General features: G+C 40.7%; 1 protein-coding gene across 2 annotated transcripts; it reads left to right on the top strand.

Annotated features, from left to right (window-relative positions):
- Positions 1-32,581: 32,581 nt before the first annotated feature.
- On the top strand, positions 32,582-118,276 carry LOC142369946 (cadherin-20-like). Of its 2 annotated transcripts, none has more exons than XM_075452359.1 (12): positions 32,582-32,935; positions 89,776-90,073; positions 93,249-93,543; positions 93,760-93,879; positions 98,730-98,897; positions 99,979-100,166; positions 103,625-103,878; positions 108,760-108,896; positions 111,366-111,487; positions 112,257-112,374; positions 113,776-114,027; positions 116,626-118,276. In XM_075452359.1, the coding sequence occupies exons 2-12, from the start codon at positions 89,855-89,857 to the stop codon at positions 117,138-117,140; spliced, it is 2,388 nt and encodes a 795-aa protein (XP_075308474.1). In that variant the 5' UTR covers positions 32,582-32,935; positions 89,776-89,854; the 3' UTR covers positions 117,141-118,276. The 2 variants fall into 2 exon arrangements, with proteins under 2 accessions (XP_075308474.1, XP_075308475.1); XM_075452360.1 differs by lacking the exon at positions 32,582-32,935 and adding an exon at positions 82,767-83,107.
- Positions 118,277-144,179: the final 25,903 nt, after the last annotated feature.

The raw sequence follows: 144,179 nt of genomic DNA, 5'->3' as shown, positions 1-144,179 counted from the left end.
AGCGCCGGCAAAGCTAAATGAAGCATAAACGTCTCGGCCATTAACACAAGCGCAAGACGCAAGCGCAAGGGCAGTTAAAAGAAGTATAACTCAGCCTTTAGGTTGCACTCATCAAGATTTTAAGACCTGATAAGGACCAAATGATCTTTTTTATCTCCTGATAAATGAAAGGTTAGAACCGAAAGAGGGTTTAATTTCTTTTTCACTTGACTTTGCATTTAGATTTATGTGGATGAACAAGCTGTCAACTCTAACAATGGAAAACAGGCATTACATATTAATAGAACAATTTTACAATTAATTCTCTTTGATGGCAACCAATAAGTTTTATCTTCTGTTTTGTGTCCTGTTGAAGGTTAAATTAGCCTGACCTTTCTGTACCTTTCTCCCATGAGGGTAGGTGGCAGATGTACAGAACTTCTCTTGCCCTCTTCCAGCATATATAAAGCATAAAAGCTCCCCAGGGTTCTTTCTCAACCTGTGCCAAACACCTTCGCTTGTGTAATCAAAAGGGAGCTCAAATCTACTACTGCCTTTCCCCTCAAATCCTTTAGTGTTAAGATATCCTAAGAGAGAAAACTGAACAACTGGAGGACAGGGAGGACATAGGTGTCAAGTGACAGTGCTGGCATCACTGTGGAGAAAAGGAATATGGCAAAAGGAGTATTTGGGGACATTTCCAAGGCCTCAGCTGAGCCAGTAACACTTAAATGCACACTGTAAACGATCCACCATACCTCTTTTGGAGATAGCAGCAAATCCAAAACATATAACAGTTAACATCCATCAGCCATGATTACACCATGAAAGTGAAGGTGAACTCAACAGACATTCCATTTCATCATTCAGAGCATGTTGGAAGTATAACAATCACTCAGAATAATCCCTGATAAAGGGACTAATCAGGAGTAAGGTTTGCCTTGAAACATGGTGGGTCAAGTTGGACGCCTGGCACGGCGATGAAAAAAAAAAAAAAATCAAGAAGCACACCAGTGACTCGTTATTCGTCAGAGGCTGTTTCATAAGCAGAAATGGGAGACATCATCATCATCAATTGAGCAGAAACTGAAGGACCAGAGTGAAAATTACGAAGCCATGTAGCTGTCAGTGAAATATTGATGGGAAGCTGCAATGCGGATAGATTTGTAATAGATATTTTCTGTTAAATTACAGCATTTCTGGGAATATTTTCATTGTATTTTATTGTCTACAAGGCATAAAGACAACAACGTTTTAAGTACAAACAAAAATGATGATTAAAGTCCCACGAGAGCATGTTAATCTCTTTAAAAACTCATATCTGTCTCTTAAAATTGTAGATTCTGAGGTCATCTCTCATGGTTTTACGATGGCTTGGTGCTGAATGAGGATGTATGTATAAGTTTATTGTCCCCGCCCAAATTGCCACTGCAAGCAGCTGGCACAAACGTTCTCTCTTTACTGTGAAAAAAATTGTGCTATGCTCTGTTTAGTACTTCTAATATTGTAGTGATTTATCCGTGAATGTTTGAACCAAAGAACAATTCATAAGAAGAGGAGGCTAAATCCTGAAAGATCACGTGCAAATAGTAATTCTATTCACTTGCCATGTTTTTCAACAGTATTAGAAAGGCATTGCTTGTTGACCAAGACCTGCAATGAGTGAGCTCCTGACTTAAAGCTGGCTGGCTAACGAGTTTCTGGCACTAGTCAGCTTTGAGATCCTGGACTGTTAGGCTGCTAACTTGGCTAGCTCACGAGTTACCAAACCAACGCTCCGGAGAAGTACCTATGGGCTCCTGTTGCTCGGAGTTCCTGACTTGTTCCTGATTTGGTAGAGAGGTTAATTGGCCTGAAGAGGTTAAGCTAGCTCTTGAGCAAATGGGCCTTGATTTAAGGAGCTGTGGGGATCCCTTTTCTGGGAACCACATATTTTACTGAGAGCTGGCTAAGCTAGCTTTTTAGTTAGCCACGGAGGTCCCTCTTGTTTGCCCAAGTTCGTGGCTGGCCGGGTGCTTGGGAGAGTAAGTTTGGCCAGCTTCAGGATCCATGAATCTGGAGATCCCAGCTCATCTGCCTGTGAGCTACTTTGGCTAAGCAACCACCTCTTTAGTTCTTAGCTGAGCTTGTGGCTCCTCCAGAGCTCTCGGTCAAGTAACCCAAGTCGGTCTTGGACTGTCACTCAGTCTTGTTTCTACTGTCTATTCCATATAGCTTGTGGTAACCTCTTCTCATAGCCTGCAAGCTTCTTGGTCAATTGGCTCCTCACAGCAAAAGCAAATAAACAGTAGGCCTACAGCCCACCAAGTCAGATTTGGTCCTTGAAAATAGTCTATGTAGAACACATGGGATGTCAGGCCTCGGACTGTAGATGGTGCTCGGGAGATTCAAAACTTCCATCGTAAAATTAATTTGATGATTTAGCTTATGATATGCCTTGTAACACACAAGAACATATTTTATAGATAAGTTAATGAGGTTAAAACTAGATTGTTATCAACGATACTGACATTCAGATTAAAACCCTTCATACATTTACAAGCACCTCCTGCCTTAAAACAAATTCCATGATCCAATCAGTTTTTTTAAGAAACTTTACCAGATATGCTTTGTACTCATGAAAGTTTTACACTTGATATCTACAAACAATCTGTGAGCTGATGGAGTGGCCTAATAACACCTTATTTCCCATCCCTCTGTGATAAACAACCAAAGGTCAACATCTGCTCTCCCCAGTTTAGAAAACACCGGGAGGCAGAGGATGACTGGGAGGATGGAGCGTTTTCTTTAATTAAGCTACCGAAACAGTAATGATTTCAGGTGCTCTTTTTTTGGAAATAAGTAAAAAATAAGTGGTTTCTTTATGTGTTCAAAGACATGAGCTTAATCAGCTACAATCTCAGAAAGGTGAGCTCAGACAGAGTAACTGATCCTGACTACTTGCAGGATGCAACTGATTTGCATGTGCTGTGAGGAACTGGTTAGTTTATAAGGAAGCATAAAGCTTGGTGGAGAATTTATTTGATGACATACATAAAATGTTCTGTTTATGACTTTGCCAGCATTAAATCAGATTCTGATTCCTTCATGACTTATCCAAAGATGTTAAACTACGACAGAAGTAGATTCAGTTTATTTGGTGACATTATAGTGTCACAAAATGTTCAAACCTTAAAACCAGCTGGGTTTTTGTCACCAAGGTAAGTCACTTTTGCAGCCTTTTTATCTGGGGGACACGACGAGTACGAGAGGGTAGAGTTTTATCTATGTTGTGCTCAAATATGTAATTCCTCAAGCAGTTAGTCTCTGTACACAGGATGGACTTCCAGATGAACATTGATGGATATTCAATGTTGATATTGGGGGGGACAATGAAAAGATACATCTTTGAAAGGCAAATGTTGAGGCTGACACTGTTGCCTCAAATGTTTTATCATTATTCAGTGATCTCCTGTCTCCTGTGCTGTTCGCTTTTCCCCTTCTTTGCAACTAAATCGCAAAAGTGTTTGTCTTATGACAGTTTCTTTCCATACTCAGACCTACTGAAAACTCAGTACAACACTAAGACCACTGTCTTTACATTCTAAATGTTATAGGGGTCCATATGTCTGACCTGGATAAAAGATCAACAAATTTACACATTGACACCACATTGAAACAATTTCATAGGAAATTTTCTTTTAAAGACTTTACCAAACTGACTTTGATATCACCAAGGAGAGTGTCATTGTCTATTGGTAAACTGAACATAAATCGGAGGCCTCTTTTTCAGTCTGTAATTTAAATTGACCTAGCTGCCTAACAAATAGACACACACACACAATGTACATAGTATAGAGTATTTTAGGTTTAGTTTTTCCAGTGTAATCTCTAAATTCTCTTGTCTTAATCTCTGTTCTTTAGTCAATGATGAAAAGTCCAGAAAACTATATATGTATAAATCCAGTAACTTATTGAATATTTGAACTTTTGTTGAGTTTATTAAGACTATATTTAATCCGACTGTTTAGGGTAAGTTAATGTAAGACTTTCCTTTAGGTTTTAGAAGGCTGTTTTCATCAAAGCCTTTGATCTGAATGGGTTAATGTTGTTTGGAGTCTTGAGTCATGCTGATGGAAAAGTTAAATCATATGAACGCTGTCAACAGTCAATGAGTGTGCTATCTCCAGCCCCAAGGGGGGAAGCAAGCTGCAAGTCGACTTGAGAGTAAATAAAGGTACTCTGAAGAAGTGGAGGAGCAGCAGCTGTAGAAGAGGGTTACTTATCATCTAATTATTGGTTACATAATTATGTAGGTTTCGTACAGCTGATTTAGTCTAAACAAACCACATACACAAATGCATCTCTGGCCAAAAGCTGCATCTCTTTCCAAACCATATGTGCCTATCTTCCAAATCTGTTATTTTTTCTTGTAAAGGAGGCAATCTCAAAACAACCATAGCTGTAGTCTTCTAAATATTAACTGCAAGATTTTCAGTCTTTGAAAACTCTTTAGAGGATGGGAAAAGTCTTTAGTCTGCGTAAAGAAAATAGGAATTCGAAACACTGCAAAGATGACTTCCAACTGCAAGAAGGCATAGTCTGACAGTGCAGAAGTGGCCTCATTGTTGTGAAATGAGGATGACAAATCAAAAGACTGTGACGTGTTAAAGTAACACTGGAGAATTTGAGTTTTTTTGTTGCTCTTTGGCTCCCTCTACAATTGCCAATTACAATCCAATATATTGTAATACAATAATAATCCAATCAAATCAAATTGATTAAATTTAGATATTAGTCCAATTCATATAGAGCCAATAAAAAAAAGTTGCCTAGCTAAGGAAAACAACAGGTTGCATAGAAACTTCTCTTTGATGCAGTCTCCCGTCCTAAGCATGCACGAGGTGACCGTGGAAAGAAAAAACTCCCTATTAACTGGAAAAATCTTCCACCAGAACCAGGAAGGGCGGCCATCTGCCTCAACCAGCTTGGGGTTGGGAGGACAGGAAAGAGGGGACAACGAGCACCATTACACCAGGCCAGGGATACCTGCACTAACTTCTCTACTGATGCTTTAAAGCACTTTAATTCCTTCTTTAATGTTATCATACTGTCTGCAGTCTCCGTCTGTCTGTATAGTGTTAGATATGTAGACGTGCATTGGAGTCCAGTTCATGCTCCTGCAGTCATGCCTCTATGAAACATAATGCTGGATTCCTGTTATTCCTGATGTGCTGTCATCAGGGCTTTCATCTTATCAGTTTTATCTGAGAGGTTCACAAGCTTCTCTCATGTCGCTTAGCCATTCACTTTCTGTTACATCACCTACACTGAAAAAAATAACTCATAAGATTTACTTAAAAAAAAACCTTTGTAAGTATTTGCACTCAAATGATTTAAGTAAGATTTAATACTGCAATATCAAGTAACACTCACTTGCCAGTATCAAGTAAATTTTACTTACCATAAAACATAACAGTTTTGAAGATATTAAGTAACATTTACTTAATTACATCTTACGTTTTAAGTTATATTTATTTAAACAAATTATGTAAAGTCTACTTGTTTTTCATAGGCAGGAACATCATTTTACTCAAAATTTTAAGTAAATTTGATATATCTGTAGTATTTGCTGTTATGAAGTAATTTAGTAGATTTTAATTATTTTCTTGTGCTTGACATTTTAATTTACTTGGTTGCATTACATTACTCATTAAAATTAGGTAATCATTGTCATTATTCTTATGATAAATGTTACCAAATAAATTTAACCAATACTCTATACATTTAATATATATTTATCACATATCACACAACCAAATTACAATGCAATTAAACTGCTTATTTTTCATTTTAAACAGTTCAACAAGAACAGTCAAAGTAAATCCACTACTATTGTGGATTGAATTGCCCAAACTTTTATGGGGCAGCCATAATAACATTGGCATGACTGACATGAAAAGAACAGACACTCCATCCAATATACACTATTGGGACAAAATATTAGGAACACTGTCAACATAATGCACTATAATGGTAGACTACAACTTCAGTAATAAACATAAAGTCAAATTATCACCTTTCTGACAATGTAAATAAAAACTGAGCATGTTGAAGCTTAACAAAAGCAGAAGCTGGCAGAGCTGTGGACTGGAAATAATTGGATTAGATTGTGTAGGTGTCCCATTACTTTTATACATGCAGTACAAATCTGGAATAGTGTTTTCAAATATGCAGCGAAAAACTTACAACCCTCTGAAACAGAGTTTCAACATTCATTACAGAAATATAATACTTAGATATTCAAGAACATTTAACACACACAAACATGCTAAAAACAACTTCTGAGAGAGGATCAGGAATATAAATCCGTACTGTAGTCACAAACTTTAAAAACACAATTCACAGTTTCGAGTGAAATATTGCTTCTCTGTGTTAAAACTACATGAATTACATATAAGACACGAAAATGAAACTATCTGCCCTGACTGTTGAGTCTGTGTAGGATTTCTAGACAAATGTGCATGAAGTGCCCTCCAACTTTTAAATAAACAAGGACAATCTGAGTACAAGCAGGGCAGTGACCGGCCTTGACCAGTGTGTGGATGCTTCAACCTATAATGTTTTATGAGCTCTAAACGTTTTGATGACCTAAAATTGCATCTTTTGCACAACCATCTCATATCACAAGAGGCCTACTCTTTCTCCCTGATGAATTCCTCCTCGACCTCCTCTCCCTAGACCTCAACTTTTTACGTTATAATGGATGAATAAGGGAAAATAACAAAACAATATTACATCATGCAGACATTATTTTCGACTTGCCTGAATGATGAGAATAATGTTCTGTTCTGATTTGCTTCCTGTTGATAGAAAAATATTTTTAAAAAGACTTGATAAGAAATAAACTGTATCATGAACAAACGTAAATGAACATTTTGTTTTGTCTAGCTAAATAAAACAATTAACACATGACAGATTTATTTGCTAGTAAAAAAGTGTAATGAACAATCGATTCTTACATTTAACTACAAAAACATGAATCCTGAGTAAAATACCCCCCCCCCACACACACACACACACACACACACACATTTACAGGCCAGCACAGACCAATATGGCGTTATGCTAACTTTAAATTAACTTATGAACGGTGACATATCTTGCCTCAAACTACATGAAGACTTATATATGATCACAAATTTTAAAACAGAACAGTAATAACTTACCTGTGAAATGACTGTCATTCGTGCTCCGTCTTGCTCTGTGATCCTGCATCTAACGTACGGATGAGCGCCAATCCTGTTGTACTGTGCGCATGCAAGGCAAGGCATCTTTATTTATACAGCGCATTTCATACCACAGGCAACTCAATGTGCTTTACATAAAGACACGGCATTTAAAAGAACAGCATAGAGCAGCATAAAAACAAGCAATTTAAAGAAAAAAATTAAAAATAGAATAAAAATTAAAGCAATCAAAAAAGAGGGGAAAAATAAAAATATAAACTCAACCATACGCACACCGAAAGAGAAATGTTTTTAACCTGGATTTAAAAGTGCTTACAGTCGGGGCTGATTTCAGTTCTGCTGGTAGTTTGTTCCAGTTGTGTGCAGCATAACAGCTAAAAGCTGCTTCACCGGGTCCAGTTTGAACTCTGGGCTCCACTATCTGACCTGAGTCAGCAGATCTCAGAGCTCTGCTGGGTTTATACTCTACCAGCATGTCATTCATGTATTCTGGACCTAAACCATTCTGTGATTTGTAGACGAGCATCGTGCGTCATGCATGCGTTTCAAAACGATACACTTTCAGAGTAAAGTTTATGTAGTATGTCTAGGTTTATGTACATACAATTATTAAACATTTAAACTGTAGGAGGAAACCTAAGTATAACTTACTCTTCCCCCATAATTCATGTATTACGTTAATAAAATGTTTAATTTTACTTAAGAAACTACTTGAGAAGTTCTTACTGAATCTTAAAAATACAAGGTAGAAATTATGACAGTTACTCTAATAGAGTTTACTTCACCAAAAAGTCATTTTTTTCAGTGTAGGTTCTTGAGCTTGGTGCATAAGACGCTAAGAAACTGTGTCTTACGACAAATTGTGTTTAAATATGAGGATGTCAAACTTTCAGTCTTTTTAAAAGTTCAAAGTCTTCTAGTATTAGAGGCTTAAAAATAAACGTGAGACAGGTTAAAAGAATCAAATGTGGAATAAAGTGGGTGATTGGGTCAGAAGCCATTTGTGCCCAGATATGTTGTTTACTCTGATTACTGAATTTTTAAAAATGGCCAAAGAACCACAATGACACAAAAGGAAAATATCCATGCTCCTCCACCCAACCGTGTGAATTAGACTGACAACATGGCGGGTTTGTTTTGATACGAAAATCTCTTCCACATCTGCTGTGATTGGCTGTTACACTGAGCGCTTCTCATCCATCATGCAACATTTATTCCAATAAAATCTTAGATAGTGGATTTGATTTGCATCCTCATGTGCACAGCACGTATGGAACGCTCGGTGTGGCATCTTGCATTTCACACATCTCATCTCTGCAGAGTAGAAAGACGGTCCCTGTGGTGAGATGCAGTAGCTTCTTCCGGAGGGTTCACACTCCTGCGTGATATAAATAAATACACATACACACATTTGTTCAATCCTCCTGACAGACTCAGAACTAACTGACAATATATGGCTAAGAAAAAAAGGCAATATGATTTTCTGTTTTGCTTGCTGACTGACAGGTTATTGGATACCAGGTTTGTTGGGCTGACAGCTGAACATCAGGTGACTAACTGTAAAATCATGTTGTGATCAAACCTGCCAAACTTCAGCTTGTATCACATCTCATCAGACCCACTAATTCTCCTCAGATTCCTCCTGGCCGTCACCTATAGAACGGCGCACACTTCCTGTGCTCTTACAAGTGAGCTGCTCTTCATCCTAATTATTCATCACTCCATCAGTACACCACCCACAGGACTATGGGAAGCATGAGAGTTGGAACTGTCAAAAAAGAACTCTGTTGAGTCCTTTTTGTATCTTCTCTCCTGCTGGTTCAAGATGCTGGAAACAAAAAACATTAATTTTGCATGTCCTGTTGACAGATTCCAGTCTGTGGAACCAGTTTGGTTTGTCATTTGAATATTTTGTGCCACTGCTGTTTCACTGCCACACTTCATCAACAGTCTACCTCAGCCGTGCGTTCTCTCAGCGCCGTCTTCTTGGGTATTTCAAGCCATGACAAACTTCATGTGACAGTTGTGGTTGCAGTGACACAGTGCTTCAGTATGGGAATGGACTGGAGCTGAGCAGGCCTAACTGGCATCAGTCCAAAGTTGAAGAGTCACTGTTCGATCTGAATGGGGCATCCAGCCTGCTGGCTGCTTAAAACGCTGTTTAAACAGTGTGCAGACCCCATTCATTTGCCTCAACGCCAACACAGTGTTTACACACTGTGTTGCAAACTTGCATTGAACCCGTTTAGGATCTTCAGCAAAATCTTAGTCAATCTGATTTTATATGTACAATTGGGCCATTGACTGGTTTGTCCAGGGCTCCAAGCACCCATGTAATTAAATTTCTATTGTCAAATTTAGGTTCAGGTTGATATCTGTTCATTTTTATAACCAATGGCAAGTGTTGGTGTAGATCAGGGATGGGCAACTGGCGGCCCAGGGGCCGCACACGGCCCTCGTCCTCGCTCAGTACGGCCCACAAATAGATCAATAATAATTTAACAATTTAAAAAAAAAAACAACTTGTAATTATACTGTTGACCGATAGAGGGCGCGCCATGCGCAAACAATAGCGGGGCCCGGGCCGCTTTCTGCAAAAGCGAATAGGAAAGTTAAGAGCCATGGCCACTAGCAGTGGCAAAAAGAGAAAACTTGACTGAGAAAATCGCATTTTTCAGCCAAAATGGGAAGAAGAGTACCTCTTCAGTTTGGTTCTTTGTAATGAAGGAGTTCAAATTCCTTTTTGCACTTTTTTTAAGCAAATGTTTTGTCTTTGTTGCTTATTAAGGACGTGTTAAAATGCATTTATATGCAGAAAATAGTTGTATATTGGTGCAATAAACATACAGATATAAATTCATATAAAATGTGTTCTTATTGAGAATCATTTGTAACGTCTTTCATATCCAATTATTCGAAGTGCGCGGTCATGTGGCCCTCCAATGGTAGTGCTGAAAAAATGTTGGCCCTCTTTATCATGGAAGTTGCCCATCCCTGGTGTAGATATATCAGTTATATCAGACATGGAAAGCATTTCTTCATTAAAAAACTGTGCAAAGGTCAACAATGAAGGCTTTTCTTTGTCTGATTTGCACACTTGGCTTCTGTCTGGTTAAAGCTAGGTCGTGGTCGTTGGTGAAAGAAGCTTGTCCAATCATTTGCCAAGTATTTTCTTGACAGTGACTGTCCTTTTCGAGAAAGAGTTACAGTCAGAGGAATATTTTTGCTGTAGCTTTAACCCTAAACTAGTTTTAAACATACCCTATTATAATCTGTTCTGGAGCATCAAATTCTCATATCATCATTTAAATGTCTTGGACTTTAAAGCTTTTAGTGTTCCTCTTTGACTAAAATGCTTATCAGCCAGAGAGCAGGCTTGTTTTGACAGATCCTGTCCTTATTCTCCCTCCATAGAGGCTCCTTATAGTAACAAGGAGCTGAATCATGAATCAGACAGTCAGTAACAGCAGCCACTGCACGCGTCCGTCATGAGGCGAATGGCAGTTGGCTTTGCTGTAGCACAAAAGCCACAAAATCGCCAGAAAAACAGGCCACTATCACGAGGAATGAGATTCAGCTGACAATTAGGAAGCTGTCGACGTCTTTCACTCCCAAAGCGCTCACATATGAAACTGAGCAGTGGTCCAGAAACAGAGGGCTGACTTCAACCAATTGTGTTTTCTCTCATTATAACCGGTTGATGCTCCACAGAAACTTTAGCCACCTGTCAATTCTCGACATCAAGCACATCATGAAGAGGGCCTCTGGTGTGTTTTGAGTTCTCCCTCCGTATGACTTCCAGGAACACTGCTGTGTTCGTGCAGAGGGGCTGAAACCACAATGAACAAGCGGGAATATGTGAAAGTACGATGCTCGCTAATAATGCTCTGGTTTTAGTCCATCTGCATTAAGTCACAGAATGAAAGGGAATTTTCACACCTCTTAAGAGTTTGTTTCAGCTGCTTTGAAACATGACTGCATATCTGGTGTGAACTGATGCGTCTAAGAAAAATATGGATAATAATAACTTTATTTTTCTTTTCAGAGACACGCCTTAACAGCGAAGTCCATTAACAACCTGGTGACTTGACTGATGTGCTCTTTATTTAGCCTTTATCAGTCAATTCCCAACTGACTGCCATCATTTCTGCTACATATACTGACACAGAATTATGTTTTACAGGAACAAACTTTACAACAATCACATCAAAGCTGTTGTTTACACCTTTGATCCTGTTTAACTGAAAGTAAACAGAAACTCCCCACCTCCTCTGTCGGCTAATGAGGAAGAATTGTGTTGCGGAGAGCGGGAACTGTTGATCAATTTGCAAGGAAACAATAAATAACAAGTTCACAGCTCTGAAAAATACTGAACTGAGGCATGAGTCAGGAATACCACCCATGAAAGACAAAAGCAAAAAACTTCACATAAAAACTGGAGACTGAGACTTTGTTGTTTTGGAGGGTTTCTTTGAGTCCTTCATTCATTAGTCATGTTTAAATCAATGTATTTTATGAACATGTTGAAGCACAAAAGAGACGTTTGATGGAAACAAAAACTAAACTTTTGAAGACCTGCTTGAAGTGGGTTGAAGTTCTTGTGCAACTCAGTATAAAGCACCACCTGCCTATTTTATTAAATTCAAACTACTTCAGTCTGATTTTATTGAGGCACATTTCAAAAGGTTCCCATCCAATTCACTTTAAATGGAAACCCAACTGCTGTTTTACGGGTCCTCATATTCATCATTTGAGTTTGTAGATTTTTAAAATCTTTTTCATGACCCTCCCTGCACCCCATACTTGCGTACACTTTAACACTTGCTTGAATTTGAAGTGGTAGGCGGTACCTGCTCGGCCCACGGGAGCTGACCAATCAGAGCAGAGTGGGCATTTTGGATGAACTCTTTAGCTTAAAGGTGATAGAGAATGGTTGAATGGGGCATTAATCCTTGTTCTGTGATGTGATATGTAGCCCAAAAAAAATTGGTTGGGTCTGTAATGGCTCAGAACCTCCCTAAAAGGCTCTCTGAAACAGCTGTTACTATGCTGGGTTTAGAATGCGTCTTTTTCCCTTATTGGCGTCGTTTCAGAGCTTATCTGGCAACCTCATTATGAAATGCAGGTAGGTGTTGGCGCTATTCGGTTGCCGATGCTTGATTGGCTGCCCTTGCTCTCACGGAAAACAGAGCTATAGAGTAATACACTGACTGAAAAGAAAGCTCATCAGAATCAGAATTCGTTTTATTGCCATTGTTAGTGAACAGTGTTCACTAACTAGGAATTTGCTGTGGCGTAAGGTGCAAACATGTTACATAGGATATGATAATAAAAAATAAAGAATAAAAATATATGAATATAAAATGTACAAGGTGTGTACAACAATACACAGTATCCAATATACAGAGCAACAACAGTGCAGCTTCATTAGTGCCATTTTAATGATGGTAAAGTGACTGGGGCAGGTTATGAGGTGATTATGAAGTGTTCATAAGTCCGACTTGCTGGCACTTCGTGTATACTCCCCACAGCGGGGAGACTCAGAACTAACACCAAAAACGTGAAAAAGACGATTTTGATTCTCTATCCCCTTTAAAGGGATACGCCACCCCCAGGCCAAATTAAGTGTATCCCCGCATTCCCGAGACATAAATAAGTGTGTGGGAGCGTTTTCCTGGCGACCCAGGCATTGTCCGAATCTCACAGCACTGACCACTGCTTATTTTAATTTTTGATTAATACAACAGAGATTAACACGCTGCTGTTGTAATGTTGTGTATTTCTCATTATTAGCTGTTATACAGAGCACTAAAGTAAATGTCTGGAGTATATAAACATGTTTCAAAAGTTTTATTACATGGACAAAACCACAGCTTCAATCCCCTTTGACTCCCAGCCTACACAGAACAGAGGGAGAAATTATTGCTTTCATAACCATAAACCTGCATGTTGGCAACTTTACTGACAGAGCCAAGCAAAGCAAATGTGATAAAACACAGAACAGTTAAGCTAATCAGTCATTACTTACCGTTAGTAACAACTAAGCTAAGTCTGCTTCTGTCTCTGAGATCTTTCCAGCAGTAAAAGCCTATCAGATGTTTATTCTTGTCCAGTATGTTTCTGATGGCAACAGTAGTATTTGAATGTTATTCATTACGGCAGCCATGTCTTTTTTTAGCGAGTCGTTGGCTTGGTGTGATACCATAAAACAAAAGTGCGTGGTTCTGAGCTGGAAACCAAAGTTATGAATTGTGGTTTTACAGCCAATGTGTACTCCAGGGCAGTTGCAGAGTGTACTTCAAAACAAGTCAGAGGCAAGTAGTTTTAAGGTTCACAAACTTCTGTAGTGTGGCTTTAAGTATGATTTGAGCTTTTATGCAAACTTTAACAGAGGTGAAAGAGATACATGGTAATATTTTAATTTTCCATAGTAATTCTTTCATATTCATTGTCTGTATGTAAGTCTATGAGGCCTGAGGCCAGTATCTCTCTTTAGTTTATTGTCCAAACTCCACACATTCCACACGATGTCAATAAAGTTCTGTATGTCAACTTAAATCTATCTTATCTTCACTTCCCTTTGGAATAGAGTGTGACTGGCACAGAATGATGACATTTCTTTTGTCAATACCTACAAAGTTCTGGCTGACTTGTTCTTCTAACTGAATAAATTGTAATCATTTAACAGTGGACATTGGGCCTTTGCAAACCACTGATGCAATTCAGAGGACTGGACCCAGAAAAAAGATCAGACACGTGTCATGAAATGTTGTCACTCACTGATTATAAGTTAAGTTTAGTTAAGAAAAACGGAATACAAGCACACTTATAGCTGACAACTGCAACATAAAACTGAGTGTTGCTCAAATACCAAAAACTAGCTTTAGATTTTGGCAATAAGTTGAATATTTGTGATATCAAAAAATAGTGTTTGACATCTTTTCATGCTAGATGGTTAAAGCTGGACCTGAATTAGTTCCACTACCTGCTTCGGGGATGAAAGGAATAAGGTGGCCTCACACAAACACCAACCTGCGGCAAACAAGACCAAACAATCACATTGAGGGTGACATCTTGAGATGAACCGGCCTCACATTTCAGAAAGGCTACAAAACAAGACCTGACCTGCAGGAGAGTAAGAAAACACAGGACTGAGACAACAGTCATGGGGTGAGTTAGCAATTAGCAATCACTTCTCTTTTTGTCTGCACGGTTTTGGTTTCAGAGCCTTCATGTCGAGACGTAACTGTTATCAAACATTTTCTTCTGTGAAGAGAAAGTCAGCCATGGATACTCTTGCAGTTCTGAGTGCAGCAGCTTGTGTTGTTCTCCCATCAATGCTGATCGGAGCCATAGCCGATAGATACCCATGACTACTGCAGAGTCATGTGACGCAGTGCTGAGAGCTAATTAAACTATTTCCTGGGCTCCTTGACCAGGCCTTTTAACCTGAAGATTGTCCAATTTTGCTAGCTTGTAAGTCAGTCTGTGCATTTTTATTACTAACACTGGTGTGCTCAGCTCTTCTGCTATTTTCAGACTTTCACTGGTTCTCGTAGATACTGATACTAAAACATCTCTAAATCTCTAAACCTAGTTGTTTGGTCCTATTCTTGCACTTTAAGTCGCTGTGGCTGTTGAACTTCAGGATGCACATTAATGGTCAGTCCAGACAGCGACGTTGATACTGCGAGTTCTGCCTTTGTGCACTTATGAGGAAATATTATTTAGTAGTCATGAGGTAACTCCTGCCTCCTCTGGGGAGGGGTTGGATCCTTCATATATGTTTTTGGGAGACCTGTCCTCATTAGTGCTACACTGGATTAAAAATCCTCACAGATAGCATATTGGCTAATAGATGAATGAGTGAAAGACCAGATGAATGAATAAATACAGATTAGAGTTAGCAAGTTTATGGTCTACAGCATTTTATCAATAGCTAACATATCCTAACCAATAAAGCATCCCTTATCATATAATTTCCCTCTGGGATAAATAAAGTATTTCTTTTGTTTCATTTAATTTAATTCCACAGTTTGATGTACTGTATAATGCTTAATGAGGCTGTGTGAAGCATGTTGCATTAATAGCACAGTAAAACCATATCTCAGTCAAGATCAGGTTTATTTATAGAGCAAAGTTTAATTCATTCATTCTAATAAAGCAGTAAAAACGAAAAGCATTACTAAAACTAAGTTAAAGCATATTATATTATGCAATGTTATTACACAATGCACAACAACCAGTTAGAAGACGAGCTGCTGCATTTTGGATCAACTGTAAACGCCACATAGAAGACTAGTATGTGCCGAAGTACAAAGAATTACAATAGTCCTAGTGTGAAGTGATAAAAGTGTGAATTATTCATTCCAGGTCATTTTTTTTCAACTCTAACTCGAATATCTAATAATAATAATAAACAGCGACAGGCTTACAGTTAACAGTTGAACTGTGTGCTGTGAGAAACGTATCCTTTCACAGAGTAATTGAAAAAGGATGATTAAAGATAGTGATTTTTTTTCTTTGTTGCTTTTGATGAAGCAGACTGATCAAAGAAATAATAAGCATCACATGGAAGAGCCGGGTCTAAGCATTAAGTCAATTAATCCGCAGTTGTTTACATGGTATAATGAAAAATGCCCCATTTAGGGATCATTTTCTAATTTCATTATATCTTGCAGTGTTTGTCCTATGATATCCAACACTTTTCCTGTGTTATTGCAGCACTAAATTAGTGTATGGGGTCTTATCGTTGCACCAAAACTTTAGCCTCTTCATATATCCAGATGATACAATACAAGGTGAGGCTGCGTTTCAGTTTTATGCTCCTAAAATCTGGAACAGTCTTCCAGAAGATGTGAGACAGGCCTCAACTCTCACAATGCTTAAATCCAGGCTGAAAACGGTCTATTTAGCTGTGCTTATGACATCTGAAAGTATTTTATCTGCGCTCTTTGCTTTTAATTTAATTACTTAATGATTATTCTTTATGTTTTATGGAATGATTTTATTTGCCTTCTTGTGATTTTATGTAGCTATAAAGCACTTTGAATTGCCTTGTGTACAAATTGTGCTCTACAAATAAACTTGCCTTGCTTTACAATCAAATTTGACGAGGAAAGTCGAGAGATGACACCTGAACTTCCCCCTTGTAAAAATCGAGGACTTTTCAGTAGATTTCCACAGAATCATGTTGCTCATAAAAGCCTTTAATGGCTTCAAGCCTGTTTAAACATGGTGAGTGAAACTGAGACTTTTAAACTTCATTTCTCTATGATCTGTGATGCCTGTATCACCACAAATGTGAAAGCAAGGTGCATTGAGTCATGCCATGACTCTAGAATTTTAGCGAGTCACCAAAAAATTTAAAATGTAGTGTTAAGTTTTCTATGAATAGATAATAATGTGTTCATCATCATGGGATTCTGGGTGGAGACTGAAGCTTTGCCTGTGGGTCATTTTTTATGATCTCATTCCCAACTCAGGTCCACAACCGTGGACAAATACTCACACTGAAATGATTTTGGGCAAGTAAAGGTGAGTTCCTTCTCAGGAATAAGGGGGGGTAGGTAGCAGCCAGGTGCTGCTAATCAACACTTGAATAATTGATCATCAGTAAGTGTGAGCACCTCTACAAAAGTTTTGTCTGTTTGCTGGTCTGGAGCATTCAGGTGTGTTTTAACACAATGCCAAGGAGGAAAGACATCAGCATTGATCTTAGAGAAGCAATCGTTGCTGCCCATCAATCTGAGAAGGGTTATAAGGACATTTACACACTAATTGGAGTCCAACGTTTTACAGAGAAAAAGATTATTCACAAGTGGCAAACATTCAAGACTGCAGTCAATCTTCCCAGGAGTGGATGTCCCAGCAAGTTCACCCCAAGGTCAAAAACCCAAGAGCTACATCTCAGACTCTACAGGCCTCAGTTAGCATGTTAAATGTTAAAGCTCATGACAGTACAATTAGAAACAGACTGAACAAGTATGGCTTGTTTGGAAGGGCTGCAGGAGAAAGCCTCTTCTCTCTAAAAAGAACATGGCAGCACAGCTTAGGTTTGCAAAGCTGCATCTGAACAAACCACAAGACTTCTGGAACAATGTCCTTTAGACAGACCAGACCAAAGTGGAGATGTTTGCTCATAATGCACAGCAGCACGTTTGGAGGAAACCAAACACAGCATATCAGCACAAACACCTCACACCAGCTGTCAAGCACGGTGGTGGAGGGCTGATGATCTGGGCTTGTTCTGCAGCCACAGGACCTGGGCAACCTGCAGCCATTGAGTCCACCATGAACTCCTCTGGATACCAAAGTGTTCTGGAGTCAGATGTGAGGCCGTCTGTCCGACAGCTAAAGCTGGGCTGAAACTGGCTCATCAACAGGACAAAGATCCCAAACACAGCAGCAGATCTGCTGCAGAATGTGTGAAGAAGAGAAGAATCAAGATGTTGCAATGGTCAAGTCAAAGTCCAGACCTCAAACTGACTGAAATGCTGTGGTGGGACCTTCAGAGAGCTGTGCAGAAACCAATGCTGCAAACCTCAATGAGCTGAAGCAACGCTGGAAAGAAGAGTGGCCAAAATTCCTCCACAACCATGTGAGAGACTGATAACGTCATACAGAAAACCATTACTCCAACTTATTGCTGCTAAAGGTGCTTCTACAAGCTGTCAGATCAGGGGATTCACTTAGTTTACAATTGAAGTTGTTATATGTCCTACAAAATACTGCATATCTACTGAGGCCCCATTTTGAGTATTGTGAACTTGTGTCTCAAATGGAAAAATACAATCATAAACTGCAGCTCATGTTCTTTTGTGTATCGTATCAACACATATTTGTCTTCCAGCTCTTTGTAAAGAAAATATATTTGTTGCAACAATTGTTTTTGATTCTCTTAAGCTCATCTGTTTCCATGCCCTGCTGGATTTTCTTGTCACGTTGTGGTATTCCATCTTCTGAAGGGGATTACTTTTGTATAGAGCAGGCACATCGTCTTTGGAATAAATATCTTAAAATTGATATCTGTGGCACCTCGTTTCTGTAGAAATATATACTTGTGATGAAGAATAAGATCACCATCAGTACAGGGATGCTCAGAGTTGGGCTTTAAGGGGATTTAAACTCACCTTTTCTCCAGACAGCTTTGCAGACACTTTATCACATCATGTGTCCTCGTTCGTCTTCACACACTGACACATGTGTGTAGACAGTTTCTGACACTGTCCCCAAGCAAATATGAACAAAATTAACAAATGATAACATATATACAGTACCTATGAGACACACAGCAAGGGATATCCAGCAAGATTAGCTGAACTGAAAAAATCCCCACCGGCTCTATCGAGCTTTTCTTTATTTCTGACCTGCTCATATTTCTTTTACTTTTTAGATCGAAAGCACCATTTAAACACCTGCATTTCATGGAAAAAAATGTCAGATCTGTTGATGAAAACCTTTATTTCTCAGTATCATAAGAAACTAGAAACATAAAGTTAAAAAGTCTTGAGAACTGAAAACTTTTAACTTTTAACGTAAGTCATTGCTTTTGCCCTTGTTTTCATCAATATTTTGTTTTGAAATAGATCTCATAGAAAAAGTTCCTCATAGAAAACACTCTCAGGTCTGAATTTAACACACATACCAACATAACATCCCGTCTTGATGGCTTTAAAAGGACATCAAACATTATTTCAGCTCTTGACACGTGTGAAATTGGCAATTGTTAATCGATTAAAAAACATTTTTCACTTTAAATTGCTTCATACTTTCAGAATTTGATATTTGCACTCACTTTCTTTCACTCAATTGTCTGTTTCGGTTTCATAATGTTGTGTTTTATGCTGATCTTAATGCTCCGTTTCCTTAGAGTTCTTGCTTTGCTCATCTTTGCTGCACAATAAAAAAAACAACCTTAACTGTGGTTGGAGGATTATTACTTTTTTGTTCCCTCTGGTCTTGTTTTTGCTGCTTCCTTTGCATCATATTTAGTTCAAATAACCTAACTTAATTCTTCTCATTTCACTTTCAATATATTTCCTTTGCATCAATTCAGAATAAAGCTCCATATGCAGAGAAAATGTCCACAATTTCCTTTGGGAAGGTTCAGTGGATCAGCTGAGGTCAGCTGGTCCAGTCCAGAGTCCAAACCGAACATGGAGAAGCAGCATTTAGCTGTTATGCTGCACACAAGTGGAACAAACTGCCAGTGGAGATTAAACTTTCAACAAATGTAGACATTTTTAAATCAAGGTTAAAAGCATTTCTTTTCTCATGTGTCTATGCATGAAATCTTTACGGTATCTTTTAACTTATCTAGACTGTTTTGATCATTTTAATTTCATTAGAATTATTTTATTTCTTTCTCTTTATATTCTTTTAAGTATTTTTTATGCTTTTCCACCCCCCGCTGCAATGCTTTTATCTTATGCAAAGCACTTTGAATTGTTTTGTACATGAAATGTGCTATACAAAAAAATTTGACTTTGGATACCAGATGCTTCAAGCAACATGCTCTGAAGTAAGGTAAGGCATGACAATAGGACAGGGGCCTGATTTATAAATCAATTTACAGTTTTAAAATCAAAATCAATCTTGTAGAAAAGTCCTCCTTGAGAGTAATTGTTGGGTCTGAAGATGGCGTCACTGACTGCCCACTCTCATCTGGACAAAGCAAGCATCAATGTGAGGATCATGTTCTTTGATGTATCAGGTGTGTTTAACATGATTAACCTGGCTCTGCTTTGTGAGAACTCCACAAAATAGAGGTAAATGCCTTGCATGCTTTGTAAAACTGAAGGGTTATGTGTCTGAGAAGGAGATCAGCTGCACAGGAGCACCACAGGGGACTGTTTTCTTTTAATAATTCTAACCCAAACTATTTGCGAAATGGGAGCCAGTGCAAAGTAGAGTATTGAAGAGTTTCAGTGTAATCTGTTGCCTTTCTAAGCTTGGCAGGTTTTTTTAAAAATTGGTATTGTATGAATTGGACTAATTTGGATTTGAATTAATTTGATTTGACAAGATTATATTATACTGAATTAGATTATATTTGGCTTGAATTGGACTGTTTCTTTGAAGTGCCTTGAGATGACATTTGTCTTGACTTGGCAAAATTTATACAAATACAACTTACTTGAATTGAATTAAAATCTAAATGAATTTGATTAAATTGGAAAATGCACTGGATGGATCTCTAACAAACAGACTATCTATTATCATCGTCTTGGCTCCTCCTCTCTATAAAAACAAGCAAATCAACTGTGTTTAACGTAAATGTTGCAACACATCGCAAATGACCAAATGTCATAACGCAGCAACGAGTGTCAATACAGCGGAACATCACCACGTGACGAAAATATGGGTAGCGAAGTGTGTATGTTAGCTCCATTTAAACAAAGGGAGTTTGGAAATTGTATATTTTGTAACAGCTTGAACAATGAAATAGTTGTAATAAAACTTTACATCAGGAAACTATTTCAAGACTTGAGTTTTTTTTACCTACTGTGCCCTTCCTTGAGGACAGCAGGGGAAGATGACTCAAACGGACTCCACCGGTCAAAGTAAGAAGGTCAGCGTAACAGGAAAATGTCAGCAACAGAGTGAGAAAATAACACATTCTGTCCTTTATTTATGACTTCTTTTCCTGAGACTGTGTGTCTGCAGCTCTGACAACTCTACCATTATCTAGCTAGCTAGCTATTGTATTTCTTTTGTTTTATCCGCGATGGTGTCTAACACACTGCTCTAATTGTTTTCTCATCTCACTCTGTCAGCATGGCCTTATTATCCCAGCTGATCGATATGATTTATAGGTTTAAGGAGTGACACATGCAAACTTTCTCTTCTCTCAGGGATAATTCAGAAAAATCAATCACATGCATTTGCTTTGCGAGGGCCAATCCACACCTGATAACTACTCTGTAATCATGTAAAGCTCTTCAAATCGAGATTCTGCATCAATGTAGTTCTTTTATCCTTCTGAATGCTCGGTTTACTCTTACAGCTAAGGATTATTTTTAATATTTCATGTGCATATACTAAAAGAAGGCACATACTCTTAATCAAACATTGTTTTCATGAATTTGGTTTCTTTCTTTGACTAATTTGCCACTGCTCTGTGCCATAATGTGCCAAGATGCAGATGGTTTGTTTGTTAACATAATCGTGCTGGCCCTCATGTGGACTCCATATATCTGTGGAGATGATTCCCACAAAAATATAATTGCTCCCTCCTTTTGTGTCTAAAGATCCATATCTTTTTTTTTTATTAAGAGTTCAGTATCATTAGGGAAGAAAGTGAAAGAAGCATCACACTTAAAGCAGACTGACTGTAGACTCACAGCCTCTCTTATTGATCTGAAACATGACTCAGGCTGACTGATAAAGGCCAATAAAAGCCTTTCAAAAACTAATGATTTAAAGCCCCTCTGAATTTTTTTAATATCTTCTTTATTATGGTAACACATCACACTGTGCACCTGTCAGCCAGGTGTGTAACATCAAATAAACAAATGGCAATCTGCATTGCTAACAGCACGGCTTACAACAGGATCAATACCAAGCATTCAGAATCAGCCTTTAAGGCTCAGTAAATGAAGTGTGACGTGTAATGCATGTCAAACATTCTTAATCAGCTCCATCCAACTCAGCAGATTCAGAAGAGTTGGATGTTTGAACTACATTTACTACTAGATAAGATGGATAAATTCTGTTCACTTCAACCTGCCGTATTTCTATTTTGGCTGTATGAGTAATGCCTTTGTGCTCTTTACCAGTGTTTGCTTTTCATGCTTGTGGGTTACTATCCCGTCACATCCTGTTTTATTTTCAAACATTTTGTTCTTGTCCACCTCAGTCAGTATTATAACTACTGATAACTACTCTGTCATCATGGAAAGCTTTTCAAATTGAGACACTGCAGCTCTGTTGTTCTTTTATCCTCCTGAATACCCGATTTAACTCTTATAGCTAAGGATTATTTCTAATATTTCATGTGCATATACTAAAAGAAGGCACATTCTCTCTATTCTATTTTTTTCTGGTACTCTGTTCGGGTAGAATGGAAAATATAAAGGTTATATGTTCATGTTCATGTCACTCTTTGCTGTTCTGATTCCAGACAGATCTTAATTTGCAGAGGTTTCATATAAATATGCATGACGCATATCAAAATAAGCCCCGCCCCCTAATCGAAAACAAATCATACTAAACATTATCATATATTTTACACTAAATTAATATTAACATCAGATTTATTGTCATGTAGGGAAATACACGAAATTTGTCCTCTGCCTTTAACCCATCCAGGTAGGCACCTGTTGAACACACACATGCACTCATAGAGACAGCTGCCATACACTGGAGCGATGGGCAGCCAATCACAGCGCCCGGGGGGCATGGGGGTACGGTGCCTTGCTCAAGAACACCTCTGCCGTGGCAAGGAGGTGGACTGACACCCCTCCAGCCGTCAGTTTCACCAATCTTTGAGTGGCGAGAGTGGGAATCAAACCGCCAACCCTCCGGTTATTAGAAGACCGACTCTAACCACTGAGCTGCCGTGCATGTAAATGTAAACATCATGTAGAAAATTAACATCATGGTGTGTTGAAAAAAAAAAAATCAAGACATTTATGGTCATTTTGTCCAGGACGTGTGTATAATTCAATCTGACAGTCACAGCCGCCCCCTGATGGCCATTAGAAAGAATGCAGTTTTCTTCCACATTGGCTTCACTTTTCAGACCAAGAGGATACTTCCCCTTTTATATACCATGTGTGTGAGCACACGTGCTGTGAAGTGAACACTGATTATCCAGGTGGCAGTCAAGATCCGGGATACATTATCACGCAAATGGTTACAATAGCATGCTCTGTATGAATGAACAAAGGCAGGTGTGATAACTTTAGTAACTGCCAAGATCTAAATTTTCAGAACCTCCTTTCAATGAAAATTGGCAAGAGAGAGATGGAAAACAGGTTTAATCCACAAACCTAAAGAGCTTTGCTGCTGATATTTTGGCAGATTTGTGGCAGATACCACTGCACACTTTTAGAAGACTTGCAGTGCCCCGGTCCCAAGAGACTTGAGGTATTTTGGTGATGGAAATGGGAGTGTATTCAAAATGTTTTGGTTCATTAGTCTTAACTGAAAGCTACTGACAACCAGACTTCCAAGTTTATGTGACCATACTTTGCTGGTGACATTTATTTAGATAATGTATCCAGAGAGGAAAATATGTCATGGACAGTAAGCACCTTGGGATGAAGTCTAAATCCAGGTGTAATATAAATCTCATTTTTTTACGTGAGTAAAATAAAAGCTTGGAAGAATATTCTTTTTCGCAGTGTTTCCCCTCGGTTGGCACATACATGAACATGCAAACAGCCAGCTTTCCTTTGTTGCTTAGAGTCTTGTGTTCTCGTTACAGCACTCTATGTTAAGGTGACTTTAAAAGAATCTATTATGGATGACTGACATCCTTAAAGAAGTAGTATACAAGAAAAAAATTTAGAGTTACATCACATGTGCCACCTGGTGGCGGTTTGTGGGAGCTACAGCCGCAGGATATGCATGTATAAGGTTATTTTACCAGATTGAATTATCTGACTGTCTCGTCAGTATGTGATAAGAATAAAAAAACATTTGCGTCTCGATTATAATTATATATATTTTGAGATTTTTATTGTGCGTGCCACCATTCATGAGGGTGAGACCATAAAGCAAGTATTTGTCAGGGTTTATGGTTTATTTGTTACTTCCCTCAGTCTCTGTTTATTTCTACATGGCTTCCCTCTTCCTTGTCAGTGTGATGGTTGGCAGTGTTCATGATTGCTGATTCTACTCACTTATTCCTGCTGTACTTATCTAAAGGTCCAGTTACCAATGCTTTTCATAGTCCAAGGGTGGAAACTTATCTATACTCTGCCATTTCAAGAAACAAGGAGCTCACGATTCAGACACTGGGCCTCATGCAAGAACATTTTCGTATTTTTTTTCTAAATTTCTCTTACTTTTTTCGTACGAAGGTGTCGTACGAACATGCCACGTCAGATTCAACGAACGCTCTTAAAGGGGAACTCCGGGGCATTTGAAGCGCATTTCCATTGCTAGAGGTTGTCAAATACTGATAGTAGGACACAGACCGGTGCAAATCTGCGCTCCCTGTGTGGAGATCGCGCTGTTTGCGCAGCCTGTCATGCTAACGAAATACGTGGTGGCTAAGGGGCAAATTCTAAACCTTCCACGTAAAACAACAACTTGCACACTGCAGAAACGTCACACCACTTTATAAACCATCCGACAATAAAGTCACAAGCCTTACCATCAAAACCATATGCATGGTTCTCACATTACTGGCATGGGGACGTTACAAAACAACTTTATAAACAGCATGTCACTTACCTCTTGTCGGTAGGCGCGCGCATGTGAAAGCCCAAAAGAGTCAATGGACGATAATCCCATATACAAAGCAATTATCTTCTCTAGAAAAACTGCGTTCAAGTATTTAAAACATTACAACAATACATGCCCAGTAATATTGTTGTAATTTAATATTGTAATGTAATATTGTTCCTGTGCCAGGAAGTGTTGAGTGTCGAGTCATGAGAATGACATCAAGGCGCAAAAAGAACAACTTTACGGGCTCTGAGATTGAAGTTCTGCTTTCAGAGATCCAAAAAGGAAAATCTGTCATTTTTAGCAGTGTCACCAGTGGAATTATGGGACCTGCTAAAGCGAAGAAATGGGAAGAAATTAGGAGTGCTGTTAATTCAATGTCACCTGTACTTCGTAAAGTCACCGAAATAAAAAAAATGGTTTAAAGATCCTATGGCATGAAAATAAATGGAGGCTTTTATATATTTTTATAGGCTTTAGTGGTCCCCTAATACTGTATCTGAGTTTTTTTCCCCAAAATAAAATTCTGAATTACAGCCAGTCCCAAAAATGAGCTTTCCTTAGGATCCTCAGAATGAGCTGTTTAGTGGGGGTGTGACCTTACTTACGCCCGTGGTACCTTGCGCAAATGTTTTGTGAATCGCTATGGCACGGCAGCCCTATGCCGTAAAACTAGCGAAACCTGTTGATATGAGCTTACTTTGACAATATGACGAACTAGTTAGTGAACAACTCTCCTAACACAGTCAAACATCAAGCAAGTGCTGCACAAGACACAGCAAAAAAGGCGTGCGTGAAGGGGAAAGCAGGAGTGAGGATTTTGACATTCTCAGCTGATTGCTCTGGTTTGCAAAGATGCACGTAGCGCGAGTCATTTCAATCAGGGGAAAGGCAGACATCGTGCGCGCCATAACACCAACAGCAGGACGGCTATCAAAACAACAAATAAGTACACAACACTCGCGTTACAGTAAATGAGGTGTCCACTTGCATACCTCATGAGCAGTTTGTTACCACAACTCGCTCATCTAGTCAACATCTCACTCCAGACTGGAACATTTCCAAAGGCCTTAAAAACTGCTGTCATTCAGCCTCTTCTAAAGAAGAGCAATCTTGATGCCACAGTATTGAACAACTACCGGCCCATATCAAACCTGCCATTCTTAGGCAAAGTCCTAGAAAAAGTTGTATACCAACAGCTTAGTGACTTTCTCCTGTCTAACAATGCTTTTGATACTTTCCAATCAGGCTTTAGGCCCCACCACAGCACTGAGACAGCTCTGATCAAGGTGACAAATGACATCCGCCTGAACACAGATGCAAGTAGAGTCACAGTCTTAGTTCTGCTGGACCTGAGTGCTGCCTTTGACACAGTTGACTAGACCATTTTTTTGAAAACCGATACGAGTACGAGTACAATCATTACAGTACTCGCCGATACCGAGTACTACCGATACCGATGCCCCATATTTAGGCTATTCAGAAATTGCCAAAAAAAAAAAAAAAAAAATGTATGTATATATATAATTTATTATTATTATTATGATATATTTGCCATGAATGTAGTTTTCTACCAGGGGTGATAATGATGCATGATTGACAGTCTCCGCTGCTCCCTGTTCTGGGGCAGAGTAGGCCTAGGCTGTGCTGCCAGCGAACAGCTCCGCTTCATTTCACGGTAGCGCCAGCGATTGTAAAAGTAGGCCTATAATATCCACTCTCTCTGGTAGCGCGTGTCTTCTGCAACATTGTTGCAAGAATTCATTGGATTAGAATGTTCAACGTTCGAAGTCATGGAACACTTGTTGCGACTAGACTGATTGTGTAATGGAGTGGGGAGAGCGACAGCGGAGTGACAACACATCAGCGAACAGCGGAGAGAGAGAGAGAGAGAGAGAGAGAGAGAGACTATTGTGTTCAATGTCTTAGAAAGTTGAACATTCTAATCCATTTAATTTTTGCAACATGTTGCAGAAGACACGCGCTACCAGAGAGAGTGGATATTATAGGCCTGCTTTTACAATCTCTGGCGCTACCGTGAAATGAAGCGGAGCTGTTCGCTGGCAGCGTATAGGTTTAGCGCTTCCATTTATTTTAGGTTGGAAAGCTGAAATAGGCTTGTTAATGCTGTAGTACGCTATAGGGTTAGTTATCTACTTTACTTTATAGGCCTAATGTTTTCCTTCTTTCCCTTTCTCGGGCACATTTAATGGCAGTGTGATAAAACACTATAGCCTATTTATATTTTAGCGCATGTGCTTGGGCTGGTTAAGTTATGCGGAAGAGAGGAAGGGTTAGTCGGCTTTTTTAACAGCTGTGGAGGAAAGGAAGGGAGAGGAAAAATTGGCGCAATATCACCTCGAATGCTTTTCAATGGTCTTATTAGTTATCAATAGAGGTACGGTGGCTTTTTTTGTTTTCTATCACCAATTCTTCGATTTATAGGCGAGCGAGGGAGAGATATGCGTGAAGCAGGTGTAGCCACACCTGCTTTTTTTAAGCCGGCTGCGCGAATGGAAATGGAGGGAGATGTGAAAAAATGGCACCACTGTTCGTTTTTGATGCTGGCTTTACGCAGCTTTGTCAACTCAACTGCTTTAGGGTGCTTCTTATTAGTTTGCAGTAGGTAACCGGCTACCGTTGTAATAGCCTAATGTTGCAAGGGGTGCCGCGTTGACGGATTACATTCTGGCCACAGGCACACGGATTTTCATAATTGTTATGTCGCAAGTGAATATAAAAAAAACAGACAGCTTCGGGTAGGCGGGCAGCGAAAGGGAGTGGAAGAGACAGTTCTGACGTTAGAAATGACTGTCAGAGAAAGATGTTGGCTGTGACTGCACCACTGTTACGCTACATGACTGCGCACATCCTCGCCATGGAAAATGGGTTCGTGCAGTGAATGCCTAATTGTCTGAAGGACAATGCATTAGGTCTAACTACCTAGGCTACTACTTCGTTGTTTTTTTCACGGAGGACGATTATAGCTAAAGCGATGCGGGAAACACTGGTGGTATCGGTGCATGGTATCGGCAACTGTTTGACAAGTACGAGTACGAGTATATAAGTGAAGTATCGGTGCCGATGCCAGCATCGGTATCGGTGCATCCTTACAGTTGACCATGCGATCTTATTACAGAGGTTAGAAGGCTGGGTGGGAATCTCTGGTCGTGCTTTAAACTGGTTCAAGTCCTATCTCGAGGACAGGAAATATTTTGTTGAAATTGATAACTGTGTCTCGGAACAAATGGCTATGACCTGTGGGGTTCCCCAGGGGTCAATCCTGGGACCTGTACTGTTCAATCTGTACATGCTTCCACTAGGCCAGCTAATACGCAGCTATAATGTGTCCTACCACAATTATGCAGATGACACTCAGATCTACGTGTCACTGACGGCAGGAGAACACGGACCTGTAGATACACTGTGTCACAGCATCGAACAGATCAGTGTGTGGATGCAAAACAATTTTCTCCAGCTAAACTCAGACAAAACTGAAATCATTGTCTGTGGCCCACAGAAACAAAGAGAAAGTGTTATCAGTCACCTTGAGACTCTCTCTCTAAAACCTAACTATCAAGTTAGAAATCTCGGGGTAATATTGGACTCAGACCTGAACTTTAACAGCCACATTAAATCTGTAACATCAGCAGCTTTTTACCATCTAAAAAACTTTGCCAGAATCAAAGGAATAGTGTCTAAAGCAGACTTAGAGAGACTGATCCATGCGTTTGTCTCCAGCAGGTTAGACTGCTGTAACGGCCTGCTCACTGGGCTCTCTAAACGGGCTGTAAGACAGCTGCAGTACATCCAGAACACTGCTGCTCGAGTCCTGACTAGAACCAGGAAATACGACCACATTAGTCCAGTCCTCAGGTCTCTGCACTGGCTTCCTGTCGCTCCGAGAATAGACTTTAAAACAGCTCTGCTTGTGTACAAGTCTCTTCATGGTCAAACGTCAAAGTACATCTCTGACATGTTAGAGCCATATGAACCAACTCGGGCTCTGAGAACCTCAGGGAGGGGTCTCCTGCTGGGGCCCAGAGTTAGGACTAAACAAGGTGAGGCTGCGTTTCAGTTTTATGCTCCTAAAATCTGGAACATCCTTCCAGAAGATGTGAGACAGGCCTCAACTCTGACAATGTTTAAATGCAGGCTGAAAACAGTTCTATTTAGCTGTGCATATGACACCTGAAAGTGTTTTATCTGCACTCTTCACTTTTAATTAATTAATTAATGATTATTTTAATGGGTTTTAAATTTCTTTCTTTTTTAATTTCTTTGTTTTTTTATTCCTTTTTAATGGTTTTATTGCCTTCTTGTGATTTTATGTAGCTGTAAAGCACTTTGAATTGCCCTGTGTATGAATTGTGCTCTATAAATAAAATTGCCTTGCCTTGCCTTGCCTTGCCTCATGCTATTTACTGTTACATTAGCGACTGTGACCGAGCTATTAGCTGCAGAGCTAACGACACAGACAGACTGACCGTTTTGACTCTGGAACCATGAATAAATCATTATCCTGATGAAATGCACTGAATTTGCGGATTCATTCTTCTTCAGGAAGCTTGAAGTAGGGGGTTTTGGTCTAAAATGAGCGAGCTAACCATCTCATGGGCATGCAAACACCTCCAACAGCCCAGTTGGCAGAGATAAGAGCTTTCAGATGCTATTAGCTGCATAGCTAACCGTTAGCTAATGTTAGCTGCTAACGATACAAACCCTTTCCTGTGGTAACAAGCTATGTAACTATACTGTACATACAGAAAAGCAACACAATAATTAAATAATAAGAGCGTTAAATTACTTACTCGGGAATGAGATCCTTCCCTAAGTGAGAGACGAATAGAGCAGGAGATTGACAGGCGGATCGGTGCGGCGTCTGCAGTGATGCGGGCTCGGCTCTGCACCGGCCCGTAGTAGTGAAAAAGGAGCTGAGCCAGAAGGTGAAGCTGTCAATTTACCGGTCAATCTATGTTCCTACCCTCACCTATGGTCACGAGCTGTGGGTAGTGACCGAGAGAATGAGATCGCGAATACATGCGGCTGAAATGAGTTTCCTCCGCAGGGTGTCTGGGCTCTCCCTTGGGCTCTGTATTAGCCCAAGTTCTGGAAACATTCGTCTGGGAAATATTTGGCGCACACACAAATCTCTTCGGTTCTGTCGTCACTTTCCCAGAAAAAAACAAAATCTGTCCACTGGGTCTTTAGAGGTTCTGATGCAGGAGCTCTAAACAGTTTTTTACATCCATGTACAGCGCAATGAGCTAGCCAAAGAGCTGTGGGCGGGGAAAGGCAGTTTATTGGCTCTGGGTGGAAACAACCACCACTTCATAAGCGGGCACACGTCATAACAGGCGGCTTTCCCATCAGGCCTTCTACATGGTCACATTTCCAAAGGCGGAGAATAATTTCCAGTGCATGGTTTAGGTCTATCGTCATTTTTAGCCACTGGGGGACCGCAGGCAGGCTAGGGAAACTCATATTAATGTTAAACAACCTTAAAAAGTGAAAATTTCATGCCATGGGACCTTTAATATGAAAATAGCTTTGAAAAAAAAACGTCTCGCTATGGGCAGGCTCTCGATGACTGCGACTAAAGCCGTGCAATCAGTTGTTGCCTCATCATGATGGCTCTTTGATGGGGTGGTCCATGAGGGGGGTCTTCTGGCACCACACCTTCTGGTCTGCCTGGGCTGGTTCAGGTAGTAGGAGACCCTCGTTCATGGCAATATTGTGCAAATCTGGCATGCCTTCTCTGGGCTATAGAGCAGTTTGCTCCCCGCTGTATGGAGACACACCCACCTGGCCTTCAGCTCAGTGCGCTCCACGACAGCACGGGTGCTTCGATGCGTATATGTGTCTCGTGCTCCAATTATTATAGGCAGTCCAGCCACGGCATGAAAGTGCCTCTTACTTTGCACTTGTTGGACAGCGGTGTATGGGAATCTGATGTACCATGGGTGATAAACTGATGAGAGCTTTGATGACCAAGGGGAGCGCACGACTCACAGAGGACTGGGACACCCCCGATCTGTCTCCAATCTCCCTCTGAAAGGTTCCAGTGGCCAAAAATCCAAGGGTGGTGAGGACCTGGACGTGTGGTGGAATTGGGTTTGATCGGCGGGTTTCTTTCTGGAGTTGTGGCTCTAGCAAGCTGCATATTTGCAGCAGCACAGTCCTTGGCAATCTTAATCGCGATGTCACCCATTCGTCTGTCTCCGCAAGGATATCTACATGTTCTCTTCAAGAGCCTGACGCGCTAAGGCATCCAAAAGTAGCAAGTCAGCCGCTGGTTACGCTTCCCATTGACCTTGTTATATACAGATTCAAATGAACCTTCAATTAGTGCATAATTTAAGTCAAACAGAATAATGTCAGCATCATTATGGGGTATAATGTATATATTTATTCATGTTTGCTTCAAAGTAATTAAATATACAATCCATTAGTCAAGCAAACTTGATTGGAATAACAGTGGACTATTTTACGAAACTCCTACGACAGATCTAGATCACACGTAAATTCTGTTCGTACCTGAAAGAAAACGTAAACAACGAAAAGATTGCTGAATGCGCAAATTCTCTTAAATCACTCGTACGCACGACTTAAGAACAAATCTGTGCGTACGAACGGTTCTTGCACGAGGCCCATTGTCTCCTGCCCTGGAAAACACCACTCTGCATTGCCACCATCACAGTCTCTCCATCTGGATTAACATTTGTGACAGACAACACCACCACATCCAAGAATTGAGCTGCCTCTGACCGCCACCGTCTCAAGGGAAGTCAACCACCTTCTCAATACTCGCCTTCCATTCCTCCTCTTCCAGAGACACAAGACATCCCCCTAAATAAGACTACCTACTTTTCGCCACAGAACATCCTTATCAAGCTTTCTCGTTTTTTGTAAATAAATCCTTTTACTTCAGCTTACCTCTCTCCGTTTTTCCTGGGTCCAGCCTGAAAGAACAAACTTCAACAGAATTAGGACGTTTTTATTGCACTTGCAGTAATAGGGTTCTCGTCAACCAGTACGGTTACATTCACAGTTGATTGATCAAGACTGCTTTAAATGACAGTGAGTTGACATGTAGTCTGTTTTTGGGTGACAAATTCTGACACGTTTTGCCATCCAACGAAAGAAACAGAAAAATATGTGAATGAGCAGCTTTATTGGTAATGTGGCTGAATCAATATACTTGTACATCTCACTGTTTTTACAAAAAAGATGGATGATTTTCTAAATCAAGAAGCTCTACATTTTGAATCGATGCATGATTCTTTGCAGAACTGTTAAACACTTGATTCTGCACTTTTACTTTCATGACTCGACATAACTTGATGTAAGAGTTTAAATGCTAACTTGGTATCATATAAGCAGCTCAGGATTCTGTGATCTTGTTGGAAACACACCTGAGCCACTCAGTTAAGGATTGTAAATTATTAATTAGCCAAAGAAAGGGTTGGGAAGTATTTACATATTCCTCACGCGAGATTTTTTTTTTGCTTCCCAATGGTTATTTCATGAGCCAATTTTCTTATCATGAGAGCTCATGTGTGCAGCATGCAATATAAAACAACCTGATTACACATTCATAGCAGATATTTGACCATAATCCCTTATCACAGCTTCAGATGGTCTGCTGATAAAATCCAGTAAAGTGTGGAGACCAAAAAGTTAATAGACTATCACTCTGCCTAAAAAGAACTGATTGTACCATTCGGCGGGTCACATACACCATGAAAGGGGTCACAGCAAATGGAGAACAAAGAAAACTTGGGAAAATTGAGTGGAGCCAAAGAGTGTTTTTTGAGTCCTGCGGGTTAATTCAGAGCCTTTCAGCTACAACTGCCGTGTCTAAACATTCATGAGCCGTGCAGGCAGGGAAGGAGGGAGGGGAGGCTGAATGGATGGAGCAACAGCACAGCGCTCAGACACAAGAGCGAGAGCTGCTGCGTGAGCTTGTCTGAATCGCTCTGAGCAGGTAGAGCGTGCACAGGCAGCAGAGGGAAGAGGTCTGGTTTTCACCTGAAGATTACTTTGTCTCACACTTCACTCAGCCTGGGTGCTGGAAGGAGCCCAGCTGATCAGGAGAGGTGTCAGCTCCTGCTCTCCGTTCTTTTTCTGTTGTTTTTCTTTCCTCTTTCCTCTCTGCACGGAGGTCAGCTGGACTTCTCTCTTTGAAACCGGCGTGATCAGACTGAACTGGAAAGACAGAAACAGACTAATCAGGAAGAGAAAAGTGAGAAAAAACTGCGGTTAACAGCAGTGGCTGCAAGGGGAATGAAGTTGTGAACATCTCACTGAAAATCTACATCAGAAAGGTAGGATTTGATTTAATTTATTTTTTATTTTTGAGTTATCATGCATGTTTTAAAAGCAGGTAATGACAACAACCTGTAACAAGGTAAGTAAGAGTGGAAGGGTTTCGTTTTGCAACCATCATTACTCAGGGGAGAAGCAGCAATGTGCAATTGTTTTATTTGAGTCAGACACATGTGATGACAAGAAGTTGAAGACAGACAGTAGAGGAGGATGAACACTGTCTTTTGAAAAAATAACGGAGATATAGGAGGACGGTGAGAAAGGGGGGAGGAGGTGAAAGAAAAAATATGATTGCGAAGGAGAGATGGATTGAGAAAGACTGAGAGGAATAAGAGGAGGAGGAGGGATGAAGGACTGGAGTGACGGAGGGGGGGTTCGCTGGCAGCCAACTCAGTAACCAAGGCAGCTGACATGAGGGAGAGCCAACAGGGGACAGTGGGATTTCTATTTTTCACCCTCGCTGTGATAAGTCAGGGCTCTGCCAAGTCCCCCGCTTCATCCCCCACGGATAAAGATTTCATTGTGTGTCGCTGTGACCAAATTCATTAAGCATCTACATGTACTCTCCCCTGGCTGCTCCACTCTCTTTCACTCCTTTCCTCTCCTGCTAATACTCTGCGTCTGCTCCTTCCCCTCTCGTGTTCATTACGGTCTCAATTGCCCCCGTAATCAGCTCAACCCGTGTTGCACCAACAGTTGTCCTCCTTTAAGCTCAGCGGTAAATGATAAACACACTGAAAGACTCTTGAGAGACAGTTCATAAGAGAAGGGACCATTTTGTCCGGAATATCCCCGAAGTTTATCAATCTTGTTTCAGGGTGCCACATGGGGTCGCTGTACACACGGACGGAGTTCACAAGAGATTTACGACATAGCGGTTTGGCTACTCTGCTGCCATTGTCGGCATTCTGGGGATTTTATGAGCCAGAAAAGACTGTGAAATCCTATTGGCAGAGACAAATGAACAGTTGAAATTCTATAAATGCAGAAGTAAATGCAACATTTATGGACTACTTCTCAAACACATTACTTCCAGAGACAAGTGACTGTATTAAAGTCACTATCGTCATTGTTTTTGCCTTCATTGTGATAACTGCAACATGCTTGAGGGGTCTTTAGTGTCTTTTAGCTTATTGTTTTGTTGTTACATCTTAAAAGAAATAACGTTTTTTGGTCAATGCCACCAATTTTCAGCTCATGATTTGAGTGTAAAAGCACTAAAACATTCCTTCAAATATTTGCTGCTGGACATGTTGAAGCATTTAGAAGCTAAAAGGTGGAATCATTTCCTCGAGAAGCAGTAGAGAGCTAAAATGGGACCATCTCACTAAAACTGAACGCTATCGCTAGTCTGGCTGTTCTGTGAAAATTGCACACAAACTGAACAGGTAATAAAATATATGTAGTTTAGTACTTTAATTATTGGTGTTTTAGCTTAATTACAGGCTTTTAATTCTGCTCTACTGCTGTGTTTAAGTAGTAAACAATTCAATTCACTGTAGAACAAAATGTTAACTATTTAAATAAACTTGTATTTTGGGGTACTTTTATTCATTCAGTCATGTTGTTTTCTGATAGTGTTTTACATATATTTATATATATATATATATACATATATATATGTGTGTGTGTATGTATATATACATACACATATATTTGACATATGTCTAGCGCTGATACTGCTGCTGTTCAGGCTTAAAGTACCAATGAAATCAAATGTAATGTAATTTTTGACAGTTTTTCACTATATGTCATGTATTTATACATATATAACCATACTTGATTAACAATGACAGTTAATTTTCTTAAATTACACTCTTTGTGTATACCAATTCAATAAAGCAGCTTCTCTCAAATTTTCAAGAATGGGAGCAGAATCAGAAGCAGAATGATACCTGAACAGACCCCGAAACTGACCATTCAGACTGGATTTTTGGGAGCAGGGAACCTTCCAAACATGCGTTGTACCATGAAACATTAAAAGTGCAGAAGTATTAGCACAGTGCGAGCCAGTTAATGGGATTTTTAACCAAGTTTTTAGTTGGGCTACATGTTTGCAAATATGCGAAAAAGGCGATCTGTCATGCTCTACAGGTGTTCTCATGTTCCTGGTTCCTTAAGCGTGGACATAGTCCACGATATTTCTGTTTTACCTTGGAATCGGTAGCCATCTGAACCGTTCCCTATGTGCTCTCCTGTTCCATGCCAATTCACAGAGTGGGAACAGTAACGTGGGAACAGTAAGGTTTTACCCCAACACAGACTCATCAAAGGCGGGCAGTCAAAGAAATATACTTTATCTAAACTACTTTTTTATTTTAAATGCAGAGCACGTAAAGCACAAAAGGACTAAAAATGAACTGGTGAAGAACAAAGGAAATCCTGGAGTATAAATACTGAGGGAAGTAATGACTAACCTGCAAATTAAACTATGGGTGTGATGGAGGAGTCCAACAAATGTTAGGCTGTAGTCTTTTCCGCAGCACTTTTTTTTAAGTTAGGGAAAGATGGTAGGGGAAATTTGTAAGGACCTCCAAAATGACTCGGATGTTTAAATATTCCACAAAAATCTCTTAAGATATTAAACCAAATTAGCATAAAAACATCATTGGCAATTAAAAATCCACAAAAAGTTAAATATGTTGTCACGAGCTGCTCGAACTTACTATCCTGTCCTCAAATTCATTTACATGAAAGCATGATAGCACGACTGGTTGAAAGTAATTGGGCGGCACTTTGAATATTGAGGCTGTCAGGACTTTTGGGAGGGAATTATCTTCTTTTTTTATTTAAAGGATGATCTGCTGGGTACGGTGGAAGACAAAAACTCTATTTATGTAATTTTGGTGCCATACAGAATTACTTTAAATGTATTTCAATGGGACGTGTGAAAGGGGACAGGGCTCAGCAGCCAGTAATCAAAGAAAAGGACTTGTTGTTTACTGGGTCATTTTTACTGCAAGTAATGATATTTTCCTTACCTTAATCAGCCTGTTTTTATTACCTGGTCATGACCAAGCAGTTTGAAATCTGTGAAACAGAAACAAAACGGTGAGTGAAAACAGCAATACCACTCAGGAGGCACTAGAGCTCAGGACAGGACTCAATCTCGACTTGTTATCCAAGTGGGGACTTTTTCACCTTTTAAACATGATTAAACAAACAGTTTGTGGTTGTTTCACAAAATGGCGTGACAGTGATACTCTAAGGGGTTATTTTTTTGTTTTGTTGCATGAAAAAATAGCGAAATTATGTGTGAGGACACCAATCAATAGCTACAATTGTGTGGTATTTCACTTTTTGCCTTGGCTAAAGGTGATACTTAAGGAAGTATTGAAAAACTCAACAAGTTACAGGTCAATTCATTCAGTCAGGAACCTACTTATCACAGAAAAAGACTATTCGACTGGACCTTCGGCATGAAACTAAAACTAAACAGAATGCTCTACAGGAAGTAGAAGCTAACTAAGACACGAGGACTCCAATTCCAGACATTTTTTTTTAGCATTAATAAAAACATTTCTTCTTTCATGGATTTTATATGAGGGGGGGCGCTGCATACAGACTTCAGAAGTTGGAGAAAAGCTTGTTTCTGTTCATTTTTGATACTGTGCATTAGTCTTTTCATGCCTGCCTCCACACTGAGGGCGAAGTCATCACCCCGGTAGGTTAAAGGCTGGCTTTATGGGCTCCTTCTTGTTTCCAAGATGTGAGACACTACCCTTGCGGTGAAATCGATAGCCCAGTAAATTCTTAATTGAATGACTGCAGGGCTTAGAGCCTGATGGGGCTTTATGTGCTGCCAGAAGGCGCCTTTGAGAGCGCACAGAACAGCAAGCACCCTGCTGGTATTGTTATGGTGTGGGAAACGGCGCGGTGTCAATCAGCGGGGCCTGGCAGGCGACAGCGGCGGTGGGACGGCGTCAGTACTTGTACACCTGCCATGTTGTGCTTGAACTGAGGCTGGTATCACATTACGTAGAACTGGCTTTTCTTCCTGTTAAACACTTTATGGCTCATTTGATCAACATTCGGCAAAGTGTTACTGGACACCTGGGAGCCCTGTCGTAGGTGTCATCAAGATGGAAAACCACCTTCAGGCTTTGAGAGTAGAAACAGAAGAAGATGTGTTTTTTTTGTGCAGGTACTGTGTAGCAGAGCAAATCCTTTTATTTGAGCTGTAAGTCATCTGGCTGAGCGGCTGATGGATTGACTGACCTCGGGGCTCTTGTTGCCACTTCAGAGGAGAAAGACTATAACGCATACTTTTGGTATTTACCATATTTCCTTTGTTCACCAGCATGTCTACAATAAAAAGCACATCATTTATGTGCTGTTTTCAGGTAGTACCAGTCCACAATAACACGGATATTTGGCGAATTTTACTTTTTCTTCAGTGTTTGAACCTCTCATTCAAATGCAAACGTAGATTTTAGTCATAGAAAATTAGACAAAACATTTTTTGAACACTCTGTGCTCTGTGTACACGGCACACGGAGAGGTCACTTTGTGTAATGACCATGCACTGGAAACCACGACAATGGCGCTAACGTACCAGTTTTTCAAATGTTTTCTTGGGCTTTCATAACCTTGTACTGCTGTTTGTTCACACCAACAATTCACTTTTTTCAGTTTTGCCATTGAACAAACTTGTTGTTGTTGAGTTGTTGTTCAATTGTTGTTCAAATACAATGTTGTCTGTATTCTTAAGTGTTGTTAATGTAGGCATTATCACCACCTTCTGGCCTGGCATAACTATGTCGGTATTTCTGAGGTCTCATGTATATCAGCACATGGGTCAAATAATCTATTTAATCCTTTTTAAGGAGTGATTGGGGACCTGCAATGGATGTAAAAACTGGAAAATCTCCCTTTGCTTTTGCTGTTTTTAGTTTCCGCTCATTTACTGCCAAAAGTTTAGTGGAGAAAATTATAATCAAAACAAAACAAAAGCAGCAAACTTCAGAGATCCTTTCAACAGCAGACTCTTCCAACACAAACCAAGGACAAGTTGCTTAGTGGCTGATCAATATCTTGGAAAGCAGTATTTCTATTGTGCCGTGGTTTGTTTATTGATCTCAACCAAAGATTATTTGCTTTATTGTCATGCATCTTCTCAAATTAAACTGAAAAGTCAGCTAAAGACGATGAAGCAGAAATGAATAATTACTTTACATGTGAAAAGTGAGAGTTACCTTTAAAGCAGCGAGGTATTCCATTCTGTCCCAACTATAAAGAAACAATCATGTTTTTTTCCAGAGATGACACTGAATATTTGTGGCCCGCAAAGTGGAAATTCGTCTTGGGGCTACGAGTCTGAGAATAGATAGTATTATGTCAAATTTTCTTACAATTCCAGCATAGCATTTGTGGATGCTGTCCCATCAGTAAAATGTAACATATATAAGCAGATGTGTTCACTGTCCAACTGTTCAAACATCTACCTTCTCAGTTATCACACTCTGCATTGAACAAGCTGGAAAAAAACACCTAAAACCTAAATGTAAACTATGATCCGCAATTACATCAAAATTAAACACCCCCTACACAATCCATCTCCCAGGCATAGGGAAAAATAAACAGCTCGTCGACCTTCAGTGAAGGCCAAAATGATCATCACAATGCATAAGGAAAACAGGTCGACCTTGGTCCTGGCAGGCAGTGATTACATTTATTGGCCCAAAAAAGGAGCCAAATCCTCTCAGATGTACTCTGCTGAATAAAATGGAGGGAGACGGGGAATGAATTATAGCGTCTGGAGCTTGTGCGCTCCAGACAACTTTTTCTATCACATAGCAGTGGAGGGGATGAGCTGCCATAAATCTGACCCACAGATCCATTAGGTTTCTGTACTCTGCAGCTTCCAGCATTATGATGATCCCTCTGTTCATTTCTTTGTGTATTTTTTGACTATACATGCAGTATGTGGTGTGCTTATGTTTGTGCCACCTCAACTAATTAACAGCTTGAATTGTTGATTGCGTATAGCCAATCTGAAGGGGATCCAAGGACAGTGTAATCCAGTCCAAAAGTAGGGACAACGAGTTCCAATTCAAGTCGCAGAAGACCCTAACTGACCAAAATAAAACAAAAGGAACCTAACGTTGGCAGGATGCACCCTCAATAAACAAGCAGCTTCGGTCAAAAAAAAATTTATTCCCAATGATTTTATGCACAAAACTGACAGAAGCCAGAAAAATCTGCATGCTATTTCATGCTGCTATTTGCAACATGAGATGATTAATTGATGTATTAGCCTTTAACATTTTCACTTTAAAAACCTTATAGAACTCATATACATCTGCAATCTTTGAGTGACATGATCATTGGTTAAACTGAAAACTACTATCAGTGTTTGTAATCATCCATTTGACTCTCAATCTGTGAGCTATGTCCAATATTTGGTGTTTCAGTGGAACAGATGTTTGGATAAAGGACAACAGACTTCTGGTCCAAGGCATCCAATTCTGCTTTCTATTTATTGGTGGAATACAAGTAACTTTTAAAAAGCTTATTTCTAATTTGTGCCTTAATTCAGACTAATAATCCTTGGATAACTTGGAGTCTTGTTCTGTAGGAGTTGAGACGACATGCTTAGACTTCCTGGTACTATGTATGTCAGGTTCAAACACCTAAAACAATTCACAAAAAGAAGAGAGAGACGTCAAGGTTTTTTTACTCAGGAGGAGAGTGCTCATTACAATCTCCAAACCGCTCTGAAGCATCTCCTCACGCCCCATTCACTTTATTAGAAATTGGGCGTGCCCTGCTTACAAAGCTGTCAACTGTAAAAGGAAGGGGGTTTCAGTTTGGAGCCGGACCAGACCACATTGAAAACAGTGGAATTTACAACCTTCACACAAATAAGCCTCACACAACTTCAACTCAAAACACTTAATCAATATATAAAACAGAGTATATGTGGGATAACTATCATAAAATGTGTTTACAACTCAACAAAGAGGAAAAGTTTCATCATACAGCTGATGAATTTATAAACAAGGATATGTTATTTGCATGTGTATCTGTAAATGTCTAACAAGAAAATACCTGAGTACAATAATATGACGGCAGCAAAACCATGCTGAAAGAGGGTGAACTGGTTCAAATTTGACCATCGTTTTTTACCAGAATGGAAGGGGGCACAACTGGCTGTCCAAGAAAACACTGCAAAAAGAGGCAGGACTAAAACAAACCATGTCTTGGAGAAAAAACACAGATGAGGATCTGACACTGAACAAAGCAAACCTGGAGCTATACATACTAAGAAATAACACATCTCATGTAAGGCAATGAGCAAACAGACCTGGGCTGTGTTTGTGTTGTCATCTATACGCTCCACGACTTAACGAGTACATTTTCAACAGAAGTTTTTCATCACGATGCATTGCAAACTTGTTACATAGCAAACTAAAAGTAGTTCAAATGGCATAGTTTCCTTTTCTGAGCCTCAGGAATTAAGAAAATAATAAGTAAAATATGTACAGGATTCATATTTGAGACTTACATTGTTCAGACTTAACAGTAAACACGTTGGGGGTCAGTTGTAATGTTCAGTTGTTTTGCTCTGACATATGTATATATTCTTTATGAGAACATTTTAGGCTATATAAATATAGCTGCAGACAACGCATGTGTAGGTGGCAACAGTATGACTTTAAAATATATAACGGGTGCGCACAGTTTCATTTTATCAACCAAGAACAGCAAACTTCTGCCTTTTCAGATTTGCCGCGTAGCTATCCTGCCGGCGTTTGTTTATGCCACACTTAACTGCAAGTATCTGGAGCATGATTATGAAGCCAGCACAATCCAAAATATATCAGCAACTGGTACGTCCTCTTTAACACAACACTATACAGTGGGAGAATGACAAGTAGTCCGTCTGAACACAGCCCTGATGTGAACAAATGCAAAGAAAATTTGATTGGATGCACAACTAGGCAAGCTCCCCAAACAGAATATAAATGTCAAAGAAAAAGATTTTAAAAAACATCTTAGAATCCATAAACCATGGCACAAACACCCATAGATTAAGATAACAGTACTTGCATTTTGACTGACAATGGTTCCGTTTTAAAAGGAAGATTTGCACAAACTTTTAGATGACTTTCAAACATTTATATCTTTCATTTTGCTGCCTCTAGTTTATATCTGTGGGTTGGCTGGAGAATAAAGTCATTTTGGTGGAAACTGGGAAAGAATTCAGCATATCAGAGCGAAAAAATGTGAAGCTCTTTCAGAAAAGGGCTCTTTGTGGTGACATGCACGCCAAAAACAACCCACATCCTGGCTCATGGCATCCTATTAAACACAAGAGAAGAGACAGATTGTGCACTTTCAAGAATCATCTTTGCAATAACCGAAGCTTGTTTCAGCCTCCTTTCATGTCTCGGCTCGATGTGAAACTTTCGTTTACAGTAGAGCCACGCACTTGTGCACGTGTACATGTATGTGGGTGTGTGCTTGTGTTTGCATCAGCGCAGATTGCTCATGAAATATGACCTCTGGAAAAGTTTCCTGTCCGCGTTCTCCTCTTTGAACTCCAATCCATTATCTTCAGGTATCAAATTCACCCCAACAGGTGTATTGTGGTGAATGATATGGGCTCATGGCAGCCTGCCATAGATGCAGGGATGAAAGGGAAGATCAGGGGTTGAGCACTGGCTGCTCTGCTTCGACACACACACACAAACACTTATATACATTAGGTTTTTCACAGGGGCCCCGTACTCCAGATATCATCTGCAGCTCTGAGTCAAGTGAGAGGTAATGATCTGATACCAGTGAAGCAAGTTTTCTTCTTTGAAGCGAGATGTGACTCATGTTAGGATACAGATTGGTCTCTGTCTGGTTGGAAAACTTCTGTCTGTGCTTTCTTACAGCAACACTGTTTCCACTTTCATATCCCGAGGCATTTGATCGATACAGTGAGAGCCATGTAGACAACAAAAACAAAGTCTCACTTGTGTTTGCTTCCTGCCGAGGTGAAACAATAGATCCCTAGCTTTGCTTTTTTTTGCCTTACAGTGCCTCAGTTAATCCACCCCAGACAAACCCTGGTTGACCATGATCAAATAAAACCTGATACGGGTTGATCTGTACATCTTCTCCAGATAAGGAGTGTGTAACATTGCTGGCTTTCTCTTTTTCTTGAAGTAAAACCATTTGGATGTTTTTATAAAAGCAGGTAAAATGAATGTAAATGAACATTTAGTAGATAGAGCCGGACTTTATCTCAAAAGCTGGTGGGAAAGAAAGATGTTTGATGTGTTATCAAGCAGCTGTTTTCAATTTAATGGTCCGCAATATTCCCAGTGTTGTTTACACCTAGTTGCACTGCCTCCTAATGACCAGAAAAGCCGCCACATTGCCCCTTATTATTCATATTTTTGACATCAAGTTAGGGTAAAGTTTAAAGTTTAGTGTGACTGATGGTTAATTCAATATGTCTAACCACATAATATCCATCCATCCATCCATTACCTTCTGCTTATTCGAGGTCGGGTCGTGGGGGCAACAGGACCAGGAGGGAAACCCAGACATCCCTCTCCCCAGGGACACTCTCCTGGGGAGGGACATCCTCCTCCTGGAGGATCCCGATGAGTTCCCAGGCCTGAAGGGATATATAATCCCTACAATGAGTTCTGGGTCTGCCCTTGGGTCTCTTCTCAATTGGACGTCCCCTGAAAATCTCCAAAGGGAGGCAACTAGGACGCATCCTAACCAGATTACAAGCTCTAATTTGCTGCTGTTAATCTAACCCGATGCATGCCCTTTCACTCGCATTAAAAGGATAATCTGATTTATTTTGCCAAGTTATACCTCCCCTTATGCTGCTTATTTTACCACTATAGCTCAGGATAACTTTCTCTACCTCCATCATGGAGAATTCAGGAAATGAAAAGCATGAAACCGTGTTGGAATCTATTGATTTTTATGTCCATGGATACAACTTTCAGTGTTTTTGGCTCCTCGGGGGAATGTATTTCATGTATCACGGTATTTCATGAAATAGCTGTTGGGTTAGGTTTAAAAAGGAAAATAGTCTGTTTTATACAGCCGGAAGGTTTGGATGTTGTTACACACAAGACAGTCATGCCATCACCTCTTGCATTCAGGGGCTGTTTCCTTACACTTTCACTCCTTTCTTCTTGGCTTTAGTCATTACAAGGTCGGGTAAGACAAGATGGTTAGGGTTAGTAGGGTTAGTAATTTGAAAAATTACTAGGTAATTACTAAATTACTGTAATGAATAGAATAAAATGATAAAATGTCCTTTCGGAAGCCCAGTCGCCTTGGCCAAACACACAATTTGTACATTCTGTTGAACTAAGTCACTCTAAAAACAAGACGCATCAGCGTGAATTCATTTTCTATTTTATGACTACTTCACGATTAGCTGTGTAAGTAAAAGTAGTGAAAATGGAGTTTTTTCATTTAGTTCAGTTATAGTCACATTGGAAACCAAATATTTAAAAGCATTTGCATAATAGTCAAGTTTTTAAAGAAGTTTGGGAAGTCACCAAGCTGTTAAGGACACATACTAAGTCTTTGGAACGTTCCTGTCTGGATTTATAGGTCTTATTATTTCAGTACATATCTGAAAAGGGCTTTATTACTTCACTGTTGATCTACATTCTGGGCAAACCACTGAATATGTACAGTAGGATGCATTTGATGGGTTAAATGGATGATGAATAATCATCATGTGTGCTATATTGCTCGCACTCAGCCAGTCTCTTGCGTTCACGCTGGCTGACGGCGCTGACATCACAGACGCCTTGTTGCAGTGATGGGTGGGAGTGGTGGGGCGGAGCAGCCACCATTTCCCTACACACCAACGTGGATGAGCGGTTTGATCTCACTCTACTCATGTTGAAAAGAGATCAGCGTCAGCCACAACCTTCCCCCGACAGGACTCTCAACACCCGTCTCCCCTCATATCCTTATTCTTTTGTTGGAAATTTCCTGTGTCCTCTTTCTGAGCTGAGGGGTGTGCAGTGGTAGATGAGGCGAAATGGAAAATGTAGAGGAGTTAGGAGTTCATTACCACCCATCTACAGGAATTCCCAGTCAGCTGGGAGGGTTACTTTCTATTTCCACTGTATTCAGGCTGTTGCGTGTGTCCCGAGGAGATTTATGTGTCTCACGTGGAAACCATAAGGTCAAACTTCTTTTAACACTTCCCACTATTTGTGGTTTTGATGATACATAGACTTTCAACTGGACTAAATTAATTCAAAAGTTGAAGTTTTTAATTCTGTATTAACTGCTTTCATTGCACTTATAGACAAATGATGTCATCATTTGGTTTGTGGACTTTTCAGTTTTTGGTCATTGTTAACTTGCTCCAATAAAAGTGTCATACAATGCCCTTTTTAACAATATTCTGGCCTTATTTTGAACAGCCTGTTTTCGGGGTGGGGACTTAACTTTACCGTCCAACCAGAAAGCATTAAATTGACAAAGTGATGGCGTAACAATAATGGTAATATTTCAAAAAGTAACAGCAATAACTCCTTAGAAGTTGGTGTACATCATCTTCATTAGCTAAGCTGTTAGTGTTAGCTGCAGCTGAAGGAAAATATAAATCATTAAATAAACCATGAGGAATTATTTCTCAGATACTTCCATTTCCCTGGTCTAAAGTTTGGGCTCTGAGAGTTGGAACTGATCCCTCTTTGTGCCTCGTTACTTCAGTCCAGTGTTGAACTGGACCTGGAACATAATCCTCAAATATAGTTTGTCCACTGGGCTCTTATATATTCTGAGGCTGCTGGTAGATGGAAGATACATTATGACAACAGAACATTTCCACCAGAAGCTGGCTTCATCTGTGTAGCTGGATGGATGTGAGTGGGCGGGGCTTAGCAGAGGAGGTGGAGTGAACTTAACGAGTGATGTACTTTTCGTTAAATGAGAAATTTGCTGTTGACTTCAGACCCCCTAATATATGCTCCAAAGAACAGAAAAATTTGATTTTTCTACATGTCCCCTTTAAAAACAGACGTTACGAGCCAGTGGTGTATCTGATTCCACTGATATGATAACAAAGTAACCCCACCAGTAGCGGCTCGTGGTCTGGAAAATAGGCGGGGCAGATGATCTGCGTTATCAAAATGCAAGCTTTTATGGAGCATACGCAATAGGCCAATAGTCTATGCAACCATACGCAGGGGGAGATGTGCGGACTCGCATAAAAGTCTGCCATACAACAAACACAAAAGCCCCATGAAAATGAGCGAAGAGAAAGTTTGTGGAAGGAATTAATACTGCCTACATTTCAATTAGAGGGAAACTTGTCGCAAAGCATTGCATGGCTAATTTCATGGCACAATTCAGATGTGCCTTGCTGGACTCGTGTTTTTTTGCCTTTTCCGAAAAATGCTTCATGTCACACACCGACAATGCTCCACATATCCCCTTGTCCCCCCGTGCCAGGTGATTGGAAGAGCAAGCATGGGAAAACAGAACATTTTATTCCTATTGGAACAACCAGAGAGCCAGGGCTTCTTGTCATACCACGCACGGGAAAACGTCCGATTGAAAGACTTACCCTTATCCATTGTTTGCTGAACTATATTAATATCAGGTTTATGGGGGCCGAGGTTTTTAATAGCCAATTTTGTTCCCAAATCTTTCAGATGAGTTCTCCAAGAGAAACTCAACGCCATTGAGTACAGGTTCGAAGCTAGCAGCCATGGTTAAAACTTCACTCACTGTAGCCTACTATCAGACTGACTCGCTCCTGAGCTTGTGCAGAGTAATATAGCAGTAGGCGGGACAGTGTGTAGCAACGTTTTTAGCTAGTCTTGGGGAAACCTAAGCTAGCAGACAAGTAACCTACTGTACATGTACGAAGCTGTCAACACATTGTTTACTGTCTCAACATTGCTTTGCTCATCAAGCTAAGATATTTCATTAAATCACTCCCAGTTTCCCATTTTGCAAAGACTTCGTTCACAATCACTTAAACTTTGTAAGATAGCAACTATAAAGTAAAATCTTTACCTACCACAAACGTGAATCCGGATTAAACAGCCAATATCCATCATCAAATCCGACATAGTTATCCGTTTTATCCAACAAGTTTGTAGGGGAATTTGGCAGCACTGAAGTTCCCACTGGCTAGATGGGCGGAGTAATATTTCTTAAACCCTTTGAGTCCTTTCCATGTCCAGGGCAGATCATACACCTGCCCCAATAGCATCTAAACAGGCGCTCTAAATGTTTCATGATATTATGCTACGTAGGGGCCTACAGTGATTCTGATTGGTAGAATGTGCTCGAGAGTTCGGCGGGGCCGGGCTTAGCTGAGGGCAGACCAGGCATCTGCCCTGGCCAGTGGCCATAGATCTAACGTTAAGCAGCCACACTGGAGGTAGGCTATATTTCAGCGAAAATAAAAACAGATTCCACTCGCAAAGTCCGTCACAAGCCACAATATGGTGTAATACGATTCCCACTGTGATTGAAGTTGAAATAAATATTTTATCTATAATTTATAATTATCTATATTTTATCAATAAAAGAAAGGTTGGGGGTGTGGAAGGCGGGGCTCTGCCCATCCTGCCCAAATACAGCGGCCGCGGCTGAACCCCACCCACATGTGTGCTCTGCCAACTTTACTTTAAATGCAACCATAACTTACAGATAAGATTTAGACTATAAACACCATTAGGAAATACTTTACTGAGTTCATAAATGAAGTGAAAAGCAGACACTTTTATGCATCAATAGGAGTAAATGGCTAACAAACATAGAATGAAGATTTGAGGTAGTTTTGCACTGGCTTCATCTCTGAGACCTATCTTCTATACTATTTGTGCTTTAGGACCATAAAACAATTTAAAATGATAAAACAAACTTTCCCTATGAAGAGAATACAGCTAAAGTGATAACTGACAGTTGCTCATTTACACCCAGTAAGACAAAGCAACATTTTACCCAAATTGCAATTTGTCATAATATAGTGGATGTAAAAAGTGTGCGCATCCCTGCTAAAATTCCAGGTCCTTGTGATGTAAAATCTAATTGGCTACACACCCAAGCTATACTACGGAACAAAATGGCGAAAATATGGGACATCAGTGACCTTACTGAGAACATCCGAAATGAAAGAAAAGACGAGACAAAAAACTGGTCACGGAGGCTGCCAAGAGGCCTAAAGCAACACTGAAGGAGCTGCTGGAACTTCTGGCTCAGAGTGGTTGCATGTAACAACAAACCTGAATTCTCCTTATGTCTAGATCATGGGGTAGTGTCGCAAGAAGGCAGTAGTTTCTTACAAAGACAATCATCCAAGCCAGGCTAAATTCTGCTACAAAATACATCAAAGTTTCCCAAAAGCATGTGGTTAGATGTGTTTTCGTTGAACTTTTTGGAATGTGAAGCACTCATGCTCCGAAACCCCAGCTGGTTAAAGGAGATGGCCGCCCTTCCTGGTTCTGGTTCTGATGGAGGTTTCTTCCTGTTAAAAGGGAATTTTTTCTTCCCACAGTCGCCTAGTGCTTGCTCAGGACGGGGGACTGAATCGAAGAGAGGTTTGTTTCCTTAGCCAGGCAACTTGTTTTTAAATTAGACTCATTAGGAACTGATTGAATTAACAGGCTTGAATTGGGCTGTATCTTTGAAGTGCCTTGAGATGACATTTGTTGTGATTCGGCGCTATATAAATAAAGTTTTTTATATGGGGCTTTAGTCGAGGTGAAGGGAATAGTGGATAGTTCCTAATACCAGTCAATTTTTGCCCTGAACCCTGAAACAGGTGTCTTTCAAGAAAGCTGAGAAGGAATCTCACTTTTTAGCACGACAATGACTCAAAGCATAGATTCAGATCAACAAAACAATGGCTTTTACAGAAGAAAATTAAGGTTTATGGAATGACCCAAGGCTGCACGGTGGTGTGGTGGTTAGCACCGTCGCCTCACAGCAAGAGGGTTCCAGGTTCAACTCCCGGCTGGGGCCTTTCTGTGTGGAGTTTGCATGTTCTCCCCGTGTATGCATGGGTTCTCTCTGGGTACTCCGGCTTCCTCCCACTGTCCAAAATCATGTATGTTAGGTTAATTGGTGTCTGTAAAAATTGTCCCTAGGAGTGAATGTGAGCATGTGTGTGATTGTTTGTCTCGTTTGTCTCTGTGTGGCCTTGTGATGGACTGTCGGCCTGTCCAGGGTGTACCCTGCCTCTCGCCCATTGACCGCTGGGATAGAATCCAGTCCCCCCGCAACCCGACCGACAGATTCAGCGGGTATAGAAAATGGATGGATGGAATGACCCAACGAGAGCCCAGACCAAAACTCACCTAAAAATATGTGGGGTGACCTGAGGAGGGTTGTTAAAAAGAGATGCCCTCACAATCTGACAGATTTGGAGTACTTATTGAAGGCCAAGTCAAGATGTGGCATGCTGCTGAATACTGTAATTAAAAGTCAGTTAAACAAAATATACTGTAAGTTTCAGGGTGTGCACACTAATGCAGCCAACTTGTATTTTTCCCACTAAAACAGATTTGTTTGTTGAATTAAAAACACTCCTAAATAAAAATAACTAAATATAAGGAAAAACTTTTGGTTTTCATTGGGGGACCACGTAGATGTCTTACACTAAAGTGTAATGGTGTATTTGAGGCACAATGGTTTGGCATTCCTTTCCAAATTCAGCTGCCAGCCCTTGTGACCATATGTTTGAGTAAACGCCTGTCTTGTACAACAATCTGCCTCATCTCGTTGAGTGTTTGCAGTCACTTCAGTTCTGAAGTTCTACTTTTAAATATTTGAAGAGGCAGACATGAATTAAGAACAAGGAGAAGAGAGGCAGCACAGCGCACATGCAAGAGTGAGAGTGCATTCAAAATGAATGCGCATCTGTTGGCTCTCCTGACTGATTTCAAGGCAAATGAGCAAAGTGAGCAAGAGCAGAATTAACTTGTTTTACACATTTAACATGTGATGGGAATGGAAATGGTTCCTCCAGAGCTACCGCGAGGATAGAGGGAGCACTTGTCACGATTATTTAAAGTGAGAATTAGGCAGTGTAAAGTTCAGTGAGTTCCAGGTGTGTACCGTATTTTTCCATCCGCTTTTCCCTCCTCCTGCCTTGTGTATGTCAAACTCAGTTTGTCTTTTCTGACATTTCCCAGACTATGTTTTTGAAAAGTGCCAGGCAACATGTTGTGTACAGCTGCAGGTTACATGTGAACTATGAAACTGGTCTTGGAGTGATGCTTAAAACAGCTAAAAATGTACATGGCTCTTAAATGCTACATGGGTTGGGATAGTTTTACAGATCACACTGTTCTGTGAAAATAACTAGAGCACATGGTAGACTGACTCAACAGAAACATGCTTGCTCAACATACATTTATTAAGTTTAGGATTGTTAAACTCACTACATTTATGCCAATAAACCTCAACTCATACTTTCTCATGCAATTTTTCAAAAGGACACGATATAATCAGAGAAAATGGAACCAGCAGAGAGCTGGCATGCAGGTTAATAACTCTGAACCACACCTCAGTTCACCCTGTTCACCGTCTAGTCAGCAAATCAACCAATAAAACTGGAAAAGTAATAAAATAGAATTGGAAGCGCATATAATCAGGAGAAAAACACAATTTGAATAAGCAGTATGAAACTTCAGTTGCGTTTTATTGGCCTGGTGGACGCTCTAATTTGTCATCTCAACCATGGCAGCATCACAGATTTGGCGTGGCTGGATGGATCTGAGGTTTATTAGAGCAACTAAAATAAATTACTTCAAGGAAAAACACCATGGCGCAGTCTATTCAATTCCCCTGCAATTATACAGCTCCATACGCAACACTCAATTTGCTTTTGGTGAGTTTTTAAACGAGTAATCAGCAATTTTACACAATGATTAGTATTTAAACGCAAGTCGATGGATGTGCGTGCTTCCTTGTAAAAATGTCAGGTTTTACAAAATGTCAAAACAGTGAGATGATGTAAAAATAAGGCAGTGATACACAGACTGACACGAGTAAACAAAACAGGCAGAGGAAAAGTGAGACGGAGGCCTGCAGAGTATTGGACTGTGGATTTGTCTTAGATGCTGGCTGAAGTCTGTCATCTGCTCAGTGGTTGAATCAACATCTGGTGAAGTCGCATAAACACAGCTCTCCGAGACGCCGACAGAGAGGCAGCCAGCGAGCGATGGAAGCTTACACACTCAACTGGGTGTCATAGTTGTGAAGCACCCACAGAGTACAACACACAGGCCCAGCAGTAATGTGTTTTCAGCACAATGTAGTCTATTCTGGTGGAAGTAATGCATTATAGAGCAGGTACCTTGCTGTAATCGCATCACTGTTTCCTGTAATTGAGTAATGCTGGATATTAAAGTTCTACTTTTATCATCACATTACATTTGCTGATCCTATCAACAGTTCACGACTCATATTACATGTACAGCACTGTAAATAATCGCGAAAGTCCATACCTGTTTGAGTCTTATTCATTTAGGCTTCCTTCCTCATTGAGAGTACACAGGTAGAAGATGCATGTAAGGAAGATGAGAGGCTAGATTAACGCTCTTAGTTTTGCTTACTGGCTTAATGGACATTTGGAGTGTTTAATGTTTAAAGGGGGTTTTGAGTGGAGCTACAGTAATGTGCAAAAGTCTTGATCTAGCCTGATTTTTTCTTTATATATTTCTGATGAGGCTCGGGCCAACAGCAGATGGATCAGCTGAAGGTCCAGATGCATTGCTCAGCTCCTGTGTCAGGTCTTTGCTGGAGTTTTTCCTCTTTCTTAAGGACATCACTTTCAGATCCTGTTCATCTGCTGTAGATAGTTCTTTAGGCCTGACACTTCTTCTTCTGTCCTCCACTTGTCCAGTTTCCTCAGATGTTTTAAGGACACACTGCACACCATGCTGAGATATGCCGAGTTTTCAGCTAACAGCTCTTTGGGAATCACCTTGTTGCTGCAGAAATCCTGTTTTCTGTCTGTCACACTGTGTTATCTTTGCTGTTTTTCACACATGCAGCTAAAGAAATGGGAACAAATGATGTGTCTTTGTGACAGGCTGCTAATAACAAAGTGCCTAAAGATACAATTTAAACTGGTTTAAGTTAGGAGTCTTTTTAATGCTGGAATTATTCATAGGTCAGAGTCAAGTGGCTTAACAAAGAAAGAAACAAACTGATTCCTCTGAAAATGTCAGGTACAAGGACTAGACTGAAAATGAGTGAAAAAGCAGCCAATGTCCAAAGAGAAACTGTGAAAGATCTTCAGAAAGCCTGGAGAACTATTGCCCAAGACCACTTTAAAGTATTACAAGCCTGGCTGCTTCCATGCATGCTACATTAAATTTCTTTTTAAGGCACTTGGTTCATCCTTGATCAGAAAAAAAACTTTTGGCTTTTTCACATTTGTTGAAGTTGAAGCTCCAGAACAAAAAGAGGCTACATTGGTTAAAAGGTTTAGTTTGGTTAGGAACCTCCACATCACCAAAAGCAGGTGAAGGTTTTCTCAAATCTTTGGACTGTCCAGTCCCCTGGGTACCTTTTAGTCTTTTTTTCCACTAAAACCTGCATAATCTAAGCTTTACCAACTAACTTTAAGGGGATAGATAATAGTTCTACTCACATGGTCAAAATTTGGTGCGGAACCAATGATAGTGTCAAAGTTAAATGAAGAAAAATTACAATTTACCACTTTAAAAGAGTGTTTCAGTCAGCCGTCACTGGCCATCCTCAATGCATCAAGCTGTCATTTATATTTCTGGGCAGCGGTAGAGAGACGTCCTATATCAGCGCCTGTTCAGGATGGCTTTATGGGAGACCTCCTCCTCCTGCAGTTCAAGTCAATTGTCAACATGATTTATGGAGATGTGAGCTATCTCTAGAACGGCCCCTCAATCTTCCCCTGACGAATTGCTACCATCAGCCCATGTAACTGTCGTTTGTTTTTCTCGCTGGCCAATTTTCATCCAGGCAGACAAATTAAATCTGCCATGTTTTGAGGAAGCTATTTTTCCTCCCATCCCCTCTTTACCGTACGTGAACTGCTCAACAATTATCAAAGATGTGAGACTGACACCTCCGAATGAACTCCTCCGAGCAGTTCGGGAGTCTAATATGAGTAATATCCACACTTTTAATGGAGGTATAGACTCATAACGTTTAATGGGTGGGAACGTCGTTTGGATGGCATGCATCTCTCAAAGACACGCTCCACTAATTGTCCCAATCATCTCATATAGCTCACTAACACTAATACAGCCTGATTAATGTGACTTGCTTTTATGAGAAGGATAAAAGGCAGTGCGTATTATAAAGACAATTATAATACCCTGGGAAACTTTTCTAAAAACAATGGAAAGCTCATGCAATCAGCCTAAGTGGTGGTTACTTTTTAAAGTTTCTCCTCTTCGCCAGCACTAAAAGGGAAATGAGAGAGAGGTGAGCAGTCGACCAAATCTTCTTCCAGGAAGTTTGTTGCCCCGCGCTGCCCTGACCTGCCTGCAGATTAAAGGGAACAAACCGCCTGTAGCAAAGGGGCTGAAAGGTTGGAGAAAACTGAAAAACAGCAGATTTGACCCCTGTCTACAGCCTGTGAAAGCAGACAAATGTCAAAACCTAAAATGTCAACGCAGAGAAGGTGCTTTCATGCAGTACCACATAGTTTAGAGGGCATGTTCTGCAAATGTGCCGTGGTCAACACAAAGAAGCTGAAGTGTACAGTTTGTAATGTTCATCATCTTTGATTAACATGGCTACCAACTGCTCTGCATAAATGTAATTTCTGACACGATGATCGCACTAAATGGAGAGTTTAAAGAGGACAAAATACAGGAAAATCCGGGTTTAAATTCCAAATGTAAATATTTTTATTTCATTTCGAGAAAGAAAATTTCGAGGATTCCCAAAATTTAAAAACTCATCATGTGGACACTGTTTATGAATGCATCTATAGTGGTTGAGATATTTAGATTTGTTGAGATATTTAGATAGTAAACACTGACTAAACTGAGCCATTAGATTGCAAAAATATACTAAAAATAGAAAATAATAGTACATCACTACTGGCTGAGAGGATTAGATTAAAAACTTTATCCATTTTTGAGCAATGGATGCGTCATCATGAAAATTTGAAAAGTTTCTTGACCAATTGTGCCTCGGGCAAATTTCCATTAACTGGTGTGGAGAAAAAAAAAGTATGCTGAGAATGATGTCAGAAACTGGGGGTACAGACTGTGTTCTGCATAGCTGCAAAAAAAGAAAAGAAAGTTCAGTGCTAACCAGATCTAAACCTCAGTAAACAATTATGCAAACAAAACTAGACACCTTGGCTCCTTACGGGGTAAAACTGTAGAGAAGTGTTCAGTAATTGTTTAACTTTAAACTAAAAAAAATACTTTTGTGGTAAAACAAAAGGTCACTTTTAAGATTTGGTGGCATAAACTGCCAAATTTGAGCATCAATATATATTTATATCAACAATTTATAATGGATGCATTATCATGAAAATTTTTGGTTGGTATTTAAGGTGATAATACATTTTTAACACTGCAGATATGCCAGAAAACATGGAAAAACATAGGTCCTTCAAAGATTTTCCAAGACTGATGATTTTCTGATCAAGTGTAGCCCTAATGCACCATTTTGGTAGTTGTATTCTTTGTTGGGAAGGACCAGGAAAGGAAAGTACTTCCACTCTTCTGGCAGCTGTCAGTTGCTGTCATGACCCTTTGCTTTTAGTTCAAATGAAATACAAACTCTTTTAGTTTATAAATACTAAAGTATGTCCATACTTTTTTTCTTGAGCTTGGATTGACACATAAGGGGTCAAGACATCATTTTAAGACTGCATGAGTCAGAAAACATAGAAAAACATGCCATGGGCTGTTTTAGACCAAAGAATTTTATGTCAAATTTTTGAAAAAGAACACATATCTCTTTTAGGACAGAGATGGATGAAGAGTGTTAATTTGCAGAACCAAAATCAATTATTATCAAATTATAATTGTGTCAAAATTCAAGATATTCTGCATATGTACAGCTGCTCAAAACAACACAATGCATGTAAACGTATACAAGTCCACTTTTAAAACCCACTAAGGAGTATCACCATCACTGCTGCCAACTGAGAGAGATGGATGGGGTGGCAGTGGTTTCTGATTTAGTCCACACAATACAGCTGAGCGATTTTCTCTGTGGAGCATGTCTTGATTCTTCAAAATCAGTAAACAGGAACCTCACCCCAAACCCCAGCCTCGGTCCTCATCTCCCCAACTGCTCAGACGATTAGCCCCTTTTTCCAGTCTGAGATTGGGTTGATAACCGCTAATGGACTCAGAGCCCTGGGTTCATTTTGGAAAAGAAATGTTGTAGAAAATCTAGCTTTGACACTTTAACATGCTGGTAAATAGCTCGCTCTGATCTGTATCATCTTTTTCTCATTAAAGAAATAACCCACTGACTCTCTAATCAGTTGCATAAACAATAGAAAATCAAATGGAAAACATAAGCACGCATGATAGTACATTTTTAAATGCAGACACAAACAAATGTGTCCAAACAGTGGTGTCTTTTAGCTTGCCCGAGGTTAGGAAACCTTCTTCGCTATGTTGAACAAATGTGCCTTCAAAGCTGCTCTTTAAAGATGGGATGTGTCACAGGGGTGCATGTGAGAAGCCTGTCCGCCTGGAGGCAACACGGACGAACGGTCTGGAACAGAAAGAAAGAAGGAGTATGTAAACACAACAGGCGGCGGCGACAATCCCTGACATTTCGCTGCAAGCACTCGTCTTAGCTGCAGCAGAATACATCATCTGTGCAGCAGAGGAATGATAAATAACCTGACAGGTGAGAGGGAAGAGATTTAGCCAGACCTTCAGGGGAAAGAGATCCTGCGTCTGTTGGACTGTTTCTCTTAACAACCGAATCAGATGATCCCTTTATGTTCCGATGCGCTGGTCCACAGAAATACCCACTTCAGAAAAGACTTATCTGAGAGTGGAAACTTTCCCCCAAGGGGCATTAAATGATCTTAGGGCTTGTTGTGTTTAACTTTCATGTATGGGGTAAGAAGTGTAAGAAAAGCAAAAATAAAATTCCTCCCAAAGAAATAAAACTACTGTTTATATTCGTTTAATCCTTTTTAACTAATGAGGCGGGATCATAAAACATTGGACTGAAAATGAAATATTTTTCACTTCTACACATGTCTATTTGTGCCAACTCACGCCTTTGAGTCGAAATTAGATTTTATACTAATTTATAGTATACTATAGTATACCAATTTAAAGTCTCAGTTTTTAACTTTAACCAATTTTAGTCATATGTTGATCACGTAAAGCTGCAAATCAGCATCATCATGAGATGTTTTCAGACCCGAGGAAGTTTTTCATAGTTCTTATGAAACCTGTTGCAGGAATCAGCCGCTCTTTTTGGTTCGTACGGCACAGTTTAAGGATAATCTTAATTATCAGAACTTGCTTTTTATTGTCGCATTTTCTGTTTTTGTTGTTCAGAAAATGTTTTCTGAAATACGTTTATTTACGTTTAAATATGTTTAGGCTTGTTTTTTTTTTGTTTTCTAATACTACGTTGAATTCTTAGTTTGCTTGTGTTGATGCATGATGCACATTTTGAAGTTGCATATTGGTATCGTTGAATGGAAGAGAAAAGTTCGGGGAAAAGTTTTGACCTTGGCTTATGGTAGTTTTCCCCCTTTTCTGTAGAGTTGATACAACTGAGGGTGGAGATCTGTCTCTGCAAACATTTAACTGATAAAATAGGAACCATTACAGCTTTCAGAGAAACAAAGACATCTTATTTCTGGCATAAAATACGTTCATTTACTCACCGATAACAGTTATAAAGTCCGCGTCCTTTATATTCGATATTATAGAAAGCCCTCATAAGCCACCCGATAGTCCCTAATAGCAACAACACGTCAGCTCTGAGCTGACAGTGCAATAGTACACGTTCATTCATTCATTCGTCTTAAAGTATTGGTGAAATAAAGACAGATAATGCTTTATTTAGAGGCTGCGACTTTCACCAAACTGTTATCAGTGAGTAGATGAACGTATTTTATGCCAGAAATAAGAACCAGGTTAAAAAAAAAAGAACTTCCCCTTTAACTTTAACCAAACACTAATGTGAATACAAGTGAATGAAAAAGCCCTTTGTCAAGGACTGTTCAAATATGTTCAATATTGTATGCAAATTCCAAATAAAGTCAATATATATACACACATATATATATATATATATATATATATATATATATATATATATATATATATATATATATATATATATCATGGCAGAAAAAACATATTACGCTGCACTATTTTTACTTCAGACTGAAATATGTTCATGTCTTCTGCAGCTACAATAAAAACTACTCATAAGTACTTCACAAACCTCCCGCCAAAAAAGCTAAATAGTCCTCATAGTTTCTAAAGATGGAGCAAACCTTTTGATCCGAAAGCATCTCTTATCTAATCTATTGGGGTTTTATTAATCAAATAGAACCATCCACCTTCATTTGTTAATTTGCCTTATTTTCTTGACTTTGTGTTACAAGAGGGTTAATTACAATGCCTATTTTAGATACTTTAGCATGCACATAATTAGTTATTTCTCTAAAACTATGAGACAGAAGACATTGACTGGTCAATTTTGTTATTCCACACTGAAATGATCTGGAGACAGCTGTAAAACAGCTCGGTTTGTTAGTATTTTGGCTTTAAAATTAAATCTTGGTGACATCTGTTGCAGCACAACGCACTTAATACAAGTGGGCCAGTGGGGAGTCACAAATCTGTGCACCTGGCGAAGTAACTCGTTGTTCATTCGAGTGGAATTCTGTGAAATCAGACAGGATCAGAGGCTGTATCCGGTTAAAAAGGGTAAATGAAGCTATTGGTTTTTTCCTCTTCAAACATCTCGCTCTATTTCCTTCTCCTCATCTCATCCGAGTGGCTGATTATTTCTCCTGTTTTCAGAAAAGTTTAAAGTCTGTGCAGCTCGATTGAACTGTTTGTTGAGAAGAGTTTTTTTTTTTCTTTAAAGGTTTCTTTCTGTTATCCTTTCCGTATGCCCTCTCTCGAGTGCATCTGTCTAACGGGCTGCCTCGGAGGACTGCCGTGTTTCAGTAGGTGAGCATGCACCTAGATAGAGCCGATAGGTCAAACACGAACAGAAGCAGCAGTGTGATGGACTAAGGGTTTCGAGCTGGACACACGACCAGTGTGGCCAATTATTTCTTTCCCTGTGCTCCATGTCCGTTTCTATTTCACATGTACCGACACTCAGATGAGTCCCGTATCCAAGTAGAAAGTGAGCTTCTCTTGTTAAAGTGTTTTAGAAAAACGTGTCAGAGGGAACGGAAGTGTGTGTTAGTAAGCTGGAAAGGTGTGGGTGGACAGCTTTACGCGTCTTCATATCAGTTTTAACCGTCCTGACGAGCTTCCCCAGCATTGCAGGAGGAATCCAACCCATGCTGGTCTCAGTAGGAACGCCTGAAAATCAATGATTTTTAGATAAGCTCGCTACCACTCCTGACATCTGCTCTGCCTCCTCTTCATCATTTTTATCCACGAGCACAACCAGAAAAACAAGCTTTCGAAACATTGTGCTTTGGATTGAAGCATATCAGGGCGAGGAGGGGGTAGTTTGGGTCCACAGTGAAGCTATTAGAGAAGTTTGAGGGGAAAATCGCAGGCAGGTAATAATCACAGTAAATTGTGGTCATTTATTTAAAATCTGAAGCTGCACACAAGCAGCAGTGATGAGAAACGATTGAGATCTGAGGTTGAAAGGGAAGTATATGAGCAGACTTATTGTCAAATCGCAGCTGTTTTTGTGGTTTTATCTTAATTTTATGCTTACTTGTTAATCGATAAATCAATATTCCTTACCTATTTTACACTTTGATTTAAATTGAAATTATTATCTCTGAAAGTACAGTTTTTGTTAGATTTAGTTTTAAAAATGTATTTACTCTGCTAATTATCTTCTTATTTTTTCTTGTTATTTTTTCGATGTTCTTGTACTCATTGAACGATTCATTGTTGTCATAATCTCTACACTCATTCTTATTTTCGTTATCGTTTATTTAATGTGAAAACAGGACGACTTTTGATTTGATATTGGGTTTTTTTTTTATTCAACAATATGACAATATGTGTAAGTTTTACACCTCAGACAAGTCATGTCTGCTGGTTTTTAAAGTCACCTCGGGCCCTTTACGTCCCAAAACTTAGATCACATCGTTTAAATCCAGCTCTCTTTTCATTTGTTCACCTCCTTTCAGGCTTACTCGATTTCAAACGTGCTCAAAGGGTTACTAAATCCAATATTCTTTCCTCACACCTTCCCATCCTTCTTTCCTTTGTTTACGGAGGCACATGAGACACAGAAGGAGATGAGAAATTACCTGATAGTTTTGAAAGCCACATCCGAGGGACACAACAGGCCTCTCGGGGATAGGAACTACCCGCTGTAAAGAGGGGCAGCTCGGGATTACTCAGTCGGCTGCATATGAGCCCTGTACCGGCAGCACATGTGGAATTGCTAGTAATAAGGGATGAGAAGCACTTGGAGCAGGGTGGAGGATTAACAATGATGGCCAGAGTGAAAGATCACAACAAGATAACCAAAGTAGTGCAGTTCTGCAGTTCAAAGCTTTGGAAAACTCCAAAGTTTAAGGTTATAAAACAGCATCCTGTTTTCTACCGACATGGAAATGACTGCTGTTAATGGTTGAGTGGAGAGTTGGGTGGACAGAGGTCTGGAAGATGAGTGAATCTGTAATCATGGTTGGACTCCTGTGGAGGAGCTGAAGAGGCAGATGACACTCCAGCTGCACTGTTTCAGCAAGTCGGCATCAGTTTTGTGTTTACAGTTTTTCAGTTTAACATCTTTTTTCAAAGACAGGGCTGCGAATGGGGACAGAAAGAAAAAGAAAGGTCAACACAGAAGATGTGACTGGGTGTGGAGTCGTCTCTCATCGTGTGAACATGTCTAACTGGAGGTTTTGTTGATGAAAAGTGCTGCAGACATCAGTTACCGATGGGGTATCAATACCTTTACTTAACCATGAATAAATCTGCTCAGCATCTGTGCAGTTACAACACACTTAACATCGATACAAATTAAACATCATTTAGGTCAATTTAAAAGTGAAATGAGAAATTTATTCAGAAATAATGAAACCACAAGATAAATATCCCAAGTTAGAAAATCCCAAGGTAAAACCTGATCAAATGTACATCCTAAAGGATCTCATTTCTTTAAATTCATTCAGCGGGATATCTTCTTTGATTTTAGGCGATTTTGTAGCTGATTGCATCCAAATGGAAAGGCGTAATTAAATGTCCCTTTTACCAGTTGAACACAAGTTCGGGGAACAGACAACAGGAATAGATTCCAAAAAGAATTATTAAATCTGTTAATAGGTAAGAAGATCAATAATAGCCTTGGTACTAACACTGATGGGATAACTGGCTGTACTGACATCATTAATCCTTACTGGCCACCAAACAGATATAGCTACAGAATGATAGCTGGGAACTAAATGTTATTATATCAGGGATTTTAAAGCAAATTTAGATGGTTAAACTTTCCATTGTTAAGCTGACAGGTCATTAAAGTTAAGAAATAAGAATAGAAACAACAAAGAATAACTATGTGGTTGTAGCTTGTTCAAACCCTGCTCCATGCCCATCCTCACTCCCTTCAGGCTCTGTTACAGCGACTCTTTCTGCCTAGCCAGATCCAAACATAATCCCTCCGTGGCACTGCGAAGCCAGGAGCTCAGGGCAGGGAGCATGTTTAACATCTTGACTCTTCTTATGCCACTATGGGGGGAAGCTGTCTTGGCAGCACCGTGCTCCAAGATCAACACAAGGTTGGCGGCCATCTGGTCTACAGCACTGAAAAGCCTCAGATGGCCAATACCACCCACAACCGTTGCTCAGACTCTCCGACACAGCAGCAGCCGCAATCACTCAACCAGGTCGGCGGCCTCAGACCAAACTAGGTAGATTAGATCAAACAAACTGTCTTGCATGTGGGGAGGTGCTACGTCTCTTTAAACAGAGAGGTGATTGCTCTTTGTGTTCCTTTATTTATGGCAGTGTTTATCTGAGGGAGAAGAAGGCTCTGTGAAGGCCAGGAGGCTCAGTCATCTGAGGGAGAGGGTTTGCGAGCAAGTCAAGGCTTTTCCACGCCGGATGGGAAGGAGCTTTGCACGAGAGTGCCATTATCCTCCTTCTCTATAGTTATGACATGCCCTCTCCGGATCATCATGTCCACCAAAGTTGCTATGAATCATTTTTACTGCAATGGATACATCTATTGTGATTGCCTGCCCTTCTATTGGCAAATGTCATTGTCATAATAATACCTGGAAGGGTTCGCTTTATTGTGAATATGAGTGCCATGCTGATGTGGCACCAAATAATCTGAGTGAAGAACATCCTGAGGGGGTGGTTGACTTTTACGCAGCACTGACAAGCTCATAAGCTCTTTATGAAAAGTTCGGTGAACAGTTGAGTACAAACAGGAGGACGAGCAGGTCTGTACTTACTCTGATGTGCATGTATTTAACTAGTACAGATCTGTCATGCCGTTTTTCTCAATTTACCGTATCTCCTTCTGTTTACCTATCAGGATTTCTCAACATTTGATTCAAAATAAGAAAGATTGGGGTTCTTTTAGGATTTTAATCACCTACATAGACCTAATTAAAGCAGATTCATTCAGTTTCATAGTGTTAGAAATATTTATTTGTTACTTGACGCATTATGGATACAGTGATGTGCAAATGTGTTGATACAGCCCTCATTTCTTTATGTCTTTCTTGTAATATTTTAAAGTGGTCTTGAAAAATAGTTCTCCAGGCTTTCTGAAGGTCTTTCAAAGTTTTTCTTTGGACATTGGCTGCTTTTTCACTCATTGTCAGTCCTTGTACCTGACCATTTTCAGTGGAATATGTTTCTTTGTTTGTTAAGCCACTTAACAAACTCTTAAAAAAAGGCTCCTAACTCATGGGTTGAACCAGTGTTGTGTCTACACATAACAGACAATTTAGCAAAGAACCAGTTTTAAATTGTAGGCACTTTGTTACTAGCAGCCTGTCACAAAGACACATCATTTGTTCTCATTTCTTTAGTTTCAACCATGAAAAACACCAAAGATAACACAGTTTAACAGACAAAATCCAGCAAAGACCTGACACAGGAGCTGAGAGATGCATCTGGACCTTCAGCTGATCCATCTGCTGTTGGCCCAAGCCTCATCAGAAATGGGCTCCATGGAAGGGTGGCTGTCAGGAAGCCGTTCTTAAGGAAGGGAAACAGGGAGAAAAGGCTGAGCTGTGCCAAAGGACACAAGAAGTGGGCTGAAAATCAGTGGCAGCAGGTCTGATGGAGGGATGAATCCTCCCCAGAGCCCGGAGCTCAACATTATTGAAGCAATGTGGGGTCATCTTGACAGAGAACAGAACAAAATGCAGCCGACATCCAAAGAAGAGCTTTGGGATGTCCTTCAAGAAGCCTGGAGAACTATTACACACTATATTTACATTTATTATTTCACATGTTTCAATAAAATAGCTGCACTTAATTATATTTATCTGGCAATATCTAAAGAAATAAGAAGTAGCTGAAGACTTTAACATATGGGTTTACATTCTGTCAATGTACTGTGAAGGTTTAGTGAGAGGAAACAATTAAAGATCAGTTCATCTCATGAATGCATACAGCATATGTCGGCTGCTCCTTTTCAGGGAGCTGCTATTAACTATATCAGTAAACTCTGAATGAGTTCAGATAGTCTTTGGCTTCTGATCTTTGACCCGTGTCTCCTAAACTCTCTGCTGAAATCTATTACACACTAAAAATTAAGGCACATCGAAACTGATATTTGCCTAAGTGCAATGTGCCACATCGGACGGGCAAATCTCATGCGATGTATGCAAAGGGAGAAATGTTCTGAGTTTGAACTGTGCAGTATGCAGACAGCTTCCAGCGGCTCTTTGTAAACACTATCTTCCAGGAACCTAGCTGTCAAACATCAGCATGCACAGCCACAGACAAGCACACAAAGGAATTCTGCTGTTTGGGACCTGGATTGTGTCACCCTGAGTTAAGGATATGTCAGATATGGGGGTGGTTTCCTGCTCCCCTACCCCCAATACAGCTCTGTCAAGTAGTAGCATTTCTTTTTCTGTCAAGATTTACAGCCACACGTCAAATTTCCTTCATTTGCTGTCCTGAAACCTGAGGATCCACATTGTTTCCTTGGTTAGTTGCCTTCAGATCAATTCCCTGCCTGTTTAGCTAATTGTAGGCAATTGTGAGTAGTATGTAATTCATTCCCGGGTGTGATCCATCAGCAGATCGATTGCATTGATCTGCAGAAGTCTCCTCGTCTCGACATGTGTTCATCAAGGTGCTGTGGAAAACACATGCAGAGAGAGGCAGATGGATGTTATTCATGATGATGAATATGGAACAAAGCACTGAAGCAAGACAGAAGTCACCACAATTGAGACTCACAGAATGCTCAGTGGCATCTTAAAAGTTGTAGTCATGAAGTAATAGAGTATTTCTAAGTTTTTTAGTCCCAATGCGGTTACGGTTAACTTTACATATATGTACAGTATGCAAATTCATGTACAAGATTATCAGCCATAAGTCGAGAACAATGCTATAGCAGAATAACAGAAAAACTAGGTAATTTTGATAACAATTAATAAAAAAGACCAAGTCTTTGCCAGCTCTGGTTCTCTGGAGTTCTTTTTCGTCGTTTTACTTTTTGGACATTTTACATCAAACTGACAAAAATCAAGATTGTCGACAGTTGGTTGGACAAAATAAGCAATATTAGGTCATTAGTTTTGGAGAACATGCTGACATTTTTATGCACTACTTATCTATGATTTGCTATAGGGTTAATTAATTAATTTTAGTTTTAGCCAGAGATGGGCAGACATATTGTGGTTTCGTCAGCAGTAATGAGGACGCTGCTCCGTTGTGGTGAAGATGGAGCTGAGCCGGAAAGAGAAGCTTTCAGTTTACTGGTCCATCTTTGTTCCAATCCTCACCGATGGTCACAGATCTGGGTAGTGACCCAAAGAATGAGGTCGTGGATACAAGCAGCTGAAATTAGTTTCCTAAAGAGGGTGGCTGGGCTCAGCCTTAGAGATAGCCACTGCTCCTCCATATAGAAAAGAGTCAGCTGAGGTGGCTCAGGCATCTGGTTAGGATACCTCCTGGTCGCTGTCAGTTAGGGTGGGTGCGAGGCGTGGATGATAGGACACATATGCGGACTTCAAAAAAGAAAACTGATTCATTATTTCAAAACAAAGGTCAAAACAAAGGTCAAAATAAAGCGCGGCTGAGCCGGATAACAAAACTAAACTGTGACAAAATAAAACACGACTATGGAAAACAAAAGACTTGACTTAAACTTGACTTAATTCTGATAAAGGGAATGAGGAAACCTGGAAACTAAATACTGACTGAGTGATAGGTGAGTGAGTGCAGCTGAGGGGAAAAACACAGGTGGTGTGAATGAAGGTGATGGCAGAGCAACAGAAACTATGGGGAAACATGGCAAAACTAAATACTGGATTGGACTAGAAAACTAAGGCATGAGAAAGAACTAAAACATGGCAAAACCACTATAGAAAAATACCACTCTATAATAGTGGTATATTTCTAGTTTTCTACTTTTTAAGCATTTTTATTGTTAAAAAATATGTGAAGCCTAAGGAGTGATTAAGGGTTAAATTCCACTGCATGTTATACTTGTATAACTGAGTTTGGGATGAAATAAACTCTTGAAAATGACTGACTTGATTGTGTTGGACTAAATAGACTATACATTTTGACAAGATTTTCCAAGTTTGAAATGTTGACCCTAAAATCAAAGTCACGTGCGATGCAGTCACTGATGGCATGAGTACAGTAGGTAACATTAGCAGGGTACCATCATTACATATAAAACACTAATCTGATTCTTTTTAATTGGAAAATTATCTGTTGAAATACATTAAAGTTGATACAGAGATTCACAGAATTTCAATGGTTTCCGTACCCTATTACCACATCTCTGGGACTGTGACATCTAAACCATAACATAACAATAATTAAGAAAATAAAAAGTTATGTTTTAGTTGCAAAACTAATCAAAAATCCTTTTGCATTGGTGTAATCGTGTTAACAAAGCCAGGTGGGCTTCTCCTCTCCTGACGGACATTTGAGGCTATAGAAACCCGAAAAATTGTTCCCAGAAATCATTATGTGAGTAATCAAGAGTAGGCCCAAGACTCATCTTTTGATGGAGATGAACAATTGAGAGAGGATGAAAAGAATGGAGTAACAAAAAAAGACACCAACTGACAACAACACAGCCTGAGTGCTCAGGTCTATAAGTCCAAGTCTGACAACAGAGATGGCAGCGTCTGCACTGGGTGACAAGCTCGATCCATTTGGCTCGGCAGGCGAAGACACAAACACAAGCTGTCTAAAGGGAGTAAGGTAGACTTCAATCAGCTAAAAGGTGATAAAACATAATTAATTCAATCACCCACACAGTCTCAATCCCTCCTCTCCCCTCCCTGTCCGCCGAGACGAAAGCTTTTCCTCCTGTAGGGATGCATTACCACAGGCAAGTTAATGGGTAACCACACTTAGATTCTCTCAAAGCCTTTTTTCCCTATTTATCAGGTACTCAATGACTCGCTTGCATCTGATTCTGTGGCATCACAATACAACCTATGCCATTAAACTCACAGTTATTCACACACCCACCAGATAAAAAAGATGGATCTGTATTCATGCACTGTATGTTGAGACACCTTTGGTCATTAACTGTAAGACCTGGAAGAGGAAAAATGACCCGCACGTGAGAAATACAAGATTGCAGAGTGAACAAGCCTTTATGTACTGACCTCACACCATCTGAGACCCCATTAATACCCGAACCAGCCCAGCTTATGGGCACCTGGGTCAAGTAGGCCACAATTAGTCCACCTCACAACATCTCCTTGAAAATACGAGACGGAGAAACAGGCTGGGAATGGGTAAAGAGTGGGTGCAGACTTTGAAAATGAGCTAGCATCAGATTTCGTCTTGTTAGGCTGGTGTGAAATTAGTTGTTTGTCTGTGAAGATCATGCAGGCCTGAAGGCAGATGTGGAGAGATCAGAAGAGTGTGTGATTTGTGAGTATAAGTGTTGTGAGTGAGCAGGTAAAGTGAATGAGTGAGTCTGAGTGGGAGAGTTGATATTCATTTGAGAACTGGTGCACTGGTGAAAGTAGAATCCACTTCCTAGAGGCACATCTTTCCCACTGGAGCAAGGTGTGAGGAAAGAGAACAATAGGTATTGAAGGTAGAGTCATGTTTCAGCACAATTGCTGCCCGCTGTAATACAAGGCCACTACATCCTGTCTCCCATGACAACCGAGCCCTACGCTCCAGGGAGTGGTTGGTAACAAGGGAGAGATTTGTCCTCCCAAGCCTAACTAGACCAGTGCCAGTATAGATGCCAAAGTAAAGACAGAGTTCGTATGGGAAGAAAAAACATACAGCAAATTAAGATAAAAAAAAAAGACTGCAGCTTGCTTTCATCATTCCGATAGTGCTTCCTTAGATTTTTGGTCGATATAGCTTTTTTTTAGCTTCCTTTTGATGTGTTTTTGAAGCTCCACAAATCAATATTAACCAAATCAACAAGCATTTCATATTATTTCTAAATAAGACATCTACATAAAATATGAAAGGGGTATCTCACAGCTGGTGAACTGACAGATATTTAGGAGTTGGCAAGGATATTCAATACTTTTGTCTGTTCTTTGAAAGTAGTTTATTAGTCCATTACTGACAGTGCGCATCACAATCAAATGCAGGAAACAGCTTTCAGCCTTCAGTGACTTTTTACCATTCATGTCAACAAAAGATTCACAGCCCAAATACAGAAGCATGGACAGCTGTAAATGATTAGTCAAGAGCTTTAGTCGCTTTTATTTTAAAAAGCTAACATTTACTGGATCCATTTCCACCACCTTGCCAAATGTTAGATAAGTCAGAACCTGCTGGTTTGTCTAGCAGAGCTAATCCAATTATATTTATCCGGAGTTGGTGGGAAGCATTACAGCACGCTAATTTAGCCACATGCGTCCTAGCATATTAGCTAAAACATGACCAACATTTAGTTAACAGATGCAAAGAAACTGGATTGTACAACTGCATCAAGTGATAATATATCTCATTTGAACAGTGAACTTGTAATGGGTTTTCTACAAGAAGTGGTTATGTTAGCAGATATCATTAGCTGGAGAAGAAAGGTGGAAAATTTGACTAAAACCATTAGCAAAATAACAGAAACCATTTTCTGTCCTTTCTTTAAGGAGTCTTCAGGAATAGTTCTCCAGGCTTCTTGAAGGACATCCCAAAGCTCTTCTTTGGATGTGGGCTGCCTTTTGTTCGGTTCTCTGCCAACATGATCCCACACTGCTTCAGTAATGCTTCAGTACCGATGTTGAACGCACTTATTGTAAGTCGCTTTGGTTAAAAGCGTCTGCAAAATGACCGTAATGTAATGTAATGTAATGTTGAGCTCCGGGCTCTGGGGAGGATTCATCCCTCCATCAGACCTGCTGCCACTGATTTTCAGTCCACTTCTTGTGTCCTTTGGCCCAGCTCAGCCTTTTCACCCTGTTTCCCTTCCATAAAGGGATAGTTCGCCTCTTTTGACATGAAGCTGTATGACATCACATATTAGCAATATCATTTATGAACATCTTCTTACCCCCTGCTGCGTCCTGTGAGCAGAGTTCCAGCCTCGTTTTGGTGTTGATGAAGGGAGTCCGGCTACTTGGCTAGGGTTACAAAAATAAAGCGTTTTGCTTCTCAAAACAATATGCGTTCAAAAGAGTAATACATTTGCATCACAAAATCGTTGTCCGGGAAAAAGTCAGACCTCTCAATCGCTTAGCGCTATTTTCTCTACCTTCGTATCACTGCACGCTACCGCCTGCCAACAGCCGCGCCAAAAATAGCTTCTTCTTTTGTCCTCCACTTGTCCAGTTTCCTCAAATGTTTTAAGGACACACTGCACACCATGCTGAGATATGCCAAGTTTTCAGCTAACAGCTCTTTGGGAATCACCTTGTTGCTGCAGAAATCCTGTTTTCTGTCTGTCAGACTGTGTTATCTTTGCTGTTTTTCATAGATGAAACTAAAGAAATGGGAACAAATGATGTGTCTCTGTGACAGGCTGTTGGGAACAAAATGCCTAAAGATACAATTTAAAACAGTTTTCTTGCTAAGTTGTCTATTATGTAGACACAACACTGGTTCATCCCTTGAGTTAGGAGACATTTTTATGCTTGAATGATTCAGAGGTCAGAGTTAAGTGGCTTAACAAAGAAAGAAACAAACAGATTCCACTGAAAATGGTGAGGTACAAGGACTGGACTGAAAATGAGTGAAAAAGCAGCCAAATAAACCAACCAAATAAAAACTATGAAAGACCTTCAGAAAGCCTGACGTTCAAGACCACTTTAAAAGATTACAACAAAGTCTGGCTGCTTGGTAAGAAAATATAAAGAAGTTTCTGGGTACAGTATACAAGGGCTGGATCAACACTGGTATACTGCACTGTATATAGAAGACACTGTTGGCTGACAGCTGTGGACAGCCGGGCTTTTTTCTGCCATGTACTTATGAAAGGAAGGTAGAGACCAAAATGTCTGACTGTTAATTCTCCATTATTTTTTTGTGTTCTTTATAAACAATTTAAGGAAGTGGTTTTCAGTCATTCAACACAAACTTTTTAGTAATTTAACAGACATTTTTATCCAAAGCATCAAACAGTCAACACAATGGTAGAATTTTAAACTGTACAGGCAACTTTTGATGACATGTTTACCAAAACAAGCTAACTGGGCAATCATAGGTCAGGGGTGTCATGTGTTTACCAGCTAGTTGTGGAGTTTAAAAGATGTAGGCTTCTACAGCTTTAAGTAAAGAAATGAGTGTGTGTTCAACCATATCTAAAAGAAAAGGAAAAAATACTAAACTGTGCAATTTAAGAAATGTAATGGTTTGCTGCTGATGAAAGCTGGCAATTAAGGGTGATGGTTCAGTAGCAGAGAAATATTTAGATTACTCTGACGTAACCTATCAAGAAACAAAATGTTAATGAGCAATTAAATTAAAGAAAAAATATTTATTAAGATCTAATCATTCATGTGAAAAAAGATTTGATATCGGCAGCAAACTCATATTCTTAACATACATGACATGGATCAGTGTTTCGCCTTCTTTTTGGGTAATTAAAGGTTTTTATAAAACTGATTTTCAATGGCTTTACTCTCCACCTGATGACAGATTATCAAATCAGCAGAGATTGTCCAAGACAGCACATTTAAATCCCATTACTAGCAGATGATTAAAAGGATATTTAGTTCTATACCTAATCTTACTTTCCTGAAACAGGTTAAAAAACCTGCCAGTCCCGATAATGAATGACAGCAACCTAAGCGCATGAGGTTTAAAAGCTGTTTTGCTTGTTCCGATACTTGTTTTATGAGGATTTCTAAGCAGTTCCTTATTCCTGAACAAGCTTTAGTAACAAGTTACTGTATATCACTATGTGGATGTTTTCCATGGTTAGAAATGGTTCTGTCTCAGTGTGGATAACTACATTTTTACCTTTCTCTGGCAGTTGCATAGCTTTAATGCTCCTAATTAATTTCATTATTTTTTGGCCCTGGCTGTTGAGTGGAGATTAGTTCTCTCTGAGAAGTGGGGATAGAAAACATGGTAATTGCTTATTACTCTCAGAGCCTGCTTTATATTATACTAAAGCCAAATAATCAGAAAATATCCAGACACCTGTAGCTAAAATTTAAAATCCTGCTCTTGTGGACACTGGATCAGTCTGCAACAATGTCCCTGGTGCTAATAATATTTGTTCTTTTAATGTTAGCCTCTCTCTTTGATTTTCTGAAGTTTTGTCAAGACCTTTATATTAGAGCAGAAACATGCTCAAACTGGGTTATTTTGTATACAAATGTGTAGTTACTGGGCGGCTATCATTAAAAAGAATAAAATAAATTACATAAGCTGAGGTCAACATAATTTATCAGGGCCGATTTAACTTGTTAATTAGGGCTAGGTCTCAGTTTAATTGGGTTGGCTGAACTATTTTTAGATTAGTGGTAGAATCAACTAGTACACTTTTGTAAAGTACACTCATATCACTCTTGTACAACAAGATTAAATTTAGTTTTGTTGAAGTCTTGAAGTGATTTAGAGTCAATCCAAACACATTTGATGATACATATTTTTTTTTAAAAGAGAAATGAGAATATAGTGTTCTTACCATCGAAAAGACAGTAGTTTTAAATACATCTTCTGGGATTCAGGAGGTAGATTGGTCATCCTTTAGTTCTAACGACCCTTGCTAAATTATTACAATATGCATAATTTGAGTCATTCGACTCCTTCTTCATTCTGTTGTGGTACTAAGGGGAGGAAACATTGTAGAGATATTGGTTGCCATGACCCAATATGTTGCTCCTCTATTTTTGCAGTCCAATTAAACCGTATGTATGGTGAAAAACACAGAATGCGTCACAATTTGCATGAAATACTAAAGACTTGAGATGATATTTAACATATTTCATTTTGTCGTAACCCCAAGATGTGAGAAAGGCCGCCCTAAAACAGCCTGGATTGAGTGTTATGACCACCTTACACCAAACGACCAAGATCACTGGGGCGTGCCAATACTCTTGTGAGTTTCTTCACAATTTCATTCTGACACTGGAAATTCTCTGCAATAGCTTTAAAAATTGTGCTGATCTTTCACAGAGAAAGGTAGAAAGCAGCAGAACGTCGGGCAATAAATCAATTACCCCTACCCACAAATTTGATATAATTACTCCAAGTTTATCGTATAAACGGTTTGACCTCATTTTAAACTTAATTCAGTTAGTTTTAAGCATAAGTGGTCGCTTTCTGTATGACTTGGTTACATTTGCCATATTTCGCTGTAATGTAATTTTAATGATATTGCACCATTTTATCCAGCTCATAGAAAGCACTTTAAAAGTGCATGTACTACACTCAGAAACCTTCAGTTCAAATAAGATTAGTTCTAATATAATCCAAGTCACAAAGTAAAATTACAATATAGGCACACAGCAAGGGTTATAGTTATAGTAGTGGCACAAATTAACATTGTGTTGTAGACAATAAGTCATTTAGAATCCACAATATGTGTGAATTAGCAGCATTTCTTTGAAAGCCTCTCCATTCTTGAAATAAATATCCTTGAATCTGACTTGTGTGGCTACACTTGATCATCTCTCTGACACAGGGTGGTGGTACAAGTGCGCTTAAAGGCAGATATATACTTATCTTTTGGCTGCAGAAATGCTACCTGTGCGGCACATGAGAAAGCAGGCTGTTATGACTGGGTCATAACTGCAGTAACAAGATCTCTACATAGACACCATCAGGAAGGATAAGAGCCTTACAGGGACGAGAGGGGGGGGGGGGTCCAATAATAATTCTATGTGGCTCAGTGAAAAGGCAATGAAACAAGAACTTGTAACCAGATGAAGGAAATGTAGACACAATGGAAAGAGAGATGATGAAAGACAGGCATGGATCACTGTGGTAATACAAAAACAGATATTTTCAAGAATATTTGTGTAGTTCTACATGTACTCATGTTTGATACTCAACACTTTGTTTGGAGATCCTGTTGCATTCGCCTGGAAGCCAAGAACAACAAAAAAAAATTTTTTCCCACACATGAACCAATAACCGAAGGCTAAGTTCACATGAACATACTATTATTAAAAATAAGGTTTTTCCCTCTTTCAATTTAGAGGAGATCATGTCCCACTGGTTACATAAAAATATTCAGTCCATATAGAAATGCATAACACAGTCAGAGCAACACAACTCCCACTACGACTACCAACTGGTGTACACCGGGTAATAGTAGTAATACTTTCTATATTATTGTCAAAACCATTTTTAATAACCATCCAGTAGCTTTAGCTGTCACACATTTTCTCCCTTCGCCTGTTAAGTAGTTCAGTGTGCAGCATTTTCAAAAGAGGTGATCCCATCATAGTTGTTTTGCCCTCAAGGTGCAGGCAAAGCAGCTCTTCAATTTCATTTTTTTCAATCTCGAGGTCTGATTGAGTCTCGTCAAAAACCAGAGACGTTGGCAGCTGGTTTTGTATTGGATTATGTAGCAGTAAACTCTGTAGTGCACTCTAGGATGTCCGTTCTCCAATGGAGTCGGAGAGTAACTGTTAATTTATGTAAAAAACAGGTAAAAAGTGCTGCTAACAAGTTTAGCAGTATGGTGATGGTGTCTCCCACTGCCATCCCAACACAAGGGAATCTGGTGCGTAATCTTACATTAGAAACCAAAAATCAAATTAAATTAATTTATAAAGGATATTTAAGAAAAAGCAAAAAAAACCCAAAAAACTTTGATTACCAATTGCTATACAGAACATAACACAAATAAGAAAATGAAACTAAAACATATTTGCAAAGGCAGATTAAAAGCACATATAACCAAAAAAGTCAATACCAAGTCAAACTTAATGAAAACTGCGGTTTTCCAGTCCACAAATAAAAGTCTGAGAAAATCTTGTCCGTGGGAGCACCATTAACTACACAGAAAAATGTGGTTGTTAAAATGTCCGTGTACATTGTGTAAGTGACACATGACAGGGTCAAATTTTGTGTCACCACTACAGAAACCTTTGTTGTTGCAGATTAATAAAATCCAATTTATTGATGGTACTCAAATATGTGAGAAATAATCTGGTGTTTTATTCCAATTAAAACAGTGAAAGTTGAAGGCTGAGGATTTAGCAGCTTAGGATATTTCTAAATATTCCTCTACGCTCTCATAAGAGTAATTGCTGGATTTACTATTTGCTTGATTTGTAAACAGCCCCCTATTTGTAAACATGCACGCTATATGCCTATCATGCCGCCGGCGCAAAGAACTATAAATCCAGGTGTATTGTTCCATAATAACTGACATGTTAAAGAGGCTTTGAACCACAATCTCTGTGTTTAAATGTAATTTAAATATTATCATACATAGAATCTTGGCAAAGTTTGTTTTCCATCATTGAAAATTAGTACAGAGAGTCGGAGTAAAGGGGAGTTAATAGGAGAACCAGCAGCTTATTTTCACCCCCGGGGGCTCTGTTGCAGATTAAAGCAGCTATCTGAGATGCTGCAGAATTTTTTCATATTCATTTCAGAGCTGTTTGAGTTCCCCCAAAAATAAAGTCCATTCATCTGGATTATATCATAATGGCTAAAAAAAAAAACATTTAAATTGTAGGAAAGCATATCCTTTAAGATACACTCTGTGAACAGCTTCTTATTTATGTAGTCACCTTGCATTCTGAAATGTGGGGACATTTCGTTATAATCACTTGAAAGCTAATGAAGCTAACGAACATAGCAGGCAGTAAAATAACCACTCTCTTATGGATGTTGACAGCTTAACAGAAAACTTACACATCGGGTTATAAACATAACCATTTTCTCCTTACAGATGAAATCTAAGCTCTACAATTAGTCCACATTTATGTCCAAACAGAGGCAGAGTTCGGTGTGAGGAGATGCAGAGCATGTTAAAAGCCAAACTAAATTTACTCTGAAGGATTGGTGAAGCTCTCTTAGGGTGCAGCAGCCTGGCTCTGCCACTAAAGGTAATAGGGCCAGACAGCTGCACGTTAGCTGTGGATCATCTGCTTTGACACAGCCGCTGATTTCATTGGCGGCAACAGCTATACCTGTACCTACCAGGCATATCGGTACCCCCTACCCATATTTCCTCCTCCCTTCAAAAGTACACCTCACGCCTTCCAGGATCTCGTCATGCCGCTCGCCTCTCAAGACTTAATGGATGTGAGAGAAGGCATGATTGTTACAGGCATATGTACACGCACACAATATTCTACTATACACCTAATCTTCAATCATGAAGATGTTAGAGCATCATAACTGTGAGGGGGATGGGGGGGGGGGGGTCGGACCTTTTTATTTCACGTAAACAAGAGCAGATCAGGCTGTCTCTCCCAGACGCCTCTCATTTGAACAACACAAACACAAGGCTTCTAATTAAAGATGCAACAAAAGCTCTGTCAGTTGTTTCTCTTCTCATCTCCGTTGGCGTGTCGCTTTGCGTTAAGGCACAAAGCTTAGTCTGGCGTGTTCCCAGACGTAAGGCTGCAAGCTAAGGTGCGGCTGTCCGCATCCCTCCCAAAACAAAAAGAAAAAAAACTCTGCATCATAACAAGAGAAAGCAGCACTCCAGATTCAGCTTTGTGTTTTGTTTTGAGCTTCATAATATCGGGGGTGAAGTTAATGAATTCCATCATAGCTCACAGTGATTTATATTGCATGACTGAGCAGGTTGGGATTTGGTGTCTCGCTCAAGGACACGTTGACAGTACACATAGCGGTTGATGGACGTATATGCTGGCTGGAGAGGGAATTGAACCTGTGAGCAGAGTAGTTTTTATTTTGTTAAAGACATTCTTCATAGATGGCTCTGCTCTGGAGGCAGAAGGAATCTCATTGATGGAGTTAAAAGCAAGTGGGCAAGGCCAGTTAAAGAAATAAAAGCGTTTTTCCATCTCTAAACAGGTAGCCGAAAACTTGGATCCCTTTACCAGCTCTTGATGTTGACTGTCTAAAAGGTTCATTTGAGATTTACAAGATTATTTGTGGATTACAAGGACTACAGGGGTATTATTGTTAGACTTTCTTATAATCCTTTAAAGTGGTCTTGAGCAATGGGTCTCCAGGATTTCTGAAGGTCTTAGAAAGTTTTTCTTTAGACATTCGCTGCTTTTTCAGTCCAGTGCTTGTACCTGACTATTTTCAGAGGAATGTGTTGTTCATTGGTCACCTAACACTGACCCATAAAGCAAAAAAAAGGCTTCTAACTCAAGGGAGGAACCATTGTTGTATCTACAAATAACAGACAACTTAGTAAAGAAGCAGTTTTGAATTGTATCTTTAGGTACTTTGTTACTAGCAGCCTGTCACAAAGACACATCATTTGTTCCCAATTTCTTTAGTTCCATCTTTGAAAAACAGCAAAGATAACACAGTCTGACAGACAGAAAACAGGATTTCTGCAGCAACAAGGTGATTCCCAAAGAGCTGTTAGCTGAAAACTTGGCATATCTCAGCATGGTGTGCAGTGTGTCCTTAAAACATTTGAGGAAACTGGACAAGTGGAGGACAGAAGAAGAAGTGTCAGGCCTAAAGAACTATCTACAGCAGATGAACAGGATCTGAAAGTGATGTCCTTAAGAAAGAGGAAAACATCCAGCAAAGACCTGACACAGGAGCTGAGAGATGCATCTGGACCTTCAGCTGATCCATCTGCTGTTGGCCCAAGCCTCATCAGAAATGGGCTCCATGGAAGGGTGGCTGTCAGGAAGCCGTTCTTAAGGAAGGGAAACAGGGAGAAAAGGCTGAGCTGTGCCAAAGGACACAAGAAGTGGACTGAAAATCAGTGGCAGCAGGTCTGATGGAGGGATGAATCCTCCCCAGAGCCCGGAGCTCAACATTACTGAAGCAGTGTGGGATCATGTTGGCAGAGAACGGAACAAAAGGCAGCCCACATCCAAAGAAGGGCTATGCCTGGAGAAATTGAATCTAGTTTAAAATGTTTCAATAGTTGCATGATTGTGTGGTGATCTCACTGCAGCATTAAAACAATCCTTAAGGTAGAATGCAATAACACCATACCAGTTTTTCCAAGTATGACAATTGTCCATCTCTAGCTGCCCCAAATACTCCTTGTCGCACTGACTCTCTGAATTTGGCATCTCTTTTAAATTTGCCTATGTCACTTCAGTGAATGTGGAGGTGTCACATATTCCATTTTGTGCATAGGGAATTAACTCTGGGTTAATTTTCCTGCAGATAATGCCCAGATCAGTCCCAGAAGTGTCACATCTTCAAATACTCATTCATAGAAGCAGCAGCAGTGATGGCAATTAATTCCGACGTTAGGAGATTCGGCCTGCTTTCTTCTATGTTCGTCAGAACCGAATATTTCCACATTGTTGAAATAGTTTTTGTCAGCTGTGTAAATGAGGTATTAAAATTCTCCTTAGCTTTCTGAAGCCGTCTATCCAGCACAATAAAAAGGCTTTCCTTTAGAAATAAGTGATGGTGACATTTCTCCAACGCCTCCAGATTCAGGATCCAGAGTCCTGCTTCACTGTGGAGCCGAGCACAGCAGGAGAGTCATTAGAGGAGTCAGAGAGATGATTTCAGATCAGTCTGTCTCCAGCTCCTGTGTTGCCACCCGGCATAGCTTTAATAGGAACATTATTAAGTCAGAAAGAAAAACAGGTGCCAGATTTTACTGCGAATCAAGCTGCTACTTAAACCTTTGTTTTATCCCACTCTTGCACTTTCTGACATTTTCTCTCTTGATATAAGACCTTCTACTGGCAATGCAACAGGAAATTTGTCTTTTAGTAAGATGGAAGATAAAAGGTTCATACTTTCAATGTGATTTGAAATGTCGGAGTGAGCACAAACTTTAAAAAATTCTTCTTTATTTATCCTGATTCATAATTCAAATATAAAGCTCAAGTTTTGTCACTTTTTAAAAAGTTTTGTTGTAAAATAAAAGAGAACGAAATGAGCAGATGTATCGACCTAAATTAAAATCACCCCTTTTCATACACATTCATGTTTCTAGGTGGGTGAGCTGTTGATTTTTTCAAAGTTCGTTCAAATGTGAGGAAACTTTGTACATCAGTATCCTGTCGAATAAAAAAAAGGTTGTGATTGTGAAGATGGATACATTTTACTGTAAGAAGCAGTTTGCCTTGTGGTCCAGCAGGGGGCACTGTAGTATCATCGTGCCCTGGTGACCACTTTTCGTTACGTAGCTACAAAGACAGGAGAAACAAGCTAATTATTTTGGATTTTAAACCGTGAAAAGTTTAGGAAGACTGTTTGCAGACTTTGTACAAAGAAGCTGTCTTACGCTACAATGACTCCTGCTAGAATGCCAACCGTGTGAGGTAATAGAGGCACCACATAAAAGCAAGTCAATGTTGGGTGTTCAATGTCATCTGACTGCCTGCTGTTCAGCGTAGTCAGCTATAGCAAGTTCTATGTATTTTGTAGTTTTAATTATGATTCATGCTTCTGTTTTTTCTTCTTCCCTTGTTATGACTTCTTTCTCTTGGGATTTGTGCAACTTTTTTTGTCTTGCTGTGAGTAATTCTGTCATGTGACTGAATAGCGTAGTAGTAAGATTGCAGCCTTTCATGTCGGTGACTGATCCTGAGAGCTACAAAGAGAATCCTGACCCGCACATGAAAGATACTACCTCCAGTAGGGAGGTCTTTAGGCAAGACCCCCTTACGCTATCTATGAGTGCTTTGGACAAAAGCGTCTGACAAATGCATAAACACAAATGTGATGTTAACTTAGCGACTTTGTCGCTATTATTGATGAGTATTCCGACCCCTCTAACAGGTCTTTTTCAAAAATAGCGAATAGTGACAAATCAAGCAACTTTTCCTGGTGTTATTGGAGACTTTTGGAGACTCTGGCTCTGTTCGAAACCGCATACTACATACTACATACTTGCATACGGCATATTTCCATACTGCATACTCATCGATCAGACAGTATGCAGAGCGTTTCGCTCCTGCCCGAGCCGAAATCAGCCGTCCTGAAGCTGATTTCACTTAAGCTCTAAACTCTGTAAACTTTAGCAACATTTGAAACATTTTCAGGTGAGAAAGTAGTCGTTTAGATCCCCAACGTGTTGAAAACCTGACAAAATACCGTCTATTTTCACTTTTGTTCCGACGAATTCGGCAAAGCTAGCCGTTGTGAGCAACGCGTTATTTTCACAAAATAAAATACCCGTTGCCTTTTATCATAGGGAAAGCCATTACGATACAATTGGTGCTTCTGTTTTGAAAACAGGAAATGAACCTACCCTCGTTGTAGCTAGCTTGAAACTGCCGTTTTGACAGGAAATGATGATCGGCGACGTCACGTTACGTTGCATCTTGAGTAGTTTGAGTATGAGTAGAAACCTCATGATGCATACCCAACATTTCAGCGAATCTAGTATGCATCCGGGAACTTCTCGCTTACTCAAACTCACATACTAACTCAAAAAGTTAGTAGGAGTAGTAGGAGAAGTATGCGGTTTCGAACAGCCTCTGACATGAAAGCATGTACCGTTCTTACTCTTCTCAACGAGCAGCAGGTGCTGTCGTGGGCCCCTCCCCCGTCCCAAAGCACTCACAGGTGGTCTAGTCCTCATGCAGCAGTCCCTTCCAGCTGCAGTCAGAGCAGGACATGTTAACCCTCCGCGTCCGGACTGCAAATTAATCGCGTGTGTGCAAAACTGCCACTGGCTGATCATGAGAAAAAGAATTGTAAAAGGAAAACATTTTTGTCTGAAATAAATCACTGCAGAAAGTTCATCACAATTTGGGGTGCTTTCCATTTTTCTCATGTATATGGCGAAGGCAACTTGATTTGCTGTACTATCGGTTATAGTTTTGGTTAGTGTAGACAAGGGATACCCAAATCTGGTCCCAGAGGGCCGCTGTTCTGTAGGTTCATCCAACATCCAACATCCAAAACCTGCAGGACATTGGCCCTCGAGGACCGGATGTTGGCATCCCTGGTTTAGACTTTGCTTTTAGTTTTTTGCAGATGATCTGCACTGAGCCAAACCACACTTAAAAATAAACCTGTTTTCGTATTTTAAAACTAAATTCAAGGTCAAAATTTCCCATATTTTGAAGACAAACTGACATCCCTTTCTTAAATCAGATTTTTCATGCATTTTTTGAGTTTATTGTTGCCACACCTCCACCTCTTTTTATCCCACCCCTACCATCTAGAGTTCACACAGGGTGTTCGGTACTAATGGTCTTGTTTTATGCTGGCATGTGGGCACACAGAGGCTGAATGTTTCTGACAAAACTACACAGACACACATAAAACAAACATATGTACACTTTATCCAGCAGCACCTCGTAAAGTAACCAACACGGGAGTCTTCCAGATAAAGTGCACCAATCGCAAAAGTCTTGTTCATTGGTAAAAGGGTTCACTACAAAAGTCCAAGTATCTTTGACCTCCAGTTTGTGTGTCTTTAGGAATTAAGCAGTGGCACACCACGGATTTTGTGGTTCCAAGAGTGTCTGATATGAACGATATGATGCTTTTAGTTGCCAGGTGACAGAGAAAAAGAGTTCCGCCACACAGTCTGACAGAGTATGTTGTCATAGACCTCGGGAGTAAGACTGCAGGTGGAGGGAGCATTTCATACCTATCCTAATTGATTTTTTCACGCATCGGTTGTTAGCGAGGAGTCAGCCAAGACTGGGCGACAGCTTCATCTACGGCACAACACAAGTTTTAGGGAGATGATTATAATGGAACAAACAAAGTGCCCTGCTGCTGCAACTCCTGCTCGGTTAGGATTTATCATGTTTATTTAGCTGGGAAAGAAAACTTTTCATGCATGTAGCTTACAAATGAACTAATGTTTTTTTTCCTCTGTGATAAGCCAGGTTCATTTTGAGGTGTAAAGAGAGGGGAGTGGTGGTTGTTTAAGCCCCCGTTGTATTATTTCTTCCTCTGATCAATGGCTCACTGTGGAACTACAAACGCACAGAAACCAAGAACGGAGACGTTTACCCTGTGCGTGTGTTTGTTTCTGGTTAGCTGTGGCTGCATGTGCGTATACCTCCTCCCACCGCATACCAAATATGTAATGGAGCGCACACGCTCCCTGTAGTTGTTATTCTATTGATTCCGGGAAGTGGGGGTAGGGACTTAGACTGAGTCAAACCTGATGATATGAGACTTGTGCACACACCACCAAGCTTGAGTGGTTTCAACCAGAAATATTTAATCAATTATGTTAAATAAGATAGGAAGTAATTTCCTTTCAGTGCATTCAGAAAGTTCCCGATTGCTTATCCCATTTTTTATAATTTCTTTCTTATTTCTAAATTCATTTTGTTGGCTTCGTGTAAATAATTAAGTGGGAATAACTTTATTCATTATTCAAACATTCATGTTCCGTATTCGTCTGTTAGTTGCTTCCGTCAGTCACAACATATGCACACGTTCTTAATTTCTACTTCAAAAGTCAGCCCAGCCTTTCATTTCAGATTCAGAGGCAGAGATAGGGTCACAGGGACAGAGCAGAGAAGGGGATATAAGGAATGACAGAGCGGGGAGGGGTAAGTATCAGAGCGAGACATGCTGTTCCTGAGGTTTGTGGTCCTGCCGCTTCAAGGCCCCATGTCTCCTCAGCTCCTGTCAGCTCATCAAGGCCACGTCTCTGCCTATCCCCACTGGAATACCGCATCAAACAGCCCGGGGAGCCTTTTATCCTAAACAGAATGCCGCCTCTTGTCACAGCTGAGGCTCGGCAACAAGCCGCACGCGGATGGCAAAGTTTAACACACAGAGTGAAAGTCAATACCCTACTGAGGTGGCGAAGCTTAGACATGAGAGGGGGGAAATGGGGAAAAGGTCACCAGGAAAATGGTATCTTGAAAGACACCGCTTGTCTGAGACAAGAGCACGAGAAGCAGGAAGCCAGACGAAGCCAGGCAGGCACTTAATGTCACGGTTCACTCTTTCGACCTCGTGCCAATTCTGATGTCTCACAATTAAGGCCAAACATGTTATATTTGTCATCCCACCAATTACTGTAAAGGTTACGGGAACTTGGCTTGTGTATACAAATCCTACTTCATGTGTGTGCATCATCGTCTAATTTCTCTTTGTTTCAACCGGTAGCCAAAATCAGACATGAAAAGGCTTGACTGAGCACCCCAAAGACACAGAAGAGCTCTTTGTACTCGGGCTTGTTCTGCTCCATGCCATTTTAAATCTCGGGCAGAAGGGGAGAAAGCTGCTCTTCTTATCTTAGATGACATGGAGGCTTTGCTCCCCCTCTCTGGAGCTCTCTCATCTTGTTCTTCTGAAACCTAACACTCTTTCATGTTCTCCCCTAGTGGTGGTTGTGGTGGCAAAGAGATACACTGAATGAGACTGGCTAATTTTTGTTTAGATTATTCCATCTGAAGGCTCTTACATGATAAGCGAAGTGAAAAGAAGCCAAGCGTTATCCTCCTGTTGTGTATTTTTCATCGAGTCTTGTAGGGCTAAAACATGGCTTTACTTTTAACTGTCCAATTGATGCAAAGGACGATCAATTTAAACCTTTCAATTCAATTCAATTCATTTTTATTTATATAGCGCCAAATACAACAAATGTCATCTCAAGGCACTTAGATTGTAAGTCCAATTCAAGCCAATTGGAATTCAATTAATTAATAATAATCATAATTCATAAAATAATCCAATTCGTTCATATAGAGCCAATTCAAAAACATTTCCTAGCTAAGAAAACCAACAGATTGCACTGAAAACTTTTTGTTTTTCGCTCCAATCTGCCGGCCTGAGCGTGCCTGAGGCGACTGTGGAGAAAGTAGGAAAAACAGAGTTTGTTAACTGGAGGATCCTCTAGATTTTCAAATGATTAACTTGTTGTAAATGGTTCATCCTAATGATGCAGACTAAGACAGAAGAGGCCATCTGAAAGGAGCCCAGCTTCATCAGGAAAAAGGCAATTTTTACATTGAAATACAAAATCAGTGAATGTCTCTGATTATGAAACCCTTATGCCATTTGTGCATAAGGGTTTCACAAAAAGGGACAATTTATTCATTTTTGGGATATGTAGAGCAAAAGCACAATATTTAAACCGGAAAAATTTGGACTATTTAGCATTTTTACATGAACAATGAAACAATGAAAAATGTTACAAATCACTAACTTTAGATAATCTTGTCCAGATTGGACCCGTAAATCTGGTTTATGGTGGAAATACCAGCTTATTCTAACACTACCAATGTGTCTAGCATCAGAGCAGGTGAATACTAAAGTCGTGAAAGACTGATGGGATTAAAAAACAGCCAATTACATGACAATGTGAGACTGATTAATGGTAACTAACCAGTGAAGTTCTGTGTAGGTCTAACGACCATGTAATCTGCTTTCCTCATGACAGAGCTCAACAGTTTAAAAAAATCTACTCAGAGGTGACAGAACAAGCCATGTCCTTTATAAACTTACTGCCCCCAGTCTTAAGAGGAGGCGTATGTGATCCGATCCGTGAAAGCACCGTGTCCCCTAAACATCCAACGTATTACAGCAAAACCAAAGTCCAGCAACATGCAGAACACAACTGTATCCAATCTATTTCTACGGCAGATCTGGGCCTTTGTGAGGGGGACACGAAGGGATTTGTTTTCCAGACGTCCACCACCGTGACAGACTTAACAGACAGAGGCCCTTCCATAGGTCCTATAGGTTCAATTTGTTCTGCCAATTATTATCCGTTACTCTGCCACAGTTATGCAAGGTGTCGTTCAATGAGCTTGAATGCTACCCTTTCAATGTCCCCCACCATGACAAAGGGGAGCCCCAGCCTTTTTTTTTTCCCCTGGGGGGCCAGTCAAGCATTCGCTAGCAGATTGGTAACCAGTCAGGTCTTCAAATAGACAAAGAGGGTGGGCAGGGCAGTGGGGAGGAGTAGGGGGGGGGGGTGGACTGCAAGAAAGAACGACCTGCCAAATGAGAAAGAAGACATATTGAAAGGGACATAGTGAGAGAAAGAGAAAACATATTGAACTGATGGAGAAGTACAACCTTTTGACCATCTGCCTTAGTGGGTGACAACAGCCTTCATCTGTATTTTTAGAGCTGTACAACATCCCAAATTACTCTGTCAGGAAGATTAAGGAGAGTCAAAGGGCTGTTGAGTGGGAAAAAAAGGGGGGCAAAGTTGCCCCAGCGGGTTACGAATAGTGGAGAAACTTTCCACGCTTTATTTCATCTGAAAACGTGTGGTTTGGGGGGAAACAACAAGAACCCAACAGCAGCCTTGAACACTTTCTGTGTAATACATTCTCATTTCTGGTTAAACATGGTTGAGTACATTTCCAATATGATTTCACTCTCCTTGTCCTTTTCTGCCAGGGGGTAGAAATATGCAACAGACTTGACTCCGAAAACCTCTTTTTGCTGCATTAATTCCATGATTGCTTAAATGAAACACTGCTTTTTCCTCACTCCGCGCTAAACGGGGATCACATCTCCGTGACCATGGCTAATCTTTCGCTGCTGTCCTGGTTTGTGCTTGATTGTTGTGGATCTTTTTTGTCAATTTGGAAAACGAATAGCTTCAACTTCGACCAGGAAAGGGCTTCGCCTTTTTTTTTTCTGCTTATTTTTAAATCCCTCTTTGTTTCCAGACTTGTACAACACTGGTTCATTAAAATGCATTAGGGCAAGTTCACCGGTGTGAGTGGGAAGTTGATTTTTTTTTTCTTGCTCCTCATCCTTTTCAGCTTCACCGACCAGCGATCCTGCACCCCTGGCAGTTTCCACTCTCCTAGCCAAGCTTTTTCTCCACCACGCTGGTCACTTTATTCACTTGCAAATACACTAAGATGAAATGGTTTGCCTTTGTGGTGCACTTCCATCCGCTGCTTACCATCTACCACCTCATGTCTCTTTCCTCTCATTCCTCCATTTGCCGGATTTTGCACCCCCTCTCGCTGTAATTTCACTCCTATCCTGCCGTCAGTACGCCCCCTCCTCCTCTTCCTCTACTTTCTCCACCTCCTCTGCTCGAGGTGGGAGATTGCTGGATTACGCCGGAGCCAGAGGGGAGGTCGTCCCACTGATTGTAAAGAGAGGGACAATTGGTCCTTTAGCCTGATTGGGCCCCTAGGTCGGAAACACCCGGGATGAGTGTTGCAGACAGCCGTGAGAGGCAGACAGAGCAGAGGCAGCAAGAGAAGATACATATTTATTCATATTTAGATGGAGAGAGGGGAAAACTTTACAAAAAGGCCAATGAAGAAACGACTCAAGGTGACTTTAAACTGATGATTCGCAGGCAGAAGCGTTCACAACTTTCTGGGGAACAGAATAAAGAGATAAGAGAGAAAGAAAAACGAGAATATTTCTAAAAGGTGTACCGAGGAGGGGTAAAGTTGAAAAGAAAAAAAGGTAAGACACTTGACTTTTTCTGCATCTTTTCTTCACATTTTTAACGATGTCAATAAAAAATGCCGATAGTGCTTTCAAGATACAAACAGCAAGAGTTGACTGAAGGGAGATTTGATGAATAAGGCATGAGGTCGGAGCAGCTGAGTTAAATCTTGTGTTAATTGATGAGCAGTGTTTACAGAAACAAATATATTTGGCTGTTTAAAGTAGGTCACATTGACTTTTTGCAGAAAAGCAGGGATTTGATGGCACTTTAAAAAGTTTCTAAGGCTCAAAGAGAGCCTCCGATTCTCAGCACGTCCGCTCTGTCGCTACTTCAAACAAGCCACGCTGAAGGAGAGGAATGCCTATCTGCTTTTCACGGACCTTCGTTAGGCATTCAGTCCCCGCTCCACAATCTGAGCCAAGGTTCTACTCTCTTAAGATGAGGACTTCGTTTTCGCCACTATCAAACCCATTAAGCTATCGCCTGTCTTGTAAGGCTGGCAAATAAGATACTGGATTGGCATGTGCATTCTCGCCACGGCACGCGGACATTTCTCACTGTTATCAGGGAGAGGCGGTGGAGGACTCTGAAAGATGAGCTTTGTGCCTCCATATTAACAACACCTTTCAGGTTTCCGTGATGGTGCTTGAGTTTGAGATATCTTAAATGACATTTTCAGCACGATGAGGGAACAGGATTCTCTTTCCAGACAAAATTCAAGAGATTACGGCTTGGAAATTAATTTGAAAGGACCTGACCCCAAGTCGCGTCTGTTTAATTTGTGACACTGATTGGAAAACTTTTCCAGATGATGCTTATGCACGGTGACATCATTTCCATGCACCAGTGCCTGGGATGAATGCCAGTTTGTGTGATTTGATTTCTCCATAAATGACAAGGCTCCTTTTTACGGCCCTCACCGAGCAACGAGTGAACTAAATGTGCACTGAGGAGGAGAGGGAAGTTTGAATGACACGGCGACGCAGATGTTTAAATGAGAGAAAAGTTAATCAATTATTTTTGTGGCGGAGACACAGGAGGAGCAGCTTCTGAAGCTCAGCCAGCACACTAAGGCAGATAAAGGCAGGAGGGAGGGATGCGTAATTAAAAACACCTTACAGTAAACGAGCCGCGGGGAGGCAGCGGTGGCGGCATTCACAGCTGCACTGAGGCCCCGGGAGCGCCCAACAATTAGAGAGGCAGTTTCAAAGCCTGCCCCATGCCAGCACCTCTGTCCTGAGGGGGTCTGGGTTAAAGAAAATGGGGATAAACAGAGGTTAGAAGCCTAACACACTCATTTTGTCAAATCATATTCATACCCACACACAAACAACTGCGATCTTGAGAGGGTTTGACCAGAATACAGGCTCATCCAGCCTTTGAAGGCTGCCTTCTTACCCTGTGAGCCAGATGTGGAAACTAGATCCACGCTGGAGGCGTGGATAGTATACCCCCTTGTAAAAATCACAAAACCTGGTCATTTTATCCACACACATACAGAACACACCAGAGGCCACGCTGCGAGAAAGACCTGCTCATTAAAAAGTTAGCACGTCAAGCAGCAGACACTCAATTTGATTCTGCGTTAATAAGTAAACAGACATTAGCATTGAGAAATATTACGGGAATTTCGTTGAGGAATGTGGCTCGTCACGCTGACAACTCGGCCTGGGAAGTGAAGTTAGACTCAGAAAACTCGACACTTTCTCACACCGGAGCTCCTCAACCCTGGTCAGAGATACGGAGCCTCCTCTCCGCCATCGCTTTCCACCGTGCAAAATCGATTGTGGTTAACAAATTGGCCGTGACGTTTGGCCCTGCCGGGGTGGGTGGATCTCATTTTCATGGATCCACCCAGTTTTCCAAGGTCCTTTTCCACAGTCTGGGAGGCCTTCTTTCAAAGATGTGGTGAGTGGGGCACAGACATGGCCACTGTGAAATTAACACTTAATAATGCTACACATAGATCTTAAACTGGGCAAACCCATACTAATGTGCCACACACTAAGCGGGCCCTTGGTAACCTCACAGAAAGGTCTTCTGGAATGTTTCTTATGGTTATGTCAACTCTAAGGACATGTAATTTCTCCTTTAAGTTGTTTGTCAAAGTGTAAATCAATGTACGTGGCCATTAAAACCTCTAATGAGCTTCTTTTGTCCTACAAACAATCTAAACTTCATCAATATTTAATCTTAACTGCAAAATCGCCATTCTAACCAAGTGTAGTAAGCTTAAATTCAGATTAGAATAAGATCCTTTTTCTTAATTTAATTAAATCATGACATGGACTTGCTTTATTAGGAGCTTTTTGTTCTTTTTTCAGTTATTTTTTAACAATTCGCACTTTTCATCTGTTCTCACGCCACACGTGTATTTTCTGGATTAAATTAAACCAGTTTTCAGTTTTCAAAACTAGCATTTAATCCGATGACTTTTAAGAAGAAAAAACATCCCAAGTGCTATCTCCTCCCGCCTGCATGAACACCTCAAACTACCGTTACTTTGAATGGTTAAAGGCAGCAGCACCTGCGAGCTGCTTGCACATGCTCAGTGTTGTTCTGGAGGCTGTGGATTGTGCAAGAAAACGTTTACGATAAACTCGCGCTTCTGTGTCTGAGTGCATCGTACATGTAGCTTAAATCACTGCACAGACATGGTCTGTAACTTCTTTGGATGCTGATTTTGTTAGAACTCACTGCAGTCATAAAAACAGGATTTAATCAGATGAGTCTTAAAATACTTAAATGGTCACAGGTTGAAACATAAATTCAATGGGCTGCTTTTCCGTCATAACTTACAGTTTGTTTTCCACTCCGTATGAATTCCCTGATGTTCGTACTTTATTTCACTGTCCCATCCCACAGATTCTCTTTTTCTCTGGTTAATGTTGTTTATGTTCATAAACACAATAAACAAAGCGGATTTCATAAGCTAATGCTGCCATTTCGAGTTCAAGTTGGGTGTCCATGAACTGGACACCACACACACCAAGCTTTTAAGAAGCCAAAATCTTAACGTAACTAAACAAGAATATCATGCCAACTTTAAAAATCAGACAGTTTTTACACTTCACTCATAGAGCACAGGTTTAATTTCCTATCTCATTTCTATGATTTCATACAGAGGAATGGAACAGGAGTTGGTCAGATTCTCTCAGTCATAGCGTGGCAGTTACTTGCTGTTTGTTTTTCTCCATCAGAAGGAAAGATCCCACCTCTCCCTCATGTAGGAACAGTTTGTTGTTGTCAGATCACAGTTAATGGAGCAGCAGGTGGACATGGAGTACGACGATACAGCAATATGGCCCATCACTTTCTTACGCCAGCTGCTCCCTCTGACAATCACATTTTCTTCCGCTGTCAGTCAATTTCTTCCTACCGTTCAAACACCTCTTCTGTCAGACCTTTTTTTGTATTTTGAAACACATGTTGGACAAATTGGACATTTCTGGGCCTCCTTTACCATTTCAACTTCACCTTTCCTTTAGTGCTCTCTGGATAAAAACTCTAAATTGTGTTGTTTTTTCTCTGAATAGATTTTTCAAGTACAAGGAATGTTTCAGCCTGGTGGGAAAATACCTCTTTGCCTTAAGTCTGGCAAAGCTTTTTCATATGATTGCTCCTCATCCCTTCATCTTCCTATCCCTTCTCTCTGCTGCTCACAGCCTGTGTGGCAATCACCAGCTGCTGTTTTCTTAAACAAGTGGAATACCATAAGATTAGCAGAAGGGAGATGTGTGAAATGTTTTGCTAGCATAATTACTAAGCATGTCACCTCATTAGGCACAACAAAATAGAGCAAAATGGCTCGGGTGCAGGTTGTGACCTTTAAGGGGAGGAGCTGAGAGGGAAGGCCGGGGAGCTAATTTTACTTCATAATGGAAAACAGGCAGCTTGAATAGACTGAAAAGAGGGGAGCAGCCAGGTCAAGTGTCAGCCATCCTGCTAAGCGGCCCTCGCCAAGTTTTCTTAACAAACACACACGGTCGTGCACACACACACACACTTGGGCCAACCTCCCACTAACAATGGAGCCACGCCTCCCAGCCTTCCCGGCCTTTTGTGCCTCTTCAACAATGATTAACTGAGTTTGGTGATTCAGAGTCTCTACAGCAGCACAAAGCTTTCTCTTTTACAAAATATAATGGAGTCAACCCATGAGTCAAACAGTCTCTTTCTTTCACTGGCTTTTTTTTCTTCTTTTTTTAGTAGTGCCAAACTTTTCTTCCCCGCTGCTTACAGCCTTTTCCCTTTTCTTTTGCTTCTACCCCTTTCTTTCTGCTTCCTGACCACAAATATGCCCATTTTCCCCCAAGCTCATTAATGCAAGCAAAGCAAGCAGATGCAGCTATCCCTCTGATACATAAAAACAAGATGCTGATGGAGGGAGGCAACATATGTGGTATGCACTGCATGTGAAAAGATATCAATCAACTCAAATCAATACCTTAAAAGCATCTCCTACAAAAATTCATGGAATTGGTAATCTTGAAAGATTCCTTTGATATGAAAAAGAGTAATCCGAAGGGGAATAGCATATTAAGGCATGAAATCCTAGGCAAAGCCATAGGGGCTTTCAGAATCTGTGATATGGAAGAAAAAATAAACACGGTACACTTGTAATGAGCGATGTGCAGCACTGAAAGGAGCTTTGTAGAACATGGTGTAAGTAAAGCTGAGCAGGAGTGTTGACAGAAACACTACAATCCCAGAACATCACACCCCCTGGCCAATTACAGGAGGCGTGAAGGAGCTCACCTCTCCTCATGACAGAAAGATGAGAAAGAGTCTGGCTAGAATTATTTTTTTTCCTATGTGAGGCACCTGACTGTCCTGAGCTGAAGGGGAAGCAACAGTTTCAGTGCTTCTGATTTCTTCTTCTGGTTCCGAAATATGACGTCATTTAAACATTTTCAGCAACTTGACCATACTTTTTTAAATTCACTCCCCGTATTTTAAGACTAAAAACTGGCCAAGTTTGTTGGAATACTGAAGGCAGAATTCCATGGCTCTCACCAAAGTTTTACATTTATGCCTCCCATACACAAGACGACAAGATGTTTAACAGACAAACACCCTCTTGCATTTTGTGCAGTATATGGCCAGCTTTAAACATTTAATGGAGATATATTAAGACTACAGTTACGAAATATGAAAATTGCAATCACAAATTGAGGTGTTTTTAGAACTAAATCGTTTAAAAAATAAGTTTGAACACCCACCAAGTTCCATGTAAAGCTGGCCTTTTTACCCCAAAGAGGGGAATTAACTCAACAACGAACTAAAAACCCAATGTTCACGCTCACACCCAAATTATATTTGACCTTTTCACCCTCATCTCTCTGGTCTAATAACACATCTAATGAGTAACATTAACAAACCATATCCAGCATGATTTACATGTAAAGACGTCCTATTAGCATTTTCATGCTAAATTATGCTAATTATCTTTGTTGCCGTTTGTTCTGTTCAAATGGATGTGGGATGATGGCTGTAAGGCCTTTTCCACACATACACAGGTATTTAAAAAACATAATGATAATAAAATCCTGTGTGTTTTAGCCTGTTGTTCACATGCAGTTTGAGTTCACTGGGAACAAATCTTTCAGAGTGAATATTTTTAGAGACTGTTTGCAGTGTTGTTGTGAGGCAAGGAAAACCAGAGCTTGTTACGCCAGAGCATGGGCTATTACCTATTTTGTGTACTTAAGGCTGTTCCTTCAGTATGGTCGACAGTATGTTCTATAGTAGCATTGAAATCTGCGATGACACACAAAGAAAGATAAGAAAAACGTTGCTGAATAAACTGTACTTTTTTAACAAAGGAAAAAATAAGCTGCTTTGAGAAAAATACCTGCATGGCTGTGTATTATCTCTAAATCGTGTCCCCTGTTGATAAGCCAGCACCACAAAAGGAGGTTTTCCCGTTGTCATTTTTACTGTTTAGCGCAACTGCTGCATCACTCACTACCACATAAATATAACTGCCAATTTGAGGCTGCACAGCAGCTCCCTGTGTGTCAGAAACTGATGGTAAAGGTACACACGATGAGTTGCAAAACTGTTGGAAAGGGCTATTGAGAATATCCATCCATCCATTTTCTATACCCGCTTAATCCGTCGGTTGGGTCGGGGGGGGACTGGATTCTATCCCAGCAGTCATTGGGCGAGAGGCGGGGTACACCCTGGACAGGCCGACAGTCCATCACAGGGCCACACAGAGACAAGCAAGACAAACAATCACACACCCGCTCAAAACAAACTCCTAAGGATAATTTAGACACCAATTAATCTAACATGCATGTTTTTGGACAGTGGGAGGAAGCCGGAGTACCCGGAGAGAACCCACGCATACACGGAGATGCGTGTACATGCAAACAGAATTGCTATTGAGAACATGTGAAGGAAATGTATATTTTGTTCTATCCCATGTTGCCTCCATTTCATACTCCATGTGACTGTTTTTGGTAACCTAAAAGGAACCCCGGATGAGACACAGCTCATTACAACTCAACAAAAACATAGTAGTGGAGAGATAATCTTGAGGCAGGGCTGCAAAGACTGAGTGTATCAACCACAAGTTTCCAATGATGCAACAGTATACAACAAAAAGTTACTAGTGTCCAAAAGGACATACAGTAAACCTCACACTCATCTTTCCTTTTCTTTTATCTCTTTCTAGAACTCCTGCTGAAAAACGGGAATCGGCAAATAACTACTTGTGAAGACAGGAAAAGTCAGATACAACTCTGTGTTTCACAATGGGAGCCCGACTGCATCTTCCAGCTGTTGTGTGCACCTTGCTGCCTTTCACCCTAGCCATTTTGATTCTTCTACCTGACAGCCTCCAGGGTAAACCAGAAGTGGAGAAAAAAAAGGGAAACCCAGCACTGCTGCAAAGGGTGAAACGAGGCTGGGTGTGGAATCAGTTCTTTGTCCTAGAGGAGTACACTGGACTGGAACCTCTTTATATTGGAAAGGTCGGTGTTGAATACAGTATATGTGCCAATATTAAGTAACAACCTGAGGAAAAATGCAAAGCTTCTACCCTCCAGGAGAGCAATGACCTTTTCACTTGGTGTTGCTGATGTGAGGAGAACCTCAGTGTAGGTGCTGGGAAGTGGTTTTCCCTCCAAATTTCAGACACAGCCAACTAAAAGATCAAACAAGGAGATCAGCGACCAGCAGGTTATCTACAGCTTTGTAAAAGCAGAGTGCAAAAGAGAAGATCGTGGATGGGCAAAGGACACCTTCAATGAATTGCAAAAATTTTTTTTTTAAATGTACTCCCTGGATGCACTGAGTTCATACAAAGACAGCCTCTCTTCCATCCACTTTGAACCAGAGCCTTGCAGAGTTAATTTACTGGATCTCAAGAGTCACTCAAGTTCCCGTTCCACAGAGGTGGACGGCACATCTGCAACACCATTGACAAGCTGTGAAAAGAGCAAAATGAGAGGTGTTCACAAAAAGAGTATATTTCTGTTGCTATAAAAATAAAACCAAGATAAAGTTGCCTAGAGTGAAGGACAGAGAAATCTAACTAATGATAACATTAAAACAATGAAAAAAATAGGACCATAACAAAACCCATAAACCATGATAGTAACATTGAAGTTAAACACCCATTTTTATACAATTCATGGAGTACTGAAACTTAATAACTACACCATCAAGTCCCCTCCAAAACAAATAAATGTACATGCTGTTTTGAATATATTTTGACTTAAAATGTTTATAATCTGATAAAAAACGGAATATGGCTGAACTTTAGCATAAATTCTCCTGGTTAAAAAGCTGTCTATTACAGAATTCCCTTAAATATCCATCTCTGACCTCCAAAATGCCGCTGCTGCAATATTCCTCATTAGCTTCTAAAACACTGCAGTACTAACAGCTCATCCTCACAAATTTCCCACTGGGAATGATGTAAACCTGCTTAATTAAGAGCTTGGAAATACTTTTTCCGCCTCCGCTCGGGAATACTGAGAAAAATGCAGGATTCCTAAAAGCAACATGTTCCGACCTGGCAGACGAGTCCAGGGAGGCCTGTAATATGTCGCTTTAGAATATTCACTCTTCATCTCTTTTTCCAATTAAGCGTCCATTTACGGATTCTTTCCATTCTAATTTTTTCACGCTGAATGGAATAAGTGATTCGGACAGGCCAGGCTTCACCCGGACAGCTACTCAAGGCAGAAAGGCAACGTGAGATATGACAAAGCTGGAGAGAGACATGCTACAGCCTCCTTTAGCGGTTTTTCCCCTCAGCTTATCCTACGTCACTTTTCTGTTAAGGAGTATAGTAGTCAGAGCCGTTGGGATGCTGGCGGTTTGGGCTGGAGATGGATCAAGTAATTGATAGCCCGAGTGTCAAACTGCCCCTTTTCAAAATGCCCCCAGAGGAGAGGGGGGATTAGAGCAGGAGTGGGCGGATGAGGCAGAGGAAAATCTCTAACCGGAGATGTATCACCGTGAGACATGAGCCTGAAGCCCATATTGGTGTGTTTATTAAAAAAGGCTGAACTGGGCATTGCAGGAAAAAAACAAAAAACATACAGCTCTGGCATGACCTATCATGGTCAAAATAACAATAAGTCGTATAGCCACAGACTTTTAGCAGCCAAACAACCTTGCCTCGGCCATTTCACTCTGAGGCCACAGGTGATTAAAGGACAAAAACAAGCGTCTTAAAAGGAGTGTGTTTTTAGATACAGTACTGAGCTGTGTGCTCGTTGCTGTTTATTATATACAAGAGAGACACCAATGGGGGCATTTCATTTCACTCTGCCAGTGTGATGGCAGCAAGTGCTCGTCACACACAGAGACCCTCTTAGTACAAATTGAATGCTTGATTGCACATCAACAGGCTGGCATTTGGTCTCACGGGTCACAAAAGGCTTCTGATTGCACTTCTTGTTCTGTAGCAAAAAAACAGGCAAAAAGCTGTGATTACATGTATATTTGCTGTTACTGTATTAGGTTGTGCATGTAACCACACTTCACCCCCTGAGTTCTCAAGTCAAATCAGGTGGGTATATATGTGTGTGTGCATGTTCTATACATATCTATATCTATATCTATATATATAGATATAGATATAGATATATATATATATATATTGTTTACGTACGTGACAACTTATCTACTTTCAGTTTATTGTAAGTTTTAGGACACAAAGCAAGTTTACGTGATGGTAGAACAAAATTATTATTGTGATAATTCGACCAAAATCTTACTTTTTAAAAGCATGAAAAGTATTAGTCTGACTTAAATTGTACAAAGTCAAACTTCTCAACCCCAGACTAAAACTAAAATGATATTTCTATGGGTCTAATCACTACAGTGTGTATACGTAAGTAGACTCAAATAACCCTAGGTGCTTTTTAAATGCTCCAGTTTTTCCCCTTTTTGTGAAAACAATGAAGTGTAAGTGTATATTGATACAGCAGATATCCTAGTGAAGATGGTCTTTGTCACTTTTATTCTGTTTCTTCTGTTAGATGGTTTCAATGTGTCGGAAATTGTGACTGAAAAATTAGACCGTTAGTACTACGATTGTCGCTCTGCTCTAATAAAATCCTTATTTTATAACTGCTGCATCATCTGATAAAATCCTCATTTAAGTACTGCAACGAATTCAGCTACTCTTCAGATGCCCTTATTACTGCGTAAAGTAAGAATTAAACAAAACTGCATCTTATTCTGGACGATGCTCCCCCTCACGCAGTCCCTAACAGCTGATGCTGATTATGTGCTGATATTGTGCGTCCCAAATTTGTACCCACACCTGCTGATTATTTCCCATTTAAATCAGCTCATGCCCATCTCTGGAAAAGGAAAGCTCTCCAGTATGGGACACATGTTTATTTGGACCGAGATCATGTGGCTGATTTGGCCAGAATAAATAATTTGGCCGCCTTGTCTAATTTTTGAGGATTGCTATGCAGCTGCATTGTTCTACAACATTGTTCTATGTGACCTAATTAAACTTCCTCAAAAGCATGCCACTGTCCAACATGTTCAGCTTGTGATTGTTGTCACATTTACAGATTTGAAGTCAGCTTTTTGACACAAACACTAGCAGTTTGGGTACAGATTTAAGCTAGAAACAGCTGGATTCAAACCTGACTCCCACCTCTGTAAACATTACAGCTTCACTCAGACATGGATAAAGGCGATGGCTCCATAAAGTACATCCTGACGGGCGATGGTGCAGGCACTACCTTCACCATTGATGACGGTACTGGGGACATCCACGCCATCCAGAGGCTGGACCGGGAGGTGAAGGCGCAGTACATCCTTCGTGCCCAGGCCCGCAACCGCCTGACAGACAGGCCTCTGGAGCCCGAGTCCGAGTTCATCGTCAAGATCCAGGACATCAATGACAATGAGCCAAAGTTTCTAGATGGTCCCTACCAAACGTCTGTACCAGAAATGTCCCAAATAGGTAAGCAGAATGAGAAAGTCAGGCATGCTTTTAAAAAAGTGTACAAAAGCAGCAGTTCTTATTTTTACAGACTCATCCTATTCAGAAACCTACTTTTGTAGTAAACGAGCCAATGATTAATTCTTGGCCACATGTGGAAAAATTCCACCCAAATTTATGCTTACCCTCAACCACTGGCGCCATCTCCGTCTCACCTCTGACTCTGTGATTACCCAGGAACATCTGTGATCCAGCTGACTGCTACGGATGCCGACGACCCCACGTACGGAAACAGTGCTCGTGTGGTCTACAGCATCCTAGAGGGCCAGCCTTACTTCTCGGTGGACGCCAAGACCGGTACGGATGCACACATGCTGAAAATCTCCCAATCTGTAGCCACTGCAACCAGAGATTTCATCCTTTATATTTAGAGGCTGTAGACTTATAGCTTTCACCAGATGGGCTGACTACTTTATGAGCTCCATATGAATTTATAATGACGTAAGATGGCATGATAAGGTCGACAAACTTTCTTTGGGTTTACTAACAGTTTTTTGACAGCGACTGTTAATTCCCCACTTTCTTTCTAACACTCTTTCACACTGTAGTTGCTTCATTCTGGTTTAAGCCATCCATATTTTATGCCCCTGTGTATTATACCAACAAGCTCCAAGTGTGGGTAGCTCAGCATGGTTCCCATTGTTGCTATGAGACTACCAAACACTTAGCTTAGACTCGCTGCTCTTTTGTTGCAACTTGCAACATCTAAAACTTCTGGCACTCGAGAAAAAAGATGTGATAAACTCAAAGTGTGACTTTGTTGATAATGAGGACAGAAAGCATTTTGTAGTGTTGGTAATGACTGGACGCATGAAACTTGCCATTTGCAGCAAATTAAACATAAGTCTACTTTGCATAATCTTTAACCAAACAATGCTTTGTTTATTTAAAATTGTTTATGTACTATTATGTTGTTCCTAGAAGCAATTGTGTTTTTTTATGAAAAGTTAATATATATGCAATCCATAATGGTCATATAAACTAATGTGCTTTATCTAAAACTAAATTTTCCTGAGATGGAATCATAGGAATGCCTAAAAAATATATATCTAAAATAAATGAGAAAATAAATGTAAACAATAAATACATTTGGAAATATAAAGACAAATAACAAAACATTAAAGAAAAATTAATATTTTTAATTTCTTTTGACAGTTAACTGTTAATTTATCCATATATGTATATATAATTTATGCAGTTTTCAAAGTTATGTCTATATTTTATGGATATAAATTCCTCTTTTTTTTGTCTAGCTTCGACCCAATCAGATTTGAGCTTTAGATTTGTTTCCTCTTAATCACCTTTACTGTGTTTATCACCTCAAATATCCACCAAAATCAGATTGAGTCAAGAAATAGGCAATATATTACAAACCCTATTACTGATCATGTACACCAGTTCCTCTTATGTCTTCCCTCTATACTGTTGCACGAATGTCATTGCTCACAATGATATTTACGGAGGCTCTTCATAGATTAAACAAAGAAGCATAAACCAACATGGGGTTATGTGGATCCGTCCGAAGTTTGAAAGTACATCCAGCTAAAGCTCCTCAGACACAAGTAACCTACCTGACTTGATATGATTTCGTAACACATGAACAAAAAGGGGGTGACTATATGAACTATTTTTAATCACCATTTTTATTTTTTGCGGAATTTAGCCCCCTGTACACACGAACACAGACATTTTAAGAGCTAGATTTTTCTCTGTGTTTGCTCCCATCGTCCACAATGCAAATGCAGCTGTGGGCACTGAAAAAGTTGTTAAAAAATGCCTTTGAGGGATCAACTTTTTGTTGACTTAATATTTTTAAGTGAACTGGAAACCAACTACGTTCATTTTGCAATGTTTAAATAAAATTACTCTATAATATTAGATCACACTTTTGTTTAGATTGCGATAGTGGCCCTAGCCAAGATAGTGCTGGTGCTAACCTCGCTAACAGAACTTTTTATATATATATATATATATATATATATATATATATATATATATATATATATATATAGATAGATATATATATATATCTATATATATATATATATATATATATATATATATATATATATATACATATATATAGGTGCTATGGTTCCCAGTGGGGAAAACGTTACGGAGTACATTGTTTGATAAAACAATGTTCAAATGACACAGAACCCCCATGCCAACATCTCTGGTTTTGGATTAGATGGTTAAACATTGAGTTGAGGAGACAACTTTGAGAAAGAGGTCGTTTTTGTTGAAGATTTGAGAGAGAATTTTCGTAATTCCAGGACATTAATATTGCATTTGACTTCTCCCGTACGTTGAAGAGCAGGAAGCTTTTATGTGATTACCCATCAGTCTTGTCAAAGAAGTTACAAACAAGCTGTGTCTGTGTGTCTTTATAAAGAAGTTTTTGTAAACTGTGCGAAATTACGAAAACAATTTTTTTTAAAGAAATCCCTGTTTGTTTGTATTCCGCGTTACAAGATATGAATTAAAAACAGAAAGTGTAAACAGCAAAAACATAAAAAAAACAACTTTTTATTAACGTTTGATTTTTGGTTATTTTTGTTAAGCCTTGATAAGCATTCGAGCAACAACTTTACGAATCCCATCTGATCTGCCAGTTAAAATGATGTGACTCAGCAGCTGTTTCTAGTCTGAACTGGTAGGCAACAAAGTCATGTGACTTACCAACATTCCCCTACAAATGATAAAATATCCCAAATCTTCACAGGGAAGAAAGTAATTCCCAAAGAAGTGGATTATTTTTCTTCCTTGAAATTTATTTCCTACTTCTTCTACTGAATGAGAACCAGAAAGAGTATAACCTACACCTCTACCCTCTGCCAATGTACACAGCCTAGTTTTTCTTTTTATGCTCCAAACCAGGTAATGCTTCAGATTTGCTCAGCTCGTGAATGGAAATCCCAATTATGGGACTAAATCCAAACCAAAAGTTTACCCCGGTGGCAGCATTCTAATCTAAATGCTGAAAAGAAAATGTCATTTGGTTTCAGTTGTGATCAATATTCTGTTTTAATTTCAAGCGTCTCTTTGTGTCCCACCCTTGTAACTCTCTTGTTTTGCGTTTTCCTGTAATTATGGTCCAGTATTTCCCCTCATCACACACCAGTTTGTCCATCTACCTTTTTCCCTAAGTGTTGAAAAAGCATTGTGGTGCACTCGTCTGCACTCTGCAGTAGCTGTTTTTTTCTTGCATCATCAGTTTTCAGATGTCCTCTGAATGTTTTATTAGTTGTATACTTTATTTAGTTTAGAGGTCATCTTGCTTGTAAGTCTGGTTGGTCTGAATTTGGGTCCACGTCATTGAATTATAGAAAGAAATTTAGAACTTTACTGAAATGCTAATAGGAATGTAATATATTTTAAAACATAACAGTGTTATCTAGTAAATGTAATTTATTAAGAAAAATGTGTGAGCAAATAATGCTTTTGGAGTGTTTTCCTCTTGTGACAGGTGCTATTTTATTCCTAATGCCGCACCTATATTCCCACATGATGGGGATGTTTTCTTTATCAGCTTGTGCTTAGTCTATGTGCATGTGTTTTTCTCAAGATGCATTGCACTGAGCTCTCGAGGTTACTGTAGAAACCAAACTCAACAATGGGGGGGATTGTACACTGTACCAGCCGTGTGGCACCAGTCAGTGTTTGTCACTTTTCTGTCTCAAAGACTTGACCACAGCCACATCCGCAAAACGTGAACTAAATGATCATTCTTCAGCCGTGCTTATCCTCACCTCCTAATGCTAGCTTGTCTGAATGGGAGTGAGTCATTTCAATTTTCAGATGAATGCAAAAGAGCAGACTGTTAGGTGTTTGTAAGCTTTGAAAAATAAAGGATACGTGACACACGCTTAATAAGGTAAAACTCTATAACTTTGGCAGGTAATGTAATGCAGTTTGTGGAGCAGCCTTCACAATTCCACTTTCAAAAACACATTAGTTTGACTTGCCTCTGTTTCACACAGCTACATTTCCTTGTTTGCCTGTTGTCATACCTCTCAGCTTGGCTCTGCAGCTATTAGTGTGCCCTGACTCAACAATAAGAAGTGCTCAGAGGATTGTATTGGTTCCAACACAATGTAAAACTTAAACAGCTCAGAGCCTTGGAGCAGCCATACATGCAGCTTCTTCTACTCCACATCTCAAGGCATCACTTGACCTTGACTGAATTCTGCAGCACATTTCCTGGCTATGTAAGGGTAAGATTATCTGTTAATAAAAGTATGCAGATGGGATTCAGTCAAACAGGGAGTGAGAACTAAAAAACCTCCAGTTGAGGAGGTTAAATCCCTGTTTTATTAAGATGCCTCATCCACAAACAAATCTTTTCACCAAGGTTCATTTGTTTCATGCCAGTGCTCTCTCAAGTTTATGGTAGGTGGTATATGAGCTCCCCAAACCAAGCACAAGGTGACAAAAAAAACTACTGTAACATAAAAAGTTAGCTTACACTCCCCCTACTGGTCACCAACATATTGCAGCTTTTGTAACGTTAATCTCTGAGGACAACTGACGCACCAAATGAGCCCATGATATGCGAGGCAGCAATGATTAGTTAACTGTTTTTTAAGTCTTAGGGGTTCCTTTCCTCTGCCCTGCTGTTTTGACAGTAGGAACCAGGGACTAAAAAGAGTTCTGGGGGAGAATTTACAGCCCCTAAAACAGTCCCTGTAGGGGTCTAGTACTTTTGAAACTACCCTGAGAGCAGAACATTTCTGATTGGTTGAGTATTCCCAGCATTTTGTTTGCTTTGTTAACTTTAAGTTGTTAATGTTTTTTTAAATACAATATTCAAGTTCAACCATCTATTTTGGGAGTTCAGGAATAAATGAGGAGACACAGCTCACAAAAGAAAGAAAGTGTGAAAAGGAAGCAGTTAAAACAGAGATAAATTGTCAACCCCCTTAAGTGCAAGCACAGCAGAATGAAGGTTTTTGGGCAGAACAGCTAAATTCTTTCATAAAGAGAGAAACACGAGAGAAAGTGGCTCATCTACTGGGAGCGTTGACGTTCCAGGATGCCATCGCTCTGACATGACCCTAATCTGTGTCAGCAGTCCTCTGTCGTTGACCTTTAACTCACCGTGTGATCTCTTTCTTACCCCCCCCTCCCCCCCTTTTTCTCCTCAGGTGTGGTCCGTGTGTCCCTGGCAGACATGGACCGGGAGACCAGAGAAAACTACACCGTGGTCATCCAGGCCAAAGACATGGGCGGACAGTTGGGGGGGCTCGCCGGCACCACCACTGTCAACATCACGCTGAGCGATGTCAATGACAACCCGCCCATGTTCGACCAGAGTAAGAAACACTCGCCTTTCCTGCACCCTCACAAACCTTCTCTAATCCCTCCAGATATTCTCCAGAGCTGACAAAGGCGTAAACATCGTCTCCTCAGCCACACCACCCCCAGCAATGACTCCCTGAAGTTCTAATGGCTGCAGAAATCCTTATTTTCATTCAGTTGCTGGGAAATGTTCTTCCACTGTCTCCATTTGTGCTCAAAAAGCCAAAGAAATTCAGTCAACTCTAAATATAAAGGAAGGTGGAGTTCCTGATTTTTGTTCAAAGTAGACAAATGAAGCTTTCTCTTTTGTGTTGAAGTAGCTTTTTGTGTGCATAAAAGATTAAGTAACAGTTAGAGAGACCACAGTCTCCAATGAAAGGAAGATATTCCTGTTTATCAAACAGCTGTTGAACTGTAGTAACCGTCTCATTAGAAGTCCAAGCTTTTTTACTGTGGCTCTGAGTAGAATCCCACAAACTACACCATTGAGCATCCAGGTCGTTAGCCCCCTCTGTCCACTAGTCCCAGTTATCTACCCCCTGGCTTCATCCCTCCCTCCTCTTCCTCCTAGGTATCAGACGCCCCATATTGTCTCTTTGATTATCCCTATTTCTACGCCTCTCATTACCCTCCTCCTGAGGTCAGGGGTCGCCTCGCTGTCTGTGGTCATCTCCGCTTGGCCGACTGGTGCTCCGGTCCTAGACAAAGACAATACCCGCCACCCACTTCCACCTCCATCACCAGTCCCCCACCAATTAACGCCATCACTCCGATGGAACTTTGATTGGTTGTGAAGAGCTTCAGGGATTCCTGAGCGTGAAGCGCAATGCGCAGGCATTTCACGTCAAACTGCGGGGAACACCACAAATTGGACAGCTGTCACCTCTTCTTTGAGGTTAAATGGTAGATGAAATTCAAGCTGGCCCACGAGACGGTATATAACCCAAAAGTGGGCGTTTATGGAGCCATTTATTTGATCCTGCCTGAGATGTGATTTGGTGAGCAGGGGAGCAGGTGATGGAAGAGGTTTGGCTCCCTCTAGGGGATATGAGAGGGAAACAGTTTCAAATGATCACTGCTGACTTATGTCCTCAGGACTCTACCAGATGAGCGTGCTGGAGACGGCTCCCGTGGGCTCAGCGGTGGGTCGAATCTGGGCGAAGGACAGGGACATCGGGGTCAACACTGAGATGAAGTACAGCATCATAGATGGAGATGGCAGGGACACCTTTGACATCACCACAGACCCCACTAACCTGTTCGGCATCATCACGGTGAAAAAGGTAGATAAGCAAACAGACTGTATAAATCAAAGACATGTTTAAGATCTGATATTGATTATTTATTAACAACAAAAAGAGCAAATATCTTGTTTGTTCAACCCCAAATGAGAAAAGTTTGGGACAACATGGAAAAGATTTTTGCATTTCAGGCCTGCAACAGATTCCAAAATAAGTTGGGATGGGGCTAATTTAGGATCGTAATGGGGCAAAAAAATATGTATATTTCAAACATGTGATGTCATGATTATGATATGAAAGGCTTTGAGGAGCAAAGATGGGCAGAAAATCTCCAAATGTGTCAGAAAATCACTGAACTGTTTAAAAACAACGTTCCTCAAAGAAATTTTGGAAGGGATTTGCATATTTCTTTCTCTACAGTGCAGAATATCATGATACCATTAGAGGAATTTCAGTGTGTTAAGAACAAGGGAGCAAGCCTAAGCTGGACACCAGCTGTAACTGATCCCTCAGACGGCGCTGCTTTAAAGTGATAGTTCGGAGTAGATTCACCCTGGGGTCATTTGAACCGTGACATCCAGCCAAGTAGCCCACCCGAAGTTTTTTCGATATTGGCTGAACATCAGCTGAGTTACTGAGTTATTCCGAATAGCTTAGTACAAGCGCTAACGGACCCTGGCAGTATCTCCAAAATTACCACACTAAAATCACATGCCATGACACCAAACTTCTACAGTAGCACAAATATGGTCTGTACTCACAAAACGATGCATTTGGAAGTTTGTACATAGTCCAGGAGTTTATTATTATCAACACAAGCCTGATAGCTTCTCTGCAGCTAAAGCTGCGTCACTTCCTTGATCTGGGAGCTTCAAAGTAAGATGAGGGTTGATCTACTACTGTAGACAACAAAGTATATGCTATATTCTACATGTTTTTTTATGAATTTTTATGTTGTAGAGTTGTGAATTTATTTTATCAATGGAGAAATTGAGCAGCCTTGCTTTGTTGTCTACAGTAGTAGATCAACCCTCATCTTACTTTGAACAGGGGTGCAAACAGAGGTATGGTCAAAAAGGAGTGAGATTATCGAAGTCCACGCCCCTGTAGGAATTATCATATAATTACATTTTGCCACCACCTCTGCCATCCAGGGCTCACCCTATTCACACAAAAATGTTCATATGAAAATACACTGTCCCAGTTCCTTGGAAATTCTTAAAAGTAAAGAATACTGAGACAACGCTGGAAACATTTGGCATGTCCCCTTTTTTTCAATTTTTTTGAAAAAGTCTGACATTTTGAATATGACTCAATACACACAAGTTCCAAAATATCACACCATTAACAACCTCAGTTCACTCTCATAGACTTTTATATCACCACAACTTTCTTTAGCACAGCGAGAAACAACAGAAAAATAGCCTCAGAGCAGCTAAAAAGACAAGTTTCTCACCGTTGCTCTCTGTATTTCAAATTACGCCGATATCGGAGCTTGCAGCGGCTCTACAGGTGACAGGTGAGTGTTAAGCTGGGCATATACACTGTGCGATTTTTTCAATCGCGGTATTCAGCTGCTGCTCATACTGTACGAGTGAATCCCAAGGGATAAAACGTCACAGCTCACGATTCCTGTTCTCACACTGTACGACCCGATGGTCTGATGCGATCTGGCTGCTCACACTGCACGACACGTCGGACTCGGTCGCTGCCATGCTGTTCTGTTGACATTTTTCTTCTTCTGTTGACATTTTTCTCTTCCGTACCTATGTGCGCGCATGCGTAGTGTGACAGGATGAGGTCAATCGGCTGGTCCAGCTGCTTCAACTGTGCGAGAGCCTCACGAGGGGCGACCAGGATTTCAAACAAGTTTGATTTTCATCCGATCGATCGGGAGGTGGTCGGGAGGGCTTAATCGTTTGTCGTTACCCCATGTATACTAGACGATGCGAGACGCACGATTGAGCCAAAACTCGGCCCGATCTCCAAAATAGTCGCACGAGTGAAAATCTTGTCGACATCGGGCCAAAAATCGCACAGTGTATGCCCAGCTTTAGCCTGTTAGACACAGAGCTAGCATTAGCATGGACGACGGTAAGCGTTAACAAGCCTTTATTTTGATAACTGACTCGTCTTACCTACGTACTTACCAATCGGTATGTGCTCTGACTTTCTTTCAGTGTAACTCGGGATTTTTCTCCTTTTTCTTTCCTTTTCACAAGTAGCTGCGCTTTACTTCTCTGGTTAAGGTCAGAAAATAACGTAAAAATCGTGCGCCTGCAGTTCACCTGGCTGTTGAGGCACTCCCCACGTGGGGTCATACGAACTGTGCGGTGCATTCAAATGCAACAGGAACATTAAACTTTACCGATGCAAACAAAAAATAAATACTCTCCCGCTTCTTTTATTGGTCTCTATGTCAGTCCAGAGAGATTCGGGGCTGAACTTTGAAATTATAATCAGACATTACAACAACACCCCCCCCCCACACACACACACACCCCCTAAAAAAAAAAACTCATCGGATCTGCACGATTCACACAAGTCCCCCAGACAGCTGTGAAAAAGGCGGCATCCGCCAAAAGGCGCGCCATTTGCACCCCTGTTTGAAGCTCCCAGCTCCCAGAAGTGACGTCGACGCAGCTTTAGCAGCAGAGAAGCTATCAGGCTTGTGTTGATAATAATAAACTCCTGGACTATGTACAAACTTCCAAATGCATCGTTTTGTGGGTACAGACCATATTTGTACTACAGTAGAAGTTTGGTGTCATGGCATGTGATTTTAGTGTGGTAATTTTGGAGATACTGCCAGGGTCCGTTAGCGCTTGTACTAAGCTATTCGGGATAACTCAGTAACTCAGCTGATGTTCAGCCAAGATCGAAAAAACTTCGGGTGGGCTACTTGGCTGGATATCACGGTTCAAATGACCCCAGGGTGAATCTACTCCGAACTATCACTTTAAGAACCGTCATTCATCGTCGTGAGGAGGTTTTCAGACAAAAAATGCTCCAGAAAACATCTCATACCCCACCTTTAAGACCACATCTGTCCCACCAGACACTATGAAACAGGAAGAGCTGAAGAAGAAGAGGTTACTGGTAGCTACTGGACCGGCTTTGACATAAGAAATGAACTCTTCATCACTTTGTGTCACTCACGACTTCTGAGTGTTGTGAGAAGGAATGGCAGCATTACAAAGTGTTATAAGCTTTACTCACCAACTTTTTTTCGATGTGTTTCAGCCTGAAATGGAAACTGATGAGACAAAAAACGTGAAATAGCTTGGGTTCATACAATAAAAGTAAACCTTACTTACATTTTCCACATCATCGTTAACATGTTTAACCGTTAACGACTCCGATTTGGACCCTGGCTGAATTTTATTCCCTTCAGAAATCTGTAAATTTGATTTAGCTTTGCTCAGATTTTGGCACCACGATGCTGCTTCCAAAATGCAGAAAGCATAAAAAGGGGTTTTGAATGCTATTTCCTCCACCAGCCGCTGGACTTTGAGAACAAGCCCAGCTACACCCTGAAGGTGGAGGGAGTCAACACCCATCTGGACCCGGCCTTCAGCCACCGCGGGCCCTTCAAGGACGTCACCATCGTGCACGTGAGCGTTGAGGACATGGACGAGCCCCCGCTGTTCGACTCGCCGGCGTACTACATCGAGGTGCCGGAAGACGCAGAGATTGGGACGGTGGTGAAGACGGTGTCGGCACGGGACCCGGACGCCGCCAACAACACCGTGAGGTGAGGAGGAACACAGCTGTTTTCACATGCTTCACTTTAGATGATGAAGTCCACATTTTCTGCTTAGTTTGACAGCTATAGATTCTTTTTGTTGAGGTGAAGTGTCCTCCGGGCATTAAATTTGGGTGCAGTTGTGGTTCAGTCTACCACCGACACACTTTGGTGCACTCAAGTGTAGCTGCAAACCTCAGAAATCTCAGATGAAGTTAAGATGACAGTGACAGGCAGGAGAACTGAACATTTTACTTACTGTCTTTGATTTCCATGACAAATAACAGTTGCAGAATGACAATAAAATTAAGTAGTTATACATGTAAACACATTTAGCACGCTGAATTCATAAAGTAACTTCATGTGGAATAGTTAAAAGCAAGTAACTAGCAATAACATTCAGTTATTCTTAGGAGTTTCTTCTCCAAGATGAGACTTGATGTAATATTAGGTGCAGACCAGCAGAGGGCAGCATCACAACGCAACTGTTGAGAAACCCGGCCATTTACGATGTGTGTGTTTGCAGCAGGACTGCAGGCTGAAACAGAAACAAGAGAGACGAGGACAAAACATCCAAAAACCTGATCTACAAGACCTGGCAAAAAAAATGATGAAATCATCAAACATGGAGGAAGTTCAGTCAGCTTTTTTTTGTGTAGTAAAAACACAGATATGACACAAAACCTCTTTATTTAACAGCTGGACATCCTGGCTTTGGAAAACATATCTAGGAATAATTTAAATAAAACTGTAGATGATTGTAGTAGATGAACAAATGATGTCATCACTTAATTGTTTGGAAAATATTAAAGAATCTGTTCATTCTTAGCTCCTTCGGCTCATTGGACAGTTTGACTTCGGTAATTAAACACGATATTAATCACTGAATATTAGGGGTGGGAAACTTTAGGCACTTGGATTTCCCCATCCCTACTGATAGGGAATCCCTTTCATCCAAACACCCACAGTCCATGACCGCTTTATTGACTCACTTTTGTTTAGAGTTTTCTGTCCTGATCTTTGACCTGTATGTTTCCCTTTTACAACCTTCCCATTTTATTTGTACTCGCTCGAAATTTTACACACAGCTGACTGGGAACCACATCTTTTCCACACTCTGAGCTGAATTTCCTTCTTAAAAGGAGGTTTATAAGCCTCTCAATCGTTTCCACTGACAGCTCTCTTGTTGGGGCCATGTTTCCAGTCAGACAGCATTTCTTATAACTACAATCTAATTAGCATATTCAGACTAACATCAAATTCCAGGCTGATTCCATGTTTTTATTTCCACTATTGTTTGAGGTATGCTTTATAAAACCAGATTATTCAGCTGTTATTTTTCTTCTTTTTTCTCATATCTGTGTTTTGTTTATTCCTTTAAAAAAACAAAAAAGCTGAGTGAACATCCTCTGGGTGTGGTCTCTTCATAGTCTTTAGCTGTCCAAGTAGCAGAACAGATGTGCGGTGGGTTTGCTAACCAGGTTGCACCTCTCATGGACTAATTAGAAATAAAATCTTTTAATTACACCATTAATCATCTGAAGGGATCGGCAGCACAAGCTGCACCCCGTCCCGACTGTCCCCTTTAACAACCACTTTTAGGACTAAAGGATGATGACTCGTGTTTGTTTGCAGATAAATTCAGCTGTTTTTTTTTAAGTTTCCATCCGACTGAGCCAGCAGCAGCTTCACGTCCACACTTCATGATATTTAATGTCTAGAGAGATAAAAAAAAACATTCAAAAATACGGAGCAAAACCTTGACTCTTGACCCCACAGATACAATCAGCCAATAAATGGAAGAAAAGAATAATAAGATGAGGCAGGACATTTGAAATCAAACAAAATCTTTCTAATAAAGACCTTAAATTTCCTCAATGATGTCCTGAAATTTCTTAGAATGTCCCATTTAACCCTAAACCTAAACTTAAAGTTCAGAAAAATAACCCTAACCGAGAATCAGAGTGGAGCTCTTAGAAGGCGTCAGGTTGGATGATGTATTCGGTTGTTGTTTTTGTGACTTGAGTTTTTTTGGGGGGACTTTTTTCTGGTTTTTAAAATCTTTGTAATTTGAGCATTAATCCCTGCTCACAGGTAGCAAGTGGTAACACTTGGGTTTAAGTGTTAATGTTACATCAAATGACGCTTTGGAGGGAGCTGTTTAGTGCAGCGCAGCTCAGAAAGTCTCATTTTTCTCTCATGAAATATGTGAAGTTTATTAGAAACTTTTCAAACACACATTTTCCCAAAACGTTATGTATATACTTTGTGCTACTTTTGATTTCACATTTAATTTGGTTAAAAATCGTTTACAAGCAAAAACTTTGCCTTGTTTTGTGTAAATCTTTGGATGACGTCAAGGTCATTTTTTTCATTTTGACACACTGCATTAACACTTTGGACCAAAAATAACAAAAAAAAAAAAAAAAACATTCAATCTGAGCAGGAACAAGTTAAATTTTTTACTGTCAAAACCACAGTGAGCACTTTTCAGAGAACACCCCATTTTTACCATTTCTTCCTGCACCAAACGTGACGACAATATTCAGGAGAAAGCACGGCGTGAATTATTTATCATACATCTTGTTTTACTTGGCCTATCAACACAATTTCAAAACTGGTTTATAGTGTGAAGTCCGCACTTCCAACACAAGTTGAAAGGAAGACTCGGCGAGGCTGCGTCTTGCTGCCACCTCGTCCTAAATCGATCATGTGATTTGGACGTGCCGACGCGTCTGTTGACTCCAGAGGGTTAACGACAAAGGGATTGACAGAGGAAGAACTCGCGAAGAACACTGAAATCTCCAGATCTACTGAGAGATTTAAACAAACTGGAGGGTGGGGATGTTGTGGCAGACAGCTGAGGAATCAGTCGCCACCGCAGCAACAACAGATGACGGATAACAACGGGCAGCAGCTGACCCTCTGTCCCTCTGTCGGCCTCGTTTCCATCTCACATCTTTCTGTCCTTTACCGCCTGCAGCATGACTGGCGGATAGATCCAAACCCCCCCACACACACACTGTTTTTCACCTGCTTCTCCACACACACACTCAGCAGCCCCCCCTTTCCTCACGACTGTAGACGAGTGATATTAATAGAGATCCTTCAGGGAGGGCCTCGCCGGCGGCGGGTGTGCCAGTCACGACTGTCCTGAGCACACAGCGCTAACAAGCCCACAAACACACACACACTCCGCTGCTAATACGCCAGTTTAACACAAGACTTTTACGAAACGTCTTACATGTCTGCTACTTCTTTTTCCCTTTGGTTAAAAGAGGCAGCTTGGTCCTTTCATGAAGCGTTTCATGATGCCTTTAATGCCGCTTCAGACGTCTAAAGACAAAGAAAAAGAAGGCGTGTTTGTCAGAAAGGAGCACTGACTCAACGTGACCTCAGTCTAAAACATACCGGCCAAAAGCCCTGAAATATTATTATTATTTATTTGCTCCTCATTAGTCTCCACACAGGGCAACAGGGAAAAAGCAGCAATTAAACCATGAATATAACAGAGAGCGTAACTGTCTGCCTTAAAATCGAGCAGCAATCACAGGAATTGTAATATTTCTGGACATAGAGCTTTGTGTTTTAGTTGTGTAATATGAACCAAAGGCTTTCTGTCTTCTGCATGTCCTTAGGTATCATCATAACTGTTACTGCTCATCTCTACAGATTATTACGCTGATGAACATGTGTTGGCCCCACAAATTAAAATGGTGTGTTACAGAGACTTCATTTTTATGATTTCGGTGGGTGTCTTAAAGGAATTAAACACAATAATGATAATTTACATCCTTTATAATTCAGTAACCTGCACCTAAAGCCAAGATCTCCATATTCTGCACCTCGAGTTTAAAGCTTCCAACTTTTCCCCCCATCGTTTCCTTTAGTGGAGCCATAAAAGCCCAGAAATGAGAACTTCACTAGTTTACCACATTTAGCTCAAACAGATGGGTGTCTGGAGGGTTCATTTTCCCAACTCTCTATTGGACATTGCAGATTATAAACTGGTTAATTCTGCTTCACATGTTTTTTTTTTAATCAAATGTCCAGTATATGTGAATATCTTAAGTTTTAAAGATAAGTTGTCTGTTATTTGTAGACACAACACTGGTTCATCCCTTGAGTTAGGAGCCTTTTTTATGCTTGAATGATTCAGAGGTCAGAGTTAAGAGGCTTAACAACAAACAGATTCCTCTGAAAATGGTCAGGTACAAGGACTGGACTGAAAATGAGTGACAAAGCAGTCTGTTCAAACCCTAACCCTGGAGAACCATTTCTCAAGGCCAGTTTAAAAAGATGTAAAAGGATTAAAGGAAAGTCTGGCTGCTTAGAAGAAAACATCCATCCATGAGAGCCTACTCAAGACCTTTGCTCACTCCTGTAGATCCATACATTCTTACATTGTATTTTTAGTTATTTTAGCTGAAAAACAGTTCAAACGTCTGAAGACCTGGAGGTGGAAAAGGTGGCTTGTAAGACACATGTAAGCACCTCCTCCGGGTGAGAGGAAAATGAGACAGTTGAGTTGTGAGACTGATGGTTACACAAACCAGGTTCTGCTCTACATCCTGGAAGTGGATGCTCTATATCCTCCTCCGTGTCTCTCACAGAGGAGCTTTTCTGAAGCTTACATGTTTCAGGTTTCTGTGTCCCCCGCCTCTGTTTGGCAGAGGCAACAGAAAACTCTAATTAAACCTCATATCTGGAGTTCTTCTTCCCCTCACGGCCCCCTCAGGAGCCGCCATCCTGACGTCTTATCGCACAAACAGACACGCACATGCTAGATGGCACATGTGCATGCACGGCCCTCAGACAGGATTACAAGCAACTCAAAGCTCACCAAGCTGCACTGTATTCACGCTGTATCAACATGGCTTGTGTCACCAGGTACTCCATCGAGAGGTCCAGTGACCCTGACAAATTCTTCTACATCGAACTCACGACCGGGTCACTGATGACTCTGCGTTCGCTGGACCGAGAAGAGCTCGGCTGGCACAACATCACCGTCCTGGCCATGGAGATGAGTAAGTGTCACCAAGAGCGGCTCATGCACTGGAAAAAAATCAAAGTCTTACCAAGTATATTTGTCTCATTTCTAGTCAAAATATCTCATTACACTTAATATAAGACACAACTGCCTAACAAGTACCATTTCAGCCAGATATAGGGACTTGTTTGAAGACAATACATCTGGAATATCTTGTTAAATGAAAAAGTCTTGAAAACAAATTGTTTTGAGTCACATTTCATATGAAACAAGCTTTTTTTTTTACATTTGAAGAGGTTTTTAAGCTAATTTCAAGATCACTTTCATCTCAAAAGTCCTAAATATCACATTTTATTTCAAGAAATCTTTACAAGCCGATTTTCACTAGTTCCATTGGCAGATTTATTTGCTTATTTCAAGCAAAAACGTCTCGTGTTTGTTGTTTTTCTTACTTATTTTTGGAGGGGCATTTTTTCCAGTGTGTCTGTCAGTAAGAACCATCTGGTTTTCATTTAGTTTATTTATATTTTCTAGCCTATTTTTTCGTTAAAATGATCTGGTTTTACGACTCCAAGATGACAAGATGCCCGCACCATAATCAAAATAAGTTTTCTTTACTTGTTTCGGGGACTTAAAAGATAAAACACAAACTTGAATTTGAATTCCCACCCACAAGCCGTCAGTTGTTTGCTGTGAACACAATCGATGTGGACATTTCAGTGGAAAGATGAGCTAAATCCAAAGCATTTACAATATACATCTTATCAATATCGAGGACACTTAACTATTAAGCCTCATTATAATCTATTAATGGTTCATTTATTTCCACAGTCCAGATTCAGGAAATATTTATCCTAAAAAGATTATTTCTTTAAAAAGTTACTTTCAGATTTTTAACGACAGACAGAAATGAGTCGATAAGACAGAGATTTGTGTACCCGTTTACCGCCGACAGGCAGAAATGCAGAACATCTCCTGCCGTTATGTAATTTGGAAAACCTTACAACCCTGCGGATCTCACGCAGCCGGCGGCGCTCAAAGTCACCTTCATCCTTCCTCCTTTTGCTTTTTTTGTATGTTTGTGTCTTTGTTTGTTCGACACACCTTAAAGGAGGCGGTAATGGAATTTATGGCTAATGAAATAACTTCCCATGTGGTGGCTAATTAAAGATGAGACGGAGAAGGCACAGGTAGGACAGCTCAGAGACGCCCGGCGTGGCGAGGCAGAGGAAACGGTGAAGAATGAAAATGAGCCGGAACAAAGTAAAGCTGATTGATTCGTAGAAGTCACTAAACAACTAAAGTTTTCTCTCCAAGTTTTAATTATGTTGGAGCAGTTTTACTACTGTACTGTTTTTTTTTTTATAACAGGATGCAATAGGGTCAATATTAAAAGAAAACCTTATAACGTTAATTTTACAACCAGTCAAGTTCTGTTGAAAAAATTCAGCCTTTAATTCGACAATAAGAAAATGTCATATTATGACCAAAACAAAACAAAACAATGAGAATGTATTCTATATTGTCTTTTTTATATAAAAAAGAATCATTTTATTTTAAGATTAACTCAAATTATAAGAGAATAAAGTCATTATTTGACTAGAATTACCATAAAACTAACATTTTTCACAGTACTGATAGTTTCCAATCTTTTGTAAAAAATGTATTTAATCATTATAAAATCAGATGTTATTATTTTCATATATTCATGACTTTTTGTGAAAACTATTAATTATGAGAATTTAGTTTTTATAAAGGTGGGTAGAATTTATGTATCACTTTGACAACCAATATTGATTTAAACTTGGATTTTAATGGGAAAAATATTATTTGTGAGAATGAAAATAGAATTTTGAGAAATATTCAATGTAAATAGCAAAATGTTTATAGTTTAAATTATAGTTTCTAAACATCTTTGAGCTTTTATACCTGGAAAAACTCAAGTATTAATGAAGCATGTAAATGGAGTTCAGCCAACAGTAACTGTGTTATTTACATGTGTAGTTTTCGTACTTTGATACATCAAAGTGGCAGATTAAACTGTCTTTGACGTAACTGTTTTGGACAACAGCAAATAAAACGGTTTCCACGGTTTCACTTCAACACTGAAGTTTAAGTGAGGCTGGGGGCCTGGGGGGGGGGCTCCTCAGGAGCTGGATATCAAAGTAACACAGGACGGCACGGAGCTTCGACCTCCAGAGCCAAACTCACGCCGCTGAATGATCGATCGGTCATGTGAAGAAACCTGAGAAAGTAGTTACTGCCCTCTAATTGTGTTTCTACAGCCCATTACACAGCTGGTTAAGGTATGCAAATTGCTGGCTGTAATGAAGAATAATAGAATTGTGATGCGAGCGTGCGGAGCCCCAATGCGCCGCAGGCTCGCTGCAAATGAGGGGAAGATTAAAGAAGGAACTAAAGAGATCAGCAGGGGCTCGAAAAAGTCGTTTTATCTGCTTGCTTCGGTGCTGCTCGCGGCGTCTGACCGCTTTGTGTTTTCCTGCAGATAACCCCACGCAGATCGTGAGCGTGTCTGTGGTTATTAAGGTCCTGGACGTCAACGACAATCCGCCCTCACTGACGCACTACTTGGAGACGTATGTGTGTGAAAACGCCAGAGCAGGACAGGTACAGAGACAGGAGGTTACATCAAAGCCCTACTCCTTTTAGGATCATCTTTAAGGACACCACAGACTGCATAAAATAATGCATACAAACATAAAAATGCAGTTAAATAAATTGTTGATAATGATGTTTTTGTATGACACATATTTTCCTAATTCAACTTTATTATAACTTAAGGAGCATTAAGTTTTTTTTATTCATGTTTTCCTACTTTAACTGAAAGTGGCAAACATTACCTTTTTCACTACAGGTACATGGGTTCACTGCAACTCTAAATACAGAAATATTGGGACGCTGTGAAATGTAAATAAAAATAGGAAACAATGATTTGCTGATCTCCTAAAATACTGTTTAATTCATAACAGAATATAAAAAACATGAAATATTTAAAGTGAGACATTTCACCATTTCATTTTATTCTCAGAAAGTGATACTTAGAGGAGTCTATAGAGGAATTTGTTTTTCAAGATGTTTTTTTTAATGTTTTAGTGTTTAAGATAAACTTCACAACCATAAAAACCTTCATTCTTATGATATTTGTCAGAAAGACGATGGAGTAATAGAGACCGATTCTTTGACATATTTACGATGTTTAAATTGAGAAAAGTGCAGTGAAAAATCTGCAGATACCGAGGGCAGTTTTTTCGTTTGTTTTCTGTTTTGCGATTTGTGCCATGATTAGGTCAAAGTCTAATTAAATTTGTGTAGTTTTTTTTTTTTTTTATAGTAGTAGCAGGCGGGAATTCTGAATATGTCCGTCAATGTGTTCCAGCTGATCCAGACCGTGACGGCGGTGGATCCGGATGAGCCGCTGGGCGGACAACACTTCTACTACACCTTAGCTCCAGAGGCCGCAAACAACCCCAACTTCACACTGAGAGACAACCAAGGTAGATGGTAACACTGATGGTGTGATAGTCCAAACAGATTCCCAATCAGTCTGCATTTATAGCTTATAGTTTTATAGTTATTACTTTCAAAAGAACCGAGCACAGAAACAGTGACAAAACGTAAAGATTTCATACAGACGGGAATTCCTGGTTTTCATCCAGGCAGCTTGTGTGTTGACCTCTCTTTGTTTTATTATTTCATTTTCATTTTTTCTGATTGAGCAAAGAGTTGATATATAAGATGAGACACACACAGGCATGAATCCCAAATTTCAAGCCAGGAGGAGGAATATTTGCATCACAAAAATACATACATTTTAAAAAGAAGCATGTACAAAAGTCCTGATCCAGGACAGTGGTCTCGAGCAATACTTCTACAGGCTTTCTTTTCTTTCAAAGTTTTTGTTTGGACATTGGCTGCTCTTTCCCTCATTTTCAGTACAGTCCTGGTATCTGACCATTTTCAGAGGGATTTTTGTTTGTTAAGCCACTTAACTCTGACCTATGAATCATTCAAGCAGAAAAAATGGCTCCTAACTCAAGGGATGAACCAGTGTTGTGTCGACACATAACAGACAACTTAGCAAAAAAACTGTTTTAAATTGTATCTTTAGGCATTTTGTTATTAGCAGACACATCATTTGTTCCCATTTCTTTAGTTTCATCTATGAAAAACAGCAAAGATAACACAGTCTGACAGACAGAAAACAGGATTTCTGCAGCAACAAGGTGATTCCCAAAGAGCTGTTAGCTGAAAACTTGGCATATCTCAGCATGGTGTGCAGTGTGTCCTTAAAACATTTGAGGAAACTGGACAAGTGGAGGACAAAAGAAGAAGTGTCAGGCCTAAAGAACTATCTACAGCAGATGAACAGGATCTGAAAGTGATGTCCTTAAGAAAGAGGAAAACATCCAGCAAAGACCTGACACAGGAGCTGAGAGATGCATCTGGACCTTCAGCTGATCCATCTGCTGTTGGCCCAAGCCTCATCAGAAATGGGCTCCATGGAAGGGTGGCTGTCAGGAAGCCGTTCTTAAGGAAGGGAAACAGGGAGAAAAGGCTGAGCTGTGCCAAAGGACACAAGAAGTGGGCTGAAAATCAGTGGCAACGGGTCTGATGGAGGGATGAATCCTCCCCAGAGCCCGGAGAAAGAATATTCGCTTTAAAACTCTGTTTTTGTTTTATTTACTGTATTTATGTTGGCACATGTTGAAAAAAACATTGTCCTGGTAACATAAAGAAATGAGGGGTGAACAGAACTGTGATGTCAATGTTTTCTATGATAAACACCGATACACACCAAGCAGTGTGCAACTGATGTGTCTTCGTTCATCGTGTGTGACAATGTGTCAGAAAAAGCTTTTTATACATCATCCTCTAACCGACCTCTTTGTGTCCAGACAACACAGCGTGGATCCTGACGCGCCGTGGCGGCTGGTCGCAGCAAGACCAGACCGTCTTCTACCTGCCAATTTTCGTCTCCGACGGCGAACAGCCAGTTCAGACCAGCATCAGCACGCTGACCATCCGCGTGTGCAGCTGCGACCAGGAGGGCAACGTTATGTCGTGCAACGCCGAGGCCTACAGCCTGCCCGCCACCCTCAGCAAAGGAGCGCTCATCGCCATCCTGGCCTGCATCTTCGTCCTGCTGGGTGAGTGACCAACAATCATGTGCATCAGGTTTTTCCTTTTTTATGGAGCAGGCAAGTTATAATAAATAAAATGTTAAATGAGATTCTCGAAATTGTTTTTTAGTACTCTCCTTTTGCAGAGTTGAAGTCTCATACGACCTTTTGTTTTTGTGTCTCACAAAAACACAATTTGAAGCTAGAAACTTCATTATCATTAGAGATGCAGTTGTCCAGAGCTGTTGGGCCTGATCTGATTCTGATACCAGAACTCTTTCCCTTTTACAATAATACTGTATTTATATATCATATAGTCTGAAACAGAATTGAGGTGCTTACTGATCTGTGAGACAAAAAACATAATACGGATGACCATCGTTGTATGGGAGGCCATTTGAGCATTTATTCTATATCCTTGATATCAGGCATTAGTTTCCATCTCTCGTTAGGTTTTTGTCTGCACTAGTTGGACATTTGGTTTCACTTGTTAGACAATTTGTTCAATTAGTTGAACAAAAACTCATACAAGTTGTTGCAACACAGTCCTTACTGGAGAAGCCAGGATCTGCTCCACTAAGGTTAGCGCTAACTGACCAACCAACTAACTAGGGCTGACAAAGACCAAACTAGTGAAGGAAACTAATGCCCAATATCATCACCAAGCAAAGCAAACACCACCGAACAAAAGAACTATTCAGTTGTTATATAATGACAGCAACTGTGAAGCGAACTATGCATCTGTCTGTCAATCTGTTTTTTTCTCTGAGCTCCAAGTAAAATCCAATCTAAGGTTTATTCTTGTTCCGTGTCTTGCTCGTACACCTTATCTCTTCTTCCTCGCTTCCTCCCAGTGCGTTGTCCTGGGTCTAGTTGCTACATCTGCCAGAGTTAGTGTTTTTGTAATGAAAATCGTGTCTTTTATTAACTCATTGGCTGCCAGCCATTTTCAGTGCAGAGAGACCCATACTGCCAAGTGTTTTACAGTATTTTGACTGATTTTCCAAGACCCACAGAAAAGTGTGTCTTATGACTATGTACACACCGAAATTACCAAAAGAAAGAGTAGACTCTCTTCTTTCATCAGGAAAAAAAAGTTTGTTTCTACCATTTTCAGTCCTTTAGTAATAGACAGTAGAACATAGGTTGGTTTCACCAAAAACAGCTGTTTTTGACCAAAAAATTGAGAAAACAAGCTGCTTGCCACCTTGCGGGTAATTTTGCCAGTATATTCTCTGTTTAGTGTTTACAAGCCTAAGATTTAGTGACAAACTCCGCTAGATTGTTCCCCAGCCCGCTCCGTTAAAAACGCAATTGACGTCTATAGACGTCTTTGGCAGTCAACGTTTTTTTTTAAATTGACGTCTATAGACGTCAATGGCAGCCAATGAGTTAAAAAAAAAAAAAATTTTTCCTTTATTTATTATTACAAAAGTGTGTTTTTATTTAGTTTTCAGTGCGTTGCACCGTTCGTATCCGGCAGGAAACCAAAGTTATGAACTAATCACAGAGGCAGAAATGTGAAAGGAATGTGGAAAAGATCTTGCAGGACGGGCTTTGAACCGATGTAGGTACCAGATCGGCTCGGGTTCCGTCGTCGTCTGATTATGTGACACAATATGGCTGTCCGCTTGAATGGGAGTACATTGTGATTGGCTGTAGTAGCCATAGTAACCGTAACTAGGCGCTGTGCGTCGGAGAGTTTTTTTCTCGGTCTTTCGGTGATCGGCAGCAGCTATGGAGAGCTTTTACGAAGAAATTAAACATTTCCTACAAAATAGTGTGTACCACACCATGACCACCACTAGCCCCAAACCTTTCAAATCTAGTTTGTTTTGTTTCATCGTTTTGGCCTCGGTTCACTCTGAAGAGAAGCTTCATTTTCAGTTTTGTGTATTTGTGTGCTGAGCAGCAATAACCTCTTTGACTATATGCGTGTGTACTCCTGCATATAAATGTACATAAAACTTGTAAAAATTGTTCTGTTGGAAATGTGTGTTTATACATACACTACATATATATATATATATATATATATATATATATATATATATATATACATACAGTCTAGGTAAATAAGACAAATACACACACTGAAAAATTAGCTTAAAGAAATGGCATCTATCTATCTATCTGTCTGTCCTGAAAGTCGAACGCAACAAAGCTTGTCTGAGTCAATCTCAAATTTATTTATTTTTTTATTAAAGATTTTTAACTAAATGTACAGAAACATGTGGCATGTATACACAAAGGTTGTACATGTTCAAGGCACACATAAGGTTATAAGATGAAAGAAAAAAACGAGCCAATCACAACTGTCCGACGTAAAGCCAATCGCATTCAAGCGTGCAGCCATATTGTGTGACGTGTTCAGCAGACTACGGACCCCGAGCCGATCTGGTACCTACACCGGCAATCTGTCACATTAAGTTCGGGGATTTAATACCACCCCTGGTATGGTATTTTCGCCCAAACGTGATCAGATTGTAAGCATCAATGTCATCATGTCGCGACATGAGCTGTGTCACGTCTTTGGACCTACGTATGTATTGTTACGATCGTTTTAGCTCTAGCGTGGATCTGAACGGTTTCTGAACTGACGTTTTTACTTCTTCTCTCCAACAGTGATGATTCTGCTCATGCTTTCCATGCGGACACATCGTAAAAAGCCCTACCTGTGTGACGAGGAGGAAAACGTGCATGAGAACATCGTGCGCTATGACGACGAAGGTGGCGGTGAGGAGGACACCGAGGCCTTCGACATCGCCGCCATGTGGAACCCCCGCGAGGTGCACCACCCCCTGAGCAAGATGCGACAGGACATGATGCCGGAGATTGAGAGCTTGTCTCGTAATGTGCCCCAGGCGTGCGTCATCGGCGGCGGGGACAGCAACGTTCAAGGGTATGTGCTTGCAAAGCTCCTGGAGGCTGACATGGACCCGGGCGCTCCCCCTTACGACTCTCTGCAGACCTACGCTTACGAGGGGGAAGGCTCGGTCGCAGAGTCTCTCAGCTCACTACAATCAGGAACGTCGAACACCGACCACGAGTACGACTATCTGAATGACTGGGGGCCTCGCTTTAAAAAGCTCGCCGAGATGTACGGCGTTCTTGAGACAAACAGCCCTCCCATGTGGTAGGACAACAGAACCTTTTTTTAATTTGGAGACATAAAACGTGGAAAAGAAAGACTAAAAGACACATGAGAGGTGACACTAACAGACAACAAAGCCAGGATTGTTGCAATTCCTGCCAAACTTTAAAGATTCACGCCCACAGCAGCAGCTGGTTTTGAATCTCCCCCAGATGCGCGCTTCGGAGACCGGCTGGATTTGGGGGTCTCACACAGCGGAATGGCTTCAAAGCACATTTCAACTCCCCTGCCCAAATGAAAGCGATTGAAAGACTCGTGCCGGACAGAAAAACAGAAGCCAGACTGATCAATTACACCGCCTTTAAGCTGTTAGACACAGGGGAGAAATTAAAGTTAGAGGTTGTTGCTGCAATTGTGCTTTTGTTATTAATTTATTTCTTTGTTTTACGTGCTGTATTTATGTTTTCCTAAGTTATTTGGGTATTTCAAACCAACACTTTACTTAAAGCGGCGGCTGTGTGAGGAAGTCTTGAAAATATCACATAAATGTTGTAACATAAATGATGTAACTGCCCCTTAGTTCGAGAAAGGGGAGCTTTTGGTGCTTGTTAAGCGTCTCTTGACAAGCACAGGAGATGTTGTGACCCCGTGTGGGTCTTCGGAGTATTTACTGTGTTATTGTTTATCATGTTTGAGCTCTTTGTATTGTAACTCACAACTTTTGCCCACAAACATAAGACAGTCATCCACTCATGAGGATTAGACGGATTTATCTTTCCCGAGATGTGCAGCCCAGTGGGAAAGACCGCACATGGACGAGCACATGACCACGTCGCCTTTCATTTAAGATTCCACCGCCGTGCCAACCGGAGTCCGACGGCAAAGAGGCTCGATCTGTTCAGTTTGAGGTGAAGCGTTGCTCTTCTGCCACCACACAAATGTGGCTTGATCCTCCGATCCTGTGGACTACAGAGACATCGATAATCTGCATTAAGTGCCAAATGTACAAAGGACAAGAAAGACATTTTGAAAGAAAACTTAAAAAAAGAAGCAAAAAACACCAAAAGAGGATTTTGTGTGAAGGAGTGAAGTGGAAGAGTGGAGTTACTTGAAGTTAAAGTGGTCAGCCATACTGCAGTAAGTAGTATGTGAATGTAGATAATTTTTTGTATTCTTGTTAATAAAAAGGTAAAAAAAAGAAAAAATCCTGTTGACTTTTTCTCATTTAAGGATCAGTACATTAAATAAGCTTGTGTACAAACCTTACTTAAGGAAGATTAGCAATATGTTCCAAAAGAAATAAAAAATATTTCATTTAAACCTTTCAGAGACTCGAATAAATGATTTTCATTTTTCATCATCATTTCAGCATGGGTCATGGCTCACCATTTTGTGCCAAACACGGTCAGAGAATCATCAAAAAGTTCTAAAATAGTATTTTGGAAATGTAAGATTCTAAAGAACTTTAGTCTTTCAGCATCTACAGAGCAGAATATTATGCAAAGATTGAGTGAGTCTGGAGAAACAAAGGACAGAAACCACTCATGGATGATGCTCAAGCCCTCGGGCAGCACTGCATGAGAAACCGTCACGCCACCATGATGTCATGCCCCGTGTAGGGGTAACCAAGGCACAACATAATTGTGACCCATTTTCCTCAATCCTCAAGCAGCCACGGAGACATTATTTAACATAAAAGTTTATTTATCATTCATATAAGAAATATAATGTCCACTAATAGGCCCCAGAATGGGCCACGGTCAAAACAACAAACAAACAAAACTATCCTCAAGAGGGAAGCTGACCTAAACAAAGCAAGTTCAAAACAAAAGACAACCACTCACCTCCCTAGACTAATAAAACAGGAGAAACTCAAGAAAATAATATGCCAGCCCACCCCCACCAAGTCCAAGATGCAAGTTTGGTTACAACTCAACAGGCAACGGTGTGGCTGGTTGGGAGGAGAGGGAGATGAGTCCACCTGCTGTCATCATCCCAGGTCTTCATCAAGAAGTCCACTCCCCGGTAGCCAATCCTCTACGAGCTCTCCAAGTCTTAGCCAATTGGAGCTTGGCACATGCACACTGTAATTTGCATAAAATTAACAAAACAATCATAACAATGACCAGTACAGCCAAATGGGCTCAAGAGAAGCTTGGAAAACCATTTTAACTCACCTCTGCATCCAGAAATGTAACCTGAAACTGTTTAGAGATTTAAGTTTTTATTCCTTTTTAATCTAATTTTCCAACTTTTCTGGAAATGTGGTTTATATTTCTACTGTAATGGATGATACGTATACTCAGTTTCTTAAAAGACGCATGAAGGGAAACATCCATTACCAAGAGAAGAGGGAACTCCCACACAAGGATCCTCTTTATTAGAAATAAAATGTTTTGATACTGAGGGTCTCAGGATAAATCTGACTGATCAGCTGTTCTGGAAGTTTTCCTCATCTGGACTCATCATAAACCTGCTTTCAGAAGCAATCTCTGAATATGTTGAAGGAAAAAAAGCCTTTCAGAGTCATTTGGAATAAGAAACAGCCTCTTTGAGCGATGAAGAGCATAAAGTAGCCCTCTGAAGCATGACAGAAAAGCAAGTCCTTTAAAAGATAAAATAGCTATTTAAAATTGCAATCATATGCTAAATTGTCCTCTAAAGTGTTATTTAGTTTTCATTACAGTTACCCCCAAATTGCTTAATTTGCTTGACTTATTTTGTTTTGCAGCGATAATGCTCAGCATTGATTAAAAGCTCATCCCACTCACCGCCTGCGGTACCTGAACCTCGAGCTTCAGAACCAAATTCCTTCTATCTGATTGCTTTCACAGTAACGTTTACAAGGGGAAATGGAACAATTGCCTTTGGGAATCAATCAGTTATTAAAAAGATTTGGCACTTAATTGCTTATGTCAATCAAAACTACAGCAATGAAATGAAAGGAAACAAAATAAAGTAGGATGGAAAAAGACTGGAAGGAGTTGAAAAGGAGGAGAGGCGGTGATAATCTAAACCACAAGATATTTTTCAGGACTTTGGATTTCCATTTCCATTGTCATAACAAATAATGAAGAAATAACTATGAAATCAGCGACTCTGTCCTACATGCTGGGTGGCACTCAACAGTGAAATTGCACCACAGTTTAGCCTGCAACATTTAAATTTTCACTTAAATGGATTCATAGCCTCTGCACCCCCATTAAACACCACGGATACTTCTCTAATTTGTCTTTGTTTTAGCATCCACCACTTCTCAAAGGCCATCTTGCATCATCTCCCAGTGTCCTAATCAGTATTTAAAAACCTTGGGTCATGCGTCTGTTTTTCTGGCCTCTGGAGATCATATTGAAGAAGGCTCTAATTGACATACCTTTAATATCATTAAATGCATTTAACTTCAGTTATGTGTGAAGGGTGATTCCATGCCAGCTCAACCAACGAGGCACTGAGTGAAAAGAGACTATTTTTTCAGCGGGTTTCCGTTCACATAAGTTCATAGTTGAGTTCATATTGATTTGTTTGTTTTCTCAGCTCTAAGTTAGTCTGAAAACACACACTGAAACATAAGTTTTCACTTGCACAGGGAGCTGTGGTTTCCTTGTTCTGTGAATGTTATTTAATGGGTTAAAAGACTTAGACTTTGACTATATTCCAACACTTTAACTCAAATCTCTTGTCAAAAGCATTTGTCAGCATATATAGCTCATGTCCTCCAGCCACTTTCCTCCTCTGCCTAATCCTGCTGTATGAATAAACCCCATCAGCCCCTTCGACCTCATTTACGCAGATGCCCCTCACAGCCTCCATTTCCTTCCCATTTGCCCCACTGCCAGTCTCTCCCACAGTCATTTCCAGGCAGGAGCTGTGCCACCCAAAAGCCTCTGAGGGGGTAATTTTTCTTAAGCTCCTCTGCTCTTCCTAACAGACAACGGAGCTCAAACGGTAGAAGATAAAAAGAAGCCTTCCAGCTCTAATCCTGCTGAGGGTAAACCGCAGCAAACCCACTGAATCATTCCCTAATGCGAGGTAGAAAAACACACTCTGCTCTGCTGGAAATTAAGGGCCGGAAAGAAAAAGAAAACTCCTGGCCTCCGGAGTGAGGAGCAGGTCAAACCCATTTGACATGAGGAGTTAGAAAGCGAAACGTACACAAAGACCAAATCGCTGCCAGGCTTTCCAGCTCCTTAAATCGACTCATCTTTCTCCAGTTCAAATGCCCCACATGTCTGTGATTCCCCTCTTTTCCTTCTCCATGCTTGTCTCTCCGTCTCCCCAGTGATGCATCGTTGAGGTCTCAACATTTTAAAGTAACTTCACTCTCAGCTTTAGATGTTCGTGTATAACTTTCCTATCACAACAACCTATTTTTTTTTTTTTTACGTTTTATTCTCCAAATTAAATCTGCTGCAAAACACAAGCAGTACCGCAGGGTGAAAGTTTTTTTTGCATAATTAGGAAAACAAGTCTTGTACAAGAACAATGGGCCTCATGCAACAACCGTTCGTACGCTAGGGTGACCAGATGAGATTGGCTGAAATTCGGGACGGGGCAGACTTACATGTACAGTAATAAAATGCTTTGTCGTCTGTGTTCTAGTGTAGATTGGGTATAATTGCAATAAAAGACGCACACTCCGGTAATATCATGGCAAGTTCCAGTGTATTGGTATAAGGAAGACATGAGTGTATTTCCTCCTACTGTTATGGCATTCGTGCAGTGTAGTTTACTACTAGCATGCAGTTTAACATCAGATTCTCCTCCGTGGGAAACGCCAAACTCCTTCCTGCACACTTTACAGAACGCCTTAAATTCATCCGTCAACGCATTTGTAAGCCATGAATATTTGCCCTCCCATTCCTTCCTGTACCTGCATTGTCGCTTTTGTTTTTTTGCTTGGTGGTGTGGCTCTTCTTCTGCCATTTCGCTAGCTATCGTGTGTCAGTGAAAGTGAATTTTCGCGCCGGTCATTGTTCGCGCTTACTGTTGCAATGGAATGGAATTAGAATGTCCTAAAGATAACAAAATAGATACATTGCAGCCGGGGTAGCACGCAGCCACTTAACATTTGGGGCTGCGCAAGCAAGCAGCCTCTAGGTGGCACAGACGGCAGTAGCATTAGTTTGAGATGAGTACTTTACCTGGGGTTAAAAAGTAATTATTCGGCATAAGTTTAATTTTCGGGACAAGTACAGCCAGATTCGGGATTCGGGACAAAAGCTTAGAATTCGGGACTGTCCCGAAATTTTTCGGGACATCTGGTCACCCTATCGTACTCACAGATTTGTTCTTAAGTCGTGCGCACGAGGGATTTAAGAGAATTTGCGCATTCACCAATCTTTTCGTATTTTACGTTTTCTTTCAGGTACAAACAGAATTTACGAGTGATCCAGACCTGTAGTAGGAGTTTTGTAAAATAGTCCTCTGTTATTCCAATCAAGTTTGCTTGACTAATGGATTGTACATTTAATTACTTTGAAGCAAACATAAGTAAATGTACCCCATAATGATGCTGACATTACTCTGTTTGACTGAAATTATGCACTAATTGGAGGTTCATTTGACTCTTTATATAACAAGGTCAATGGGAAGCGTAACCAGCGGCTGACTTGCTTCTTTTGGATGCCTAATGGCGCATTTCCACTAGCTCGCTTCGGCTAGGCTCAGCACGGTTCAGCGCGCTATTTGCGTGTTTCCGCTAGCACGCAGTACCTGCAACCGGGTACACTTTTGGTATCACCTCAGCCCTGGTTCCAAGCGAGCCGAAGTCTTCAGGATTTGTACGTTACTCGGCGCCGCGTAAATGACGTCGCGGATGTTTCGCGCAGCCGTGTTACGACGATATCAGAAAGTTTGTGGCACCGTGTGCGTACCTCAGAAACAGCACGAACTCTGTCATAAAAAGTTGGTATTTTTACACCCTCGGTCACAACCTTACCTTGTGCTGCAGCTGTATTCTTGTGAGATTTGTAAGGGCACAACATCGGCGTTATCCTGCCGTGGCTGAAACACAAAAGTTTGGACCAGTCAGTGTCATACTCTGGTAGGTAAAGGTGGGGTTTTGGTGTAAAACAGTGGATCTTTTTAAGTGGTTCCACCTGGTTGAAGTTCATTGTGAGCAATAGATGCTTCATCAGTTCCGTCACCTGCCTGTTATGTTTTTTAAAGTGGCTGCCATTTACAAACTGTTTCTGTGAAGGACTTCTCCACTGGTTCTGTAAAACCAACCATCAGGCAAGTCAAATTAGTAAAAGAAAAAAAACATTGTGGCCAAATTTGCCTGGGATGTCTTGCTCTTCAGTTTTGAACATATTCATGAAAAGTCGTGAGTGGCAGGTAACAAGACAGAGGTCAAACAACACAACAAGAAGCCCTCACGTTGGCGCTTTCAGTCGCTTATGAAAAGTTAATCTGCTCTAGGAAAACGTTGCATGTTCAGTATCCGTTTGACCTGTTGGCAGAGAAGCTGTTTGACCTCATACAGGATGAGCTCACATGTACACGGTGGTGTGTAGTAGGTTAACCTCTCAGAGTAAAATGTAGCGTGACAGTGCTTTGTTCACCTCGGCTGAGTGAGCTGCATTAAATATCTCCGGATGAGTCCTCTTCGTCTCCTGAGACTCCTTTGGCCTGATGCACATGAGTCAGTATGTGCAAAATTATTCAAGATGTGTTCAAACTGCTTGGTTACTTACAGACCGAATACAAATCAAGCTTATTTTACATTTGTGGCTCATTTGACAGTTGTGACCTTTTTCCACTGCAGCAGAAAACCTCACGCAGCCCCGCCTTATAACCGCTGACATTTAGTTCCTTATTTTATTCAAAAAGGAGAGTTTCTAAATATTTTCGGCAGGATTCTTGTTTGAAAATCTTTTGTCAGGTGAGAAAAATACAGAAAATTCGCACAAAATTCAGACTGTGGGAACAATTGTGGTATCACAGAGAAGCCAGAGGTTTTGACATTTGAGTATCAGGAGTACAATTTGTGTATGAAGACTAATCGTAGAATACTGACATACATTTTTGCAACACCATCACTAACATTGGATGAATTTTACCCATTATAAAAATGCCCCCCCCCCCAAAAAAAAAACACTTGCTCAAAAATTCAAAACCAAACTAAAAAAGCCGCACAGACAGGTCTAACCCTTTTTCTGAATGAAATAGGAAGTACAGCTATGCAGCATCCTCACACCCAGAAATATATACAAGACATGATGATGAAAGATGTTCTTCAGGTAGAGATGACCGAGGGACACTTGCTCTCTTTGCTTAAAAATGAAAGACAGGAGCAACATTTACTCTCAGCACATCAAACCACTGGATCCTCTGAGCTTCGTCTCTGCTGTCGAGAATTAAGAGACGCAGACTTCTTCAAGCATGACCTCCGTTTCAGCTTTGCGTCAACTATGATCACGTATACTTTTTATGTTTGCACCTTATCTGAGTGGAAAATGGAAAAAATAAAGAAGTGGCAACTGGGAAATGTGAGGACACTGGGCCTATGCTGAAGGGGCGGACGCTCAAATCCTTTTGATGCCAAAAATGCAAGTAGGTCGAATAAAAACACACAAATTCTAATTTTGATTTATGATGATGTATAGTAACTAATAAAAATGCGTGTTCTGCCTGTATAATCAATATCAGAGGAATAAATGCACCCTGCTTCCACATTGCCATCTTCAGAAGCTCATTTTTGTTACCCGACTCAACATTTACCACCAATACAACTTAACAATAATTTTTTATTTATTTTTTTTTAAACTGAAACACTCCTGCCTCCGCTGGAGTTAAAGCCACCAACAGGCTCACTTCCTCTCGGCGAGGAAGTTAGCTGTGACCCCAGTGGTATTAACTTTTGCTTTCACAGGCAGCAGATTAAAAGGAGCTCTACTTCCCGCTACTTCCTCACCAATTTGTTCGTTTCTTCCATCCCCAAACGAATAGATTTTCTGGCTGCTTTGACACAAAATAAGAGGTGAATCATGGGACCGCAAACTGGATGTGACAAATTAGACGTGGCTCAGCGTATAAGGTGTCTGGGATGCTTGCAGTGGAGGCATTTTGTAAAAATAGAAAAGCAGCAAAGGGACTGGAAGAAAAGTGTTTTGATTGAGTGGTGTGAAATGTTTGTTGAACTGGGATATGCTGCCAGTGATTTTGTTCTTTTAGAGCTGCCACTGTTTACCGGCCTTCATTTTGTCAGACTTAAGACTGTATGTGGAGCTGAAACATTGAATATACAATTTATTGTTGAAATAGTCTTCTGTTGGATTTTTGTTTCACTGCTCTGTACCATTACAGAAAATTATTTCAAGCTTAAATCCGTACACACGTACTTAAACTATTTTTTCCCCTCTTGCCTTTTTTCTACCATGCTTCAGACATCCAAAATTTAAAATAACACATGAAATCTGCAATGCCTTTCCAACAGTCTTGAGGAGGTTTCCTGATACACTGAGCACTCGACTCATAAGTCCAACTTGTCCCAAACCAAAGAATGAAACAGGGCTGGAGCTCTCTGAATATTTTTTTAGCTTCGAAGTGAGCAAACAGGCTAATGTTTTGACACTACTTTGTCTTCAGAGTTGAGGTGGACATAGAGGTGTGTCTCAATGCAAGCCTTTTGGACGGCCAATCCAAGAGAGGGGTCCACAGAAGAACAAATATTCTTAAAAGTTACCAAAATTAAAGCAGACAATGTATTATTTCACAGGGATAAGTCCGTGAAGTGACAGTTTAATGTAGAACTGTGTAAAAATACAAACATCTGTCATGTTTAAAATGAAAGATCAACTTAATTTCTCATAAAATGAATGCATCATTAGCAGGCTTGTGCAGAACTTAATCTTTTGAAGAGATCCATTTCATCTGAATCAGGTGTGTTGAAGCAGGGAAACATCTAAAACCTGCAGGACAGCGGCACTTATTTAACCTTAATGTGACTTATGAAGGTGCCGGGAAGCACCATATCTATTTTTTTTTTTGTTTTTTAATTCATGAATTTTTGTACATTTTTTTTTACATTAAATCCCCCCCAAAATATCGATTTGAATTACAAATTGTAAGAAAAATGTAAATATTACTACTGTAAGTACACTGAATTGTAAGTCAGAATATTTGATTAGTTTTGCAGAAAAAACTGTTTCTTTGGTTAAGGTAAATAAAATCCATCCATTTTCTATACCCGCTGAATCCGTTGGTCGGGTCGCGGGGGTAAATAAAATAACAACATAAATTTAAAGAAACTTGATGAAACATGGACAAAAGGAGCTATTCAAGTTTGATTGAGGGAGTGAATTAGTTTAAATTTTCATATATACAGCATTACAGTTGGTGGATGTACACTTGTTCAGTTTGTTTTCCAGGATTTAATCAAATAAATCATGAACAAATTTGCATTAAAATGTGATCAGAACTCTAACTTTTGACCCTAACATCTAGGTTTCTTTGTAGGGTTGGGCGATGTCTTCTTAATTGGCAGAAGACGATGTTTACAGTGAAACATCGTGATGGACGATGATATCGTCGTCGGGGGGGGGGTGGTGGTGGTTGGCTACGACTTATTAACCCTCTCATGCATGAATTATGATAAAGTCAGTCAGGATTTTTTCACTAAGTGTTTTATACATCCTTAGGGATGTAAAACAAGGTTTGAAAAAAAAAATCTATCTTTATTCTATAAAGAAATATTTATCTGTCCACTCAAGTGTACTTCATGCATTTTGTACTGTAAAAAAATATCAATGTAATAACATGGTAGTTATATAGGTATAGTTGTAATTTAGTTATACAGTTGTAATATGGTATTCTGTTGGAATGGTGGTTACTCCACTACTCTGTAGGCCTCTCTATTTGAGCTCTATTGATAAACGTAAAAGTTAACATAAACATAAAACTTTTTTTCACTAGGCGTTTTTATTTATCTCTTCATCAGCTTATCAGCTTCATCTCCTTCCTCAGCCTCAACTCCCTCAGCAACATTTCCAGACTCCTCACCTTCACTATCACTGCTTGATCCTACTTCTCTGCTTGCGCCTGTCTGTACTGGCAGCCATTCCTCATCACTGCTACCAGAAGCACAGTCTTCCTCACTTGAGTCTGGAAACTCCTCTATTACCCTGCATGCCTGTCTTTTTGAGCTCTACAAAATATAAGGATGTATAGAAAAACCTCAAATTACATTATAAAGTTCATTTACAGCCAAAACATTATAGGATATGAATTATTTTCAAGAACAAAGTTGGTAGTAATTGACATTGCATTCAAGTTGAAACATAGCTAGTGATGCATGATGTACAATTGAGTGGACAGATGATTAATGTGTATTTCCTCCAAATATAAAATCAAAACTTGGAAAATATTTACATAATATGTCACCTTAGATGTTACTTGATGTAATTATATTTTTTTTTACCTGCACTGGTATCTTTTTGTAGAAGGTAGAAGCCGAAATAGCTGAGGTGTTTTGTCTTTCTCCCTGTCTGTCGGCCATCTTGATTTCACTGACTACTTTTTCCCATTGCAATGACCAGCCAATGGGATTTTTTTGTATGGGATGATGCAATAGCTTCCACTAGAGTGGACTATATGCAGCAGTGCCCAAAATTGCAGGCATATATAGAGAAAAAACACTTTTAAACAGTTGTACACTGTAGTGACCTCTATGCATGAAAGGGTTAATGATCAAATAATAATAATAAAACGGTAGTATATAAGCTACATGGTGATGATTCTACACAGACTCCCCAGGCTTTAGCTGTAAGGGGGGGAAAAACATCCTTCCGCGTTTGAATGGCCCGTGCCAGAATGTCACTATCCCATAGATAGCCTACTTATTTAACCTACTTTATTGTAACAATAAATACATATTTAGGCCATCATAAAATATATAATAATAATCTACTAACAACGGCAATTTAATGGTAATACATTTAAAACTATATATTTTGTTTTACTAATGCGCTTTGGCGCGCTGCGCGTTATAAAAAGCTGCCGTTCCATTCCTGAATTTTAACGGTTAAAAGCATCCGTTTTATTCCGTTAGAGAGATTCATTTCATTTCAACAGCTGGCAACCTTGACGCAGGAGTTGGTTGGAAAGAAGGGCCCCACTTGGCCTATTTGGAATTTCTTTGGTTTTGAACCAGATGAGCGTGGGCTGCCAAAAGATTTAAATAAATGTGTCTGTAAGATTTGCGCATCTGTGGTCTGTGCCAAAGATGAACAGACAACAAATCTACGCGATCACCTGCGTGTTCACCATCCTGAAAGATATGCAACGATCAACGTGTCCGTGCGCTCAGGGCTTGCCAAAACAACGCAACCGACCATATCTGTGATGTTTGCGACTGTAATTTTGAATTTTTGTCGTAAAGTGGGTGTTACTGACGTCATCATCGTGCTACTGCCACAGACAGCCCACAGACCTGCTGCCTATTTATTCATTCGGCTAAAATTCAAAATTAGTAACCCGGATTTTTTTAAGTAAGCGACGCACCTCCACGTTATCAGTGCTAGTGTACAGTAATTAATAAATTATAAACAGCATCCTTTGTGCCTGTATAAGCTTGCCCATAGGAAACCGTTTCATGGCCGAATATCTCAAGAGAGCAGCCAGACGCCTCGCGAATATCTTCGGAACAGCTCCAAATTACCAACAACAAGCAGGGGTGAGTAGAACATCATGTTGTAATGTGAAATCAAGGGCCCAATGTCAAAAAAACGGTCTTATCCTTTAATGCTTTAGCTGAAGTTGAACGTCATACCACCTTTTCTGTTGACAATAAGCAAGTTTCCCGACGCACTACGAGCAGTTAGCGTGAATAACATGAAATGTTTGACGTGGGAAAAACGAAGACAAGCTGTAACCTAGACATAATACCCTAATAAAAATAATAATAATAAATTATATAAGAATAAGCCAATTAGGCATATTTGTAGCATAGGCTATTTTAATTTTCATGCCTGACTCTAATTCATATTACCGTAGTTATATATATATGTATATATATATATATATTCCTAAAAAAAAAAGTGGGCGTGGCATCACGATGGTTACCATCCATCGTGATGGTGGGTCATAAATGACGATGGACGATGATATCGTCCATCGGCACAACCCTATTTCTTTGAAACAAGTGCTCCTGATGTTTGTAGGAAATGTGATACATGAACTGAACACATCCTATTCAGCATTTATACAAACCATCCGAAGTCTTCAGTTACTGGAGCTAAATGTTTCAGGGACATTTTTCTGGTCCTGCAGAGCTCAAAGCTCACAATTAACCCCAATAATGTGAAGGCTGATAGCTCCTCTTCATCTGGAAAACTGAATTATGATAATCTGTTTCAGAGCGGGGAAATCACCTGGGATCGGCATTCAAGTCTGGCTTTTCCTCATAATTAAAGACATTTCTACTTTAAAGTGTGCTAATAAGTGAAATCAGCAGCTCAAATTAAATTGCATTAGTGTGACTCCTGCTTTTGGGGATGTCAGCAAAAGCACAACTGGTCTTCTACCATGTACGGAAACAATCAAAACTGGCTTCTGACAGTGCTGGAGCTAGACTTTTATCCTTGGGGTGGCCAGAGGTTGGCTACCATAAGTAGACTGAATTCTAAGTCAGAATATTTGATTAGTTTTGCAGAATAAACCTGTTTCTTTGGTTAAGGTCAAAAATAACAACGGAAATGTAAAGAAACTTGAAGAAACATGGACAAAAGGAGCTATTCAAGTTTGATTGAACACCATTCAAAGGATACCTGCTGAGACAGAGAAACACAAGTTAATGACAACCATAAAGTCATGTGTATTTAATGTCTTATGAGGAAATAAAAGGGGGGAAAAGAGAGCAAAGTGAGGAAAGGTGTGACATAGGAGGTCCCCCTGCAGTCTGGGCCTATAGCAGCTTAACTATGGGATGTTTCAGGGTCATATGAGCCATTCGTAACTGTGAGCTTTATCAGAAAGGAAAATCTTAAAGGTAGAGAGGGTGTCTACTTCCTGAACCCAAACTGGCAGCTGGTTCCACAGAGAGGGGCCTGATAACTGAAGGCTCTGCCTCCCAAACTGGCAGCTGGTTCCACAGAGAGGGGCCTGATAACTGAAGGCTCTGCCTCCCAAACTGGCAGCTGGTTCCACAGAGAGGGGCCTGATAACTGAAGGCTCTGCCTCCCAAACTGGCAGCTGGTTCCACAGAGAGGGGCCTGATAACTGAAGGCTCTGTCTCCCAAACTGGCAGCTGGTTCCACAGAGAGGGGCCTGATAACTGAAGGCTCTGCCTCCCAAACTGGCAGCTGGTTCCACAGAGAGGGGCCTGATAACTGAAGGCTCTGCCTCCCAAACTGGCAGCTGGTTCCACAGAGAGGGGCCTGATAACTGAAGGCTCTGCCTCCCATTCTGCTTTTGGAAACTCTGGGAACCTCAAGTAAACTTGCAGTCTGAGAGAAAAGGCCTCAGTTGGGAAAATATGCTACTATGAGATCTTTAAGATATGATGGAGCCGGTCATTAAGAGCCTTATATATGAGGAGAAGAATTTTAAATTCTCTTCTGAATTTTTATGGCTCAGGTCTAATTAGTCTTAAAGGGATAGTTCGCCTCTTTTGACATGAAGCTGTGTGACATCCCATATCAGCAACATCATTTATGAACATTTTCTTACTCCCTGCTGCGTCCTGTGAGCAGAGTTCCAGCCTCGTTTTGGCGTTGATGAAGGTAGTCCGGCTAGTTGGCTAGGGTCCCGAAAATAAAGCGTTTTATTTCTCAAAACAATATGCGTTCAAAAGAGTAATACGTTTGCATCACAAAATTGTTCTCCAGGAAAAAGTCAGACCTCACAATTGCTTGGCGCTATTTTCTCTCCCTTGTATCACTCCGTGATTGCCACCTGCCGATAGCCGCACCTGTTACGGTGTTTGCTGCACTTCGGTCTACACAGCAGGCAGTGATACGAAGGTAGAGAGAAAATAGCGCCAAGCGATTGTGAGGTCTGACTTTTCCTGGATGAATGATCTTGTGATGCAAATGTATTACTCTTTTGAACGCATATTGTTTTGAGAAGCAAGACGCTTTATTTTTTAAACCCCAGCCAACTAGCCGGACTACCTTCATCAACACCAAAACGAGGCTGGAACTCTGCTCACAGGACGCAGCAGGGGGTAAGAAGATGTTCATAAATGATGTTGCTAATATGGGATGTCACACAGCTTCATGTCAAAAGAGGCGAACTGTCCCTTTAAAGTTACATGACCCCACATCCAAGTCAGATTTGAGACAGAGGGAATCTGAGACAGTTGAGATGCATGAAAAAAAAAGATTGTAAAAAATACCCGAGGACATGTCAGAAGAGGGCAAAAGAGTTGACGAACCGTGACGAGCTCTGACATCCACATCCTCAGGTGGAGACGGCGGCGAGCTGAAGGGCATCGCCATCACAGAGACGGGTGGAGAGTGAGAGCCATGAGTCAGTCATGAGTCCTGGATAACAAGATCCATCAGAGGAGATCCAGATCAGAATCAGAATCAGAATACTTTATTGATCCCCAGGGGGGGGATTCTTTTGTTTCAGCTGCACCCATTTAAAGAGCATGAAAAGGAATAGATCATAAGGAAGATGTGGGAGTAAAGAGCAGCTGCAGCTGCCTGCCGCCTTGCTGATGGATCTGGATTTATATGACTGTCTTTAATAATCAAACCTTCGGGTTGCTCTGAACTTCTTTTTGTTTTCGTTAGCTTCTGAACACAAATTGTTGCATTTACAGCCACCCCTCATGGAAATATCCTGAAATATGTAGAAAACAGAATTCACTTGGTAGGCATGTTCAGCCTTCACAATGTTTTGAATCTTAATCAGGTGGTTTTTAATGTTCATTATTAAATCATTACCAATCAAACAGCCAGAGAGGGTGGAATTTTTTCAAAAAATGTAGCCTGAGCCTCTTATTGACCTTCAGTTTGAGAGGAAGCATCTCTTTACCTCAAGACAACTTAATGCTGCAGCCACCAAGGACGTCTCCATCCGACATGCGTCAGGTTGATTTCAGGACGAAGGTGTATTTGGGTCGACAGAAATCTGAGACAATGAGGAAGCATGTTGTCAGAGCGCTGCATACGCAGAGCTGCATGATGAATATTCTCAGGATTACACATTTGTTTTGAGATGAGTATGGCCTCCTTTAATCCGTCATGCTGCCTCCCCAGCGTCCCCGGTGAATTCATTAAGGCAGAGAGGCGTAAACAGATCGATGGCTTCAGAACAGGTAGAGAAGGAGCATCAAAGCGGGTCAAAAGCAGCTGCTGCTGGTCAGAAATATGAACCAGGTGTCACCGACGCTGAAACTGTGAATAAGCTGCAGCACAAACAGCAAAAAAAAAAGGTAAATATAAGCAGTGAAAACGTAGCCTAGAAATCTAGACGCCCCTAGCGGCCGCAAATGGAATTTGCTCCGGGGCCAGTCTAGTCACTTGTGGTCGTTTTGCAACGTTCCAAATCAATAGTTGATCGAGCCAATCAAATCGTGAGGAGCGGGGTCGGAGGCCGGGCTACCTAGTGACGACAGAGGTGCGACGTTTCAGTGTGTAGTTCCAGAGAGAGGTTAAAAAAAAAACTCTCTTTAGATTTATAGGGAAACGAAGTAAACTTACATCTGAGAGCAATCCCCAGTCAATTGCGAGCATGATGTACCAAAGACAGCGGGCCGATCTTCGTCTCAGAGCTGACAAAACTCTCCGGTAAGGCATTTGAACGGTCAAATTCCGTTAACGGGACGAGAGTAGTCAAAACGGCAAACCGGAAGTGCGTTGCTCACTGCGGCTAGCTTTAGTAGCGCCGAATTCGTGGGAACAAAATTGTAAATAGCCGGTATTTTGTCAGATTTTCAACACCTTGGGGATCTAAACGACTACTTTCTCGCCTGAAAATGTTTCAAATGTTGCTAAAGTTTACAGAGTTTAGAGCTTAAGAGAAATCAGCTTTTCAGGCCATAGACTACTGACCACCATGCGCGTCGAGAGACCTGGTCATTCGGGGCTTCAGCCCCGAATCTCCGGGCTTCAGCCCCGAATCTCTCTGGACTGACATAAAGAAAAATATGTATAATAATAATAAGAAGAAGAACGAAGAAGAAGAAAAAGAAGGAGAGCTCCGTCACGGGACCACACTTTGAGCGGTGATAGACTACCGCGGCGCTGCTGTCATCATGCAACTTTGTAACCAGCTCAGACCGCAGGATTCTGACATGCCCAAATATGGACATGTGTTGATTCATTTTGTCGCGAAAATAACAAATAAAGGTTTCCCATCATGCAGAAGGGGTTTATTCTACATTGGTTTGCCATTTTGTCTGAGGGTGACATTGAAAGTAATAGCCTAAGATGGACATCAGGAATTTTTTCAGGGGAAAGGGGGCAGAGAGACAAGTGGAGGCTGAGAGCGTTACGCCTACTGAGAGCGTTTCAATCGCAGGTTCGTGAAAAGCATCTGTGACAAATGAATAGCTTTTGATCATTCAATAGACTGGCTTGTCAACTAGCTAGGCCACCTCACTTTTTTTAGAGGACATATGATAATAATACCTCCACCTGCTCTGAGGAGGGGTGAGTGGGGTGGGGGCGGCGGGGGCGGGGGCAGCGCCAGCGCCAGCGCCAGCGCCAGACCAGCGATTTCTTCTCCTGCCTGGGGTTGAACGGAGGTTGATTTTACTCTATATCGCCACCTCCTGGCCAGAAAAACTGCCGGTCCGGCGCTATCAGTTAGCCTGCTAATTCTGCAGTAAAACTCAGCTATGCTGCGTATAAACTTTGGTTAGGACATGCCAGTAGGATTATTTCTGCACACTCTTATGGTATGTATAGGTGTTTTTTGTATGCAATACACTTCAAAATGACATAAAAATCGCACGTTGTGCCTTTAATAGGAGGGTTTCACTTGACGTCACTTCCGTATTTTTCTACCCAGGTGGTGGGCAGCCTGAGCTGGAGCCCATTGAAAACACTGTGTTTTGTCTGCCACTTTTTGCCCAAAATACCTCAGTTTTGTGCCGTTTTTGGATGTAGCAATCGGTCTAACCGAGAGAAGGGAAAGGGTTACTATCGAGTACCGAAGGTAATCGCCCATAGAGGTGAGAAATGGAAAAAAACTCACAGAACAACGCCGCAAAAAGTGGATATTAACCTACGTTTACAGACTGGAGGAGCTGAATTTGCAAATGCTCGTGTCTGCGGTGACCACTTTTCAAAGGTATGTGGGAAATCTAACAGTTTTGTAGTAGTGCAGTAAAGTATTATGTTGTTAAATGCCAATCAACAGTAATGTAATACGGGCTACGTTTGGGCTTTGTTTTGAAGGCTGCCCCAGCGCGTTGTTAGCTACTGAGTCAGTGGACTGGGCTCCGACGGTCAAGCTGGGTTACCCAAACACAAAGCTAAGACACCGCCATCGGTGTTTCATGCGATCTCTGAGAGTGGTTGATCTAAACAAAACAAATTTGTCACGTCGTCACAATCTTCACGTTTCAGTAGTATCCACGAAGTGCTTCAGTGCTAACAGCGCACATTAGCTCCCAAGTTCTTGACAACAGAATCGCTCGCTCTCTCTCTCTTGTGCATTAGGCTAACAAAGACACAATGTCAGCATTTGGATATATGGATCTCGGCATTTTATCAAAACATGAATGCCAACATTCAAAGCTCGGAATTCAACATGTTAAGCAGCTGGTCATGAACTGTGTTAAATTTTCATTTTAACACCCCCTTTTTTTTTTAAAAATCCCGGGGGAAAAACCCCCTGACCCCCGTTAAAAATTATTTTCATGTCTGGGCTACAGCCCCGAATGTTTGCTCAAGCTACAGACGCCCCTGCTGACCACAATGTACATTCCGTCGCGTTGACTACGTAACACTTCTTCATCGCTCTGATTGGTTGTTGCGCCATCCTATTGCGTGGCGTTAAACTTGACAGACAGCCGTATATCCCGCCCACACTGCTATCCAGCGTTACTAGACCCTTGTACAGCTATTTGCTGTACGGGTCTGGCTTGCTAGGCTAGTGAAAAAAGACTTCCAGGAAGAAAACCAGAGGAAGAGGAAGTTTTATTGTTAAGCCTTTTTGTCTAAAAGTCAGAATAACGCAGCTTCTCATGTGACATTTATTACTGTTATGTCTAAAGTCTCTCCTCATTCAGATAACTCCACGGATAAAACATGCACCGTACTGTAGATTTCTTTTTTAAATGGTTTTGAAATCTAATAGCGACCATGTGATGGTTAATGATAATATGCTGTCAAATATTTGCCAAAAGATTGTACCTCTGAAAAATGAAACCGTGAGCAGCAGAAAAGCCAGCTTCTCAGAATTCCCCGCCCACTTCTATAGACTTCACCTTACCTGGAGTTAAATAATCCATTTAACACCATTTATCTGTGCCCACAGTTTTAAGTCCTTTCTATGTTCACTTTTACTGTATATTTCCTTTTTATTTATTTCTGGAGGCAAAGAAGCTGAATCAAAGCTGGTGTTTTTGGGCCAGTTGTTGGGCGGTATACTTTTATTTTCTCCTCCTTTATCTACAAAGGAAGGCACACAGGCTATCTTGTGTTCGCTCCCGTTGCGCCGTCAGATCAAAGCATAATTTCTTTGGAAGTCTCGAAATAGTATTCGTGCTCTGATGTGTCTGAGCAGGAAACCCATAAAATAATTTCTCGCATTCCAGTTGAAACAACAGCTCGTATTAGTCCTGTTCGAATCCAGAAACAGACACTTAACTCGCTCATTCTGTGAAATTTGTCATTTATTCAGACTTTTCTTTAAGTTTATATTGTTTCTCCCTCCTCAGCCTGGACATCTAGAGCTTCCAGATTGGTTGGTTTTTAATTCTTGCCACAGTCTTTTCTACATATTCATAAACAACATCTGCACCAATACCTTGTTTCTATCGGTTTTTATCCCAGAAGCAATGATGAATCATTTCTGAAATGCATCAGTACCATTAAAACTTGAATCCTCTCTGCAGCTGTAGATTGCGCCACCCGATTTTACGACTCCCTTTAATTTTTGAAGACTTCACTGCTTTGTGGTTAATGGCTTTAATTGAGGAGAACACTTCATGAAAACCACATGCAGAAATGACTGAATTTATTCAGTTTTCACATGTTTGTAGCTTATAAGTTTGCCATATGTATGGGGTAAGCCTTCCTCCTGGGTAGAAATAAGCATCTTTCCTTGCTTATAAACTATAATTAATATCAAATACAAAAACATAAGTTCAGTATGTGTGAGGCAGGAGGTCATTTTTCTGTTGGAAGGCGTCAGCGTCCAGCTATTTGATTCCCGCAGGAGTTTTGGGATAAAAATGCTTGTGACAGGAAGCCTTTTTCAATAGAAGCTTCCCCCAAAATGACACTCTTCAAGGATACGAGTCCACACACACTGGCCTGCCTGCCCGTTATCGCACACACACAGCGACTGACAGTGTGTACTGATGTGGTCGGGTGGTGTAAATGTCAAAGCAGCTCATTCTCAGGCCTGATAGGATCAGAGCTGACAGACCGGGCTCACTTCGGGAGCAGGTTTTATGAGCCTTTGAAAATATGATTGTAGGCGTTTTGCTTGCATTTCTTATCACATGCAGGAGTGTTAGAGGACATGTTGACACTGGATTATAGGAGCACATACTTCCACATAAATCTAAACGTGTATTTTATTTCTGGGTTTCAAAAGAGTGGTTGTTAAGCCTTTTTGAAGGCTGCGAGATTGAAACATCTCCCCCCTTTTATTGTTGTTAGTGGGGAGCTTTCAGTCAGAGGAAATGTTTGAATATTTATTTATTGTGTTTGAACAAGTTTAACACATTTAGGTCTCACATTCTAACAGGAAACAGCTTTTTCAGGATTTTTAAATGTTAATTTAAGATTCCTGAGCGGAGCAGAATTAGACTGAATAGTCTAGGGGTCCAGTCGGATAGTGTAATTTGTTTAAGGAACATTTTTAACAGCGGTGGAAAGTAACGAATTACATTTACTCACGTTACTGTAATTGAGTACTTTTTATGAGTAATTTCTAATTTTCTGAGTAGTTTTTGAAATGTGTAATTTTCACTTTTACTCGAGTACATTTTGACCCAAGTACTTTTACTTCGCTACATTTGAAACCCCTCACGTTACTGAGTAAAACAAATATCAATGGTGAAAAATTAAATGCGGGCGGAAATTTAAACAGCTGTCCCGGAACTGAAAGTCAATTGCGTGGCCTCACCCTTTCCATTGTTAAATAATCTGGTGTGGTGGATCTAGTAGGCTACCTGCGCTTTGGAAGAGGGCTGTTGCTAACCTAGACGTGGAGACTTTGGAGGAGGAAAGGTCCGAAGACGAAGAGGATACACATTCTGGAGGAGACGAAAGCCAGAAAAACCCGTGGCCAAATTAAGAAATTTCAATTTAGAAAAATTATTCGTTTTCAAACGCACGAAAGGCAATAATAGATTATGCAGTGCAAGAGGTGCCTGCCAGCCAAAACGGAGCTTTCGGCTTTCAGAACATCGACTTCAAACTTACTTCTTTAATACACCTCGAAATCTATTAAAACAACTTGTACTGAATTTGATTCATGACTCATCCTTTTTTGCATTAAAAAACTGAAAGTAATTAAGTAACTTTTACTCAAATTACATTTTAAATGAAGTAATTTTGTACTTTTACTCAAGTAAATTTTGAGATGGGCAATTTTACTTTTACTCTGAGTAGAATTTAGGCAAAGTAAAGATACTTTTACTTAATTACAATTTTTCAGTACCCTTTCCACTTTAACTGAGTGAAATGACCCGGAAATATCTGCGTAACAGCCAAGATAAGAACTGATTGAATTCTTTAAATACTAAGGAAAGGAGCTTCCTTATTGATCTCCTTAATAAAACACAGAACCGTTCTTTATGAAAGAAACAAGATCATTTTGTCCCACAATTCCTTTGTGGCTGCAACTTTTAAAGGAATACTCGATCCAACAATGAAGTAATGTAATATTAGAGCTTGTTTTAAATCTAACAAGTGTTTGGATAAGTTGGCTCCCTGTACGCTACAGAATAAATATAATATATATATATATATATGTAAATAAATGTTTGAATGGTCTCGCTCCCCCTTACCTCTCTGACATGCTTCCCTCTCCGTCTCTAAGGTCTGCTGATCACCTGATCTCAGTTAGCCCTAAAACTTTTGCAATCACAGCTCCCACTCTGGATAGAGTTGCCTTTAGATGTTAGGCAGCTGTTTTTTAATCCCCTTTAAAATCACATTTGTTTTCTTTGGCTTTTAACACAATATTTCAAGTTGTCACTTTCCTTATTTTTGCCATTTTGTGTTTGCTTTTATGCGGCTTTATGTGCGTTTTTAACTTTCTAACCTTGGGTCAGCCGGATTGGATCATTTTCATCCAACAGTGTGGTAAGACTTTGTTAGTCAAAGCATCTACTGCACTTTTTGTAGAATACTTATTGAACATTTGTAGTATCAGCGCTGAAGGTTGAATTCTCATTGCAGTGTGATGTCCTGAAGGATTTTTCCTACCACCTTTCCTCCACCCCATGACGTTTTTCTCCAGGTCCAGCACGACCCTTCAATCCCAAGATTGTGAGCCTCCTGGAGGTGATGATTTCTTTAGATTAACCCTTTAACAAATCAAAATCATGACCTCAAATAAATTGGAAAACAAGAGCTGAGCAAATCTTTGCAGGGGCTGAGGTGAGGACAGGCAGACGGGCCGGCTGATGACTTTGACAGCAGGGGATTTACTGGAAAAGGCTGGCCCAGCGTTTTCCCCACATCTGATGGATTAGACAAGCCAGAGAGGAAAAAAAATGCATCACGCTTCATTTCAGCAGAGGATGAAAGAAACAAGCGTGGTGTGTATTTGATTTGAGGGATGCAGGTGTTTGTCCGCCTCCGCATGTGCATAATTTGACTTGTCTGCTTTTATGATTGTGAGCATAATTTTTATTTTTTTTTAAATGCACCACTTGCAGAAACTGGCTCACAGGCCTGTGTGATGATGGCACAATAAAGGTTTTCACAGTCAATATTCCAGTGTAGTCCAATAATTTGCACAGGGCCATGCATCGCTGGGAACTATTTGAATCAATAGGTGTGTAAATAAATTAAACCGACGATGGGAGAGTTGAGGAAAAGCGTCGCCGAATGGTAAAAATGTCAGTGAAATAGAGAGAAACGGCGCTCTCTCCGTCGCTGAAGTGGCAGAATTAATTTCAGTTTATACAACTTTGAACTATCTGAACACACAAAGCTGTTAAAGGCATGTGGGTGGTTTCAGGGGGAGCCTGCAAACCAGACACAGCCGATGCAAAAATATATCTAATATATGCATTTCAGCAGCAAATAACTTGCACCACACATCCAATTAAGACATAACTTTACTGAAGATGAATGTTTTGCTGGGAGAAAAATTTGAAAAACTCCCCCACTCTTGGGAGATGTGAGGATCGATATCGTCCTCACTGGGTTTGGCTGAATTTAGAAAGAGCCTGCGAGCAAATTTCATGTGTCACCTGTGGCGACAAATAGTGCAGAAAAGCCTGGATGAGCCAGGGAAGATGTGGAAAAGAAAATCTATAAAAGGATGTCAGTAAAGATATTAGTCAGACGGGTGAGTCTTTCAGTGAACAGATAATCAACACAGGCTCGAGAAGGGCAGAAAGATGGCTGAAATTCAGTCCATTTGGAGTAGAGAGGCAGCAATTTGAACCATTTTCGGAGCAGTGAGTGTGGAAAGGACAAAATCTGTCTGAGAATGATACCTTAAGAGGAAAAAACTTAAGTCTGTGGACCAAGCCGCTCAATATTCAGCCAAAATACAGCCTTTAAGTCATGGTTGAGTCTTAAGGGTGACGTGAGGGTATTTAAATCTAAATTTAGCATGCCATCCGGTGGTTCAACATGGCAGCAGATAGGGGAACCTCAAGGAGACGCAGTACACACGAGGTTCACCCTGCTGACGATGTCTAAGCACAGCACATCACATGTTATGCCAGTTCTTGTTCATTTTTTTTTTTTTTTATTTAAATGAGTGTTTGAGTATTAATAAATACATTTAAGAATTTCCATCATGTGTGTCCATTATCTTATTAGCCACTTGTAGTGATGTGTTGGTCAATCTGGTGTTTGTGCCAGCTCTTTTAAGTGAACTCAATTCCACTTAATTGGTTGAATCCAACCAATCATATGATCACAAGGATCATACTCTAATGTCCCATATATCTCCAGGGAGGTTGGTGGAGGTTACTGTCCTGGTATGGAGGATGAGGGAGGCAGGAAGAGCAGTACAGCACAATGGAAGTACCCAGAGAGAACCCATGCATGTACAGGGAGAACATGCAAACCATATACAGCAAGACCCCAGGCTGGATTCTAACACCTGCAACAGTGCTACCAACTGCACCACTGTGCAGCCTCAAAACTGTAATTACTCGTAATAATAACCCAATTTTAGGTCTTTTGCAGCTTCACAATAAATCATTTTCAGGTGTATAAGGCTAAACTGGTGGGGTTTTTATGGAGTCATTTCTAGTTGGTAAGCAAGTTTGTATCTGCGTCCACTTTTGTTAATAAAATTCATAATAAATAAAGGTTCTGGACCAAATGAGTCCACCTCTATTATAAGTATCATACACGGATCCAAAACGGCTCCGGGCCGGATGATGTGTTCTATGAACGGATGAACGGATCTGTTCCGGTGTGCAAGTGGATTCCGATCTGGGTCCGTTTTGCGGATCCGTTCCTGAGCCTACCCTAAATCTGGAACGGATCCGGTCCGGAGTCCGTTTGCTATCTGGGTTTACACACAAGCAGAGAATATTTTGTCATAGCAGTCATCTGACACAATGAAGAGTTCAACATGCAAGATTCAGCTTCAAATTGGAAGGGAAAAAAACAGTTTGACTAAGTTTCTAGATTGGATTAAACCGGTTTTAAGAGCTACTATTGTGGACTCTTCTGGTGCAAAGGCAGCAGTTGTTATTCGTCTTTTTAAGCCATTGAACCCTCCAGTGCAGCATTATCTTCCGTTTGTGGCTCTACCTCACTTTTCGGGGTATGTCGACATGTTCTCCTGCTCACATAAGAGTGGCTGAGTTTATTTACGAGCAGAACAGCCCAGCTAAATGACCATCCATAGCACCAGGTTAGTAAAACTCAGTGCCCAATAACTGGTAAATTGAATTGGAGACCAGGAATATCAAAGAACCACTAAAGTATACTGCATGCATGAGAATTTGAGAAAATTGTGCAGTCAAAGATCTACATTTTTGTATGTCAAAGGTACTTAATTTCTGAAGATTAGCAAACCCATTAAGACCAGAAGCTTTGTTTAAAGCAGCCTTCTGAAACCTCGGTTATCTGGAAAAGATGCTGTTGTGGAAGTTGCCTTTAGGCGAAAAGATGAGCCGAAAACTTCTCACATTAAGACTCTGTGAGTCGCGTTTATTAACTGACAAAAACTGACAGTTCCAACTGACAAAAACTGACAGTTCCAACTGACAGCTCGCGCATCAACAGAACAGCTGTTATCATGAAACGTCACCGGATCTCTTAAAGAGACCGCAACTATTAAATGCATCATAACATTAAAGACGATGAACCAACAACATAACAGATAACAGAACACATATAAGAAAGTGAATTATGCCGTCAGTGTTGAGAGCACTACAACATGCCCCCCCAGAATTCACTCTAACAGAAAACCTGATAAAAAAATATCAACGGCGTGGGGGGCGAATCAAACGTCCAGTGCGGCTCCGCCGAATTTGAGAGTGCGGAACCGCCCCCTCAGTGGCTGTCTGTGGGGCTCCCCTGCGGCATGGTCGAGGGGCAGGAGGAACGGAAAGGGGGGGCCTAGTCAGAGGCCGTCCCCGTTTTGGGGGCTGCGCCAACTCAACTGGCCTGGCCAGATCAAGGTGAGCTGGTTTAAGGCGGTCCACAGAAATACACTCCGGTTTGCCCCCAATGTCCACCACAAAGTGCTTGTCCCCAGTTTCCACAACACGGCAAGGGCCCTCGTAAGGCGGACGGAGAGGTCCGCGGTGCCCATCCACACGAATGAAAACATACCCAGCAGACTGTAGGCCACTGGGGACGTGAGAGTTTGGTAGACCATGGCAGGAGGTAGCAAGTGGAGCAAACAGCTTGGCATTGTCTAACAGGCTGGAGCGCTGGAGTGTGGCTGACCAAGGGGTCGTGGTGCTGGGGACGAAATCCCCGGGGACCCGCAGTGGCTGACCGTAGACCAGCTCTGCGGAGGAGGCCTGGAGGTCTTCCTTCGGCGCTGTCCTGATGCCCAGCATGACCCATGGGAGCTTGTCAGCCCAGGAACTGTCCTTCAGGCTGGCACGCAGGGAGGCTTTCATGGACCTGTGAAATCGTTCACAGAGGCCATTGCTCTGGGGGTGGTAGGCCGTGGTGCGGTGGAGTTTAACTCCCAAGCTCCCTGCGACAGCGTTCCAAAGCTCGGAAGTAAACTGTGCGCCACGGTCTGAGGAGATGTCTGAAGGGGCGCCAAAACGGGACACCCAGGTGCCAATAAATGCCCGTGCCACGTCCGCTGATGTTATGGATGACAGTGGAACAGCCTCTGCCCACCGTGTGGTCCTGTCGACCATAGTGAGTACATGAGTGTAACCCTGCGAGGGTGGAAGTGGGCCAACTAGGTCGATGTTGACGTGGTCGAAACGTCGTTCAGGCACTTGAAATTTTTCCAGTGGCGCTTTGGTGTGGCGGTGTACTTTGGCACGTTGGCACTCTACACAGGTGTTCGCCCAGTCCCTCACGTCCTTTTTAAGTCCGTGCCACACAAACTTTGCTGCCACCAGCCGTTGTGAGGCCTTGGTTCCGGGGTGTGAGAGGCTATGGATGGCGTCGAAAACAGGCCGCCTCCACTTCGCAGGCACAACAGGCCTAGGGGAGCCCATAGAGATGTCGCAAAGCAGAGTGGTGCCAGCGTCGTCGAATGCCACATCCTGAAGCTGCAGCCCAGTAGCGGATGAACGGCAAGCCTGCACGTCCGGGTCTGTGGCCTGCTCCGTTGCCATGCTGCCGTAGTCCAAACCGAGGTGGACCGCCCCCGCAACGGCACGGGAGAGGCAGTCTGCAACCTGGTTGTGCTTCCCAGAAAGGTGTGCAATGTCCGTCGTGAACTCTGAGATGTAAGTCAGCTGCCGCTGTTGCCTGCCGGACCATGGCTGAGTGACTTTGGACATGGCAAAGGTCAGAGGCTTGTGGTCCACAAAAACGGTGAACTGGCGTCCTTCCAGCAGTGAATGAAAGTGTCGGATGGCGAGGTACACTCCAAGTAGCTCCCGGTCGAAAGTGCTATACTTCCGTTCACTGGGACGTAACTGCCTGCTGAAAAAGGCGAGAGGCTGCCAAGCATTACCCACCCACTGCTCGTAAACCGCACCGACCGCGTAGTCCGAGGCGTCCGTGGTAAGTGCGATTGGGGCAGAGGAGGCGGGATGGGCCAACATGGCAGCCTTAGCCAGGGCTGTCTTAGCGTCCACAAAAGCCTTGTCTCTTTCCGGGTTCCAGTCCACAGTGTGCTTAGGCTTGGCACCTTTCAGAGCCTCGTACAGGGGATGCATGGTTTGGGCAGCCCTGGGGAGAAAACGGTGGTAAAAGTTAACCATGCCAAGGAACTCCTGTAAGGCTCTGACAGTGACTGGGCGTGGAAAAGTGGTGATGGCCTCCACTTTTGACGGAAGGGGAACAACCCCGTCCTTCGTGACTCTGTGCCCCAGAAAGTCTATGGTGGACCGACCAAACTCGCACTTGGCTGGATTGATGATGAGCCCGTGCTCGGTAAGTCGCTCGAACAGAGTGCGAAGGTGCAAAAGGTGCTCTGGAGGTGATGAACTGGCCACGAGGATGTCGTCAAGGTACACAAACAGAAAAGGCAGATCCCGTAACACAGAGTCCATGAGCCGCTGGAATGTTTGAGCAGCATTTTTGAGCCCAAATGGTGTGCGCAGGAACTCAAACAAACCAAACGGTGTGATTACAGCTGTTTTTGGAATGTCGCAAGGGTG

Source organism: Odontesthes bonariensis, chromosome 20 (assembly GCF_027942865.1).
Source record: "Odontesthes bonariensis isolate fOdoBon6 chromosome 20, fOdoBon6.hap1, whole genome shotgun sequence".
In the NCBI taxonomy this organism is placed as follows: domain Eukaryota; kingdom Metazoa; phylum Chordata; class Actinopteri; order Atheriniformes; family Atherinopsidae; genus Odontesthes; species Odontesthes bonariensis.
This window is presented reverse-complemented; position numbering and strand designations above follow the sequence as displayed.

Bases quoted from the DNA above. Each gene is read 5' to 3' on its own strand.
- LOC142369946 (XM_075452359.1), top strand. From the start codon at position 89,855: ATGGGAGCCCGACTGCATCTTCCAGCTGTTGTGTGCACCTTGCTGCCT. The intron at 103,879-108,759 runs GTGAGGAGGAAC...TTGTGTCACCAG, and splicing joins GCCGCCAACAACACCGTGAG to GTACTCCATCGAGAGGTCCA. The intron at 114,028-116,625 runs GTGAGTGACCAA...TCTCTCCAACAG, and splicing joins CTGCATCTTCGTCCTGCTGG to TGATGATTCTGCTCATGCTT.